Source organism: Dermochelys coriacea, chromosome 4 (genome assembly GCF_009764565.3).
Source record: "Dermochelys coriacea isolate rDerCor1 chromosome 4, rDerCor1.pri.v4, whole genome shotgun sequence".
Lineage (NCBI taxonomy): Eukaryota > Metazoa > Chordata > Testudines > Dermochelyidae > Dermochelys > Dermochelys coriacea.
The window spans coordinates 84252227-84396405 of record NC_050071.1 but is presented as its reverse complement, the minus strand read 5'-3'; the positions used below and the strand labels follow the sequence as shown (position 1 = coordinate 84396405).

General features: G+C 40.6%; 1 protein-coding gene across 4 annotated transcripts; it reads left to right on the top strand.

Moving 5' to 3' along the window:
- The first annotated feature begins 26590 nt into the window (after window positions 1–26590).
- MTNR1A (melatonin receptor 1A) lies at window positions 26591–133330 on the top strand. 4 transcript variants are annotated; one of them, XR_005292796.2, is made up of 3 exons: window positions 26591–26955; window positions 32952–33139; window positions 36149–38810. XR_005292796.2 is itself a non-coding variant. In XM_043513653.1 (3 exons), the coding sequence occupies exon 3, from the start codon at window positions 125938–125940 to the stop codon at window positions 126670–126672; it is 735 nt and encodes a 244-aa protein (XP_043369588.1). In that variant the 5' UTR covers window positions 26591–26955; window positions 32952–33139; window positions 125804–125937; the 3' UTR covers window positions 126673–133330. The 4 variants fall into 4 exon arrangements, 3 of the variants coding, with proteins under 3 accessions (XP_043369588.1, XP_043369589.1, XP_043369590.1); XM_043513653.1 differs by lacking the exon at window positions 36149–38810 and adding an exon at window positions 125804–133330; XM_043513654.1 differs by lacking the exons at window positions 26591–26955; window positions 36149–38810 and adding exons at window positions 30534–31172; window positions 125804–133330.
- The last annotated feature ends 10849 nt before the right edge of the window (window positions 133331–144179 follow it).

Sequence of the window (144179 nt, the reverse complement as noted above, 5' to 3'; positions counted from 1 at the left end):
CAGAACTTTTTTCTTCCTCTCCAGTGCTATGTCTACACTACAGTCTTGCAGTGGCACAGCTGTACTGCTGCAGCTGCACTGTTGTAAGGTTCCCATACCGCTCTGTGCTGGCAGGAGAGAGCTCTCCTGCTGACATAATTAAACCACCCCCAATACACGTCGGTTGGAGAGTGCGTCTCTCACTGACATAGCACTGTCCACACCAGCACTTTTGACAGTGAAACTTATGTTGGTCAGGGGTGTGTTTTGTTATTTTTCACACTCCTGACTGACAAAAGTGCTAGTGTAGACAAAACCTTAGATTTGCTCAATCCTTCTCTTGTTCTTTCTGCTTCACTTGTTGAATAGGGCTACGGGAAAATTCTCAGTGCAGGGAAACCAATTGGATAGAATGGTAATGTTTTATTTTGTTCAACCTAGAACATGTATATGTGTCTCTTTCAGTACTCAGAACAGATATTCTGTATATTCCAAACTCAAACTTAAGTCCTACACCTTCAAAAATGCAGCCCTTTGTTCAGTGTGGCAGAGTAGCTGCTTCAGCATGTACTACACAAGCTAGTACATCACATGAGCTTCAGTCTTGAAAACTCTTGCAATGTTTTCCTAAATCCATGAAATTTGGTGTTTTTCTTAAAGCATTGGTCCCTGGAATCAGGTGAATGCATGAAAATCTCAGTTCCCATTTTTTTAAAGTACACTGTAGCCCTCATGGCAACATAAAGAAAAGTTTGAAAAAGTAAAAAGCTAAAAACCAAGAACACACTGCAGAACACCAAGGAGACCAAGCCCAGACAGTTTGGAGGATTTGGAGAAAAATGGACCCTGAGCAACCAGGTGGAGGAGGAGAGGCCACAGGCCCCACAACAAAGTCAATGGGTCAAGAGTAGGGAGGCTGGTCCCCTAGGTTGCCCCCAAGTGTGAGGACTTGTGGGCAGAAACAGAATTGTGGGGGTGACCTCCACCCACAAAATGTGATTTCTGTGGGTAAGACCCCCACAAGAGGACCCCAGATGACCATCCTGGGGGTGAGAAGAGACTCAGGTGGCATAACACCTATGGCAAGGGAGGGAGAGCCCAAAGAAATTAAAAATAGGATCAACAGGCAAGACACGATGTTGTGTTACAGAGTGCTGGGAACTAAAAGCTGAGCCAGCATTCTGGTCACAAAAACACCAATTAATTCCCCCTAGGGTGGACTTGATGGGGCCTAATTAGTGTATTAGAATGGGCTGGGGAAAGACTAATGAGCAAATTAGTCCATGAACACAGGAGATATAAGAAGGCACAGGAAGGAAATATAGTCTCCCAGAGTTAGACTATGAAGGATCTCTGGGAAGAGGGTGCTCATCCCACTCCTTGGCAGAGATCTTAGGAGAAAGTGGAAATAGTTATTGTGTAAGAACAAACGTAAGCCAACTTCCCTGGGCTGTTTAACAACTGAAGGTCTCTGACTCTGTGAAGACAGAAGCAGGATGTGACCCTGTTGCAAGCCCCATGATTTTGCAGCCATAATATGGGCTTCTTGTGCTTTCACAAGAAGTTCCTGGCAGCTCAGGATTTCTGCATCAGCTGTAAGAGATGTTGCAATTCTGGCTGCAGCTACTAAAGGCTCTGTTAGGAGCAAGAGGGTAGGCATTGGGCTGTAGTTCTGGATGCAGCCTGGAAAGGATGCTGCTGCACTGGCTGCCTCCTCTGTAAAACATGGGAGCAGCAGCCTAGGGTGATAGAGACAGCATTGGGGTGTCAGTTAGTGTAAGAAGGCAGCAGGGGCACATCAGCAAAGGGGTGGGGGAGTTGGGGAATCCCAGGAGTGTCTGCCCCCTTCCTCTCTGGCCTGCAAGGACTCAGCTCCGGCCCACTTGCACTCTCCCCTGTGTATCCCGCTGCTACATGGAAGAGACATATCCAAAAGATGGGAACTAGGGGGACAATTGGTCAGGGAAGTATCCAAAGGGAGAAAGCTGGGTGAGAGCCAGGGGTATTGGTTGGGCAGGGATCAGCAGACACTGTGCCTGGGGTGGGTCTGGAGGGAACAGGGGGAGATGTTAGGGAGAACCAATGTCCAGATTTGGAGGGGGTGGGGGAGAAGGATGTTGGTTGGCAGGGGAGTGTATCCATGGGTGGGAGCTAGAGGGGCAAATATCCATGTAAGAAGAAAGTGTCAGGGGAGGGGGAGTCATTCCTAGAGCTGAATTTGGAATTTTTCAACAAAAAAGCAATAGGTTTTTGTGTGTGTGAAAAGTTTAATAAAAATGTTTCCATTTATTTTAATCAGCCCTATGAGTGTCCACTGGAGGGCCTAGCTGAGAGAGGAAGGGTGGGGGTCAAGGAAAGATATTGAGGAAGTAAAATGGAATAGAAGGGTGTGCTGTCTTCCGGGTGCTAAGATACGGGATGTAGACCTGAGGTTGAAAAGGATCCTAAAGGGAGCGGGAAAGAATCCCCTAATTATCCTTCATGTGGGAACAAATGATACAGCCAGATTCTCGCTGGAAAGTATCAAGGGAGACTATGCTAGGCTGGGGAAGACACTTAAGGAAATCGAGGCTCAGGTGATCTTTAGCGGGATCCTTCCTGTTCCTAGAGAAGGGCAACAAAGGTCTGACAAGATTATGACTGTCAACAGATGGCTTAGGCAGTGGTGCTATAAGGAGGGCTTTGGGATGTATGGCCACTGGGAGGCATTCACGGACAGAGGTCAGTTCTCTCGGGATGGACTTCATCTGAGTAGGGAAGGAAATAGACTTCTAGGATCGAGGCTGGCACAACTGATAAAGAGAGCTTTAAACTAGGAATTGGGGGGAGATGGATGGGAGATGTCCAGAAAATCTCCACGCCAGATTTTAGCATTGAGAGGGAAGAAGATGAAGTAAGAAAGGATACAGCCATGAGTAGGAGAATGTATATAAGGAGCGAGGGCGGTGTGGATACTAGTCTAATAGGTTATACTGGCTGTAGAATGTCTGTGCCTAATAGGGTACAAAATGTGAGCGAGTCCAAACAGCAAAAATTAAGATGTTTGTACACCAATGCGAGGAGTCTAGGTAACAAAATGGAGGAACTAGAGCTACTGGTGCAAGAAGTGAAACCAGATATTTTAGGGATAACAGAAACATGGTGGAATAGTAGTCATGACTGGACTACAGGTATTGCAGGGTATGTGCTGTTTAGGAAAGACAGAAACAAAGGTAAAGGGGGTGGAGTAGCATTGTATATCAATGATGAGGTAGAATGTAAAGAAATAAGAAGCGATGCAATGGATAAGACAGAGTCCGTCTGGGCAAAAATTACATTGGGGAAGAAAAGTAGTAAAGCCTCTCCTACGATAGTGCTTGGGGTGTGCTATAGACCTCCGGGATCTAATTTGGATATGGATAGAGCCCTTTTTAATGTCTTTAATCAAGTAAATACTAATGGAAACTGCGTGATCATGGGAGACTTTAACTTCCCAGATATAGACTGGAGGACCAGTGCTAGTAATAATAATAGGGCTCAGATTTTCCTAGATGCGATAGCTGATAGATTCCTTCATCAAGTAGTTGCTGAATGACTAGAGGGGATACCATTTTAGATTTAATTTTGGTGAGTAGCGAGGACCTCATAGAAGAAATGGTTGTAGGGGACAATCTTGGCTCAAGTGATCATGAGCTAATTCAGTTCAAACTAAATGGAAGGATTAACAAAAATAAATCTGCAACTAGGGTTTTTGATTTCAAAAGGGCTGACTTTCAAAAATTAAGGAAATTAGTTAGGGAAGTGGATTGGACTGAAGAACTTATGGATCTAAAGGTAGAGGAGGCCTGGGATTACTTTAAATCAAAGCTGCAGAATCTATCGGAAGCCTGTATCCCAAGAAAGGGGAAAAAATTCATAGGAAGGAGTTGTAGACCAAGCTGGATGAGCAAGCATCTTAGAGAGGTGATTATGAAGAAGCAGAAAGCATACAGGGAGTGGAAGATGGGAGGGATCAGCAAGGAAAGCTACCTAATTGAGGTCAGAAGATGTAGGGATAAAGTGAGAGAGGCTAAAAGTCGAGTAGAGTTGGACCTTGCAAAGGGAATTAAAACCAATAGTAAAAGGTTCTATAGCCATATAAATAAGAAGAAAACTATGAAGGAAGAAGTGGGGCCGCTTAACACTGAGGATGGAGCGGAGGTTAAAGATAATCTAGGCATGGCCCAATATCTAAACAAATACTTTGCCTCAGTCTTTAATAAGGCTAAAGAGGATCTTGGGGATAATGGTAGCATGACAAATGGGAAGGAGGATATAGAGGTAGATATTACCATATCAGAGGTAGAAGCGAAACTGAAACAGCTTAATGGGACTAAATCGGGGGCCCAGATAATCTTCATCCAAGAATATTAAAGGAATTGGCACCTGAAATTGCAAGCCCATTAGCAAGAATTTTTAATGAATCTGTAAACTCAGGAATAGTACCGAATGATTGGAGAATTGCTAATATAGTTCCTATTTTTAAGAAAGGAAAAAAAAGTGATCCGGGTAACTACAGGCCAGTTAGTTTGACATCTGTAGTATGCAAGGTCCTGGAAAAAATTTTGAAGGAGAAATTAGTTAAGGACATTGAAGTCAATGGTAAATGGGACAAAATACAACATGGTTTTACAAAAGGTAGATCGTGCCAAACCAATCTAATCTCCTTTTTTGAAAAAGTAACAGATTTTTTTAGATAAAGGAAATGCAGTGGATCTAATTTACCTAGATTTCAGTAAGGCATTTGATACCGTGCCACATGGGGAATTATTAGTTAAATTGGAGAAGATGGGGATCAATATGAACATCAGAAGGTGGATAAGGAATTGGTTAAAGGGCAGACTGCAACGGGTCCTACTGAAAGGCGAACTGTCAGGTTGGAGGGAGGTTACCAATGGAGTTCCTCAGGGATCGGTTTTGGGACCAATCTTATTTAATCTTTTTGTTACTGACCTTGGCACAAAAAGTGGGAGTGTGCTAATAAAGTTTGCAGATGATACAAAGCTGGGAGGTATTGCCAATTCGGAGAAGGATCGGGATATTATACAGGAGGATCTGGATGACCTTGTAAACTGGAGTAATAGTAATAGGATGAAATTTAATAGTGAGAAGTATAAGGTTATGCATTTAGGGATTAATAACAAGAATTTTAGTTATAAGTTGGGGACGCATCAATTAGAAGTAACGGAAGAGGAGAAGGACCTTGGAGTATTGGTTGATCATAGGATGACTATGAGCTGCCAATGTGATATGGCTGTGAAAAAAGCTAATGCGGTTTTGGGATGCATCAGGAGAGGCATTTCCAGTAGGGATAAGGAGGTTTTAGTACCGTTATACAAGGCACTGGTGAGACCTCACCTAGAATACTGTGTGCAGTTCTGGTCTCCCATGTTTAAAAAGGATGAATTCAAACTGGAGCAGGTACAGAGAAGGGCTACTAGGATGATCCGAGGAATGGAAAACTTGTCTTATGAAAGGAGACTTAAGGAGCTGGGCTTGTTTAGCCTAACTAAAAGAAGGTTGGGGGAGATATGATTGCTCTCTATAAATATATCAGAGGGATAAATATAGGAGAGGGAGAGGAATTATTTAAGCTCAGCACCAATGTGGACACAAGAACAAATGGGTATAAACTGGCCACCAGGAAGTTTAGACTTGAAATCAGATGAAGGTTTTTAACCATCAGAGGAGTGAAGTTTTGGAATAACCTTCCAAGGGAAGCAGTGGGGGCAAAAGATCTATCTGGTTTTAAGATTCTACTCGATAAGTTTATGGAGGAGATGGTATGATGGGATAATGGGATTTTGGTAAGTAATTGATCTTTAAATATTCAGGATAAATAGGCCAAATCCCCTGAGATGGGATATTAGATGGATGGGATCTGATTTACTATAGAAAACTCTTTCCTGGGTATCTGGCTGGTGAATCTTGCCCATGTGCTCAGGGTTTGGCTGATTGCCATGTTTGGGGTCGGGAGGGAGTTTTCCTCCAGGGCAGATTGGAGAGGCCCTGGAGGTTTTTTTGCCTTCCTCTGTAGCATGGGGCATGATTGACTGGAGGGAGGCTTCTCTGCTCCTTGAAGTTTTGAACCATGATTTGAGGACTTCAATAGCTCAGATATGGGTGAGGTTTTTCATAGGAGTGGGTGGGTGAGATTCTGTGGCCTGCGCTGTGCAGGAGGTCGGACTAGATGATCAGAGTAATCCCTTCTGACCTTAGTATCTATGAATCTATGAATCCTCTCCCTGCATTTAAAGTATTATTTTGTGCATTTTAGACCGAGTTTTCTGAAATACAGCCAGGAAAATCAGAAAACAGACCAAAAATGAGAATTTAAAATAAAAAATAAATCTCATAATTTGCAATTTTCACAATTGGCCCATAATTTTTGAGCAGGGGGAAGGGTTGGCAACATAGCTTGTTGCTCTTGCCTGCTGTCCTGAAATTGCTAGTCCTTCACTTTCCTGGGCCCTAAAACTCACATAATTGAAATACAAATGTAAGAAGGAGGAGAGTGGACCAAATTCTGCCCAGGTGTAATTCCACTGGCAGTCAAAGGAGTTGCACCTGGAATGGATTTGGCTCTGTGTATCTAGATGGAATGAGAAATTTCCCTGAGTGCTAAATGAGTTTCTCTAAATAAAAGCTGACAATTAATGGTGTTTGGAATTGACACTTTTGAGAAGTGTTTGGAAATAAGCAACTTCAAACCTTAATTCTTCTATAATAGGTTCCTGCCTTGGTAGTATAAATAACCGTAAAATTAGTTTTTTCAAGCATATTCAGACTCTGCAGACTCAAGACCTGTGGCTTTGGATAATGAGCTTCTGATTGTAGAGCCTGACACCATCTTTAGTTATGCTGTCAATCTGTGCAATAAATTTGTAGCCTTAGACATGAGTGGAATGGGAGAAAGAACAGAGGTTTACTAGAGCTGATATTCCAGGCAGAGCAAAGAGCCTTGAAATTACAATTAAAGCTTTGCTACAAATAGCTAAGCTTTTTAAAAATGAGGAACTAACAAGGGAGGTGCCAAACATGAAAAAAGTCATTGTTTCTGTGGCATCCTCCCCTCCATTGCCTGCATTATTTCTAATTTAGATGCTAAGCTTCTTGAGGGGAGGGTTTGTTATTGGGGTGTCTTGTTGGTTTTGATAGCCAGGAAAGTGAGGGCAGCCTTATGTTATGGGACCTTGCCAGGCTGTTGGCATTTGGATAGTGTGGCTATGAGATATGCAGCAGTGTGGCTGGAGAACTGTGTCAGGAAGGTGAGCAACAGCAAGGGAATTTGGGCAAATGGGAGAGTACTCTTCCCTGGGATTCTTGCAGCTGGTATGTGGGCAGCTGGGGTGCCTGGCTATGAGTGCCTGGTGGGTTTTGGCAGCTGGGAGAAAGTTCAATTAAGAGTAGCTTAACACTGGAAGTTGTCATAAAGTCATAGTGTTTAAGACCAGTGTTTTAAAACATCTAGTTTGACCTCCTGTATAGCACAGACCATCACCCAGCACCCGCATAGGATGTAGGATGGATTTTGACAATAAGGGTGTTTGGGAATTTGGAAGCTAGAATGGAGGTCATATCAGGTCATGGGGTAGCTTTGGGAGCTACAAGAACTGTTGGTCTGAGTGGTTGGCATCTCAAGTAGTAGGAGAATTTTGGCATTTGGTTAAGAGTATTTGTCACAGGATAGAGGTCTGAGGATTTGGAGGCTAAGAATGATGTACGTGGCTCTTCCTGAACAAGGAAAAGTTTATTAGAGTGATGAATTGGCTGAGCAGCGTTGGGTCAAGCAAAGGGCAGAATGATGAACCTGCTAACGGTGATTCAGTGGCTGCTCTTTTCCTCCTGGGGGGGCGGGGGGAAGGATAGGTCTCTGACAGTTAGGAGCAGGGTTTTTGGGGCCCTGGGAGGAGCATGGTGTTGAAAGATGATGGGAGATGGTATTGGAACACACCAGGTGCTAGTGGCAAAAAAAGTTAGCTGCTAAAGTATATACAATACTTGCCTCAGTTGTGGTCTACCTGGCACTAGGGACTGACTAATTGAGGTTTGGAAGCCTGTTAGCTGGGGATTCCACAAGAGACCTACAGTTATGCTAGATGTTGAGAAAGCTGGATGGTCTGGAATTGCTCCTTGACAATGGGAGAAGCAGTTGATGTGCAGGTTGATGGTCAGGCTCTTTGTCTCTCTGTCCAATTGCATTGGTGGTACAAGAACCTGCAAACTCCAAGGTTGGTACTTGGTGAAAAAGTCCCACTGACATTGATCCCAAACTACTGAACCTATTTAATGTATATTTTGAACATAATTACTCCCAGAAAAATTTCAAAGACATCATGAGGAACAGATTCGAACATTCAAGCATCTGCAAACAGCTGAGTAGCTCTTCACGGCGGCGAAGTATTTATCTAGGTGCCTGAGTACTTATCCAAAAAGCTGTTAATGTGCCCCTTGGCTTTTTCTTCTCATGTTGCAATGTTTCTAGGAATAGTCACAGGGCCAGTTGTCAAGTACTGTAAGCAGAGGACACGTTATTTCATGTAATTTCACTAGATGGAGAAATAAAAGTATTCAGCCAAGTCACTGGTAACCTATATTCATCCTGGAGTGGCAGTGAAGCTTGTACAGTACACCCACGCAGTGTGAGCTGAGGGGGAAAAGATGTAAACGCAGCAATACCTGCTCGTAATACCAACACAAATAGGGACCAGGGAGAGGATGCTGTAGGGATTCCTTGTACTCAGATGCTGCACACCAGAGTGAGCAGCTCAAGAATAAAGACTTTTTTTTTGGTGGGGAAAAAAATGCAGAAAGTTGCTGTTAAGTACTTAATAACATAAAATTGCCCTAATGGTCAGACCAAAGGTCTATGTCTCCTGACAGTGGACGGTGCCAGATGCTTCAGAGGGAATGATGAGAACAGGGCAATTTGGAGTGATCCATCCCCTGTTGTCCAGTTCCAGCATCTGGCAGTTGGAGGAGGTTTAGAGATGCCCAGAGTATGGGTTTGTGTCCCTGACCATCTTGGCTAATAGCCATTGATGGACCTATCTGCCATGAACTTATCTAATTCTTTTTTGAACCCATTTATACTTTTGACTTCACAACATCCTCTGGCAATGAGTTTCACAGGCTGACTGTGCATTGTGTGAAGAGGTACTTCCTTTTGTTTGTTTTAAACCTGCTGCCTATTAATTTTGTCAGTTGACCCTTAGTTTTTATATTATCTGAAGGAGTAAATAGCACTTTGCTATTTCCCTTCTCCACACCATTCATGATTTTATACACCTCTATCATATCCTCCCTTGGTCATCTCTTTTCTAATCTGAACAGTCCCAGTCCTTTTAATCTCTCCTCATATGGTAGCTGTTCTATACCCCTAATCACTTTTATTGCTTTTCTCTGTACCTTTTCCAATTCTAATACTTTTTTTTGAGATGGGGCAACCAGAACTGCATAGAATATTCAAGGCGTGTGGGTTCTATAGGTTTATATAGTGGCATTTTCTGTTTTATCTATCCATTTACTAGAGGTTCCTAACATTTTATTAGCTTTTGTGTTTGCTGCTTCACATTGGGCAGATTGTTTCAGAGAATTATCCACGACTCCAAAATCTTTCTTGAGTAGTAACAGTTAATTTAGATCCCATCGTTTTGTGTTTATAGTTGGACTTGTTTTTTTCCTGATGTGCATTACTTTGCACTTATCGCCATTGAGTTTCATCTGCCATTTTGTTTTCCAGTCACCCAGTTTAGTGAGATCCCTTTGTAGCTCTTCACATTCAGTTAAGACCAAAGCACTTTTTGACATCCTGCACATTTTGAAATCCTTATTTGTTCCGTAATCATTTTGCACTTTGACAATTGTAATTCCTTCTTTAAAATAACATGTCAGTTATTTCAGAGTTAAGAACATTTTAAGGATAAAAATATATTTTCTGGTAAGGATTGATAACAATTATAGATAATCAGATCCTCAGCCCATGTAAATCAAAACAGCTCCACTAAAATAAATTTACATCAGAATATGTACATAACTATGATTAAGGGACTAACAGTAACTGGTCCAAATGCTGCTGCACAAGGGAACCAAAGGGGGCATAATAATGTACAAGGACAGAGCCTGCTCAACACAGAACTTCTAGAAGTGGCATGCTTCTTTTCCAAAACAGAATATAAAGTCCTAAACAGAATTTAGATTTCTGTAGCTCAACCTGGGTTAAATTATAATTAAAATGCATAGGTTACCACTCTCAATTATTCTTCAAGGGCTTCACTTTCTTACTTAAGGTTTCATTTTCTTTCACGAATGCTAGTGACAAAGATCTATGACTTTGAAGTGAATTTTAAATAGATTCTCTCATCTGGTCTCACTATAATGACTGCATGTCATAAATATAAAAGGAAGGGTAAATACCTTTAAAATCCCTCCTGGCCAGAGGAAAAACCCTTTCACCTGTAAAGGGTTAAGAAGCTAGGATAACCTCGCTGGCACCTGACCACAATGACCAATGAGGAGACAAGATACTTTCAAAGCTGGAGGGGGGAGAAACAAAGGGTCTGGGTCTGTCTGGGTGATGCTTTTGCCAGGAACAGAACAGGAATGTAGTCTTAGAACTTAGTAAGTAATCTAGCTAGATATGCATTAGATTATGATTTCTTTAAATGGCTGAGAAAATAAATTGTGCTGAATAGAATGGATATTCCTGTTTTTGTGTCTTTTTGTAACTTAAGGTTTTGCCTAGAGGGATTCTCTATGTTCTGAATCTAATTACCCTATAAGGTATTTACCACCCTGATTTTACAGAGGTGATTGTTTTTACCTTTTCTTCTATTAAAATTTTTCTTTTAAGAAACTGAATGTTTTTTCATTGTTCTTAAGATCCAAGGGTTTGGGTCTGTGGTCACTTATTCCAATTGGTGCGGTTTTTTACCAAACCTTCCCCAGAAAGAGGGGTGCAAGGTTTTGGTGAGGATTTTGGGGGGAATGACGTTTCCAGACAGCTCTTTCCTAATAAAAAACCCAGTTAGACGTTTGGTGGTGGCAGCCGAAGTCCAAGGGCAAAAGGTAAAATAGTTTGTACCTTGGGGAAGTTTTAACATAAGCTGGTAAAAGTAAGCTTAGGAGGTTTTCATGCAGATCCCCACATATGTACCCTAGAATTCAGGGTGGGGAAGGAACCTTGACACTGTGAGATTCTGATATATTGACTGTGCCTTTGATTTCAATGAGATCAAGATTAGGCAATCGCTTCATTAGGGACAGAAGGCGATCCAGTGTCCAATTTCCATAACTTAGAGGTAAGAGTATCTGTTAGTCTCTGTGGACAAATTCTCTGATGTCTATTATTCCTGGGGGAATTTTGTGTAACTGTGCATAAACAGAATTTATGCCACCCGCAGATTTCTTTCTTTCCCTGCAAAAAAAAAAAAAAAAAAAAGAATTCTGATGGGGAAGCAAAGGGAAGTCACAAGAGTGGTCACGTGCCCCTCCCCGGCAGCGCAGGCAGGTCAGGTTCAGGCATTTGGAGAAGCCAGTAGAGACGTAAATCATTGCTGGGGGTGGGGAGGTCTGGGCAGTTGTGCGTGTGTGAGAGAGAGACACTGTCCTTCTCGCTTGCTATTGCAGCATGCTCAGCATGGAGGAGCAGGGAATCGGTGTGTGTGGAGCAGACCCAGTCCCCTCAGGCAGAGTAGAATATAGCAGCTTGCCTGCTTAGTAAATTGTTCCCATTGTCTTTGTGAATTTCCCCAGGAGTATAAAAGAGGTGTAAAAGTTTTAAGGCTCCTTTACATGGCCAGAGTGGTGAAAAGAATAGTGTGGCCTTATAAATGCTTACGATGCTTTAGTGATTAGAAATAAAATAAATTTTTGGACTGAAAAAATTTCCTATCAAACTCTGCTCCATGAACTGTTTGTCACTAACCTTTCTGGAGGTGGTCAGCAGCCAGTATAAATTGTGAGTTTGATTCCCCAGCCTCCACTTGCTCTTCAATTTCTGTGATGTAACACTGAGCATATGTCTGCATCTATTTGTTGACTAATAACTAGAAATAAAGGGTCAAACCTAGCTACATTACTATTAGGCAAGGGGATTTGGGGATTTTCTCCAATGCTCCCCATTCCCATTCTATATCCATTGTATTGTAGTTTAAATAAATTACAAAAAAAATTGAAACTAGTGTGATTATATTGCATTATTTTGATAAATAAAATATGCAGAATTTTAAAATATTGTGTGCAGAATTTTTAGGTACCAAATTTTCAATTTTTTGGTGCACAATTCCCCCAGGAGTAGTCTATGCACCATACAACCTCTAAGTCAGTAGTAATGAATGGTTTAAATCAGTAAAGAATATGGCCCCCAGGGCTCTACATATTGTGGGAGGGGAGGGAATTGCGGATGATCTCAGGCCCCAAATAGATTGTGTTCTCTCCGGGTCCCTCATCTTGTTTAACTGGAGTGATGAGCTCTAAATGAAGTCTATTTGGTGGACACTCCTTTCCCAGCACTGAGACACATTAACTTCAGGTACCAGTTAATCACCTGAAGACTTTTTGCCCTCTTGGATATAACACTCTCTCTCTTTTTTTTTTTTTTTTAAGGGAGTCACAATTCCTTACAAACACAGCCATGTTAGCTAAATAAATCATTATCAGCTCTAGATGGGGAAATAAAATCATGGGAGGCTGAAAAAAGCCTCTGTATAAAGACAAGAAAGCACTTGGGCTGAGAAATGTTTAGCAGTAAATAGTAGTGTAAGTGTACAGTTCAAATGGTAGCAGCCATCTTAAATCTCTGTGCACCTAACATTCTCTTTTTAAAGTAAATTTAGTATAAGATAAGCATAATGAAACAAATAACAAGAGTGCAAATTCCAGCATTCATTACTTCCTTAAACTCAAAAGTACCACTTGGATATCCTGCACACTGAAGGAGAAAACAAGAAATAAAAAGGGAATCCTATTGCAAAAGAAGCTAATTGTGCATTGTGTGAGACTTGGATTTAAATGTCTCCTCTTTGCTATGTTACAGTAAAGCCAGGCATATAGCTAGAAGGGGCTATGTGTGGGTGTTTGGTTTGTTGACATATAGCTATGGAGGGGGGTTTAGTTTGTTTGACATTTTTTACTGAAACTGGAACAAGTTTTATATCTGAAAAAGCCAGAAATGATATCTGTTTACGTATTAGTTTTGGGTACTTTTTTGTTGTTGTAAGGGAGTGAATCCTTGTTGCTCTGTTCATTTCAACTTGACTTCTTTCATGGAGTTCAAAAGAGTTGGTATTGGCCTATGTGGTTTCAAGAGCTCTAAAGATTTCTGAGAGCTGTAAATAGAACATTTTGCCATATTAGATGAAGAGGGTTTTTAATTCTGTAAATGGATTTATTTAAATAACAATATAAGAACTCATCCCGCAAAAGCTTACACATGAGAGTAATCTTACTTATGTGAGTATTCCCAAGTATTTTCAGGATCAGGGCCTCTGAGTACAGTATTCTTCTGTAAACAGCTGGAAATAACCTTCATGTGAACAATACCCAGTGCTAATTGGGTCAAATCATTCAAAATTAATTTGGAATTAGTGGGGTTTTTGTTACATTACTTGTTTTCACCGTTGCTTTTTGCTGTTTGCATTTCATAATTAATTCCTTTGTTTTAAAAAGTTAAGTAGTTATAAAGAATACAGAAATGTGGACTTTAAACACAAGGATTGCTTCGGACATGTTCCTTGTAAAACCTCTAATCTATTAAACGTAATTGGCCTATGCTTAATGATGATTGTATTCATTGTGAGTGGTAGTTAGTGACTTATTAGTTGTCTTTACACTTCTATGTTGGTTTTAATGTATTATCTTTTGCTGTGACATTCATCTCTTCTGTACAGATTCGAGTGGATCGTTTGCTGACAGTCTAGGGGGACTAACATGAAAAAATAGCTTATGGAGGACTAGAGAGCCCTAGATAATCATTGATAATATGTGGCATTTATATAGCACTTTACATCTTCAGTGTATTGCCAAAACGCTAATCTACATTCTTATAATGTGCCCATCACCATTGAATCTGATCACCAAATCCTCATAAACTTGTGCAGTAGGTAAGAAAGTATTTTATTGCCATTTTGCACGTAGGGAACATGAAACTGAGGTTATATGACTTGGCTAAAGCCATCCTGCAAATCATTGGCATAGCTAGAAGTAAAACTCAGGAGTCCTAATTCCCAGTCCCATGTGAAGACTTTCACCTCTAGTTCACCTTTTCAAATTTAGCATAGGTCAGTACTGTCCAATATTTCATAACTGATTGATGGCTAGTGTGAACTGCGAGAACTAAGTACTCTGATCTCAGATTATCAGCATGGTCTAAGAACCTGAACAGAATAAACATGTCCTGGCAGATCCTAGCATACCACTGTTCATTTCAATATAACCACTATCACAATTTGTAGTTTCAGCAGAGATGCAAGGGCTGAATCAGCATGGAGACAGAACTACCCTCTCATCCCTATAAATTGTCCCTTTAGTAGAAGTTCAGGCACATTGACAATGGAGTCCGTACTACTGCCCACTGTGTACACTATATCTTTTCTATGTATAGAAGACTTCAGTCTTCAGAGCTGTCAGTGAGGTACCTTTAAAGAGCACTGAATTCACTTTAAAAAGAAAAGTATCCTTTGATTACTGAGCACTGCAGGATGTGGTGCTTCCATTATGAAGTCATTCAGGTGTTATTTGTGTGGTCACTTGGTGAGACGCAGATGAAGATTTTTGACATTGAGATGCTAAAAGATTTAATAACCATTCCGACGTTTTTCTCAGCTGATGAGCAGAGCCTACTTTGTGGTGGTGCTTTACATTGTCCCATGGACTGCTAACTAGCAGAAGGGGTATTACATAAGAATGACAAAAACCAACGCATTGTATTGGAGAGGAAGTGATGAATAGGTTACTGAAAAAAATTGTCATTAAGCCTGGTTTTATTTGACATCTTTATTAGTGATCTGGAAATAGCAGTAACTATCAAGAAAATGAAATGTGTTAACAGAGACATTAGGTAAAGTATGTGGAATAAATTACCAAAGGCAGCAAGAAAGTTGTCAGGAGATGATCAAGTACTTAGAAGAAAAAACTCTGAGGGGCACAATTGATATCTTTAGAAAACTGACTTACTTGGGTTTCCAATCTTCCATCTGTTCGTACAGATTTTCTGTTCTCTTAGGAAAAGTTTTGAAAATGCTCACAGTAGTATACCACCTGTCTGAATCTGTAGAAATTGTGTGCTATGCATATGATTATTTTCACAGGTGCAGGGTGAAAGGCAAAACCACCCATGTGAAGTTTTACACCCATTTTCAAAATTTATCCTGGCCATATGGTATGTTTATTTTAAAGCCAGTAGTGTCTACTGTCATAATAGGTTCTGTCTGTGCTAAAACCTAAGGTACACTGTAGACAAGAAAGATGTAGGGACAGGATTTTATAATTGTACTATAAAAATTGATGTAAACTTTGAATTAATTCTGCCAGCCACCCTTTTTGAATAAAAGAAAGGAATGACCGTCTGAGACTGGGATCTTGTTTCCTGTATGCATTATAAACTTCCCTCTAGTCATTTCTTTGGTTTAAGGTTTAGTGAGTAAAAGATAGGATCTTGTATCATGATTGTATCCTAGATTAAAGGAATGTTAGAGGCCTAAGCCACAATGTAAACTGTTTTGACCACAAGGATTTTCTGAAGTTTAATTTACAGTTTATTCTGCTGAATATAAAATACTGCTGTCTTCTCTGTGAGAGATTGTTTGTGTGAATGAGGAATGCATGCATCAGGAAAAAATAAGGTGTGAAAGCCATCACAAATGTCCAGATGGTCAAGAAAAAATGACAGGTTTCAGAGTAGCAGCCATGTTAGTCTGTATTCGCAAAAAGAAAAGGAGTAATTGTGACAACTTAGAGACTAACAAATTTATTTGAGCATAAGCATTCGATGAAGTGAGCTGTAGTTCAAATAAATTTGTTAGTCTCTAAGGTGCCACAGGTACTCCTTTTTCTTTTTAAGAAAAAGTGAGAGACTTGGAAACACCAGGAGACAATCAGAAAAGATCCATTGTATTCGATGCTAAACATGTTAGCAGCATTGATGGCCTCACAGGTGAGGCAACCACCCCCGAAGGCAAGACAACAAATGGGAGATAATGATGGGAAGCCCGACAATAACCATCAAATGATAACAGCGGAAAACCCCAAGATTACCACCACTTAAAGACTAATGATTACAGGATAATATTGCAAAATGATGGACTCAAATGGGAATTTACAAGTATAAAGCTGGGGTATTTTGCCATGAGACTCTGGGTTCAGTCCTGCCAAAACCTCGGAGCATCGCAACCGACAGAGCCCAGCTCCTCACTTGTGTTCAATCTAACTGGCCATTAGATTGACTCGAGCTACAACAGACTGGTAACTATAAAACCATCAACTGGCAGGACTGCGTGCATGATGTGTATGTGTGTCTGACTGAAAAGCATATGCTAACTGTTGTATTCTCAATAAATATGGTGTATTTGCCTTCTCTCTCTTATAAAAGATCCCATGTGCTTTGTATAGCATAACACAGATATTATTAAAGCATCCTTTTCTGATGATGATATTCTAAATCATGCAAATGGCTCAGCATATGTTTGCTGGATGAAGTTAAAAAAAGCAGCCATGGCACTGTTTTCTTTTTTGCTGGGTTCTGTCAAAGATTGGTTAACACATGATACAACCTCAAATGATTTTAATTCATATTTTCAAAACCTTTTAGTGATTTTTCTACTAACATATTTGTTTACATATTTCTTGTCTCAGTAATGTCCAATGCTAGATATTCTATAGATTTACTTCCAAATAAACAATATAGGCCTGATTCACCACAGTTTTACTCCAATTTTATGCCAACATAATTCCACTGAGCTCAGTGGGGTATCAGAGGCATTAAACTTAAATAATGCAGTGACAACTCAGGCCCTTCACATCTCATCCCAGTCTTAAATACTACTACTACTTCTCTTTTCCTGCTGAATGATATTCTTATCAAACTTGGTTTGAGTCTTATCCTCCCAGGTCTTCCCATTCTCCCTCACTACCTTCATATTTCCTTCCCCATTCACTTTACTCTGAGCCAATATCTAATTTTCCACCCTTCACCATTGGACGGGAAATTGAACTGGCTGAATTTTGATAGCTAGTACCAGTTGTGTTAGCAATCTTTTTCCATTCAGTAACCTTCAACTCTAAACATGGTGCCCTGGCTCTTCCACAAAAGCACAAAACTCAGAAACTAGTAACTTGATTGAGAAAACAGCTTCCATTGAAAAGAATTCAAGGAAAAACAAGATGCTACTGCAGTTTCTGAGGAGAAAGAAGACTACCACTTAAATGAAAATAAAGGCAAGTAGTAAAGAGAGAACTTGCTGTCGTTGAATTCAATAAAATTACTTAGCATGTTTCTCCTGTTATGAAGGAATGATTCTGGCCCTAAATATATCATGGGGTATAACAGCCTCTTGCCCCAAATCACTCACTTCTCCCCCATGAGCAGCAAGCACCCTGCATCTGGTCACACACACGGAGAAAACTAGACAATAAATCTGTGAGTAGGAGGCAGTATGCACTCCAAAGTTTATAAGGTAGCAAAGCTAGATCCTCCTAGGCAGGCAGCAAAGCTGCGTGATAGGTGGATGGGAGAGTTAATAAACTAGGTTTGTTGGGACAGATAGAGTCTCAGTTAAGCTTAAAAGATAGTTAAGCAGTGATTCAGTACCTTAGTTTCCACAGTTAATAAAAGTGAATTCTCTGTGTTAGGGTTGCACAACAAGCACCCAGAACTGCCACTGTAAAGACCATAACTGGCCACCAAAGGAGGACATGTCATGACATCAAAGAGATGCCAAGTCACCTGAAACTCCCATTGGTATCCTTGTAGGGTGTCAAATGGAGAATGCAGGAGGTGGCCAAAAGATCACAGCAGCATTATTGTAGGGTTCCATCAACTATTTCTGACTATAAGCACCATAGCACACAGTGATACATGCTACCAGGTATCCAGAACCCTTGGTTCATCTGGACTATACAAGAAGTTTACAAGTCCCAGAAAACTACAGTCCACTCCTAAGGGTGGACAACAGGAACCAGTAACGTGTAGGAACACAGTACACAGATATACACAGGGCAAGCTTACAACTCCAGGTATCACACAGGTTGGTTATTTAGATGTGTAATGAAATAAATGCACTCTTTTTATTTAAATCTCATGTCAAATAGAATCATGTAAATCCTACCCTTGACATAGACCATTGAAACAGTAAAGTTGTGAATAATGTTGTTAGTCTTTCAACAGCAAAAGAAAAGCATTATGTATGGAAAGCTTTTTTATTACTGATTTTTAAGAACTCCACCAAAGTCAATGGAAACAAGTGCTAAATATTTCTGAAAATCAGGCACACTTCATCCTCATGACTAGATTTTTCAGTGTAAGCAACTATACTAGGACAGAGTCTGGAATCATCCACCTGAAATGAAAGATCAGATCTCAGAGAAGACTACATTGCTGTAACTCTAGAGGTGGGCAAAATTTTTCAGTGAAAAATACTGATTCAGCAACACCAAAACATTTCATGAATTCATGTAGGTTTTTCTGAATTGTTTCAGTCAAAAGAAACATTAAAAAAATCAAAATATCTTGGTTTAACATCTTTGAAACAAAACATTTAATGTTTTTAATTTGAAACTACTTTTTATTTAACAATTTTCTTTAATTTTATTTAAAACACTAAATATTAAAAATGCTCAAAATCAAACATTTTGTTTGACCGGAAACAATTTTTGGGGGTAATTACCAAATACTAAAACATCCATTATTCACACAGATCTATATAATTCCTTCATCCAGTTATCATGCCCTCTACCCCAGTCAGTGTCAGAATGGTCATATAGAACATAGAACTATTTATTCAATCTTAAGCTTAAAAATATTCCAGATGCTATACCACTGCTACATTGATCGTGTTCTACTGCAGTGGTTCTCACAGCCGGTCCGCCGCTTGTTCAGGGAAAGCCCCTGGCGGGCCGGGCTGGTTTGTTTATCTTCCGCGTCTGCGCGTTCGGCTGATCACGGCTCCCACTGGCCGCAGTTTGCTGCTCCAGGCCAATGGGGGCTGTGGGAAGGGCGGCCAGCACATCCCTTGCGGCTTCACACGGTCCCCATTGGCCTGGAGCAGCGAACTGCGGCCAGTGGGAGCTGCGATCGGTCAAACCTACAGACGCGGCAGATAAACAAAACCAGGCCGGCCCGCCAGGGGCTTTCCCTGAACAAGCGGCAGACCGGCTTTGAGAACCACTGTTCTAGTGCACTCACATTTTGTTGTAAAATGATGGTGGGAGCCTTAGGGGTTATACAAGATACTTCCTTTTTCACCGTAAGGGAAATTATGCATAGTGTAGTGGTTAGGAGATTGTGGTTCAATACTGTGCTCTTCATTTCAGAACATTTGTTTAAAAAAAGAAAAGTTTTGTTTGGAAACACAATTTTCACTTCAAAATGTTTTACATTTATTTACTTTTATATTGAACATTATTTTGACACATCATGACTAGTGGATAATGTTATATACTACTACTGATGTGACATGATATGACATTGTAATCAAAACATTTTATTTTTAAGGTTGTCAAGGTGTTTCAATCTGTACTTCATACGGATTGAAATGCCTTAACTTATTTCCTAGATCAAAGTGTCTCCTGTTTGTATCATAATGAAACAGTTTGATACTTTGATCTAGGAAATAAGTTAAGTATTGAGTTCTAGTGAAAGGAGCAGCTGTTTTCAATATCCTTACTAGCCTGGAATCATTTGTCTATTTAGTGTTCACTTTTGTTCTACCATCGTACAGTAACTTGAAAAATATTTGGTTTTGTTCTGACTTGGAATGAAAACAAATTTCCTGCAAAACGCAAAGTGGAATTTCCTATCAGCATCTCTGAAACTAGGACCATAAGGGCTCAATCTTGCAAGGTGCTAACACTTATGAGAATTGCTGAAGGCACTCAATCTCATAGGATGTGTTCAGTGTCATGTGGGAGGGAGTATTTTATCAATGGACGCTATGCTTTTCAGAAAAGCAGCCATAGAATCACTTCTTTGGTATACAAAAGGCAGAACAGCCCCCTAACTACTACTGAATATTATTATAGAGCTACTTGTCCTCTTTATGGGCCCAATCCTACAAGCCTTACTTGCATTTGACTTGATACTGCATAACATGGTGATCAAAAAATTAGAGCAAAATAAAATTAACATGGCACACATTTAATGAATTAAAAACTGGCTAACTGAGAGGTCTCAATATATAACTGTAAACAGGGACTCATAATTGAGAGTGTGTTTCTGGTATGATTCCACAGGGATTGGTTCCTGGCTCTGTGCTGTTTAACATTTTTTTATCAAGGAGTTTGAAGAAGCCATTAAACCATCCCTGATAAAGTTTGCAGAAGACCCAAAAATTGGGGGCAGTGGCAAATAATGAAGAGGACAGGTCATTGATTCAGAGCAAACTAGATCGCTTAGTAAACTGGGTGCAAGCAGATAATATGTGTTTTAATATGGCCAAATGTATACATCTAGGAACAAAGCATGTAGGCCCAACTTAGGGGACTCTATCCTAAGAAGCAGGGACTCTGAAAATAATTTGGGGCTTGTGGTGGATAATCAGCTGAACATGAGATCCTAGTGTGATGCTGCAGCAAAAGAGCTAATGCCCTCCTGGGATGCCAAAACAAGGAAATCTTGAGTAGGAATAGAGTGGCTATTTTACCTCTGTATTTGGCATTGGGGTGACTGCTGCTGGAATAATGTCCAGTTCTGGTGCCCATAATTCAAGAAGGATGTTGATGGATTGGAGAGGGGTCAGAGAAGAACCAGACAAATGATTAAAGGATTAGAAAACATTCCTTAAGTGATAGACTCAAAGAGTTCACTCTATGTAGCTTAACAAAGAAAAGGTTAAGGCGGTGACTTGATTACAGCCTATAAGTACCTACAGGGCTTTGAATATTTAATAATGGGCTCTTCAGTCTAGCAGAGAAAAGTATAACTTGATCTGATGGCTGGAAGCTGAAGCTTGACTAATTCAGTCTGGAAATAAATAATTTTTTTACAGACTAATTAACTATTGGAACAATTTACCAAAGGTGGATTCTTCATCACTGACAATTTTTAAATCAAAATTGATGTTTTTCCTAAAAGATATGTCATAGGAAATATTCTGCAGAAGTTCTTTGGGCTGTGTTATACAGGAGGTCAGACTAGATTATCACAATGGCCCCTTCTGGCCTTGGAATCTATGAATCTACTCACAAGTTACCTCATAATGTGTGTAGTCTTGCTGTAATGAGTGGAGCTAGTCACATGACTGATCCTTAATCAGATAGATCTATTCATGTCAACAGGGCTAGTGTCTACAGCTGGCAGAATCAGGCCCTATAGTAGTATCTGCAGTGCATCAGAATCAAGCCCTATCTGTCAACCTGCAGTGAGAACATGGATTCACTCCTTCAACCCTAACACATATGAGTAGTCTTGAACATGCATGTGCAGGATTGGGCCATTTAGTTACTCAAATTCAGACATATCAGCCCTCATCCCAAGAACACCTATTCAAAAGCCTGTTTGGATTTTTGATTAAATATAGTACAGTATGTACAGTACTTTTGTTATGTATTTCCTAATAATTAATACTGTTTTGGTCTGATTAAACCAGGCCCACATAAACAAACAAACAAACAAAAAAGAACAAAAAGAAAACCAGTGTTAATTGAAATAAGACATTTTACCTCTCCCATAGCGGATGTCTTGCTCATTATATCCCAAAACATTCCTCCAGTTCAGCTCCCACACTCAGTAGTTGTCCAGGATTAAGAATTCTTGGGTACAGCAGGAATGATAGAATGTTCAGAGAACTGAACTGTTATGTTGACTATGCACCAGCATGTAAGAATAAGCAGAAGGGACCATAACTTGAGGTACTCAAAATAAGGTTGAAGGATTGTGTGACTGGCAGGTAGCTCTGAGGTACATCACCTGCCAGGGATACTCAGGCACCTTCATTGACCTACTTTTCATATACAAACAAGTCAAATCAGTGATATTTATGACGTGTTATTTAATGCATTAAAACAAAATTGCCAAAGGCTTGGTTCTGACCTCACACTTATTAAATGCATAGATCACAGTGTAGTTTGTCCTGATTTACACAAATATAACTGGAAGAATCGGGCTATAAGTAAAAATCTCAAACCTGATTTTCTCAGTTATGCACTTTTACCAACCATTACTGTATCACTTCCTTGTTACTCATTTCAAGTATGTCTGTAGTTCATTAGGTCACATTTTGGAAAATCACAAATCCAAAATGCAAAAGTGATTTGGGGTGGTAAAACAGAGAGTTTCCATTTTCCAAGGCACTAGCTAGAGAGGTTATAAAAAGACAAGAGCAATGCACCTGATGTGGTTTGTTTGGCAAGCAGCAATCATGATATTACATGCACTGTCCATGATACTGCCTGACTTGTGTTTTCCAACTCTTGTGAATTAGAGAGTTTTTATTTTATTTTATTTTATTTTATTTTATTCCTGGCATTTTCATATACTGCTTATCAGGTGGCATCTAAATGATTTGTCTGTCTACAACCTTCCAAGAGTAGCAGTAACAACTTCTGAAGGGTGAGATGTCCTTCTCAAAAACTGCCACCTGATAGCAACAGGGATGAAAACAAGTGTGAATAGCAATTTCTGAGAAGAGCCAGAGAGAGCTCCAAAATGGCTCCCTGCTGAGATCAAATGGGGGGTCAGGGGCAGTAACTCAGGAAGATTAGAATTTGCACCCAGAGATTTTCCACTGCAAATGCTTGAATATGTATGTTCAGATCCCACTCTGAAGTGAAGTCGAATCTAGCAGTAATTCCCATCCTACTCTTTTTGGAAGGCAAGGAAGTCAGCCCCTAGCAGCCTCCTGTAAGGATCTGCAGCTTTGGGCATATCAAGCTGCCCCTCAGAAGATAGCTACTGCAGCAGAGCGTGCAGGCACCTGCCATAGCTCTTCAGTCTATCCATTTAATCTTTTCAGTTGTGTTTACCGGCCAAGACACTCAGATCCTTAAGTGCTGAAGGATAGTAAGATCAGAACATCTTTAGTTCTCTTTTTGGATGTTGTCCTCTGAGCAATTTTCTCATCAACTATTAGATTTAATACTGCACTTGCATTTGGTTAGCAGGTGTAGAATGCTCCCTTCACTTTTTCAGTGAAAAGTACGTGCAAGAATTTGGCCAGCCCTAAAGTGCTATCACCTGTGTTGCATCTAGAAAAATCTTACAGGGCCTCAGTGTCTGGGAGCCACTTTTTTTCTTTAGTTAAATACCAGGTCAGTCCTAACCTCAGTCTAACATTCATAGGTCTAGTCTCCAGTGCAGACTTAACTCAGGCTCAACTGCCAGTTTTTTCTCCTTAATATGTTCTGCGTTCATACATCCACATGCCTCCATCCGTCCTACATTCTGATGTAGCCACTGCTGCCTATGCTGTGGGGCAGACCCCAAAGCAGCTACAGTGAAGAAGTTCAACTAAGGGCAATCGCAACACAAACATGATGTCCTCCAATCCCTTCCCTTAAGCCCTCTGACCAAAAGTGGACTACAAGTGACTCCTGGTAAGCCAGGATGGCTTACTGAGCTCTCCTCACCCCTGTCCCCTCCCACCGTGCATGACAGAGCTATGAGGGGCAGGAAAGAGAATGGGGGATGGGCAGGGACATTTGCAGGGTTTGGAAATACTGATGGGGGATTTTCCAGATCCTAGTGTCTGGAAACTAAGGGGTAGTGAAGCCTGGTACCCTGCAGGCCATGTATAGTTTGAGCTGCAGCCAACGGTGTGGGGGAATCTTCTACAGCCACCATGTTACTGATCAGCCAGCTTTGATCTAACTTGGAAAGAAAATGCAGGGCCAAAGGCCATTGAGAGTGCAGCCCCCCTGCGTGGAAAAGGTGTATGGTGTGGCAAGTGCCCCAGCAGGTAGCAGTCTCAGTTTCCAGTGTAGCAGGTTTAAAGAGGAGTGGTGCTTCACACAGATGACACAGGGAAGGTGTGAGAAAGCCTACCCAAATCCTAGTAAGAGGTAAGACAACTGCCTTCCTTTACCAGGGAAACTGAGGCACAGTTAAGTGGTGTAATGGAAGACCCCAGGCAAAAGGAGGGAAGCCAAAGCAGATACAGACTACTGCATAAGATGTAATATCTATTGCTTCACATTCTGGGTCGGGCCCTCAGGATAGGTATTTTGCACTTGGCAGTCAGCAACTTCCTCAGTCACAGCTGTACTCCATGAACTAAGGGCAAATTAGGAGATGGAGAATTTATTAGGGTTGGACAGTCCCTTCATCAGTGCAACAGGATTCTTGGAACGGATGATTAGATGCCAGAGTCAGACTTAAAACTTGAAAGGAATGCAGTGGGAGGCATCAGGTCTGGTACGAAACAAACAAAAGTTGCCTTCAAGTAAGGCCAGCAGGATTTTAGCCTTAAACACAATCCACCACAGAATTGTCTCTAGGGCTTGCTCCTCTCAGGTGTTGAGCACCCTCAGCTCATAGGAACTTCAATGGGAGACAAGGGTTCCCTGGCTGGGATTGAGCTCTAACAGGTTTTGCAGCTCTGGTATAAATGAGCCCAATCTTACTCCAATGGAAGTCAGTGGGAGTTTTGCTATCAGACTTCAGTGGAAGCAGGATAAGGCACCTGTAGCTTTACTGTTGAGGTTTTTAATGTGAATATCTGTCAACATTATCATCAAAATGTTTTGAAAAACGGAGTTAATTTTCTACCATTGGATTCTATTTTTATTTTAATTTCTTCATAAATGACAGGTCACAATCTGGCAAACAAAGGCTACCTAAAACGTTGCTTATTTTAAGGTTAACTTTTACTTTCCGAGTAAAATATATGACTTTTTGTGACTTTACTGGTTTATGGATCCATAATTATGTTGCTACTGCTCATCATTATGGTTTTAATTATTCATGAGCAAGGACTTCAACATGTGCACATGCCATTATAATCACAAAATCATAACCAGCAGACTATTACACGCAGAACATTGAATGCAATGTGAAAACAGCAATTTCCCAAATTACACAAATAGAACTAATGACAGTTTTCATTCTTCACAATGTAACTTATTCCTACTTTGTGTAGAAGACATTAGGCTTCCATCATCGCTTCCCCCACTAGATGTCACGTCCACGAAAGAGACAGCTCCCTGCTGAAGGTTTCAAGCATCATTTCAGGGGCTGGCGATTGTTCATGGCTGTTTGAATAGTGCAAATACTTTCTCTGGGTTTGATCCACTACTGTGGCATGACATTTATCACAACACAACGTGAATTACCATTTTAAATCACAGCTGATAGGTCCCGAACAGCAGTATGATTTCTAGGACATTTTGTGCAGATCAGTTTTCTCGGGTTACATATTTTAGTCTCATGCGACATACCATCACATAAACGAGGTATTTCAATACAGCCATTGACATCCAGCAGAAAACACTTTTCTGGGGGCTGAGAAGTTCCTATTATAGAATCCAATGTAACTACGCACGGTGAATAACACGTTCACTAAAATCAGATCCTTGCTCTCTTTTTAGCAATGGCACCTCATTTTGTCTGTCGTGCTTTTGGGGAGCGGCGAAGGCAGACTGTGTCACATTCGTACATTTGCACAGGCATTCCTCCCCCCCGCCCCGAATCACGTTTTGGAAAGGAGACGAGGCTGCTTTGCAAATGAAGAAACGTCTCCACTGCGTATTTTCATGCAAAGCTGAGACTGAGAAAGGGTCGGGGGCCATCTCTCGCTCTGTCTCGCTTTTCTGTGAAGCAATGGCATGTGCTGCTCTGGGGATTGGGGTGCTGAAGTTCCCCTCCTCTTCTTCTCCACCCCCCCCCCCCCGCCTCCCCCAGCGAGCAAAGAGCCTTTTACAGCGCCCAGAGCAGAACCAAACTCTCCTCGTCGGCTTCACTTTCGTGGCTGAGTTCGCTTGCCCGTGAGGAAAGGGTGCAATTTAGAAGGAGTGCAATTAACAAGAGCTATTAGCCCAAGCGGTAAAGAAAAAAGAAAAGTGAATAAAAAAGCCGCCGCAAATACAGTCACGCGGAGCTCGAAGGGCGCCGGCCTGGGCTTCCAGCGGCAGGGGAGGAAGGTCGGGTGCCTACGCTGACAGCCCGCGCCGCGCCGTCCGGAGGAATGAATGGGGAGAGCCGGGAAAAGGATGAATGGGGCCCCGCGGCGCCGCCCCGCTCGCGGTGAATGACCCGCTCGGCGGCCGCTGCGTCCCAGCGCCGCACCGGGGCGCTGTTGCCCCGCCGCGGCGCAGGCGGCGGCTGGAATCCCCCGGCCGCGCACGTGGCCGGGGCGGAGGGGGCCGAGCGCCGCCAACGCTAGATGTCACCTGGAGGCAGCGCTGGTGGGGGAGGGGGCGCGGGGAGGCTATAAAAGTAACTCCGCGGCACGTGCCCACTTCAGGGAAACTTCAGAGCCCGGCCGCGGCCTTCGACGGCGCTGGGGCTGCCCGCGCCGCGCCGCGCCGCGCCGCGCCGCGCGGGCGGATCCCCGAGGGCTGCGGGCGAGCCCGCGCCTTGCCCCGGCGTGGCCCCGGGATGTTGGGCGAGTGAGGCGGGGGCGGGGAGCAGCATGAGCGGCAATGGGAGCGGGCTGGACGCCGCCCGCCCGCCCGCGGAGCTCAGCCTGGACCGGCCCGCCTGGGTGGCCTCCACTTTGGCCGCCCTCCTCATCTTCACCATCGTGGTGGACGTGCTGGGCAACCTGCTGGTCATCCTGTCCGTGTACCGGAACAAGAAGCTGCGCAACGTCGGTAAGGAGGGCGGCGGGAGAGCTCGGCGGGCTGAGTTCGATCCGTGCGGGGCAGAAATCGGGGCTTGGCCCTGCTTTGAGCCGGGCCTTGGCCTCGATCCTCTCCTGAGCTCCCGCCCATGATCGTACGGGCCCCGGGGGGCTCGCCAGCTCCAGCCCCTTCACCCTTCCCCGCTTCGCTCAGGCGTCCGGCGCCGCTGGCCCACGGCTCTCTCGTGCCAACCCCCGGGGCCAGGAGAGTTCATTGCCCCCCATTGCAACCCGTCCCGCTCCGCAGCGGCGCAGGACGCGAGCTCCGGCCAGCCCCCTTCTGCAGAGCTGCGTTTAACCCGCCCCGACTGGAGCTTGTCTAGCTGTCGGAGCCTTGCTCGTTCGCAGCTAAAACTCGGGCTGGGGGGGGGGTCAAAAGGCCCTGCAAGACCGCGGAGACACTGTGCGACAGATGGTTCACGGCAAATCGGCGCTCAAGCTCTCTGGTGTGTGGCGTGAGCAATTGCAACCAAACCGCGGTGCTATTTAAAGCTTTCGTTCGGTAAAAGTGTGAGCCGGTATAACGAGCTTTGCTTTGCAAAGAGCGGAACCCGGAGGGAGGATGCCAGCGCTTGTAGTGGTCTGTGAACTGACCGCATGCCACGCTACTGATCTCGAAGTTGTACGTTACTGAATACATCTCCCTGCATAAAATAACAGGGTTGTGACCTCAGACAAAATCCAAAGGTTTAGTTATGGCTGTGCCTAATTCAGAATAAAGGCACAATGTTGATAAACATCTTTCTTTATTCACCAACTACTTGCTGTTTACTTCTTTTAAAGACTGAAGCCATCTGACAGAAAATCACATTTAGGCGCGCCTCAGAAAAGTGGATTTTTGACAGGATAGGCTCTGTGACGGGCTATGGAGTAAATCCCTCTTAGTTTACTGATTATTGCTCCGACAGACAGGAACTTCTCCTTCAGAGGCTCTGCTTTATCAGGTCAGACCAGCTGCTGCCCATGTGTACCAAATCTGTGCACTCAAAACCTTTTTGAAACTGTCATTGGGGAAAAAAAAATAACGAGGGAATATATGCAGGGAGCTGTGGTGCTAAACAAAACAGCTATTTCTGTGTTGCTGTTTTTTCCACCCCCTAAACCAGGGGTCTCCAAACTTGGAGAGGAGGGCCATATATTAAATTTTTTGAAGGGGCTTCACAGGCTGAAGTAACTGTCAAAGAAATTAAATGTATGCAAAATAATTTTTTTAAAAAAACGCTACTCTGCTTTGTGTCAGTGTTGCATTAAGTTCTATATCAGGTATAAAAGTTAATCGATGCAGGTACTGTGAAATCGCACAAAATATTTGTTGATACATTAAAAATCATTTCACTTTTTTTTATTTCTAAAAACTCACATTCGTATCATACAAATGCACATATTCAAAAATAAAGAAATATTTTAGAATTAGTGAGAAGTACAGTACTGGCGTTTTTCTGACAACATTGCATTTAGCTCTGGTTCAAAGTTAGCATTCCCTATCATCAAAATTGATTGTAAATGTTCATCAGACAAGATGGAGCTGTAGTTGGATTTCACATATTTCATCATCGAAAATGTTTTTTCACATATATAAGTAGTGCCAAACAGTGGCATTGATCCACGGACAAAGTTTTTTTCCATGAGCATATTGATCACTTGATAGGCATTTGTAGAACTCTATCAGACTTCCTTCCTTCTATTTGTCCTTCAACATGTCATGGGATTGCAGGTCAATCCCTTCCATTTGAAGTTCAGATCCCTGCTCCCCATGCTACTCAGCTGCAGCCTGTCTGCGTTGTGCTGATGGGTATCTATGCCTGCCTGTTTGCTTCTCCTGCTTGGCTGCAGCAACGACTCTCCCCTAAGTTGCGTCCCCTTTTGGGGGGACGCTGGCTCCCAGAGGCACTCGCTCCTCCACACAGCTCTGCTGTGCCACCACCCCTCCCCCTGCCTGCTCCTCGCTGCTTCTCCCCTGTTGGTTGGAGGGCAGACAAATGGAAGCCCGGGGCCGGATCCGGCCCACGGGTCGTAGTTTGGAGACCCCTGCCCTTAACTGTTGTAAAGGACTGGTTCCTATTATTGATGAATGGCCTGCAGAATTTCAGTGTTAACGCCACAGAAGTCATCTGAGTTAGACTGGCTTGAGACTAGTGTTGGAGAGGAAGCTTGGTTTTGAATCTAGAAAACTGCCATGTAACTGTTCTCTGTTAGTATTATAAATCTAACTAACACTGCATAAAAGGTTTCTAAGGTCATTTTCTACGTAAGGTTTCGGAGTAGCAGCTGTGTTAGTCTATATATTTGCAAAAAGAAAAGGAGTACTTGTGGCACCTTGGAGACTAACAAATTTATTTGAGCATCATCCGATGAAGTGAGCTGTAGCTCACGAAAGCTTATGCTCAAATAAATTTTAGTCTCTAAGGTGCCACAAGTACTCCTTTTCTTTTTTCTAAGTAAGTAAAATGGTTTATAGCTTTCATTTCAAGGAATGTCAATAAGCATGATTAAAATGAAGACAAACTTCTTTTCTTATGTAGTTATCACTGATCTGAGCCTTCTGTCACTTACCTTGATGTAAATAAGGAGTACTTCCATCAAAACCAAAAGTGGTGTGAGATCAGAATCAGATTCTAGAATTCGAAGTCAAGCTGAACTTTGTCTTGCCATTTTTTTTTTCTCATTTAGACCTTTCTTTTTATCGTAGGGATTTTTTTTTGTTGAAGTAGGTGTATATTTTTAATGGGTGTGTGGGTGAGTTAGTGGATTGAGATAAACCCCTCATGTTAATTCACACGTCTCAGTTCTTCTCTTGGGAATCTGAAGTCTAGAGATCCATAGTAAGAGACCCCACAAAATATAGTGATGTGTACCCGAGAGTAGAATTGAATCCTTAGACTCTTATATCTATATTTGTTCTGCTTTAGCTCTCAGCACATCCCACTCACATTCTTGCAAATGCTCACTTTTCACATTTCTCACTCTCTACCTTTTTCTTTCTTGGTGCCTATTGAGAACTGCAGCAAATATAACATAGAGCTAAGGCCAGAGAATGTTTTTTGGGATATTGAATTGTATTAGGCTAGGTTGTGGGACAGATACTGCTGAAATTTAACTAAGAAACTGTGTTTTAGGATATAATTTACTAATAAAGCAAAGTCGTTTCCTAGGAGATAGATTAAAACTTCTGTCCTGTAAGAAAAACTTTGACTACTTTGAAAGAAAATGTATGGACTTCAGGATCTTGGGAAACATAGAAAATGGTTAAACAAACAAATCTTGTAATCCTGTAACTTTTTAGGCCCCACCCAGCAAAAATTTAAATTGGTCCGTAACTTCAATGATGTGAATAGCCCCAATGAACATTATATTGAATTCAGTGGGACCGCTCATGAGTAAAGGTATGCATGTATGTAAGTATTTCCAGGATCCGGGCCTAATATTTTTGATTGGGGAAAGGAGGATTTTCTTTAATTTTAGTGCTCTTAAATTGGGATATTTAGGAACAGGCTAAATTTTAAATGTCAGGTTGTTCATACATCTTATTTATAATTTGTTAATTATAAGGAAAGTTGCAACTATTTGCAGAGGCATAATGAGAAAGAAACTTCTGATTTTGCAGCATCACATATTATTGAGTCATTTGCTGACCCATTCATTGAGGGGGAAAAAGGACACAGGCTGAAAATTCCACCTGAAACAGGTCAGGGAGGAGCAGAAGATGCCTCCTGAAGAATATGTATTTCAATGAAGATTACTCTTCCTTCTGAAAAAGAGGACAAACTGAACTATGGAATATTTAACATTGCACCAAAACAGGTGGATGTGATGGGGGAAAATATCTTGCATCTCTATCTCTCTCATATATATTTGTGTGTATACACACACACTCACTCTTTTTTTTTTTTTTTTTTTTTTTTTTTTTTTTTTTTTGGAAGATAACTAAAACGTCAACCTGTGGACTTCTTTTATTGCTAAAATATGCCCTGGGGAATAGTAGGAAAACCTAGAAAAACCTTCACAAGAAATGGTATCGCCTGCCAGTCAGAAGGTTAGTGAGGTACTGTGATCAAAGCAAAGGAGTCAGTATCTCAAAGAAGCTTTGTCTCAGCACGCGAGGAGTGTCTGATACAACAGACTCCTTCATAGCCACAGACGTGGCTTCAGTAGATGCTCTTCTAGACACAGAAGCCGATGATGCAACTGGTAGGATCCTCTTTTATTTAATGTACTTGACTGTAATGAGTTTCATAGTTCTGACCTAATTTTATGGTGATTTTTGTAATCAACATATTACTAGGCCAAGTTCAGTCTTGGCGCAAGCAGCTGTGATCCAGGTCGCATTGGCTTACACCAGGACTGAATTTGGCCCCTGATGTATTTTAACTTTGGCCCAGATTTAATGGGAAACATTCAAGGCATAAGAATTTTGATGTTTTAAGTCTTGATCTGATGTGCAGGTCGATGAAACTTTAGTAAGCCATTCATGTACTTGCTTTCTTATTTTTTTATAAAAAGGTTCAGTATAAATCATGGAATGGTGTTTCATGGTTCTTTGTTAATGCTTATAGCTCTGCCTGATAGATTCTTTTAACAAAAGTCCTGAGTTGAAAAATTAAAGAAACAGATTTTTGCTGAGGTGCTCTGCTCAGTGTTGCAAAGGCTACAGTGACTTAGGCTCTTAAGTGCATAAGGCCCAGATTCTCAAAGGTATTTAAATTCTGAAATCAGGGGGAGTTAGGTGCCTAAATAGTTTTTGAGGCTCTAGCTAAATCACTTGTGAATATGAGACTTCAACTCCTGAGTCACTTAGACCTTTCAGCACTGAGTAGAGCAATGCCTAAATAGTTTAAAAATCTGGGCCAAAGTGACTGGCTTCAGGGAAGATAAGTGGGGAAATACAGAGTTTTCAAACCATTGCATAACATTATTACTAAAAAACCAAAATATTAGAGCACCTCAGTGAATGTAGAAAGCAGGTAACTTAAAGAAGTTTAGAAAATCTTATAAGTAAGAATTCATATGATTGACTGTCCTTATGCCTTCATTGTTCTTCTTGTCAAGAAAACAATGCATCAAGAACAAGGCGATGAAGCAGTTGTAAAAATTAGCTTATCACGTAGTAAGTTAAAAATGATTTCTCCCCTATTAGGGCCTCATTCTACACTCTTTGCGTGCGTGCACGCACACACACACACCGACCATTGTAATCACTGGGAGCTTTGCATACACAAGGACTGCAGGTTTGGGACCTTATTAGTTAATGAAGGGAGCTGCTTTCAGTCTTATCCCTCTTGATCTTCCTCTTCCCCTTCCAAACTGTATTATTTTGGCCAAGTTCATTGTTTTTGCATGACTACTTGGAGGAGCCATCATAAAGGAGTCATAAAGTGGTCTTAAGAGCCACCCACTGAATTCCTGGGGAGCTAAATTGGGTTCAGAGAGCATAGTTTGTAAAGGCAGGACCAAGAATGTCAGTGTGTGAGGTTGAGAGCAGCCCCAAATTAAATTTATATGTTCATTTGGGACATCTAGGAAAAAATGGAGGACAGCTACTTGTGTGAAATGTGTTTTTAAAAAAGTCCCTTTAAATAAATAAAAAATAACCTGAAGTATTTTTATTAATGCTGTTGAATTTTTAGAATCCAGGGCACAGTCAGTGGGAATCCTGCATGTGGAGGGCTTACAGAATTGGGCTTTTGCTTTTTAAATTAAATATGTTGCATAGCAGCATATTAATCTGGTTGGTGAAGAGACTTAGTTTCAGTATTTACTTTTATTGGAAATATTATACATGGGGGTTTTCAGATGCTCAGAGCAGCTTTCATTCAGCCTTTTCATTCTGTTAATTGTTCTTGATCTGTGGTTTTTTTTTTTTACGTCAAGACATTCTTCAACAGAGTACTTGTCATGATCTGTTTACAAAAGGAAATGAAACTTCTTCTGTTGTGAAACAGACTAAAGGAATTATTATCTTTATTACAGATTTCCCTGGATGACTTTTGCATACCCAGGGAGAAAATGGTAGCCCAAGAAATGTTTGGATCATCAGAGAGAACAGCTGTAGAAGACCAAATAACACGTAAAATAAGGGTCTGAAGAAAATTGACTGACATATTGATGGCAATGAACATTGGTATTTCAGACTTGAGTTACTTCAGGTAGCAAAAATGGTAAGCCAATTGGGGGTGGAGGGGGAAATGTCTAGCTGAGTTGTTGAACATGTCCACCTGATGGACAAAATTACAAAGCAAAATGTACAGTTTTGGACAAAGCAATTCCTTTAGAGTAGTAAATGGTGATTTTGGTTAACAATACATTCAAGCTTAGGGTTCACTTCAGAAACTTGTTGAAGTGGGACCTTGTCCTTTCAGTAACCAAAAATTAGGGGTAAGTATTTTTTTTAAAAAAAGTGTGGGTTTTTTGGTTTGTTTTTTTTTTTAGTTTTTGTCTTTCCTTACTCTTCCTGCTGGTTTTTAATTTTATGAACTGGCTTACCTTTTTGAGGCACTGCTTCTTGTCTCTTGCTGTCATGAAATACTGTTTCTGGTTGGAAACATTTTTTTTGTCTCCTAGATTTTGGTTCACCCCTTTTCTGTTTTTTCTTCGGGGTTTTTTTCTATTCTTCGCATGTTGTCTCTAGTCTCTTTTCACTTCCTCTCTTCCTCCCCTTCCCCCCCAGTACTCTGCTACTGTTTCTTTTACTGTTTTTTCTTTTCCTTCACCACTGTACATGTTTCTAGCATTAGACACTAATAACAATTCTAGTTTCTAATGATAGAAATGCTACCAGCAGTAGATATCAGATACCAGTAGCACCACTAACAAACCCTCTTAAACATTATGACTTGCTTTCATAGGGGAATAAAAACTCTGCAATGTCAGACCAGGATTCAGAGTAGCAGCCATGTTAGTCTGTATCCACAAAAATAAAAGTAGTACTTGTGGCACCTTAGCAATGAACGCAACCAGCATGCAATTTTGCAGTCTGAAAAAATGCCTTGCACCCTTTCTGTTGGCAACCTCTTTTTCCTATGCACTTGCTTCAAAACTTCCTGAAATATCACACTAATGTTCCACTTTTGAGTAATGGAACTCCTCTAGGAGGACGTGATTACTAAATGAGTTCTTTTTTGGAATGAGACACAAATGTGTGTTAATAGCTTTTTAAAAAAAATTATGGGTCTTTTGTAAACAAATAAACATGTATTTAATATGTTGATAAATAATGCTTGAGCCTTTATTATATAGATACTATCAAGAGAGTAGTACCCTTTCAGCAGGGTAGCCCTTCCAAAGTCCACCTGAATTGGGGGCAATGATTGAGCTGAATAGGGTTGTAAAGCTGTGCATCTTTCATGCTGAAGTGAGTCCCCCCATTCTTTTGAACTATGTCGTTTTAAGGATGGAAATACAATGAAACAAACTAAATAAGAATCCTGTGGTATGCCAGAGAACAGATTTATCAACCCTGTGGGCATGCTGCAAACCCCATCTTCCTCTCCTATGTTAGGCTATTGAGGAGGGTGCGGGTTGGAAAAAATATATTTAGGGGCAATCTTTGGTTTATACTGTGATTTGTAACTTATGGGACGGGTTACTTAAAGCACTGGATGGACACCTTTCGTTGTGCAGTAATAAATGATACAAATGCTCCAAGTTCAGTGTTCTTTTAAAAGCGCAAAACCATGTCAGTTTCCATTTAAAAGCAGTTTTGCACCAGAAATGTCTTCAACCAACTCACCCCAATAGCTAGAAGACTGAAACAAAAAAATCATACCTGACTATCACAGCTTCTGGTTCCACACTCTTTCAGGCAGGGTTAGGACCTGCTCAGGAATTCTGTTCTTGATTCTTGTATGCCAAACAAGGCAGTAGGCACAGCTTGTAAAGCCACAGTTCCAGAAATATGGAGATACTGCATTACTCTGTTTGCATACTGCTACCTTCTTTTTCCTTCAGCCCCAAAGATTTCCCATCACCCTCCCTTTCTCTGTCTCCCTCTGCTTCCCCTCCTCAAGTTTCTTCCTCCCCAACATCCATGGCTTGTTTTTCCCCATTCAGACACTCCTGTTTCTCTTCATAACATACTAACTATATAGACTCTTCCTAAGGCATGGTCCCTAACCTACACATGATTATGGAGATGTGGCTTTAGTGATTACTTCACACTATGCAGTGCTACAGCCATGTGATTAGATTAGGGACCATTCTCCAAACTCCTGGAGGACTCCTAGCAGTCTTTAGGTCTATCCTAGGACTCTAAGCTATAAGGGACTCAAACTATAGCGATTGCAGCTTAGAGCACCTCTCCTTGACACCCCAGCTCTTCGAGCAAAAACAGGAGATAAAGGCAGGGTTGGATCTAGGCACCAGCAAAACGAGCAGGTGCTTAGGGCAGCACATTTCTATGGGCGGCATTCTGGCGCTGGCCATGCCACCCCTAAAATGTGCCTCCACCATCCCAGCTCGCCTCTGCTCCACCTCCGCCCACTCCCATGAGCACACTGCTGCACCGCTTCTCCCCCCCCTCCCTCCCAGGCTTGCCGTTTCGCACAGCAAGCCTGGGAGGGAGGAAGGAGAAGCGGAGCTGTGGTGCGCTTGGGGGAGGTGGCGGTGGTGGAGCAGAGGTGAGCTGGAGCGGGGAGCGGCTCCACTACCCTCCCTTTACTTCCTGTGCTCCCCCCTCTCACCTCGGCTCTACCTACTTCCCTGAACGCGCTGTCTCTCCCTTGCTTGAGAGGGAGCGGGGAGAAGTGGAGCGGCAGCATGTTCAGGGGAGCAGGCGGAGCAGAGGTGAGCTGTTGTGGGGGGGAGCTGCAGGAAGCAATGTGTGGGGGGGGGAAATGCAGCACACCCAGAGGAGGAGGCAGGGCTGGGGATTTGGGGAAGGGTTTGGGAAGGGGCGGAGCTGGGGGTGGGGGGGAACACGAGGGGAAAAAAGCAGGGGTGGCCAAAAAAGTTTTTGCTTGGGGTGGCAACAGTCCTAGAGCCGGCCCCGAATAGAGGCATATGCTCATGAAACCAATAGGGAGTGTCCTAGCGGGGTTCAGGAAATTGACCTCTGGTTTGGTAGTTCTCAACTATACAAATTGAGATTAAAATGCTATCAGTTTAGAATAGGGGCATTTCCCCACACTTTGCATGTGTGTAACTAAGTGATTGTACATGTTACATGACAGTGGAGAAATAGATCTTCCGCCTGTTGGTTTAGAAGTTGAAGTCCGAAGTACAAAATTTGAAGAGGATGCACGATCGTTTTCTCTTCTAATGCCAAAAAGGAGATCCAAAAAGTAATTGTATTTCAAATGTACTTTTTATAGTTTATCGGCTTTCAAAGTTCTTTAAAATTTTTATAACATCTGTAAAGCCAATGAGTTTTAAACAGTTAACATTTGGAGCAACTCAGAATTGAAAAATTTATTTTGACCATAAAATCATGTTACATAGATATTTTCTAGAGATTATGTATGTACTATGCATTAAATGTATAACATCCATTTTTCAATCATTAAAGATGACATTCCTTGCAAAGGTAGAAAACAGGATACAAACTAGTCTTTCCTTTGACTCATGTCACTACATTTACTCATAAGACACTCATTAACATGAATGAATGAATTAGCTAAATCCCCTTATGTTGCTTTGGCAATGCAATGTATGTGGTTGATGGCCCTCTTCCCCTTTCAAGAATGGATTTCAGCTTCACTTCACTTAACTGGCCTATATGACAATCAGATTTATGGGAATAGTGCCTCATGGTGGCTGAAAGGCAGACAAATCTGGGACTCCTGTAAAGGTATTCAATTGGGTTGCCATCTGCAAGGCCCAAGATTCATGTGTATACTTCTCTCTGGACCCTACACGTTCCCCCTATTTCAAATAACTCTGCTATAAAAACAGGGGGAAGGTTTGTGATCCAGAGGGTGAGGTCCAATTGGGAATTTGATCAAAACTAATGTATTTTCCCAAGGGGACTCGGTATATGTCCACAGAGCTCTCATTCCATACCACGGGCACTGGAATGTGAATGGTAAACTGCATTATCACCTTAGCCTGTCACTGTTGGGATGGAGCCCACTGCAGCTGCAGGTTTAGCAGTATTTTCTGAGCAGGACTTCCTTGGGTTAGGACTTTCCAAGTAAATAAATCCTCCCCATGTCCTAACACAGGAATCAGTTCTTATCTTGCTGATTGATATTCCATGACTAATCAATAACCTAGCTTTTGTTAGTAGGCCATGTCAACTAAACCTGAATAGGAGTACAGTACTACTGTACAATCTTGTATTAGTCAGCCACAGAAAACATTTAGGGCCTGATTTTCAGACATGCTGAACACTCGTAACTCCATTTGAACTCAATGGGAGCTCTGGTCATTGGTTACCTTTGACAAATAGATAAAAAAGCCCATGCAGGTCTTTCCTTGTCTGACCACGTAGGAGCGGTTGGCCAAGCAGATGGAGGGGTAAGTGCCATATACAGTCTTGAAGATTTCCATGCAGTCTTTATATGGGAGATGAAGGTAAAGGGTGTCTGGAAGTCCCAGAAGCAGTCTGCTTATGTGAGTAGTAGGAAATTTGCCACAGTAAATTTCAACAAAAGTGGGTGTTTATCAACATTTTCCCTGAAATATTTTGTCAAAACACCAAAAACTGACGCATTTTGTCCAAAATGAATGTTTTTCCATCCAAAAACTGCAATATTTCAGTCCAAAGCTAAAAACTTCTTGCTTTTCAGGCATTTGTTTCCTAAAAATTTTCCCGAAAAGCAGGTTCTTTTCATGAAAAAATTTGTTTAATGCAAACTGCAATTTTCTACTGGAAAAACAGTTTCAGTGGAAAACTTTGAGCAGCCCTTATGGGTAGTCTCCTCTCCATTGTCAGCAGCAATAAACTTAATTAAGGCCTCTACTGTCAACATCAATAAGCTAGATTGAGTGAGCCTTCCTACTTCCAGCTAACTATAAAGACCTATTCCTTTCCCAATCTGTCTTGGGGGCAAATAAATGAATTTACTTCACCCCTAGAATTGACAGAGTGGTATGACCCAATTGGAGGTGGGGAAAGAACAAGTTTAGCATGTACACTTGGAAAGCCTGAAAGAACAAAAGCTACTTCCATGATCACTTCTCATTACATGGCACCTTTCACCCCTTTGCTCTTTGAGCAGCTCTGGCTGCTGAGCTAGAGTGGTATATTAGCATTTTTGCTTTTCTTCAGCTCCCCTTGGATAGGTTAGCCTGTCTTAATATTCACAGTCTTATTTTGAGACAGTGGTGATCCTTTGCTAGGATAGGATCCTAAGATCTTTTAGGTTTGGTGAAGAGCTAAACACTGGCCATTAACTTTAAATAAATGTTCTCTATATAAATTCATATGGACCAAATTCATTTCTGGTATAACTTCATTGACTTCAAAAGGAATTTCTCTAGTTTATGCAATTTTTTAATACTGGATGGGGAGCAAATTAATGTGGGTGATCTACAAATATGTTTTAAAACATTGTTTTTTTATTAGTAATGTGCATGCATTTGTCATGGCTCAGTTATGGGAAATCTTTACATAGAAAGTATCTCTTCAGATTATCTTTTGTTTAATTCATTTTTACTGGGATTCCATCTGATTATAATACTTCAGTACTGTAATACTGTTAATGTAGCATTCATGTTTATATGATTGATTTACTAACAATCTGATGTTCTAGTAATGCAGTTAATAGGGCATTTAGATAATTACAGTTTTTAATGATTCAATTTTCAAATTGTTTTTAATTACTGATATATTTACAGGCTGGAAGTGAATTATTTTTGTAACTGGGATTCCAGGATGGCTTTTTCTACAGTCAAAACATACCAACCCTTTTGTTACTATGTGAATGGTTTTAAAGAAACAAAATAAATGTTTTTCCATATTCCAGTTGAGCATGGGATGTTCATTAATCTGTTTCTTTAAACACGTTATTTTTTTAAGATCATGAAATTTAAATATTTTTGGCTCTGAGCTATGTGAAACTAAAACTACATGGCATGGAGCAGAGCGAACCTCATCTAATCATGAAAATTATGCCACAAAGCAGGGGAGTGGAGTCTTGTAGTGTGCTTTCCCTGGCACCTGAGCTGTGAATCCCTCCACATGAAGAAAACATGTTTGGGGCTCTGCAGCTTTGGGGAGGTACTGTGACTGGCTGAAATATCATGGGTCTGGGGAACAGTTTCTCAACACAGAATGCTCCCCTTCAGAACCTGTAGATTTTCCCACTGAAAGCTCAGCAGAAGCTAGTGGTATTCATTGTAGCATTGAACTCCATTGTTTCTATCTTTAGATAGAGGGACCAAAGCAACGTGGCTGCTCAGAGATGCCAGCATTTCAAAAAATGATCCTGACAACAAGCTGGGGTATCTGGAGTCTGCTCAGGGGAAGTGAGAGAGAAAGGGTATGTGCAGGCTTTCTGAAGAGAATTTGAAGTGATTTGCAACATGAATATTTTAATTCTCAAGGCCTCAACTTTGAGTTTGGCTTTGAGTTCAGCTAAGCAGCCAGAATCCATGAAGATCCCACTTCTCCCTTAAAAAAAAAAAAAAAAAATCCAGACTCGTAACTGGTGCCCCCTCACCTACAGGTGATTCTCTTCTTGTGGGGAGGCCCAGTGACCTTCAATTCCCTCCAACTGGCATCATCAGCAACCAGTTTCTCACTTTGATATCTAATTAATCTATCTTCTGAATTTTTTTTCCAGTGGAGGGCTGTGTGCATGATGTTTCTGCTACTTTGGTCCTCTTTTTCTAGGGATTGGAAAATTTGGGGTTCCCCTATCTTGTTTTATTACTGTCTCCTCTCCCCCCTCAGTATGTGCCCATCTACCCATAATCCCATGAGTATTCTGGGAAATGAGTACTCCCTGGGAAATATTTTCTTTACAAATTCCCCATCCCTCTTCACCAATCCCAGCAAACTCAAGGTGAAAACCTGGCTACAGTGAAGTCAATGGGAAAACTCAGAGTTCAAGATTTCCCACTCAACATCTATATGGGGCAATAATTGGCCTATGGAAGGCAGGAATCTTGATCTGCTATAGTCAGGATCCAAATGCTTACCAGGCACTGGGGACCCTGCCATAGCTGCCCTTTTTATGCATGAATAGTAACTGCAGTAAGGGACCAAGACATAACATCTTTCTCCCCATCCTTTGTGTGCCCTGGGACCATCTTTAAAAACATAGAACTGTCCTGGCTAGACTATCACCACCAAGCCAGGTGCTCTCTGGTTCCCCTACACAGCTCACAGTGGGGCTGACGGTCAGTGCAGATGCCCAGAGAGCTATATAGTCGGGACTAGTACATGTAGTGGAAGTACATGGCTACATACCTAGCCATATATACTGTATCTGTCTATTAACCCTTCGCCTATTCCTGTATTCTTTGGGCAGAATATACTAGAAACTCGGTTGAAATTTCATATGTTAGACAAACAAATTGTGACTCAGATGTTGATGATTCAAGATTATCTCGGCGGGGAGAAGACCACAGACTATTGCAATACCTCCCTTGTCTAACCATTTCAGTAAATGGATTTTGTGTTCAGTGGATCAAACACAGTTTGCCTGGCCTATATTGTCTGGATGGATAACATCAATCTGTTCTTGATGTTCTTTGCCCCCCTCCGCTTTCTGCTCAAAGGAAATGCTCCAGATTTTGCAAATGTATGAGCTGTTTGCATAAAATTGCTGGTGTGAGTGTATATGTACATGATCTGCATATATGTATTTGAGTTTGCATGCATGTGTGCACACAGAGTCTATCAGGGATGCGCTCACGAATGGGTGCTGTAGAGCCAACAAGGATAATCTCTAGTTGGCTGGTTAAGCCAGTTTTCCATCCTCTATGCATAGCTTGGATAGGCACAATGGGAGTGGAGCAGGGCCAAGGATGTGTCCCAGTATGTGGTGTTAACTGATGTAAAGCTTATAAGATTCTCGCACTTGCTGTTTCCTACAAAAAAAAAAATGTTTTAAACATTATTTTTAGCAAATGTGTGAGCATTTCTTCGGTTACTTCCATTATAAGTCTACCTACCTTTTCACACTACCTTTTCAGCTCACTACTTCTTGCCTTCTCTTCCAGAGTCAATGTATCCTACTACTGGGAATCTCTGCAGTGTCTGAAAATAATGTTGAGTATAGGTGCTTTGGTGGCTGCTGGAACACTTACATTGACTTTCATTGCTTTCTTGGCACAGAACTTGCATTATTTAAAGCTTGACTTTTTTCAGTCCATACAGCATTATATGTTTGTCTCATGTATCCAGTTTTTTCCAGTAGTTTTTGGAAGCGCCTAAGAATTTTTCTTTGTTCTATTTGTTGTACATTTGCATGCTTTCAATGGATACTTCATAGGTTTAATATGCAAGTATGAAGACAGCTCCCTGATATATCCGCTGATTCCTGTAGCTTCTTTGACCACTCCCATATTGCAGGATTACTTTTCTGATAGCAAGGTTTAAATTTGTACCATCTTTCTTACGTTGCCTGCTGTGTTTAATTGAATAATACTTTTCTCTCGTTGTTTTGATGATAGAACTTTCAGTTTTGCTCTGAAATCTTGTGGAATTACAAGCTGGTTTTGACAGTGGGTTTTCCTTTAAGGCTCATGTTAAACATTCTTTTAAATTGTTCTATTAGTCTCTGGAATGTTAGGATATCGAAATGTTCTCAGGGCATAGCACACTGCCATTTTAAAAGGGACCGCTGTTCTTCCCCTGTAATTTTTTCTTGTAAGACTCTCTGTAACATAATAAAGACAATCTAGAGATGATTGTCAAATTGAACAGAGCTCTTTGTGTGCTTCTCTGATATAAAGCCTGAAACCCTGAGTAATCTTAGTCTTCACAAGTAACATGAAGCCCTAAAAAAAGGTGTTGGACCTGATTAATATAGGTACATTGGTTGAAGTTAAGGTAATGGTAAGTAAGCTGTGTTCAAGGATCTCAGGAAAGGGTGAATTGGCAATCCAAGTGCCTGTATGTATTTGTTTTCTCTTTGGGATATCACTCATTTGTCACAGCCTTTTTACATGACTTCATTGTAAGTTTTTGTTAGTGGGTATCCCTCTTACTTCCCTCAAGCACTATCAGCTACAGAACTTGGCTGACAGCATGCTGACTGGAATCAATGTCTCTGAGCATGTTGTTCTTGTGTTGAGAGAATGTCATAGATTACCAGCAGATCTTATTATATTTGCTTATATTCAGAACTCTACATTATCTCTTCCTACCATATTTCCTCATAAAACCTTCTTAATCATTCCATTATGTTCACCTGTCTGTATATTGAACTGCTGACAGTTCCTTGTGATAGGATAACAATATTTGTGTCTACATCTTTTGCTTACCTTATTTAAAAACATCAAACCTGCTTCCTTCACAAATTGATCTTCAAATCATTTACTTCTTCATAGCTGTTCTTTCCTGCTACGTTCTTAATGGATATTCAATGGAAATTCAGGAGCTACTACATGAGTAACATGTGGCAGCAGTTAAATCATGTGGTTAAGTTTAAATATGGCTTTTAAATTTTTATTTCTTTTTTTGTATTAGAGTGCCTGTATGAAAGGTGCTTTTGAAGTCCGAATATGACTGATCATTTCTTCTATAAACTCTCAGAAATATGTATGCTTTAGCACAATGGGATGTTACTAAAAATAAAGGACTCAAATACAATATCTTAAATATATAAGCACTGCAGGCATTTCATACTTGATAAATAGCAAAAAATCTGAATTTACAGAGAACACTTCATTACTGACATTACACTTTCAATTTAGTTGATTAGTAAGGGCTAAATTGTGGTTTCGATTACATTGTCACACAAAGGACTAAGGCCTAGATCCTCAAAGGTCCAGATCCATTGACTTCAATGACTAAATACCTTGGAGGATCTGGGCCTAAGTGAACTAGGAATTCTGTTTACATCATTTTGTGATTACCTGGACCTTGGGACTTGATGCCTATATGTAAGTGCACACCTGCATACTCCCTTCCTGGAACAGGTGGGCAGGGAATGGGTAAGCGTTGGTTCTATCTCAACCCTCACTGGGTAGAGAAGTTGACCTAGCATGAGTAGAGGTATGGGAGCGGGTAATCATTTAGTGCTGAGGTAGGCCAATAGTCAGTTACTACCCCCATTGAACAAGGAGGAAGCAGGAGAAGAATTGTGACTCAGAGGTGTGTCTGAAGAAATACTGGACACTCTTCTCTTAAGTTCTTGTTTTCATACTTGTAAAATTTTGGGCAGGTTAGTAAGGTGGGTTGTGATGCAACTTTAAATGTAGTTTTGGTTTATAACATAAACCACTCATGTTGCACTTACTCAATCAAGACTATAGGAATACATGTTCTTAGGACTAAAGGAAACACTTGATTAAACCTAAAATACTACTTCAGAAGGCTAGGCAAGTATGTCAACTGTTAGTCTGGGAGCCTGAAAAATTCACTCTGCTGGAAAGGTGACATTAATTGAATTTGCAATGGGTTCCTGCAAAAAGACACTTTCTTCCTGCAGGACACATTGGGCCTGATCCTCAGCTAGTGCAAGTTAAAATAGGTTCACCGAAATCAATGGAGGTGTGTCAACTTGCATCCTCTGAGAATTTGGCTTAACATGGGTATAATCATCCAAATGCAAGAGTTTTTTTCTTATGTCATTGGGTTATAGTCCTCAACAGAGCTAGATAATAATTCCTGTGTCCTCCTTGCATTTGCCCTTTACATCATTTGCCATTGTCAACCATTCCATATTTAATGGATCTTTCAGTGTCTTACTGCAACTCTCATGCCTGTTGTAAGCAAGTGAGGACTTTTTTCTACAGATGTTCTACCTCCATCCTCTTTCCCTTTGTAAGACTTTCTCTCTCCTCACCTAGCAACCTCTTTGATTATTTTCTATCTTGATTTTAAATCTACTTCTTCTAGTGGTTAATTTACTTTTGCCTTAAAGCATGAATTTCTTAATTTCCTACTTGTTCTCAGTGCCACCTTTTTGTATTGGCTCACACGATCATGCTTTGAGCACCTCATTCAAGAAGCCAGTTTTTCCAGCATTCTCCTATCCTGGCTTTAATCCTATTTACATAATCCCTTTCACTTCTAGTGGAGATTTTAAATTGTTCCCTGTCTGTTCTCCTGTGGAATGCCTCAGACTCTCTCAGATGTCTAATTTTTTTGGTGGTTTCCCAGTTGACATTCAGCTCTATTATCTCTGTCAACTCATCCTCCCTATCCTTTTGTCTCCCATCTACAGCATTTACATATATTGTTTTAAACATTTGACATCCTTTCTTTAGATAAAGTTGTTCTTATTGCATGTTTCTGCCTTTGTTAGTTTCCTTAACTCCAAAAACATAGCTCCCAAGGCTAGAAATCTCAAGAATTTTTTACCTTGAAAATTATCTCTCTGTCCTCTGCCTCAGCTCCTTGTCATCACCTCTGGTTCAGTACCATAATTTCTTTTTAACTCAGTTGTGCTTTTTGAAAAAATTCTCATTTGTGCTGTAATGATTTTCTATTATGACTTCTGTTAACTCTTCTATGGTCTTCCTGCAGCCTTACTCTGTTTCATGGAGTCCAGAATTTTACAGTGAGATTTCCTGCTCCTTCCAGGAAATGGGACCATATCATTGTATCCTTTATAATCTTCATTGACTTGACTATACATCCATCTCAAAACTGTCCTCTTGTATTTCAGGCTTCTTTGTGGACCTCTTGTATCTTATAATTCTGACCTCACACACCTGGAAACTCTACTCCTCTCTCTCCCCTTGTGACTTTTGATTTTTGGGGCAGTTCTTTCATTTTTGCTGTTCCATCTGTCTCAATTGCCTTTACATTTTCTTTCTCAGCCAATGCTCTCGAGTCATTCCCTTTCTTTAAATTTCACCTTTAAACCTTTTTTTTCCTTTCTTGTCCTAATTTTCACTCTGTACAGCATTTTGTGATACTCTGCATGAAAAATTGTGTATTAAAATACATTGTATTGTAACATTTGATTGAATACAGTTACTTTGACAGAATTTTGTGCACTTGAAAAGGTTCATTTCTTATAAATATATAGGACTCTGCTGCTGTACTTAAGTTAGCTCAGGATAGAAAATAGCTAAACATCACAGGTTCCTTTTTGTTTTCTGCACTTTTTCAATCCATTACTTCTCTATGCAGCACACAGCACTACACAATTTTAAAGTGTGACTACAGTTAGAAAAAAAAGTGACTTTATGGAATGTCAAAGCTGTAATTTTTATATATTTTCCTTCAGTAACTTCCATATCAAATCTCTTCCATTTATAAGTCTGTGTAAAGCACCCACGGATGTTCAGCCATTCAGATCAGTTTTTTCTCTGAAGATATTATTTCAGTTAATAGAATAATGAAGGAAACAGGAAAAAAAGAGCAGTTTTTATATGACAAAAGAATGTCAGAAGGAAAAACATTTTGTGTTTCTCTCTCAATTTACAACCAGTCTATCTTAAATACGGTATTATTGTGCAAGGCTCTTGAAGAGATTTAATGAACAGTGTTCTTTGCTTCTTGCTCCTTTAAATTCTTTGGATTAAGGATTCTTCAAACCTCTTGGGGGGGGGGGGGGAAGCTGCAGCAGCTAAGCTGTTTAATGCAGTAACTAATGCTTTGTTAGTTGTCCGAACAGATCACTTCCTTTAATGACTTAATTTTGCCTTTGAGTTCCCAGGATAATGGCAATGTGTAAAGGGAAAATATGAATCTTGAAAATGAGTTTGAGTTAAGTGATTCAATTAAAGATATTACAGATACGAACTTGCAGTCCCTGTGCACCTAAAATTCCCATTTACTACTTCTATGAATCCTTTCAGAAATGATCATTGCAAGTTTCCTGTGCCACCTCTGACTCCTACTTACACACTATGCACTATTTGGGTCTGTATTCTTTCTCTTCATCTTAGACTGTACGCTCCTTTGGGCAAGGGCAATTTAAGTCCCAATCATATTTTGGTACTCAAAACCAGATATCAGCAATAGTGAATATCAAGGGAATATCAAATGATCCAGCCTTGTCAGATTCGTTTGTGTTTTTTTTTTTTTTTCCCATGGGCAACTGCTACTTATAGGAAACCTGTCAGATGTAGGTTAAAGATAAAGAAGCTCTTCTAAGGGATTTGATATAAATGATAACTGATTCAAGATGGGAGGGGATGCAAACTCCTCTGGGGAAATATGAGGATGGTGGAGGTCTTTCTGATTGGTTCATCAGACCTATCTACATTCATTCTCTATTATTGATCTCTCAGTCTAAACCAACAGTTGTGGGGAGGCTGAGTTGGCAGCAGAAGGAGGACTGATAGATCTTGCTTCCTTAGGTGGAGATTTTCAGGAAGGAGACATCTGTCTAGCCTATTTGGAGATCTGCCCTTTGGTTCTGGCTCTAAATATTGCGGTACCACAAAAGCCAAAGGAACCCATGTCTACATGATCGAGAGATCCAGAAAGCCTCCATGAATCTGTATTACCTGAGGGCTTAGGCCTGGATAAAGTAGATGCTGGATTAGGAAAAGGAAGTAAGAGGATAAGAAGACTTAATTTAATTAGGATACTCATGAACCCTAGCACTGGCCTTGGGCTACCTTCCTGATGACAGTCCAAAGACCTAATGGCTCCTAAGAGAGGCACTTGGACCAGATTAACAAAAGGATCTCTGCTTGAATCAACCAAGGAGAAGAAAATAGAACCAGTCTTACTATACTAAAGGAGGTATGGCTGGCATTGGCTCTTCCCAATGTTGGAAGGTGTATCATGGACGTTGATGCTTGATGTCCATAGTCACAAACTGGATTATGACCTCAAATGAAGACTAAACCTCGGGAGCAGATGAAAACCTAAATAATAAACTTTTAATGCAAATTTGCCTAGCAAAACAAATAGAAAGAGAGGTCAGAAAATATGTTATCTACACAAAATATTTTCTGATGAGTCATTAGCAGATCTTTAGGGTATGTTATATAGCAAATGAGATAGTTGTTGAGGTACATAAATCCCCAAACCTTGAAAATGTCTTTTTAAACTCACAGGAATCTTAGTGGATTATAATGTTCTAGAATGAAACATTAGTAAAATGCTTTTGTATCTTATGTGAAAACAAACCAAGGGATATATAGGACCTAGTTCAGAAAAGCACTTAGTCATATGTTTACCTTTAACCATGAGTGTTGTCTCACTGACTTCACTGGAATTACTCCTATGTTTAAAGCTAAATGTGTCAAAGTACCTTACTGACTCATGGTATAAGAATGCAACACGGAAAATAGAGACACGAGTTCATACTTAAAATGGATTCCAAAAAATGTTATGAAATGCAGTGAAAGAAAGTTGGATCCATCCTACTTGACATAATTTAGAGAAATATCTGAGTGTTCAGAGAATAGCCCACAGTACTATTTTCAAGTTTATTTTGGTTAAGTTCTGCCTTGTAGAAAGTCAGCAAAGCAGTTTAAATAGGATGCAATTATGGAGTATGACATAGAAATCAAGAAGAAGGGTATCATTGAGCAAAGAGTTCTGTTAAACAGCTGTGATAAAAACATCTACTGTAGCTCATGTGTGGCTGACCTACTGAAGAAAGTATTAACTGGAAAGACAATTCCGAAGTTTTACAGTAGATGTTAGTACATTGTCCAGCATGATGTATAGAAAATGTTTCATCCAGTTGCATTTAATTTCCTGCCTTCCAGAAATCATTATGCTTTCTAACAAAGTGAGAATTTTTTCTGGTAGTAAATGATGATAAACCCCATGATTTATAGAACTGCATAGATTATTCTCTTAAGAGGTTTTTATGCATAAGGATTGAATTATAGGCATTTAGCTAGACCAGGGGTTCTCAAACTGGCAGTCGGGACCCCTCGGGGTCGTGAGGTTATTACATGGGGGGGCCCACGAGCTGTTTGCCTCCACCCCAAACCCTGCTTTGCCTCCAGTATTTATAATGGTATTAAAACACTTTTAAATATATTTTTAATTTATAAGGGGGGCTGCACTCAGGCTTGCTATGTGAAAGGGGTCACCAGTACAAAAGTTTGAGAACCACTGAGCTAGACCAATTGCGCATAAGAGACAAGGTTGGTGACAATTAGGAGACATGTTCCTGTGTCTCTCCGTCTTAGGAGATGGTAAGTGATCTTTGAGGAACAACCATATCTGTTGGGCTGGCTACTTTAATTTAACAATCTGTGAAGCTATATAGTAAGCTTCCTAGAGACATAATATGAAGAATTTTTGTCTTCTGGATGCCTGGTGGTACAGCAGGATAATGCTTTTGCCTTTCATATCTGTAAACCTCCGAGCTGAATTAGATTAAAAGTAAAATGAGGGGTGTGTGTGTGTGTAGTTTCTCAAGCATGGCCAGAAACAACATGGCATGATTCTGCTTTAGGTAATGCAACAGAGGCCAAAGCTGAGCTATGTAGGTACCTTAGAAATTGGCAATGTCAGTTATGAAAGATTCCACAGCACTTTAATGCTCTGTGACTGGTGTGTGCTGAAGTTCAGCAATGTATATTAAAGTAATGTTTAGTTCAACCACTTTTTTTTTTTCTTCCATCAAACGATTGGCAAGTGAAACACAGTAGCAATGCTTCTCTTTCCTATTAAAGTGTGTGTGTCGGGGAGGGATATTGGAGTAAATGTGTTCAGTCCCACTACTATTGCATTTGCTAGGGCAAATTTGTCATGTTGATCATCGCTCCGTTGTTTAGATGACATTTTAAATTTCTCTTTAAACTTCAGATTATCAGACTGTATTTAAAAATATTTCTTAGTTTAGTGGGCCAAAGAAAAATGATTTGAATGAGGGACGTGCAAATACTGCAAAGTATCTGCATAGAAGAGCAAAGGTGAACTACTTGAACAGCTGTAGAACGTGCCATGTTCTGCTTCAAAGTGAGAGATTTATTGCTTTTTTCTTTCTGCTTGCTATTAGCCCAGGTGGTACTGAGGAAAAAATAAGCAAAAAATGGAACAGGTTGAGTGTTTCTCTGTGTGGGGCAGTGGGACGTTATTTTGCTTAAGAGGAGGAAAACTGGTATTGTAAGGATAATATGGAATGTACTGAGCAGCTCTTCAAAATAAATCTGTACTGTATTTTGCCCTCTACACATTTGAAAGATGCAAACACCAGTATATGAGAGGATTTGTTTAGGGTGAAAATGTAATTGTAATGGGATGTAATTAAGAGAGGGGAATAGTTAGGGAAAATATCAGGAAAAGGAAAAACTTCCTAGCAGTGTGATCTGTGTCAATATTGAACAGCCTTGTAAAGAAAAGTGGTATAAGTGAGTTATTTAACAGTGAACTGGAGAAAGCATTAGAAAGCCTTCTCTGAATGTCATCCTTCACTGTTAGAGAGTGAACTAGATAACCTAATTGGTCTTTTTCATCTCTAATGACACAGCTCTCATTGATTTCAATGGGATCAGAAGTTGGTTCAGGTCTGTATGAAAATCAGGCCTGCATCTCTATGTGCAGCTTGTTTAATAATAAACAAAGTAGTAAATACTAGTTTTTCCTCCCTTTTTAAAAAAAACAAAAAACAAAAAAACAAACCAGTTATCAGTTATTTATTCAAGTATGATAGCCTGTTAGTCACTACAATGTGATGTACACGTGGCATGGCTTGTTTGAGATACTCAAGATTTTTGTTTTGTTTCCACTGCATAGCCACTGAAATTTTGTCAATTTCTGTTGGACAAATTCATTATCATATTTTTCCATAAAAACAAAAATCCCCTAACATACCTAGTTCCTCCTGCCTTGTTGGGAAAATAAGTCTGAAGAAGTGGTCAGAGTGCCTAATGTGAGACCCAGGTTTGTGTTGCTGTGTAAAATGTGATATTGTGTGGACAAGATACTGATCTCAAGAATACCTTGGGCTAGGGTGACCAGACAGCAAGTGTGAAAAATCGGGACGGGGTGGGGGGTAATAGGTGCCTATATCAGAAAAAGCCCCAAATATTGGGACTGTCCCTATAAAATTGGGACATCTGCTCACCCTACCCTGGGCAGGGATTATAAACTCACTCATCAGTCAGTAATTATGTCTCCAGAAACCAAAGAGAATGCTGTTCTAAGTGACTGATAGGCAATTAGCACAATGTAATGGGGACAGAGAATTGATTGGTGTGTTTAGAATTCTGCTGTGTCGGACATTCCACTTTAATCACTGGTTTTAATCATACCACAAGCCTTTTAACCCTTTGAGATTCACCTACCAAGACAAGGAGGCTAAAAATACCTAAAGCAATTTTTGCTTATACTTTTATCTTCCTTTCCTTGTGTGTTGTGTTGCTTTTTTAGTCAGTTATGGACATGTGGGACAAAAGGGATTATTCCACTCAGATGGTTCATCTGTTCCTACTGCTTAGGCTTCCTTTGACATGTTAATTCATTCTAAGCATGTTTACAACAATATAGTGATGTTAAATCAAAGGGAGCAAATATTTATTTTTAAACATTAATAAACTGAAATTAAACTGACCTGTGAAAGTCAGGTGGATTAACATGTAGCAGTTTTTTAAACATCATTTTTCTTCAAACCGCTTCAAAAGTGAATATTGTCCTTGATGTGTCCTTCAGATGTTCCCACTAAAAGATTTCCATGAGACCTATTTACAGTGAGAAATACAGCGATTTTTTAGTTTAAGAATCATTTTAAGCATTTGATGAAATTGTTTATATTCTTGTAAGCAGGATAAATTGCAGCTGAGGGTCAATTACTGCCCTCAATCTTTGTGTGAAAATCCCATTGATAACAAGGGAGTTCAGTCATGGATCAAGGGCATGGTCTGGCACTAAAATTGTAGCAGGTAATGCTTGTTACTATAATTCTCATCCTACTTCTTCACACCGTAGACATCAAAAGCAGTTAAGAGCAGTTCATTATATTATGCCGTTACTGTTACTTTGCTAATTTGATGCTAATTTTAAAAATGGATATTCTGATTTAAAGGAAATCACTGAAGAATTTACACTCTTGAGGTTACAGTGTGGATACAGAATTAGTGACAGAATACCCTCCTAAATTAAACCGCCTCTGGATTGGAGATGCGCAGAAAATGATGTTCTTGGTATACAACTTTATTTATCAAGGTCTTCAAATTAGTTTCAGCAGACATTTACTAGTGGATACTATTTTAAAAATAAAGGGCTCGTTCCTCAGCTTCTATACACTGGCTTGATCAATGATGCTGTTCTGATTTTCATCAGTTAAGTGTCTGGTCCCAAATCTGGGGGAGAAGACTGTTATTTAAAAAAACAAAAATCCATAACCCTCAAAGCAGAAGTTTGTTAAGGTTTTTTGTCATGTTTGTTTTTTTTCTTCTACGCGTCTGCTTTTGTCATATTCTAATTTTTAATGCCTGAGATAAATTCAAAACTCTTTTTGTACTGATTTTATATCATTCAATCCTATTGGTTTAAATGGGGTTTCACAGAGTGTGAACAAGTGTAGAGTTTGGCCCTAAATCTCCAAGTAAGAATCTGCTCTGAAATTGACCTTCTACGCTTCATCCACACACACAACTCAGATTGATGCTAATGAGATTTCCGTTATGTGGAACGTGTAAAATATTCTTTTTGGTTTATCAACTTTCTTTTTAAGTCTGCTTTCTTTCCTTTGTCATTCATATATTTGAAATAGCTATTTTGGTGTTCCCTTACAAATTTTTCTTTTGGGGGGTTGGGGGGGTCTATTGCATGTAGCTAAGAAAATAACAACTCTTCCTGCCCTCCTCTCCTCCCCTCCAATATATCTTCTTACTATATGTTCCATTCTATGCATCTGATGAAGTGGCTGTAGCCCACGAAAGCTTATGCTCTAATAAATTGGTTAGTCTCTAAGGTGCCACAAGTATTCCTAACTAACACGGCTGCTACTCTGAAACCTGTAAAAATGTTAGCTATGTTGGGGTTCTCCTCTCTTTCATATGTGGCCTCACTTCAAATTAAAAATCACCTTGTTACAGTTTCTTTAAGACTCTTGTCTGAAGATCTTCGTTAAAAAGAAGTAAAAAACCAGCATTTAATATTCTGAGTCTCCAGTCATATTCTCTCTCTCTATTTTCTCCTCCTATGCATTTGGCTATTGAAGAGTGTGCAAAGAAACTGGTGCAGGCAGGAAATGAGTTGGATAACATGGCAGTGATGCCAGAACCACCAGTATAGTAAAGGTCAAACAGAGAGAGCCAGACTCACTCTTCGTTGGATAGGAAGGAAGTGAGGGCATTGTGTGGCATGCAATTGTAAAATTCTCCTGTCTAAGAAATGCTGCTTAGTACTCATTCAGCTACATTCAGAGATGAAAGTGGACCAGTACAGCAAACCAGTAAGAAGTGGACGCTGGTACTGGCCCGTTCACAGCCGATGTTAAAACACTGCTGCGGTAGCACTTTAACGTCACTGCCCCTTTTGTCCCCCTCCCCTCCCCAGGGCCCCCGATGGGTAGGCACCCTACCAGCAGGCCTGCTGATGGGGTGGGCAAAAGGGGCATCTGCCCCAGGGCCTGGTGATTTAAAAGAGCCCAGTGCTCCTGGCTGCTGCCACTGCTACTGGCTGGGGAGGCTGACCCCCCCGCAGCTCTGCCCCTTGTGCCTAAGGACCTGCCCCTTCTGGGGGCCTGGAGCCGGGCCCCCATACCGGTAAGTCTTTTATCTTACTTTCACCCCTGGCTACATTATGAGCAAGCTGAAGGTTTTTGGAATATGTTTACACTACAGTGTAAACTAAGATTCAAACTCTGGCTCAAGCCTAATCCCTCCTCCTTCCATTTACACACAAATCGCGCTAATCAAGGGCTCAGACTCGGGGTCCCAGGACCCAATGGGGGATGGAGAATCGAAGTCTGAGTCAAGTTAGGGTCCAATCCTTATTGCTTTGCAGGGAAAATGCAGGCCCACCTGACTCGTGCTCTGGACATCTGCCAAAAGTATCCCATAAGCTCATAACTGTCCAGAGGACAAAGAAAATCAGCCCAAGTTTGGTGGATAGTCAGGTTTCTCCACACTGTACCATGAACAAAGGGCTAGAGTGGCCACATTTTGGGAGTGCGCTAGGAAATCTGGGATATGGGTGGTTGGACTCGGGCCTGCATAATGCAGTATGGATATTGGAGTCACTGGTTGGGACCCAGAGTTTAACTATTCCTAACCTGGGGTTACAAATGAATGTAGATGCTCAAGCCCCACATTAACAAATGTAAAATCTGCTAACTCAAGTTCTACTAACCCTGGGCTCACGTTGCATTGTGGACATATCCTTAGTGCAGAGGTTCTCAAACTATTGTACTTGTGACCCCTTTCACATAGCAAGCCTTTGAGTGTGACCCCCGCCCCTATAAATTAAAAACAGTTTTCAATATATTTAACACCATCATTATAAATGCTGGAGGCAAAGCAGGGCTTGGGGTGGAGACTGACAGCTCATGACCCCCCCCCCCCCATGTAATAATCTCATGACCTCCTGTGGGGTCCCAGTAAGTCCCCCCCCAGTTTGAGAACCCCTGCCTTAGTGGTCTTCATGCATGCTCCATGCATGCTCATTGCAGTCACTGTGAATGTGATGAGTACAAACCTGAAAAAGCATATACATTTACTTAACTTTAAGCATATAAGGAATCTTCTAGTAAATAAAAAATAAACACTGTGATGATCTGGGGGAATCTGTTTTGTACAATTCATGAATTTTGTGAGAGGTTGTGAACTCACTCTGTCTTGACCAAGCTGCAAACTCCATTTTAAAGGTGCAGCCTTTTGTCTTCTGTTGTCCTTTTACCTCCATATTAGACTAACGTTCCAAAGGGTTGTGATACAGGGCTGACAAAAGAGGGTTATTAAATCTCGATGGCCCTTCATTCAAATACAAACATGCTAAACAATAGACTGGCTTCCACCCAAGAGCACTGGTTTATCAAAAAAAGTCACCTGGCAAAAGTCACATGGTAAATGTCTGGGATCACCTGAGCAGGCTTATCCTGTAGACAGAGGGACTGGAAGGTTACAAAAGGCAGGAGCTGATCTGTACATGGTCTTTAGCCATTTTCACCAGATCAAGCAGATGGAAGCTGCTGTAGGAGTCTATGTGGCAGGGAGGAACCCTGCCTTGAATTCAGATGGTCCCTCAAAGGAAGAATGAGCTAGAGTCAGGGGTGTTGCATTCAGAATGTTTGTTGTTTTTATTTATACTCTGTATTTCTTGTGCTTTAAATAAAGAGCAGTGGAGTTTTAGAATTCTGTGCAAAGTCTATCATGTTCATTTTATATCTTATGCTTACTGTGTGCCATTTGAAGAGTTAACCTGCGGACCTAGAACATGCACATGACTGGAATTCTTGGAGCAGGTATGTTTGAACTAAGAAGGAGTCTGCGTGGGTCAGCATTGATAAAGGGCAAGACTGAGGTTTCCGCTTTCAGAAGGGGATGCTTGGTAGAGGATCTGCACCCTTAGATAGGGTTTAGACTCTGGAAGTTTAAAACTGTTTGTTTGATTCCCCTCCCAGCAGTCTAGTGAGTGGCCAAGTTGGGGTACTTGACTGTATCTGTTACAGACAGACTCTATATTTTTCCTCCACACCTAAATAATGTAAAATGTGTGTCATGATGGTTGTAAATACTCCCATTGTCTTGACTTAGCTTTGGGTCAGGCCCCAAGTCAACAAAACATGTTTCTCAATTTCCTACATCTTGAGATTAACATTTCCTTCTTGTGTGTTTCCAACTAATTAATTCTTTCTCCTCAGTGTCATCATAGAGTATGAGACCTTCATAATGGTGGGTTATTGTGAGAATCTCATTCAATTCTTTAGGTTGTACCTACTCAGTAAAAGTTAAATTTGTCATAACGGCAGTTGTTTCAAGTTGCTCCTTAATTTCCTTCTTAGAAACTTAAACCTATATTAAAAAGCAGAGTTTTGTTACTCACCACGTATTACTTTTTAGTTTTTCTTCTCCATATGTATAAAATTCTGCATCTAAAGACAATGACCTTAAGAAGCCTTTAGGCTAATTCTGTGGTTTAAGTTCTTGGCTTGCCCTTCATTTGCTTTTTAACCTTCAGCTCTCTCTGGGAGGCCAAAATGAGCTGTCTCTTCTGTTATGAATGCCAGAGATGTTTCAGGCACTTGCCAATAGTATTTAACACAATTCATTAATCCATATGTTCTTTGTGCACAAGTAGAAATCTAGCAGTTACAAATAAGGCGTGTACTGCTCCACAAGGGAATCCTATTGAAAGGCCAGAGGAGCAGTCAGTGTCTTGATTGCAGCCTATAAAGTATTATAAACTAAATAATCCTTTTCCAAGCAGCAATGGGCAGATGGGGGGAAAACTAAATTTGACACTTTTTTTTACCCCGTTAGTGGGGGGTTGGGACAACAGAGTCACAGGCACAGACTTGGAGCAAAGAATGGTCCCTATCATTTTTGTAGAGCTCAGATAGATATTTACAAGGAACCCTTGTACTAGCCCTGACAATTTCAGGGCTGCTTTCCCTTTTTCATGATGTTGTGGATCCCCCTCTTGCTGCACAGTTTGCTCAGTCTCCCCTCCAACGTCTCCTCAGCTGTGCATTAACCCCACAGGGATACAAAGTGCATGAAGTTAATAATGCTCTGAGCAACATGATTCCTGTGGGATTAAAAGAGGAGCATGTAATCTAGAGCAGCTGCTCTCTGGCTCCACTGCCTTACATGTAGCTGTGCCATCTCAAAATCCCACCGCTCACCAAATGAATATTGTTCCTTTCTTTGCTAGTGGCAAGGATCACATTTGGCCAGAAGTCAGAGTTCAGAACAGAGTAATTGGCATTGCTTGTTAAGTCCAATCCTTACCTCCCCAACTTTCAGTGCTTTGTCCCCGTGGGAGCTAAAGTACAAAGGTCACCACTAAACAGAATCCTCCATAGCCACACAATGTAGGGATGTCTTACCACCTCATCAGCTGCTGACTGGGTGCTTATGCAGAAGTGAACAATGTGCAAACAGGTTTTAGCTTTGTTTGTTTGTGTTGTATTTTTTTATGTGAGGCATATCAAATATGTTCCAGCTGCTTTGTGTGACATTTAAAAGTGCAGAAGCTTTCGTGAGCTGTAGCTCACGAAAGCTTATGCTCAGATAAATTTGTTGGTCTCTAAGGTGCCACAAGTACTCCTTTTCTTTTTGCGAATACAGACTAACACAGCTGCTACTCTGAAAAGTATCATTTCTAACACTGACCATTGGTTACACTACAGAACTCCCTCAACCTGACTTTTGCCTTTGTTTGGATTTGGTTCAGGTTTATGGCAAACTGAAGGTGTAAGGCAATAAAAGTTGTAGTTATAAACTCACTTATTGCCCATAGTAGTCAAGTGTCTATTTTGTACCAGCTGGAACCATTCCAGGTTAAATTTGACACACTCCCTGAACTGACCCTTTCAAATCTGGATATTAGTAATTCAGTTTTGTGTATAGTAATGCTTCTGTGAACCATAAGATACATAATTACCCCAAGACTAGTGGCTCATCAAAACAGTGAAGTTAGTTATAAAGTGTTCTAGAGAGAATTACAAATATCAATAATTAATTTAAAAAAAAAAAAACCAAGAACCAAAGTATATAATATAATTTACACAGGACTTAAGTTACACATTCGTACTTTATTGTTGTGCAACCCGAGCAAGCTTCATGCTGTTCATGACATGGAAGGAGACTCAATTCCTGTCCCACAAAGCTTAGTCCTAGTAGAATCTTGCAATTTAACTTTGGATTTGCAAACAACAAACTGCATGTAAAAAGAGTTAAGGTTCAAAACATCTTTTAATGAAGCTCCACTGGCATCCCAAAGTAATGTTGTTTACAAAAAAAAAAAAAAAAATTAATGCCCTTTTAAAAACGCTAAGCATTACACTGAAAATTAAAGCATGAGGTGTATACCTTTAGTGCAGGAGAATGAAGTGGAACATATATGATGAGTTTATGTCACATGAGGAAATAGTTCAATTATTTCACATGCCCATATTACAGAAATAATTCATAGGTGACAGTAAAGCAGAAAGGCCAAAGTAAGTGAGAGGATGCAAATAGTGCACAATCATTTTTAATCTGTTAATGGTTTACAATAAAATTAGTTAATATTATGCCAAAAAGTATATTTTAAGTGATATTACAGTATTGGGTATCCAGGCCAGAAAGGTAGTGCTGCTCTTATATTTATATTTTGATTACTGGCATTTAGGATACATCATAGTCCCTGATTAAATTCTAGCCTGTATTTGAGTCAAATAAGTCATATGTGCTAAATCTTAAAAACACAGCTTGAGTACTTTAGAAGTAAAGAGTGGAGTAAAAAGACTGAATAATGGAACTGGTATTTAGTCTAAGGCAGTGTAAGTTATTTATAAAATGTGTTTAATGATTAAAAATCTCTTGCTGGAAGGACAGTCTTAGAGTCTAAGGCTGGAAGGGACCATCTAGATCATCGAGTCTAACCTCTTGTATATCACAGGCCACCAACAATACATAGCAACTACAAACTAAATCCAACACTAAAATTAGAATAAAGTGTTACAGCTCTAAAGAGACTAAACTATTATGTGTCATAGGCAGAGAATAAGAGGGACTGAGATATACCAATATGTGCAGCCTCTGCAATAGCAGGGAATTGACTAAGTGGGATACGCTGAGGTAATCCTGGCAAGTGACCCTCAGCTTCACACTGCAAAGGAAGGTGAAAACCCCCCAAGGTCACTGCCAATCTGACCAGGGGAAAATTCCTCCCCAAACCCACATATATTGATCAGTTAGACCCTGGGCTCATGAGCAAGAACCAGCCAGCCAGCCTGAGAGAGAGAGAATGCTCAGTGCCATCTCAAAGCCCTAGCTCTCCCTATCCATTGCCCAATCTCCAGCAGTGGCCATCTGTGATGCTTCAGAGGAAGAAGAACAAACCAAGCCAAAACAAAATAGCTTTAGGGAGAATGGGGGGAGAGAATGCTTTCCTGACCCCTGCAGGTGCATGGCTGAACTGAAGCATGAGCTTTAATAACATAAGACGGGGTGGCCAACCTGAGCCTGAGAAGGAGCCAGAATTTACCAATGTACATTGCCAAAAAGCCACAATAATACAGCAGCAGCCCCCATCCACTCCCCAACGCATCCTGCCTGCCGGCAGCCCCACCAATCAGCACCTTCTTCCTCCACAATCAGCTGTTTCACGTACAGAGGAGGCTATGGGGGAAAGAGGGGAGGAGGGAGAGCATGGCAGGCTCAGGGGAAGAGGCAGGGGCCTTGGAGGACAGGGTGGAGTGGGGGCAGGACTTGGGGCAGAGCAGGGGGCTAAGCAGTGACTACCTCCCAGCACACTGGAAAGTTTGCATCTATAGCTCCAGCCCCGGAATCAGTGCCTAGGTAAGGAGCCACATATTAACCTCTGAAGAGGCACATGCATCTCAGGAACCTCAGGTTGGCCACCCCTGACAAAGACAAATCATAAGGGATCTCCAGTGCTACTGCCCTGCCCCCTACCATCACAAGATCCCTGTCAGATAATTCCACTCATACATTTCTCCAGCTCTTTCTTAAAACTAATTTTTTTGCCCCCCCCAACCCCTCATAATTGGAGGCTGTTACAGAACCTCACTCTGATGATTATAAACCACCTTCTAACTTCCATCCTGAATTTGCTAGTTTACTCATTTCTTCTTCTGCCAACATTGTTCCTTAGCTTAAATAGCTCTTCAGCCTCCGTAGTGTTTATTCCCCTAATATATTTATAGAGTGCAATCATATCCCCTCTCAGCCTTCATTTTGTTTAGACTAAACAAGCCAAGCTCTTCCATTCTCCTCTCATAAGATAGGCCCTCCATTCCTCTGATCATCCTTGTAGCTCTTCTCTGCACCTGTTCCAGTTTGGATTCAGCTTTCTAGAGATAGATGACCAGAATTGTATGCAGTATTCCAGATGAGGTTTTACCAGTGCCATTTACAGTGGCATTAATACTTGTCTGTCACTACTGGAAATGCCTTTCCTGATACATCCTAGGATTGCATTTGCTTACACAGCTGCACCACACTGGTTGATCATAGTCATCCTGTGATCAACAAGCGCACCCAGGTCTTTCTCCTCCTCTGTCACTTTCAACTGATGAGACCCCAGTTTGCAGCAGAAATTCTTATTAAAGCACAAGTGCACGGCCTTGTGCTTTGCACTATTGAATTTCATCCTAATTCTGTCACTCCAGTCTTCAAGGTCATACAGCTCTTCTTATGTAATATTCTGATCTTCCCTTGTATTGACGATGCCTCCCAACTTCGTATAAATACCAAGTTTCACAAGCACACTCCTACTTTTTGTGCCAAGGTCATTAATGAAAATATTAAATAATATAAAAAGGAGTACTTGTGGCACCTTAGAGACTAAAAAATTTATTTGAGCATAAGCTTTCGTGAGCTACAGCTCACTTCATCGGATGCATTTGGTCGAAAATACAGTGGGGAGATTTATATACACACAGAGAGAACATGAAACAATGGGTTTTATCATACACACTGTAAGGAGAGTGATCACTTAAGATGAGCCATCACCAGCAGCATGGAGGGGAAAGGAGGAGAACCTTTCATGGTGACAAGCAAGGTAGGCCATTTCCAGCAGTTAACAAGAACATCTGAGGAACAGTGGGGGGTGGGGTGGGAGGGAGAAATAACATGGGGAAATAGTTTTACTTTGTGTAATGACTCATCCATTCCCAGTCTCTATTCAAGCCTAAGTTAATTGTATCTAGTTTGCAAATTAATTCCAATTCAGCAGTCTCTCATTGGAGTCTGTTTTTGAAGTTTTTTTGTTGAAGGATAGCCACTCTGAGGTCTGTAATCGAGTGACCGGAGAGATTGAAGTGTTCTCCGACTGGTTTTGGAATTTATAATTCTTGACATCTGATTTGTGTCCATTTATTCTTTTACGTAGAGACTGTCCAGTTTGACCAATATACATGGCAAAGGGGCATTGCTGGCACATGATGGCATATATCACATTGGTAGATGCGCAGGTGAACGAGCTTCTGATAGTGTGGCTGATGTGATTAGGCCCTATGATGGTGTCATAAACCTGGAAATCCTGGACGCCCCATCATCTCAGGCATTGGCACCCTGACAGCAGGATTGTCTGGCTATGTAGACTCCCTCCTCAGGCCCTACGTTACCAGCACTCCCAGCTATCTTCGAGACACCACTGACTTCCTGAGGAAACTACAATCCATTGGTGATCTTCCTAAAAACACCATCCTGACCACTATGGATGTAGAAGCCCTCTATGCCAACATTCCACACAAAGATGGACTACAAGCCGTCAGGAACAGTATCCCCAATAATGTCACGGCTAACCTGGTGGCTGAACTTTGTGACTTTGTCCTCACCCATAACTATTTCACATTTGGTGACAATGTATACCTTCAAATCAGCGGCACTGCGATGGGTACCCACATGGCCCACAGTATGCCAACATTTTTATGGCTGACTTAGAACAACGTTTCCTCAGCTCTCGTCCCCTAATGCCCCTACTCTACTTGCGCTACATTGGTGACATCTTCATCATCTGGACCCATGGAAAAGAAGCCCTTGAGGAATTCCACCATGATTTCAACAATTTCCGTCCCACCATCAACCTCAGCCTGGAGCAGTCCACACAAGAGATCCACTTCCTGGACACTAGGGTGCTAATTTGCGATGATCACATAAACACCACCCTATATCGGAAACCTACTGACCACTATTCCTACCTACATGCCTCTAGCTTTCATCCAGATCATACCACACGATCCATTGTCTACAGCCAAGCTCTACGATATAACTGCATTTGCTCCAACCCCTCAGACAGAGACAAACACCTACAAGATCTCTATCATGCATTCTTACAACTACAATACCCACCTGCTGAAGTGAAGAAACAGATTGACAGAGCCAGAAGAGTACCCAGAAGTCACCTACTACAGGACAGGCCCAACAAAGAAAATAACAGAACGCCACTAGCCATCACCTTCAGCCCCCAACTAAAACCTCTCCAACGCATCATCAAGGATCTACAACCTATCCTGAAGGACGACCCATCGCTCTCACAGATCTTGGGAGACAGGCCAGTCCTTGCTTACAGACAGCCCCCCAACCTGAAGCAAATACTCACCAGCAAGCACACACCACACAACAGAACCACTAACCCAGGAACCTATCCTTGCAACAAAGCCCGTTGCCAACTCTGTCCACATATCTATTCAGGGGACACCATCATAGGGCCTAATCACATCAGCCACACTATCAGAGGCTCGTTCACCTGCACATCTACCAATGTGATATATGCCATCATGTGCCAGCAATGCCCCTCTGCCATGTACATTGGTCAGACTTGACAGTCTCTACGTAAAAGAATAAATGGACACAAATCAGACGTCAAGAATTATAACATTCCAAAACCAGTCGGAGAACACTTCAGTCTCTCTGGTCACTTGATTACATACCTGAGGGTGGCTATCCTTCAACAAAAAAACTTCAAAAACAGACTCCAATGAGAGACTGCTGAATTGGAATTAATTTGCAAACTGGATTCAATTAACTTAGCCTTGAATAGAGACTGGGAATGGATGAGTCATTACACAAAGTAAAACTATTTCCCCATGGTATTTCTCCTCCCCACCCCACCCCCCACTGTTCCTCAGATGTTCTTGTTAACTGCTGGAAATGGCCTACCTTTCTTGTCACCATGAAAGGTTTTCCTCCTTCCCCCCCCCCCCCGCTGCTGCTGATGGCTCATCTTAAGTGATCACTCTCCTTACAGTGTGTATGATAAAACCCATTGTTTCATGTTCTCTGTGTGTGTATATAAATCTCCCCACTGTATTTTCCACCAAATGCATCCGATGAAGTGAGCTGTAGCTCACGAAAGCTTATTCTCAAATAAATTTGTTAGTCTCTAAGGTGCCACAAGTACTCCTTTTCTTTTTGCGAATACAGACGAACGTGGTTGCTACTCTGAAACCTGTCATTAAATAATATGGATCTCAAGACTGATCCTTGAGGAACTCCACTAGTAACTTCCCTCCAGTCCCATAGTTCACCTTTCAGCACAACCCATTATCTTCTCCCCCTTAGCCAGTTCTTCAGCCACCTTACAATTCTTGTATTAATCCCCATCTTCTCTAGTTTGACTAATAATTTCCGATGTGGTATGATGTCAGATGCCTTACTGAAGTCCAAGTATATTAGATCTACTGCGTTTCCCTTATCTAAAAGATCTGTTGTTTTCTCAAAGAAGGAAATCAGTTAGTCTGGTATGATCTATTTTGGTTGCATTACTTCCCCTTTACCATTTACCTCCCTTAATTTAATTATTCTTTTCTTCACAATTTGTTCTAAAGCCTTGTACAATTTATTCTAAACCCTCTTCACTGTAATGGCCCAGATCACTTCCCCACCCCCACTTTCTTAAATATAGGTCTGATGTTATCTATTTTTCAGCCACCACCCCCGTCCAAGAAGATAGATAGATACATGGATTCATGAAACATTCTTGCTACCAGACTAGCAATCTGATGTGCCAATTTTTTCAGCATTCTGTGATGGGAAATTATCCTCTTATACCCAGTTGAGCTCATTAAGCTCCCTTAAGTTTTTCTCCCACGTCAGATGTGGTAATTTCCATTTCTGTATACTCATTCTCCTGTGAAGCCAGGCATGGAGATTTCCTGAGTCTCTCCCAATCTTCTCCCCTCATCTCCTCATTTTAATGCTCTTCTTATCAATCACAGTGGTTTATTATTAAATTCCCTAATATAAGACATATTGTTTCCTGTGCACAGCTGAAACAATGTAATACCCATGACAGTGGAAAGATAAATTAATATAAATTATTACCTCTACTGTTGCCTTGTCAGTGATGTTCATTTTGAAAGCTTTCTCACTTATTTTTCTTTTAAAGTGAAATGGTATAATCATGATCTACTGGGTAGTCAGTAAGAACCTGATTAGCAGACTCTGACCTCCACTTATATGTGAAATTTTTCAAGTTTTAAAATTTAACGTTTCCATGTACAGATGACAGACTTTTATTTAGTCCCAGTGGGTTTTGTGTGTATAAATTCCAGGGTATATTCCGAGTGCTATGGCATCAGGTGCAGGTTGGTGTAGTGCTCCTCATGTACACCACGGGAGGGTTGAGGATCTAGACTGTCAGATTCCTGTACATATATTTATTTGGTCTATTTGCTGTACAGCCATTATAAACACATACAAAACTCACCAGGATGAAAAGCTCACTAGATCTAGACCTCTCCACTTTCCCAAGATAAAACTTCTTCCCTTCTCTCCGATCCCACTTATGTGAGTGTTTAGAAGGAAGAATGTCTTGTTTTTTATTTACTCTTTTTTTGTTTTGTTTTTCATGAGATTGTGATGTACTATAGTGTTCAGAAAAAGGTGAAAAAAAAGACTATGTTTACTAGGATAGAATGGCCATTCCTATTATTATTGATTATTTGCATTGCACTAGTGTGTAGGAGCCCCAGTCATGGACCCGGATCCCATTGTGGCAGGCACTGGATAAACACAGAACAAAAAGTTGGTCCCTGTCCCAGAGGACTTACAATCAGTTAATTAGAAATTAGCTAAATGGGTATTCTGGGTCTGTCCTACATTCTAAGTCTATGTATTGCAGCCTTAAATTGTATTTTACTTGTGTTAGAGGATGGCAGACTGCAAGTGAGCAGGTTCATAGAAACATCTATATATTATTAATCATCAGAATATCATTTGATCTTAATTAACACATTGACACCTTTAATTGCAGGTTCTTGGAATGGCTGTCCTCACAATACATGCAACTCTACTGGTATATTTATCTTCAAACAGGATTTAAAAGAGATTCCTGCTGAGTCTCTCAATCTGTTCTTTCACTTCACTGTATTATTTCATCTGTACGATGGAAGTTCAGTGTAGTCTGCCAAACTATGTTCAAGCCTGCTGAATTTTTACACTTAACTGTGTCAGTAGTGCCTGCATTGCCTATAGTTTGTTGTGTGATAATGGAGTTTCATGTGTCATGACAGAGTTAGGCAATTCTTCCCTTTAACCAGTTGATTAGTATCTTGAGGGAAGATCCTCAGCTGGTGTACATTGACATAGCTCCAATATCTATTACAAATTACACCAGCTGAAGATATGCCCCCTTGTAATTATTTTTGCATGTTCTGATCCAGGGGGTTCTCAAAATTCATTGCACCATGACCCCCTTCTGACAACAAAAATTGCTACATGACTCCAGGAGTGGGGACTGAAGTCTGATCCCACCCTAGCCCTGCTGCCCTAAGGGGAAGTGGGAGGAGTAAGCTGAAGCCCAAGGATTTAAGCCCTAGGCAAGGGGCCTGTAATCTGAGCCCCACTGCCCAAGGTTGAAGCCCTCAGGCTTTGGCCCCAGACATTGAGGCTTGGGCCCCAGCAAGTCTAAGCCAGCCCAGCTGAAACCATTAAAACTGGGTTGTGACCCACTCTGGGGTCCCAATTCACAGTTTGAGAACTGCTGTTCTAATTCATCTTTAAGAAATAATAGGCTATTGTAGGTTCCTTCTCCCCTTAAAGTAAATGGTAAAACTCTGACTTCCATGGAGTAGGACCATTTCACTGGAGCACATGCTTTTGGGAGGAAAATTACACAAAACCTTTGAATCTTGTTCTCTGGCCCTAGGATTAATTTAAATATGGGTTTGCTTTTTTGTTTTGTTTTTTCCCCCAAAAAACTGGAAAAATCATTTATTTATTATATATTATTTATTTATTAAACATTTATTATCAATTCATTTAGTTTAAAAGAATAAATCTTTCTCATAAGATATTTTTATTTTAAAAAAATCCAGGAACAGCTTTGGTATTATTATCGTTTATTATTTTATTGAGTGCCAAAATGTGCTAGGTGCCTCAAGTATATAGAATTAGACAAATCCCTGCCTCAAAGAGTTTAGGATCCAAATAGAAAATTGAAAAGGTTTGAACAATGGAAAAGGGTAGAACAAAGGAAACAATGGACATACACAAAACATACTAGCAAAATGACTAATGCCAAGGGTGAGGCATGTCTTGTTAATGCCATGATTTTTCCTTTCTCCAGTTGCTTCCTGTTTTATGTCCTCTTGCTGTCTGCCCCTGGTCAGCCATCTCCTCCTAACCATTGCCTTCCACCCTCCCCAATCAAATGGCACCTTTCTTCTGCTACTCCTTGTCTCCCTTATAATTCATAGACTTGGGACTGAATATTAAAATATGATGTGACTAAAACAAAATCCAGCCATCAATAGTCCAAAGGGCATAGAGTATCTAACTGTACCAGTTTGGGATTTCCTACAGATGGGAGTAGGGCTCTTATAGCTGCTTGATTTTTCACAAAAGTTAATAGTTGCAACTGCATTTAATCAACATACAATTTGTGATACCATTGTTTGCATGCTGGGTGGTCAAAACTGACTTTTTCCATCTCATTCAATCTGAAGTTCAGGATGGTCTCTGAAGGTTAGATTACCTGGTTTGTAAAGTCAATTTCTGGATGATTTTAGTCCATCTGTCTCAGTATGCATTTCATTCTATCTTGGAATATTTGTCATCTTAAGAACTCTATTTGACATTGATAATAGCAATCTTTTTCCATTTTCAGAAAGTATTGCTAAGGTTCCTGTAATAATAGGTCAGATTTGATCACTTCGACCAGATAAACTGCTTCACTACTGCAAAGCATTTAATGCTTTGATTGTGTCTCCCATGCTAGTTCAAACAACTACTTTTTTCTAATTGTTTCTAATAGGTTGGCCATCATGATAAAGTAGTATCTGTCTGGTGCTCATTCATTTTTGGACTTCTGAACTAAACTTTCAAGAAAGGAATGCCTCTTCTATTACTGGGAATGGCACCCACACTGAATGGGAACCTTTCTTACATTCCATCTGTCATTATACTTACACATTCTAGTTATCTAACTAGAAACATTTTTCACATCTTTTTCAGCATATTTGAAGAGGCTGGAAACTAAGTGTACATATGAGTTGTTCTCTGGTTTCTAGCTGATAGATTGTAATGAGTGTAATGTGCTTTTCTGGTTGCAAACAGTGGAGTAGGGCTGTAATACACCTGTAATATAAATAATAATGATGAAGAATGGATGAATTGCGTAATTAAAGGCATTAAGGCATTTGTCAGGCACTAAGGTATATTAATTATGGCATCTGCTTTTGGCAAGAAACACTGATTTGCCACATTCTCCTGTCCTGCATCTTGTTAATCTTTGTATTCTTTTAGGATAAAACATGAAGGGCTCTCTTATATCTTCAGGCTGGATAGATCTCCTACTTCCAGTCCGTCACTTTCTCTCACAACCTGTTAAATTAATTCTGTGTACACTGTGGAGTTTATGAATAGCAGAGATCAGCTTTAAGTCTCTGAACGTGGTACCCATTTTCTCACTCTCACCAGGAAATTGTCTGTTATTTGTCTAGTCTCCTTACTTCCTGTTTCTAGTGCAGTGCTTACAGTGATCATAATCTGGAAGCAGCAACTTTGGCAATTCAGCTTTTGCAGTGTACCACTCAATCAACCTGTTCTGTTTTTCAATTTTTGTTTTCCTGGCTGAAATTGCTAACCCTCACCTCCACCCATCCACACTTTAAGAAATGCTCTAGTGACTGCAATTCGGAGGAATGCTGGATTGGTCTCCATACCTCAATAAAATCTATTCTGATCTATCCTTGATGTGCCTTGCACATCAGTATCTATGATTCTAATACAAGGATTTAAAAAAAGCATAACTGATTTCTAATCAATAGAACTGATAGAAAAATATGAAGAATGTATCATCAAAATGTATGCCATTTCCCTCTATTTTCACCCATAAACGTTTAATGAAAATTGTCCAAACAGTTCTACCAGATAAAGACAATAGACTTGATCCTGCAAAATTTTAAGTGAGCTCATAACTTAACTCACATGAGTAGTCCCATTTAAACCTATGCAAGTAAAAGTGTACACGTTTATGTGTTTGCAGGATTGGGTCCAAAATTCTCTGCTCCTTTTATAGCTATGTTGTATTTATATAGGGTGTGCTTGGTGATAGATTTCTCTTTGCAAAGGGAAAAATGTCATTGACCTATTTTACAATACTCCTTATTGAGAGAAAGAAGCAAGTTTTGTGTTATGTTTTGAGAATGGCAAGTCACAACGCAACCTGTTTGCTGGTAAGATAGTGTTTCAAATTTGAGAGCTCTCCATTGAGAAAACCCTGTCCTCGAGTTCTGTACCCTGAGAGCTCTCTCTGGGCTTTGTCAGTTGCATCTTACTGATGTTAGTACTTAAAGTGCTTTTTACCACAAGAGGTATTATCAGCACTTTCTTAGTCTCTTGTGATTGAGTCAACTTGGCAAAACTATGTGGTCACCTTATTCTATTCAGATTCTATCTTTGGCTCTAGTATGACGCTGTGGAACTTTCAAACCTTTTTGTGGTGGGTAAGGAGAACTCTTTGCATTGGCTGGCACCTGAGCTGTGGTTATGGGGAGATAGTTTTTGTTGATTATACAGCTCACTATGTTTGTCAAATTCTGGGTCAGCCAAAAGTCAATCACCATTCTCACATATCTCTTTTGTATTTTTTCTTACATATAGTCTTGCTGACAGCAGCCCATTACTTTAAAAGCACCAAATTGTGCTTTTTCTGCTATAAATTAAATTGCTTAACAATTCTTTGAATTAGTGGATTGATGTTGTTGTTGTTTGTTGTTGTAATTCTTCAACTTCTGCAGTCTGATTCAGGACATACCTGTGTTTTTGAAAATTATTCTAAGGAATGGTTGTGTTCTGATACAGTGATGATAGAATCTCTATGCTGAACTGAATCAGAGAGAGTTTCAGGTATTATTTTAGAATTCCTAAATATAATTATATTTGTGTACTCACACTTAGAATGAAGAGGTGAATGATACCATGAGAATAGAGGCAATGGTGAATTACACAGTAATGAAATAAACATAAAGTAGAGAGTGCTATTTTTCTTGAATTAGATTAATACTTTAGTAAGAAAATTGAACCTATGCAATTGAACCCTTAAACTGAACACATAGTTCCTTTTGACCCAATTCTAGGATTTGGGGTTTTGTTTTGTTTTCAAAATCTTAACCTTAATCAGCTTCTGCTTTACAGTCAGTGGACTGCTCAGCCCATTATCTTTGCACCATTCAACCTGTCAGATTTCATTAGCTTGCCATACAGAGAAATCCCTCTACAACCAATTGCTTGTTAATTCATCTACAGCAAACTCTGAGAGATTTTCTTTAAAAGCCATTTTAGGCAAAGTAGTTGATTTATACTTCCTTTGGCACCGCTTAGCCAAAGGTTCAACAAATATCAGATTTTTACAGCTCACCAGAGCTTTATAAGATTTTTTTTTTTTTTGCTGCTTGAGATTTTGAAAATAACCTGTTGGCGGTGCTTTTGGCAGCAGTTACCATGTTAAAAATCTGTTCACTTTAATAATATTGAATGGAACACTCCTTGGAACTTTTTTTTCCCCTAGGGCAGTTGTCTTCATTAAAGTACATTAGAAATAATATGATGTGGCTTCTTTTAGTTTCAACATCTAGTGACAGAAGTTATTGATGCACATAGAGTATATTTATTTTGGATTGTCACAAGGCATTGGAACTTGCTTCTACAGGTATATAATTTCTTCTTATTTTTAGTAAGTTTTACATATCACTGCGAGAATGTCTATATTGCAATTACTGAGAGTCTCTTAAGGAGAAAACTAGCTGTCACACTGCAAAGCTGATCATATCCATTCCCTTATTAGAATTATGAATTTCAAGTAGGTGTTACTGTAGTACAAATAATGAACAGTAATGATAACTGGCTGAATATGTTGATTATTTTTCCCAACATGCTTTTCTGATCGTTGGCCCTTTCCATTTGGCAAAGATAGTGTCCATTTGACAGCTCTCTGCTGCATTTCTGCTCCTTCCAGCTGTTTTGTTTTCTTTTTTCTTATCACAGAGGTAATGGCATATCCTCACAAAAACAGTGCATGCTTGAGTGATTGGGTGGATAATGAAGGGATTGTCGGTGGTGGAGAAGGAGGCAGAGGAGAGAGTTAGCAGGAAAGATGAGAAGTTTGTTTTTTTCTCCAGATTGATTTTTATGGAGCTGTAAGAAATCTTTGAGGCGATATAAGAGCAACAAGTAGAGATGGGAGTCTGCTCAGGGACAAAGAGGTAATGAGGAGAGAAAGATTTGAGAGTAATTAGCGCAGAGTTGATGAGAGTGGGAGTGGATTAGGCCACAAGAGAGCTAGCGTAGAAGGGGAAAAAGGAGGGAACTAAGGACAGACTGACTGGGAAATTCAAGTGCAGAGTAAGAGGAGGGAGGAATGTAGAGGTAGTGATGGAGCAGTCTCCAAGATAGGTGGAGAACAAGCAAAGAACAGTCACAGAAGCCTAAGGAAAAGAGGGTTCTCCACAACATCAAATACAGGAGAGTGATTGTGAAGAATGAATATAGAGAGGAGACTTGGAAAGGAAGAGTTATGAGTAACTTCACGGGCAGTTTAGGTTGCATGGAGAGAATCAAGGAGAGCACTAGAGAAGATTAAGCTGAGACTCTGGAAGTAGGCATCTTATTGATAGAGCTTGGAGAAAAGGGAAGTAGGGGTGGGTTGAGTAAGGGTTTTATTAGGATAGGAATAATAACAGCATTGTAAGTGCAGAAAGAAAGAAGCAAGAAAAGAGAGAGAAGTTAGAAGCCGTGGAATGAATAACTGAGAGTGCAAGGGAAGACAGGGAACATGGGCAGAGAGAGAAGAAAACGAAATGAAAAGGGAACAGGATTTAAGGGCTTGAATGCATGAGCGTAGATAAGAGAAGCAGGATCAAAGGAATGAGACTGCATCAGAGAAGAGTGGAACTTGTCCAGTGGAACTGAATGAAGAAAGGACAACTATATACTGGAAGAAAGTGCATGGTAGAGGACTTACCCCAGTAGCAGCTTTTGTGAAAGCAGTCAGAAAGTGAGATATATATGAGTTCTATTATTAGCCACCACAGATGGTTTTCTTCTACAAAATTCTGAATGCAGATTTAGGTTGTGTCCCTTTTCAAAACTTAACCCATTAAAATCAAATATTTCCCATACTTTACTCCATATTTTTTAAATAAAATGCAGTACTTTATTCTTTCAAATACATTAAACCCAGCATTAAAACCTACTTCAAAATTAGTCTTCCTTTTTGTATACTTTAGAACACAAAGGTAACAGGAAGAAAAGAGGAAAGGTAAGGTTTTTGATAATCTAGTTGGGAGGATGGTATCCTTTTATTCATTCATACTGAAAATGATCTCTCCCACTGCTGGTGTTACTTGAAACCCTGCAGAGCTAATGCAAGTCTTTTTGTTACAAAACACATGTTGGGCAGGGATGGTGTCCCTAGCTTCTGTTTATCAGAAGCTGGGAATGGGCGACAGGGGATGGACCACTTGATGATTACCTGTTTATTCTGGGGCACCCGGCATTGTCCACTGTTGGAAGACAGGATACTGGGCTAGATGGATCTTTGGTCTGAACCAGTCTGGCCATTCTTATGTCCGTATGGTCTTATGAAATAAGAAGCTAGGTTTTTAATTTTCATTTGATTGCACTTTTCCTAAATCCTTTGCCTCTTTACATTTGCCCCATATGATACATTCAACCTGAGATCAGTAAAAATGTTTGTTTTTGAAGTAATGCACAATGGTTTCAATGTATTCAGAAGAAAAATAAAATAAAAGTAACATTCATTACTCTCCTTTCCAGTAAATAGTCCATGTGTACCTGTTTTGCTGTTTGTTTGTTTGTTTTGTTTGTTTGTTTGTTGGGGTCAGGTGAGAAAGCAAGGCTTAACTGCTGTAGAAAAAGTGATGCATACTCTTTGTCATACAAAGCAGATAATATTGTATATATTGAAAACAATTTTCCCATCAGCTGTGAATACAAATACAAATTATAATTAACCATCGCCATTTTTAGAGTGCAGGCATAAATATTCTAACAAATTTTTCAATTTTTTTTTGAATTTTCAGAAAAAATTATTTAAGCCTTTGTCAGCAGATGATATTCCGTGTCACAGTAAAGTAAATATTTTGATGGAAAGATTGAGTTACTAATTCTTTTTCTCGTTTTCAGTTCCAACAAAAACCCATGTTTGTATGGTTTCAGAGTAGCAGCTGTGTTAGTCTGTATCCACAAAAAGAAAAGGAGTACTTAGAGACTAACAAATTTTTTGTACGTTTGTATGTTTTGTATATTTGTATGGTTTGCTTTGTTTTTTCCCCTGGAGGAGCTAAATATCTTCCGGGTATTGATGTAGATATATACCTAACAGATTGTATTGTGACTATGTGCACTACTAAAGAGCAAAGGTTTCTTTCTGCTTATTTTGGTTCAGTGAAATGAAGTACATCATCTTGCTCGCTCTTTTTGACTATTGTGCATGAATGGTTACTTGCTTGAGAATAAAAAGAAACCTTAATATGTTTTCCACTTCATCTAGAGGCTTGCCTTTTTTAGTCCAGTGCATCTTTTCTTATCTAGGAGACAGCAAAATTATATTTGTAATACTACAGATCCAATAAAAAAGTTGAAATAATGGTATTTGAGATTTTGGGAAACAGATATGAAAAGTTGATCAAAGTAAATAATAGAGATGACCAAAAGCATGGTATTTGATTCCAGAACTAGATGAGGTTCAGAGTAGGGTTCAGGTTTGAGACTGAATCAGAGTCTGGGAATAGATTCGAAGTCAAATCAGGGCTAGGGGATGGGTTCAGAATCAATGGCTCAGATATCTTGTGAGCTGTTCTTATGAGATTTAACCAGAGCTGTCCAAAACTCAGAATTTCTGGTGCATAGAAGATATAGCGTAGAAAATTCCATGAACTGAAAATTCAAAAAAAAAATTCATTTCAGAAGCACCAACATATGGTGTTTCTAAATGACAAATGCTCCATGAAACTCTGGAACCTGACTGAAACTGACATGATTCTAAACTAAATTGGAAAATCAGTTGGAATTAGTAAGTAAGATTTTCATTTCTAGGAAAATGGTTTAGATCAGGGAGCTGAGATTTTCATGCAATGTCTGATTTTATTGTGAGGCTTGCAATGCTACTGTGAGAATAGCAACAGTGGGACTAACACCTGACGACTTGATTGTGACTCAGTCCTACACAGCTGCAAGAAGTCCTTCTTCCACACTTCCGCTCTGTGTGATCATTCAAGTCTTATTCAGATTATGCGTCTGGGTAGAGGGAAAGCAGGAAAGTTACGTGCCTTCCCGCCACCCCCCCAAACCTTCAAGAGCAAGAGAGTGGGGAATGGTGGCGAGTAGGAGGGAACCATAGGCCTGTTCTTTTCTCCACCTTCCTCCATATGCTGCTTCTGGAAATGGGCTGACCCTTCATTGGAAAAAAATAGGAGTTTGGTCTGAAAAAAATATGTGAGGAGTCAGATAGCACCAGCAAAGTGCTGCAAATGCTACTTGGGCAAGTAAGTTACAGAAAATTGGACTGTCCTGAGTGGCATTAATTTATAGGCAAAAATATGCAGAGTCTTGAGGTAAAATTTAACAGAGAAATGAGTATCTTAAGCATGTAAGGCCCATTGATACATAGTGGGGCTCAGCGGCAGGCTTAATCTCAGATTGCAAGGGGCTTGGTAAAGTATGTTGGCCATGTCTAGAAGCTATGGCCTTTTATTACAGATTATACTGGCATATGTAGCAGTGCATTGTTCCATCCATCTTCCCCTATTAAAGTGTCCACATTTTCTAGTTTCTCTCTCTGTGCAATAGGAGTTTCTTGCCATGATTACTGCCATTTGCTAAAATTTTATTTTTTTTATGACTCAATAGTAGTGATACAAAAATTAGCTGTGTACGTTAATTTGTAGTAGTCCCCCCCACCCATTATTTTTATTATAATGAGGAATGTACTGTCCATTGAAGTTAATGGCAAATCTCTCCTTGACTTCACTGGGAGGAGGACTGGGCCGATAATCTATAGTTAATTAGAAAATAAAGTCTAATAAATTCAAATTATATCTAAACATGCCGTTGACCTATAGGAAAGTTTCATAATCTTTAGAAATCCATTAAAATACTGAAATTGCTCAAAAATCCATTCAAGCAGTTGTAGTTTGACCTATCAGACACCAGAGGGAAAAACATTCCACATTTTGGAGCCTAGAGAAACAATCCAAAATGTAGTACTTTTCACCTTACCCATCACTTTTCATAAATAGAATACTGTTACTTAAATAGGATTTGTTACTCATATTCTAGCACTAGTAACAATTGTTTGATTATACAGCAGTAATTTTGTAATAGCTTCTTGAATCAGCACTGTGCTTGAATTTCAAACAACACTGGCACCATAAACATATTTCTTTACTGAGCAGTCATTTGCAATCAGCCTAGATAAACCCCAATCTTGCAGTCCTTACTTTGGTAAACCACCACTGAATTCAGTGGGAATTTTGCCTGACTAAGTAGTGCTGGATCAGTCTCATATTCTACAATGGTATCTGAATTTTCCAGAAGCTCTGATCCTTTAGGGTACAGAATCAGAATGACTCCTGTACAGTGCTGAGTTCCCTCAACTCTAGCTCTCTTCAACAATTAAGAGGCTTCAGCACCTTGTAGAATTAGGCCAAAAGAGAACTAGTTTTAATGTTTTCCTTTCTTCCCTTCTTCTCAGTACAATAGACACACTTGACTATAAGTGCTGCATTTTTTTTTCTGAAAATGTCTACTAATCATTACTACTTAGTTATGGCTTTCCTTGCAGAGAACTGAAAGCAGTTTTAAAACTATCAGTCATCAGTCAGTTAAAATGAAGGAGTAGCCTACTATTGTTTCTACCAGAATATTGTGCCCTCAATGTGTGTCAGTCCTGAAAGCACTCACTTTCTCAGAGAGATTTAGTTTTTGTTTGAACGTTCTTTCATTTAACAATGAATTACCCAAATTTCTACTGTACCACATAGGCAAACAGTGACCTGGTCATATCTGGAAAGCCTTGCAGAACAGAGTACGCAGCACCTGAATGTCTTGAAACTCAGCCTGAGCAGTGGCATACCATGCCACTTTCAGTAAAGCATTCCACAACTTTTTCGCATACAAGGCGTAAACTACAAAATGGTGTCCTCTATGGGCATGCAAGGTCATGCTGTGGGGAGGACACCATTTTGTTCTACAAAATTGGGTTACTAAGAAAGAAATCCAGAATAAGGAAGATATGAACACCAACCACATTGTCTCATTTTATTGCCATCTAGAAGCAATTCTATATCCTGAGCACCCTCAAAGATTTGGAACAGGTTTGAACGCTGATGTGAAAAGAAATAAGTAAAATAAGCAAGCAAAGGAAAAGAAAACTCAAAGCCAAAATTACACAATGAATAATGGGCTGGAGGCCTTAACCTTCCCCTCCAGAAAATCCTTCTTGTGGCAACAGAACTCATTTCAGTGGAATGAAACAGCAATTGCTTCATTTTATTCACTAACTCATGACTGACAGCTCTAGAGCTTTTCTGCACAGATGGATGCAAGTCCATTGGAAGGACTGATGGTCATGTTATGTAAGAGAAAAGAATATCTATAGGTAAAATCGTCCTTCCTGCTAATATGAAGTCATGTTTTCTGATAATTTTTGAATTCTTGAAAAGGATCGTTCCATTTATGTATGGAGTATTCCTACTTTTATTTTCCAACAATATCAATAGAACCACCGGCTATCCTTTTATATTGATTCTTATGAAGTCCAAGAAAATATGAAGGGAACAGAGATCTTCTATAGATAATTTAAGACCATTTTAATAAAATCACTCTTCACGGGTCTGATGAAAATATATTGAACATGTTGCTAAATTACTCTTTATGGGTCTCCCAGTCCAAATTTTAGGCTGTGATTTTCTTCGGCAATTTCAGTTTCTCCTGCTTGCCTTTTCTTTGTATTGCTCTATGCTGTTCAGTTTTCTATGGAGCAAACAGTTTTACAGGAAAAATTAGTATATTTTTTGAAAATGCAGTTGGAAATGGCATTGTTAACTATTAATTATTCCAAAATAATATACCAGTGTAAAAATAAGAGTCTGGATTTTGCTACATGATTGCCTTAATTACTATTTGCTGTAAAAAGATTTTCAAGGTATTAAGTTTTTTATTGTGGTTAATCTATATAGGACCTATTAGTGAATATTCTTACTATTGCCTAGTTTTCACCAACAGACTTAACTGTGTCTCCTCTCACTGCTGGGTTGAGATAGCTGGCAGCCATTCAAAATGAAAGTTACATGCTTCTTCAGTGCTAGCCTTTCTTTATTTTATATCCATCTCTCCACAAGAAATGGTTACTCTTCTTCTTGTAACTAATGTTCTTTGAGATATGTTCCACATATCTATTATACTGTAGGCAGTGCATGTCTCATGCACCAGTGTGGGAGAGTTTTCTTAAGCTGTACCCTTAGGGGCAGCCACATATGTACTGTGATGTCCCTCGTGCTCCGAGCTGAGAGTATCAAGGGTAGAGCCTAAACGCTTATGTCCTGATAGTCAAAAGCAGCCAAATATTAATGAAAGGAGTTCTACAAGTTGATCAGTTTCCATAAGAAAGTGGATTGTTTTGTATATATTTAACCAGAGTAGAAGTTTTATGTTTGGAGTTTGTTTACAGTTAGTTTAAACTTCTTAAAAGTTATTACCAGACTATAATTTTCATTTAATCTTTTAGGAATGTGACTGTATGATTTTGAATCTTTGTTTCCTACCAATTATTTGCCAGTGCCTGGCTCTCTCATATTATAATGATTTGACTAATAATGAATTTATATGCCCAATGAGAAGAACTTTTAAGGTGCTAAATAAATTAGAAGTGATATATTTAATACTGTGTAAAATATATCCAGGAGATGTTTAAAGTACACATTTTGAAAGGCATTATAAATAATGGACTGAAAATATTTACAAAGACAGCAAGCCGTCCTACTTAGCATGATTGAAAAATTGCAGATAATGACTTCCACAAGTACACAGAAGTAAGTGATAGGCTTGTTTCAGCACATATCCATGCAATTGCTGGTGCACTTGCTAAATGTCCTCTTCACCTCTCAATATGCATAAATCAGTCCAAGTAATATTAATGAGACTGATGTATGCTCAACAAGGAGAAAATATATCCCTAATGCATGAGTCCTGTTGCTGAGGTTTATGAATAATATTAAACAATCAAGGAGCATATTAGTGTATCACACTGTTTTCTAACACTATTTATTTAACCATTTCTATATCAAATTACCAGGTTGGATCAGATAAATGTATTTTAAAAAAAATACCAGGCTGATCTGGATTAATAACATAGATGGGCTTGAGCCATACGTTTGGATATGGCTCTGAATTTACCTAAAGTTCAAGTGAGAGTTCAGTACCTCCTGCAGTACATAGTTACATTACCATCACTCACATAGTCTACCAGCATTCTGTGTGCCAAATTTGGGTTACTCTGTGTCACTGTAATTATGCCAGTGATGAATTTGACCTGAAGTCTATAATTTTTTAAAAGAGCACTAAGGGCCCCATTAACTTAAGTGTGGAAACAGGAGACGACCTTAAGAGAAGAATTTCTTGATACATCAAGAAGTTCCTTTATATAAATATTATTTTTCTGATTTGGCTATCTCTTCATATTTCATAAAGAGTTTTGCCAATGACCTTTAGCCATAACTGTAGAGGATTTGATTCTTGAGCTCCCATCTATGTTTACAGCAAGCATTTCTATGTAATCTGCAAGAAACAGAAACATACATTTTGTTAATCTAGTAACAAAGATTAAGTGCAATTCAAGAAGGATTAACCTGCGTTCCACAAAATTGAACTCTGCTGTACTCAGTACCAAGCCTGTTGTTTCATAGCATTGCAATCAATCCTCATTGAGAAAATCAATCATAATGAAGCTGAAAACTTGTACAATATAAATTAAAAGTACAGTATTGATTTAGTTTCTCTATTTTAGCACAATGGTATCCAGTGGTTTTTCGGCTGTGGTTATGTCATTTTTATGGCATGTATTTTCTACTTATTTCTAAAAGATATGATTTTATAACTGTTTGGAATGGGAGAGAACTTTTTGTATTTAAAAAAAAAAATAGTGCCAGTCAGTGGGTTGATATTATTTGTTTGGTTGTACCTTAAGTTCAGGTGACTTCTTTAAGAAGAAGAAATGGTTCTATAATAAGGCTTGGCATTCCCTCTGTAACCTAAGATACTATAAAAGATGTATGGAAAAACTAAAACTTTTACAGAAAATTGCAGATTCTTAACAATACCAATGTTAATTTTTTTCCTAAACAAAAACAAGGTGGAAAGATGATTTGCATTCATGATAGTTTGGGAAAACCTGTTTGCATCTAATAAGTGTAATGGTTCAAGAATTACTCATTGTGAGATGACATACCACTGCTGGATTGCCAAGGTCCTGGAAGCTCATGTTGACTCACTGAGTAAGTGTTAGCCATGTTTGTTAAAGCTGTTTCAGGACAGTTTCAGTTTATCATAGAATCATAGGACTGGAAGAGACCTTGAGAGCTCATCTAGTTCAGTCCCCTGCACTCATGTCAAATATTATCAAGACCATTCCTGACAGGTGTTTGTCTAAGCTGCTCTGAAAATCTCCAATGATGGAGATTCATCAACCTCCCTAAGCATTCTATTCCAGTGTTTAACCACCCTGATAGGGAGTTTTTTCTAATGTTTTTCCAACCCCAACCTTCCTTGGTGCACTTTAAGCTCATTGCTTATGGTCCTATCCTCCAGAGGTTAAGGAGAACAATTTTTCTCCCTCCTCCTTGTAACAACCTTGTATGTACTTGAAAACTGTTATCATATCCCCTCTCAGGCTAAACAAACCCAGTCTTTTCAATCTTCCCTCATAGGTAAGGCTGTGAGTCTGTCACGGAGGTCATGAAAGTCACGGATTCTGTGACTTTCTGGGACCTCCGGGACTTCTGCAGCAGCCAGTGCGGCTGCCTGAACCACTGCATGTCCCCCTACCCCCAGCAGCATCAGGAGTTTGGGTGTGGGAGGGGGCTCAGGGTTGAGGCAGGGAGTCGGGGTGCAGGAGGGGGTTTGGGTTCTGGGCAGTGCTTGCCTCTGGGGGTAGGGGCCTGGAAGAAGCAACATGTTCCTCCCTTGGCTCCTAGGTGGAGGCACGGCCAGGTAGTTGTGCGTGTTGCCTCTGCCTGCAGGTGCCGGAGCAGGCGATTGGGGTGGGGGCAGCATGAAGACTCCCCTGACTGTGCCTCTGCCTAGGGGCTGCAGGGACATGCTGGCCACTTCCAGGAGCCACGCAGAGCTGGGTAGGGAGCCTGCCAGCCCCCCACCCCAGCAGCAGCCGTGGTCCCAGACTGCGCGATGCCACCTGCTCCCCACAGCACTGTGGGGGACCCAGGCTGCACCTCCCCAGAGCACCCACAGAACCCTTGGGCCCCCGCTTCAGAGCACCCAAGTTTTAGCCAGGGGTATATAGTACAAGTCATGGACAGGTCACAGGCCGTGAATTTTAGTTTGCTGCCCTTGACTTGTCCATAACTTTTACTAAAAATATCCGTGACTAAAATGTAGCTTACTCATGTTTTCTAGATCTTTAATCGGCTTGTTTTAATCAGTCTCATTGCTCTTCTCTGGACTTTAACCAGTTTGTCCACATCCTTGCTGAAATCTGGGGCCCAGAACTGGTTACAACACTCAAGTTGAGGCCTAATCAGTGCAGAGTAGAGTGAAATAATTACTTTTCGTGTCTTGCTTACAACACTCCTGCTAATGCATTGCAGAATGCTGTTTGCTTTGGGTTTTTTTGGCGGGGGGGAGAGGGGGTTTGGCAACATTGTTATACTATTGATTCATATTTAACTTGTGGTCCACTGTGACACTCAGATCCCTTTATGCAGTACTCCTTCCTAGGCAGTCATTTTCTCTTTTTTGTATGTGTGCAACTGATTGTTCCCTCCTAAGTGGAGTACTTTGCATTTGTCCTTATTGAATTTCTTATGTCCTTATGCAACCCATTTTTTGAGAATTAAAAACAGAGACTAGACAGGTTTCAGAGTAGCAGCCGTGTTAGTCTGTATTCGCAAAAAGAAAAGGAGTACTTGTGGCACCTTAGAGGCTAACAAATTTATCTGAGCATAAGCTTTCGTGATGCATCCGATGAAGTGAGCTGTAGCTCACAAAAGCTTATGCTCAAATAAATTTGTTAGCCTCTAAGGTGCCACAAGTACTCCTTTTCTTACTGTAAGGAGAGTGATCACTTAAGATGAGTTATTACCAGCAGGAGGGGGCGGGAGGAGGAAAACCTTTTATGGTGATAATCAAGGTGGGCCATTTCCAGCAGTTAACAAGAACGTCTGAGGAACAGTGGGGGGTGGCGTGGAGGGGAGAAATAACATGGGGAAATAGTTTTACTTTGTGTAATGACACATCCACTCCCAGTCTCTATTCAAGCCTAAGTTAATTGTATCCAGTTTGCAAATTAATTCCAATTCAGCAGTCTCTCATTGGAGTCTGTTTTTGAAGTTTTTTTGTTGAAGGATAGCCACTCTGAGGTCTGTAATCGAATGACCGGAGAGATTGAAGTGTTCTCCGACTGGTTTTTGAATGTTATAATTCTTGACGTCTGATTTGTGTCCATTCATTCTTTTACGTAGAGACTGTCCAGTTTGACCAATGTACATGGCAGAGGGGCATTGCTGGCACATGATGGCATATATCACATTGGTAGATATGCAGGTGAACGAGCCTCTGATAGTGTGGCTGATGTGATCAGGCCCTATGATGGTGTCCCCTGAATAGATATGTGGATAGAGTTGGCAATGGGCTTTGTTGCAAGGATAGGTTCCTGACTTAGTTGTGTGGTGTGTGGTTGCTGGTGAGTATTTGCTTCAGGTTGGGGGCCTGTCTGTAAGCAAGGACTGGCCTGTCTCCCAAGATCTGTAAGAGTGATGGGTCGTCCTTCAGGAAAACCATAAAAGGTTTTCCTCCTTCCCCTGCCCCCCTCCTGCTGGTAATAGCTCATCTTAAGTGATCACTCTCCTTACAGTGTGTATGATAAAACCCATTGTTTCATGTTCTCTGTGTGTGTATATAAATCTCCCCATTGTATTTCCCACCGAATGCATCTGATGAAGTGAGCTGTAGCTCACGAAAGCTTATGCTCAAATAAATTTGTTAGTCTCTAAGGTGCCACAAGTACTCCTTTTCTTTTAGAGACTAGACATATATATATCTGTATATACTTTAATTGTGTAGGTTAATTCCTCATTTTTCTCTACCGTCTCCATGACTTTCTTGGACATTCATCTTTCTTTCAATGTACTTATCAAGTTCCCTGAGATAAACTATGAGGAAAAAGAAAACAAAATATTGTTTAGATTAGCTGAAATTCTAGGCTATATGGAGGCATATGTGAAATCAAGTTAGAAGTCATAGTCTTTCTATGTCACAATGTATATATGTATAGATAACTATACAGTTGGTAATAGTTTTAGCACAAAATACTGCTAAATCATCATTTTCACAGCAACTAAAACTATTTTCCAAATTCAATAAAATTGACCCACGAGGACATAGTTAATCTTCCAGCAAACTTTCAAAAGCATGAATTACATCATATTCAATATAATTTCTCATATTACATATTAAAAAAGAAAATTTACATGGCCCAGCACATACTTATTCTATGAATTTCACAAACGTCTGCCACTTAAAATTATGCTCATGACTCTGAAATTATTCTAAAAATACAGCCCATCAAATTCCATCAAACACATGATTTCAGATGGCTGATCCTGTGTGGTGTTTGAGTGCCCTCAATTCCCATTGTCTTCATAGTTATGAAGTTGTAGGTGTCCAACATACAGCCACATAAATGGAATGAAAAATCTGAAAAGATAGATTAAGAAAAAAACCCTTCAGTGTTCCACTCCAGCTTCATATCTCAAGATTTATGTAGTCCTAATCCTTATTTATGCACCCAGTGATTAAAAGCTCATTCTCTCACTGCATACAATATGGTATGTTGATGATTAATATAACAAATAAAAGTGTGATATAAAGGTTAATTCTGAGTAAAACTCTAGTCTATAGTCTGTGTGTGGTTCTTTCATTTGTTTCTCCAAGACTGTAACATAAATGACCATTGGGAAACCTCAAAAAGTATATTTACATATTTCTGATAATCTTCTAAAAGTTTTATTGTCCCAAACTTTTTAGACTGCAACTTTAATAACTCAGGATATGATCAGATCATATTTCATAGTTATGAATGGTCAAACCCAAATAATAACCTCCCTAGACTTTTCCCAAGACTGATGGGCTTTCAGCCTCTGGTGGCCCCCTTGGTGGGGCCTATGTGGACACTATTATGAACCTCAAAGTATTAAATGCACCTGCTTTTGAATCATGTCCTTTTGGGGAGATTCAACATCAGATCATAAAGACCAGTTACGTTGTCTGCAAGAATAAAAAGGATTAAGTCTTTGTCCTCCAGATTGCTTGTAGCCCATTAATATGTAAACAGTTCAAAATGTTGGAAATCTACATTGAAATTCTACCAGGGAAAAAAGCCCTTACTAAAGTAACACTGATTTTAATGAAACTATAAATGTGTGTATTATGCAGTGAACTGGGTGTATGTTCTTTAAACTCTGAAGATTTTATGCCAATTTTAATGTATTTGTCAGTTTGTAGAAGAGATTCTATTGGAGATTTCCAAACATGAGTGGAAAGTATATTTTGTGTATGTGTGGCAGTGGTGGGGGTGGGGGGAGAGCCAAAGAGCGGTGGGGGAGAAAGGTAGGTAATAACTCCAATTGTGTCTTAAGATTTTAAATGGTAACCCTTTTCTAATTTTGCTATTTTCGGTAGCTATCTCACTTTTATACGCTTGACATACTCTGACCTTTTCTGTATATACAGTATACATCTTGATAGTCAAAAGAGAGTGGCAACTTAGTTCAGTCACGAGACTGATCCATACAGTATATCTAAATGTTCTGATAGACATGAAGTGAGTTTGTGAGCTGCGAGAAAGGAACCCTCCTGAGCGATCAAACTATTTGGAGTGCAGTTTTTCATTCTATTTCTTGACCCTTCAGTTAAGAACGTGGCACAAGAACATTTTTGCTTATTTGAATGATATTGCACGTGTGAGAGAGGTTTCCCAAGAATGAAGTGCCTCTAGTGGAGTAATTGAAATGGAGGGGGATGTTGGGAGGGTTTTCCCACACACATACTGACATGCACAGATTCTGCTTTAATGTAGGAAGTATCAGAAAGGGGAGGGAGAAAAAAGCCTCTTGCAAACTGCGAGGTGACTTTTTTTTTTTAATTCAGGGTCACAGCTATCTCAGTTCTAACCAGATAACTAAGAGGATAGAATGACTCTCTCTGGAAATCTGGCATGTTGCTAGTGTAACCAATTCCAGGATCTGGGTTTGGTATGGTTGTGGTTTTGTTCCCTGTCTTTTGCTGCTTCTCTTATTCTTGTAAGTTGCACAGGGGGCAGGGCCGGCCCACAAAATTTTGGCACCTGAGGTGGGGAGCTCAAATGATGCCCCCTCGCCTGGGCCAAAACTTTGAAAGATCTCAATTCTGCCTTCTTCCTGTTCTGCTCCTCTCATGGTACTGCTGTGCTACCTACTCCAATAAAGGAGAGCTAACAACTTAAAATGCCTTGTTCAAAAATTTTAAGTAACACTTAACTTTCAAACGCCTGAATAGCAAATGTAACTTTTCTTGTCTGCATAGTAAACACTGGCATTTTTATTTGTTTGAATAATCAAAGTGGTGCTTTCCGTGCCTTCTTGGTTGCAAAGATTTGAACTGCTTCATGAAGGTCCACAGTCTGGGCCAGCTCATGCTCTACTGAGATGGTGGCAAGGCTGACCAGCCTCTCCTGTGTCATTGTGGAGTGTAGATATGTTTTTATTAACTTCAGCTTGGAGAAGCTGTGTTCTCCACTGGTAACTGTTATAGGAAGTGTTAGAAATATGCGCAGAGCAACAAAAGCATTTGGAAAGAGGGTGGTCATCTTATTTGTGCACATATATTCCAGAACAGCCTTTGGAGTTGATCCTGTTGAAATGTATCTTGAAAGAGCTTTCAGTTCATCACCTAAATCACTCGCATCAATATCGCACATGTCATCATGTGTCAACATGGTCTCTAGTGCCCTGCATTGCTGGTGTAGGTCTTCTTCAGGTATAGTGAGGAGTTTTGGAATACCATACAACATCCCAAATATACTGCTGTGTTCCTTGAGCTGCATGAAATGTTTAACTGACTGTATTGCACAATCTAGCACCTGGTTAAAGAATTCAACTTTGAATTGTTGTTTGGGGTCTCTTACAGGATTATCCTGTGCCTCGTAATCAGAATGTTGTCTTCTTCGGTAACTCTTGTATTCTTGAATGGGTGGGAAAATAGCTTCAGTGTGAAGTTCCTCTGCCAACTTCTGTGCACTCTTCAGAACATATTGAAATCCCTCATCTGACCAGTAAGATTGTAGGTATGACTTTGCGTTGTCCAGTTGTTCCATTGCTCCAGATATATCAAGGTCAATACATTGGAGTCTCTTGCTTACAACATTTATTTTAAACAGTATGTCATGCCACAACACTAAGCCACAAAGAAATTTGAAGTTATGTATGTTTCTGGTGATTCCATTTTCCTTTGCCACTGTTCTCCCACAAACAGTTCCTGTCATAGCATTATCCTCCACAATGGCAACTATGGCATCATCTATCTTCCCAATTTGGTGTTTGATAGGCTTTATCGCCTCCACTCAACTTTTCCATCGTATGGCACTCAGTGGTTTAAGTGTCAAAGAGGATGTTCCCAGATGTTGCTTCGATTTGCCATCGATGAGTTGATGCAGAGAAAAATACATAGATGCTTTGAATTATATTAAAAAATTCAGCAGCCTCACTAGAAGCTGATGCTGCATCACTGACCACCAAGCTCAATGAATGAGAACTGCACGGGACAAAAAAAGCGTGAGGGTTTAACTCTCAGATCTGTGTCTGCATTCCTCTGTTCTTTCCTCTCATGTTGGCATCATTATCGTAGCCCTGACCTCTCATGTCAGCTACCGCAATTCCCGTATCTTCCAGTTTTTTTAAAAGCACATTTGTCATACTAGCTCCTGTAGTATCATCAATGTCAATAAATTCTAGAAAATGCTCTGACAGTCACCATTGCAGGGACATTTTCACTAGGTTCTATTGTTGTTACAACATGCACCATTAAAGTCATTTGTTCCATATGGCTGATGTCAGGTGTGCAATCTAGAATAACGGAGTAATATCTTGCTGACTTCAGATCTGCCACAATCTTCTGTTTGACTTTTGTTGCCAGTAACTGTATGATCTCATTTTGAATTGTTTTTCCAAGCTAATGGTGTGTGTACATTTCTTGGGTGGTGACTCTCCTTAGAGTACAGCATCAAACTCAGCCATCATCTCCACAATTTTAAGGCAGTTTCCATTGTTTGGCACATACAGCTGACCTGAAGTGCCACGCAGTGCTAGGTTTTGGGTAGCAAGCATTCTCACAATGGCAATGAGTCTTTTGAGAACTTTTTGCCAGTAAAGAGACTCTGATGCAATCTTCTCTTGATGCTGATCATCTATGGAAGCCTTTAACCTTAGTCTCATCTCAAGCTCTTTCCACCTATGGAATGGTCTCTGGTGATTTGCTGCCTTCTCATGGCATGCCAGATTTTTCCAGTCCTTTGTTCCTGTAGAACCCAATGTGGCTGGAACATTAGACTGGAAGAGTTTGGAACAAAAACAGTATGCAGCATTCTGGGTTTGAGTACATAAGCCGTGGCCTCTCCACTGTGTCACCATTGGGGATTTCATGCCAGTAATGTGTTGGATGGAAACTTATATTTTCATTGTCTTTGGGGAACGTGAAGTTTTTCACTTGCTGTGGCCCATGCCTCAGGCTACTGCTCAAGTGGGTCCACAGTCCTGGATCATCTACACTTAAGGAACTAAACTCAGCAGCAGCTGTTTCTTGCGCCTCCACCACACTCTTCTCTGATCTACGCTTTTCTTCAGGAACGTGCCTGGTTACATCCATTTGAGATGGAGATGTGGATGCTGCAGTAGCTGCCAGGTCACCTATACTCTGACTAACTGGAAGATCAGGCATCTCCTCACCACTCACATCCTCACATCAGGTCCAAAGAGGCAGAGCGGAGGTGACCTGGGGGGGGAGGGCACAAAGAGGGCCGCCCGCGCTGCAGCAGGTAACCCGGGGGGCACACAGGGGAACTGCTCCCCGCCCCAGCTCACCTCCGCCTCCTTGGGTCTGAGCGCAAAGCCGCTGCTTGCTTCTCAGCCCTCCCTGGCTTCCCGTGCGAATAGCTGATTCGTGGGAAACGGGGGGGAAGGGCGAAAAAGCAGAGTGGGGCGGTGCGTTCACGGGTGGAGGCAGAGGCGGAGTGGAGGTGAGCTGGAGCCGGGCGTGGGGCGGGGAGCTGCTGGTGAGCGCTCTGCACCCACAAAACTTTTTCCCTCCAGCCCCGGAGCACCCACGGAGTTGGTGCCTAAGGCGCCACTTTAGATGTGATCAGTGGGGGGAGCGGCCGTTCTCCCTGCTCTCCCACTAGTTTTGCTACCCTGCCCTTAGGAGCCAGAGGGACCTGCCGGGACTGTCCACCTCGCCCCCCGGCAGGTCCCTCTGGCTCTTAGGGGCGGGGCGGAGTGGGCACCCACTACAGTGGCCCACGAGACCCTCTTGCCCGGTTCCGGGGGCAGTCAGGGGATGGGGGTGAATGGGTCAGGGGTCCCGGGAGGGGCAGGCTATGACCCCCTCATGGGGTGAGGAGGGAACCGGTTGTTAAGATTTTGGCAGCTCATCATTGCCCCCAGCCCTCTTATCAGGGCAGGGTGGGCCCTAATTGAGCTTGCCACACCTATGGTCAGCTACTCACTCAGGTGCTTTCACTCCTTTTCCCAGCTATAGCCCTCTCCAGGGCTGCTTTCAACCCCTGTTCTGCGGGAGTGGGGCAGATGCCCCACTACAGTGGGTAATACCATACTCTGCAAGTGCCCTGATTTAAATCAATAGGGCTGCTCATGGAGTATGGTAGAAGTTGGTGGGTGAGATTTTCAAAACTGCCTAGAGGAGCTGGATGGCCAGTTTCCAATTACAATTAATGTAAAATGTGAATGCAGATACCCAAGGTAGCTTTGCAAGTATCATTCAATGAGATTAAGCGGACCAGGATCCTTTCTGAAGGAGATTAACCTTCCACCTGACACTCACCAGTTGGTGCTATGCCACTGGGGAACAGGCTGATTCTTCGTTTGCAGTATATAACTGTATATAACCCACCAAGGAAGAGCTTTCTCTTGTTACTGGAGAAATATATATCATTGACTGCTTTTTATATTTCACTGTTGCATCAGCCATTACTTCCAAATAGATAACTGATTGGTTGATACTACTGTAATGGAATTCAGATTGACTTGCTTGATAAACTGCTTGCCACATCCATTAGCTGCACTGGAGTGAAAAAGGCCATGATATACTTCTGCTACATGTGACTGTTTCATATGGAGACAAACATGGGGCCTTTTATAGCTAATTTTAATGCTGTTTTATCTTTTTCATCTAGTGAATCTTTATGGCTCTTCCTCAGCATTTATTTTGGCCTCATTAAAAGGGGTCTCAAAACATGTTCCTTCCTTGCAACCCAGTTTACTCCAGTGGGTTCTTGGTTACTGGCCCCATATCAATACAGTATAATTACTCCTTCTTGCTGTCTCAGCTGAGTTGCTGGCAGATTGGAGGTGAGAACCTAGTTTCTGTGTACTCTGTGGCCCATCCCGCCCACCTGCTCAAAAGGGGAAGTTGCATGTGTTCAGAATCCGCTTACCCTTATGCTCCCAGACCCAAGGTCCAGGGATGTTGCATGGAAACAGAGAGAGGGGTCTAACTCCCTCTTACTCCGCTGCATAGCCATGCAGCTTTGACCATGATTTGGAGCTAAATATTCATTAAAAACACTGAGATTGATTCACCTCTCCGAATAATGTTACATTGGCCAAAGTTGCCATTGCCTTTAGTTGAATTACTCCTAATTTACACTGGGGTGAGTGAGAAGGGAATCAGACCCATTACCTGATTTGGCTATGACTTTTATTGCCTAGGAAATGCAGTTTACTAAACTTTTAATTCATTAGAAGTACCTGTCAGTGGTTATGTTTTTCACTTGTTTATACTTGTGGAGGATCACTGGCAGCATAATTGGGTTTCATTATTATTTCAAGCAATTACATACCACATGTGCCCAAAATACAATAATTTTTCATCTTGCCTCCAGCTAGTAGGAAAATACTAGTCCTTAAATTACTGTATTTCAGTCCTTTACTACTGTGCAGACCTTAATTTGTTCTTATGGTTTAGATCAGTGGTTCTTAACCTGGGGTGCATGCACCCCCTGGGGATGCGAGATGCCCTTTCTGGGGGTGCGAGACATGCCAGGTTTTTTTAGAAGGTAAATCATCGAAAACACAAATTAAGCACAGGCACATAAGTACAACTACTGTACTTTGTTTCATCAAGCCTATGTATTTATTAACATTATACATTTTTTAACGATTACTGTAATATACAAACAAAAATATATCTAGGTTTAAAGAACTGACCTACTTCAACGATTTTTGATAAGGGGTGTGAGAACATATTTTGAGAACCAAAGGGGTGCAGGCTGCAGGGGGGTTAAGAACCACTGGTTTAGATGATATTTTATTTGAATTACTGTAACTGGGAGTATGTGCCTGTAATTAGATGCTGAAAGGCTCATCCATTGGAGCTGAATCTCATTTCTTCAAAGCATCTCCATTTCTTGTAATGGAGATGTACATCTCTAAAGATAATACGCTTCCACATATTACACTTTGTTGGATTTCAGTTTGGTGGTTGTAGGTAGGTCGTTTTATTACAAAACTGTCAGGCAATCTTTTGTCTAAAATGACCATTTAAAACTTGTATTTACAGTGCCAAATCCTCCAATCCGCCTGGAATGGGTTTTCCTGTTTATAAAATTCATGTATCAATACCTTGGAGCATAGGAAAAATCTCATTTATATGTTTGTCACTGGATTCAGTATAGTCTATTATTATAATTATTTTTCTATAGAAAAGTTGGAATGAGTTGGCAGTTCATCCCAGAGCAGACAACAAAAAACAACAGTATTGAATCACACATTATAATGTATGCCTTATGAAACAGATATTTATCTTGTTTCAGATTTGACTAGAATTACAAATTTAACTATCAAGTTCTCTTTTAAATCCGTGATTACTAATTACGCTCTATTTAAACAGTTAACAGTGGCTTTGGGTGTACAAGACTAAAGGCTAGATTGTGCCTAGCCTGAACACACCCGCACAGGTCCTGCATTAGGGCTACCTAAACTGAAGCTCCAGTATTCGAGGGAGCATAATGGCTGCATGCCACATTACCCCCTCCCGCTCAACATGAGAACAGGTGGGAAACCATAATGCTGCCTCCCTATGCACTAGCTTGAAGATGCAGAGGAGTATGCTGCCTACTGAATAGGAGGTTTGCAAATTACTTTCCTGCTCCAGCCCAGCAAGGAGCCTCAGGAAGAATGTGCATTTCCTCCTTGGGGAGGTATGCCTACCCCTGTCCCTTACTACTGGCAGCATTCAACCTAGCCCCAGCTTTAAAAAGAATTAAGATACAGTGTAAACATCCACTGAGTTAGTTATCACATGCCAGTTGACCATGAATTCTGGAATATCGTGGAAGATTTTTGCATAGGTGGTAATTTTTGTAGAAAAATGATAAAAATATTCAATATATTAAAAATTGTGTCTTTATAAACAAAAACTAAAAGATAATGTATCCAAAACATCCTTTGCCTTGTCAATAGCTACAAGTACATTCTAGATTTATTTTCCACTCTATATTTACTTATGAACCTATCCACCACCTCTCTTGTCTGTAATCCCACCTAGAGGGAAGAGACTAACTCAATACCCAAACATTAAGAGGTGAGAGCAACCTGACGACACAATTTTCAGGTCATTTAGTTCTAGTTTTTAAAACAGATCTTTGGTTCTATTCATGGAATGTATATTTTAAATGGCTAAATTTACTGAACATTTGCCTAGAATAGATCCACTACTGCAATTTGGATACTCAACTGTTGCTCAAACAAAGCTTCTTTTTTAGGTACAGTATGTCAACATTTCTTTATACATAACTTTTTCTTTGAGCAAATGAATTTTGAATGCATGCCAGCTATTAGTCTCACTTCAAATGAGTAGAGCTTGGCAGGTACATAAATACTATACATAATTTATTGCATGAGCAAATAAGTGCCTGGAAGAAGATGTTTCCATGTCTTTTAACTCACAGCTCAGAGCTGTTTAGGATTTTTTAAATATATTACAAATGTAAATTAAAACTTTATGAAGCAGCAGGAATCTTCTTTAGGGGAAAATTATTCATTGAATTAATAAAATCTTTGAATTAACTGAGTGTATTCCTAATGGTGGCTATGGTTGGCTCTATGCAGAACTTTTCCCAAATTAATCTATGCTCTCCAAAACTCCCTGGGTAAAATTTTGCTGTCAGATATGTGACTTTCTGTCTCTAAAAAATGACTCTGGAGCATTTTCACTCACAATAAGCCTTACTTAACTGAGGATCTTTGGGATTCTGCTAATTCATTCCAGAGACATGTCTCCTGCACAGCAGATTAGACATGGGCCTGAACCAACCCCCTCCCCAACCTAAGCTTGTGGGTAGGGAGTTAAAATTCCAGGTCCAAATTCTCTGGGTTGGACCCATTTATATTTCGGATAGAGCTAGTAGAAACTTGAAATTTCTGTTCTGTAGGATCTTATGATGTTTCAAACATTTTTAGTTTCAAATTGAAATAAAACCTAGTCATTTTTGGTAAAAATGCCAAATAATTTTCATTTTGGAAAAACTGAACTATTTGGTTTTTCTCCCCCCGCCCCCGAAAGAACCAGAGCAGCCAGCTGCCGCAATTCAGGGATTACTCACACTTCCCCCATGGCACTCCCTGTGCTACTCCCAGAGAGCAGAGAACAGCCAAGGAGTTCCCTGGAATTGGGGGAAGCCCTGTGAGGCAAGGGAGTAGGGGAGCCTAGAAGTCCACTCAGCATTTCCAGGACTGCCAGTCTCCCTGCCATGGACATGGAAGTCCTGGGGTCCCCAACTCTGAGGCAGTCAGCATGATGGGGCCCCAGAACCACGGACACTGAAACTCCGGGCTCCTCAGCAGCCCACTAGGCAAGGCAGCAGGAAACCAGGCAGGGTTCTGTCAGGACCCTGCCTGACTGTGTTTCAGCAAAAGTTCATCAAAACTGAAACATTTCGGTCAAACATTTTAATGAATCTGCTTATCCTGACAAAAACCTGCTTCCCCCCAAAATTCCCATCCAGCTCTAAGTTCACATATTGAGCCTCCAAAAGCAGGCATGCTGTGGCCAAACGTAAATGCTTTTTGGACACTGCACCACTTATTTCTTTTTATATGTCTCCTTCTCCCCTCTTTTAAAGTTTCTTTCACAGAACCATTCAGATTCAGCCAGATAAGAAGCAGAGGAATACCAAGATTGTTGATCACCTTCAATGTATAAGTCTTTGTGCTATCAAGTATTCGTCCGTTCCTCTCCCTGACCCCTCCACTCCCCCAGGCGTAATCATTGTACATTAGCAGTAACAGCTGTGTAGTTCAAGTTGTGACTGAGCTGCCATGATAAGCCCTTTCTGCTTCTTTCAAGTAATATCAGTCTCAAAATTATAGGTTAACACTGGGGCCAAAAGAGAGTTTATCTAACATATATAAGACCAGTATAATGCATCAAAAAGGTAATCATTTAGAGTTCAAAAATTCTTCTAACACTGATTTTGCTGATTTGTAACAAGAGAACGACAGTAACTAAAAATATAAATCATGTTTTATGATTTATAATCATCAGCCCGTGCCAAAGATTAGCTAATTAAACTTTTATTTTACAATTAACATTTTAAATAGGAAATTGAGCAGATGTCACTTCTGGCTGTGGAACAGAAGTCTGGAATCCCTGAGATTGTACCTCCCAGATCCAGTACGTTATGCTGGAAGGGAGCTATGAAGTCATTGCTGACCTGTTCTTAGGTGCTTAATTGTTTGAGTTCCGTTTCATGCTTGTGTTAATAAATGGACATTTTGTAATGGCAGGCTTCTCATATCAAGTTTATCCATCCAGGAGCAGGACCCTTTGGATATCTCAGCATGATTGATAGGGTGATTTGAAGAACAGTCATGCTCATTGCCATGCCATCCACTGAGTAATGTGATTGTGGAATAGGCCCTAGAACAAATAAGTCATTCAGAAGCTCTTTGTTTCTTAAGAATTGAATGTTCACATCTATAACAATATTCCTAACAGACTGTTTTAGAATAGAATAACCGACACTGTTTGGATGTTAATTTTTAATAAGAATTGTGTGTCTATCCTTCTTTGCATAGCATTGAAAATTTAAGGCTAAAAGTATAGGTTTGATTCTCCACTGTACTTGTTAATTATTTGTAGTACCACAGAGTCTAGGAGCCCTCGTCAAGCACCAGGACCCCTTTGTGCAAGATGCTGTACAAACACAGAAAGATGGTTCCTGTCCCAAAAAGCTTACAATCTAAGGGTATGTCTACACTACGAAATTAGGTCTATTTTATAGAAGTCGATTTTTAGAAATCGATTTTATACAGTCGATTGTGTATGTCCCCACTAAGCGCAATAAGTCGGCAGAGTACATCCTCACTACCATGGCTAGCATCGACTCACGGAGCGGTGCACTGTGGGAAGCTATCTCACAGTTTCCGCAGTCTCTGCTGCCCATTTGGAATTCTGGGTTAAGCTCCCAATGCCTGATGGGGCAAAAACATTGTCGTGGGTGGTTTTGGGTAGATGTTGTCAGGCCTCCCTTCCCTCCCTCCATGAAAGCAACAGCAGACAATCGTTTCATGCCTTTTTTCCCGGTTACCTGTGCAGACGCCATACTACAGCAAGCATGGAGCCCGCTCAGCTCACCGCTGCTGTTGGGAGCATTGTAAATACCTTGCACATTATACTGCAGTGTGTGCAGAGCCTGGCTAAGAGACGGCAGCACGAGGACGATTGTGAGGAGGACATGGATACAGACGTTCCTGAAAGCACTTGGGACAACTGGGACATCATGGCAGCAGCGGGGCTGGTTGATACAGTGGAACACCGATTCTGGGCCTGGCAAACTAGCACAGACTGGTGGAACCGCATAGTCTTGCGGGTATGGGATGATTCCCAGTGGCTGTGAAACTTTCGCATGCGTGAGGCCACTTTCCTGGAACTCTGTGAGTTGCCTTCCCCTGCCCTGAAGCGCAGGAATACCAAGATGAGAGCTGCCCTGACAGTTGAGAAGCGAGTGTCGATAGTCCTGTGAAAGTCTGCAACACCTGACTGCTACCGGTCAGTCGGGAATCAATTTGGAGTGGTCAAATCTACTGAGGGGACTGCTGTGATCCAAGTAGCCAATGCAATCACTGACGTTCTGCTGTCAAGGGTAGTGACTCTGGGAAATGTGCAGGTCATAGTGGATGGCTTTGTTGCAATGGGTTTCCCTAACTGTGGTGGGGCGATAGACGGAACGCATATCCCTATCTTGGCACCGGACCACCTGCCAACCAGTACATAAACTGCAAGGGGTACTTCTCAATGGTGCTGCAAGCACTGGTGGATCACAAGGGATGTTTCACTGACATCAACGTGGGATGGCCGGGATACGTGCATGACGCTCGCATCTTTAGGAACTCCAGGCTGTTTGAGCAGCTGCAAGAAGGGACTTACTTCCTGACCAGAAAATTACTGTTGGGAATGTTGAAATGCCAACAGTTATCCTTGGAGACCCAGCCTACCCCTTGCTCCCATGGTTCATGAAGCTATACACAGGCAGCATGGACAGTAGTAAGGAGCAGTTCAACTATAGGCTGAGCAAGTGCAGAATAGTGATAGAATGTGCCTTTGGATGTTTAAAAGCTAGCTGGTGCTGTTTCCTGACTAGGTTAGACCTCAGCACAACTAATATTCCCATTGTTATTACTGCTTGCTGTAATATCTGTGAAAGTAAGAGGGAGACATTTATGGCGGGGTGGGAGGTTGAGGCAAATCACCTGGCAGCCAATTTTGAACAGCCAGATACCAGGGCGAAAAGAAGAACACAGCAAGGCATGCTGCGCATCAGAGAGGCTTTGAAAACCAGTTTCATGACTGGCCAGGCTACGGTGTGATAGTTGTGTGTGTTTCTCCTTGATGCAAACCCGTCCCCTTTGATGACTTCGGCCATCCTCTGGAGTGGAGCGGCTGGGTGCCCGGAGTCTCTTCCCCACCACCCCCGGCGCTTCTTGGGCGTCTGGGTGAGGAGGATATGGAACTTGGGGAGGTGGGCAGGCAGCTGTACAATGGATGAAGTGGCAGTCTGTGCTCTTGTTGCCTTTCCTACAGCTCCACCGGATGCCTGAGCATATCTGTTTGCTCCCTCATTAGGCTCAGCATTGCATCCTGCCTCTTCTCATCTCACTCACTTAATGCTTTCCTGGACTCTGCCACTGAATGCCTCCATGCATTCAGCTGTGCCCTATCAGTGCAGGAGGACTGCATGAGCTTGGAAAACATGTCATCGCAAGTGCAGTTTTCTCGCCTTCTAATCTGCGATAACCTCAGGGACAGAGATGATAGGGGGAGCATAGAAACATTTGCACCTGCAGGGGGATAAAAAGGGAGAGTAAAATTTAAGATGATATATTTCTGAGAACAAAAGGGAGACTTTCACAGTGAATCAAGCAATTCACAGCAGACAGCATTTGTGCTTTAGGTACAAGGTCGCATTTTGCCTTTTATATTGAGCACCTGCTGGTATGATGGCACATCACACACAGTTTGGCAACAGAATTCTGTTTCCAGGCAGCCATGGTAAACCAAAGGGTACGCGGGTTTGGCTTCTAACGCCTTCATAACGTGTGGGAATGTTTTCAAACTGCAGCATCCTCCTTTCCCATAGCAAGCAATGCCGGTTGGGTTTGCCATTTAAAAAAAGGGGCTGTGGTTTTCAGGTGGATGTGCAGCACGCACCTCCCCCGACCCCCCGCGTGGCTATGGGATGATCCCTTTTAGCCAAGCGCAAACAGCCCAGCATGAACGGGATCCTTTTACTGTTCCCTTACAAAAATTCCCCTATTTCAACCAGGTGACCATGAATGATATCACTCTCCTGAGGCTGACACAGAAAGATAAAGACCGAATGTTGCTTGAATGCGACCAAAACCTAGGACCATTCGCTGCCATGCTTTGTGCTGCAATGATTCCAGACTACTTGCTACTGGCTTGGGTGTGTAAAGTGTCCTACTGTGGAGGACGAAATAAGACAGCCTTCCCCAGAAACCTTCTGCAAAGGCTTTCAGAGTAGCTCCAGGAGAGCTTCATGGAGATGTCCTTGGAGGATTCCCATTCCATCCCCAGACACGTTAACAGACTTTTCCAGTAGCTGTACTGGCCGCGAATGCGTCCCAAGTCTTCAGGGCAAATCCAACATTAAACACTATTGCTTGAAACCCTGTACTGTGCACTCACCAGAGGTGCCTTCTTCACCTTCAGGGTCAAGGATCTCGCCTTGGGAGGGTATTGGCTCCAGACTGATGAAAAGGTCCTGGCTGCCAGGGAGCATGGATTCACCACTTGACTGCTGCACGTTCTGCTCCTCCTCTTCCTCATCCACAAAATCCTCCTCTGTGTTGCGTGAGACGCCCCCCTTGCAGGTGTCCACGGACAGTGGTAGGGTAGTGGTAGGGTCCCCCCTAGAATGCCATGCAGCTGATCATAGAAGTGGCATGTATGGGGCTCTGACCCAGAGTGACTGTTTGCCTCCTTTGTCTTTTGGTAGGCTTGCCTGAGCTCCTTGACTTTCACGTGGCACTGCTGTGTGTCCCTGTTGTAGCATCACTCCACCATGCGCTGTGCAATTTTGGCATATATATTAGCATTTCTTCTTTTTGATTGGAGTTCTGCCTGCACAGATTCTTCTCTCCATACAGCAATCAGATCCAATGTCTCCTGCTCGCTCCATGCTGGAGCTCGTTTGTGATTCTGGAGGGACTGCATGGTCACCTGTGCTGCTGAGCTCACCATGCTGACCAAACAGGAAATGAATATCAAAAGTTCCTGGGGCTTTCCTTGTGTACCTGGCTAGTGCATCGAAGTTGAAAGCGTTGTCCAGAGCGGTCCCATTGGAGCACTTTGGGATAGCTCCCAGAGGCAAATAATGTTGATTTGTGTCTGCACTACCCCAAATTTGACCTAGCAAGGTCGACTTTTAGCATTACTCCCCTCGCCGCGGAGGAGTATAGGAGTCGATTTTCAGAGCCCTTTAGGTCGACAGAACAGGGTTGCTTGTGTAGACGCATTCATTATAAAATCAACCTAACCCTATAGTGTAGACTAGGGCTAAGACAACAGATGGATACAGGCAGACCAACCTGGACCTCCTCCTTAGAAGTAATATACTAGGAAGTACAAGAAAATAATGAGGCAGTATTGGTCAGCAGGATAGACCGTGGTCTCAGCACACCAGTGAGCTTACCATTGTCAAGTTTTTTGTAGTTATCCTAGCAAAGGAGAGTTTGAAGAAAGATAGTGAAGTAGCTTTGTGAATGTTTATGGGGAGCTCAGCCCAACCAGGAGAGGAAGCATGGGAGAAAGCATGAAGGTGTTCTATGCTGGTGTAATGCCATAGACTTCAAAGGTATTACATTACAGTACAGAGTTTGGGGGCTTTTTGACTTTCATTTTCTGGCAGGTCTGCAGGCTATCAGTAGAGACTGGCTTTATTTTTTGTTACAGGGATATTGTCAAGGCTGTTTGGCCTAAAACTTGACCAAACTTAAACCATTCAAATTCTCAGCTGTTGAAAATCTGCATAGCTTCATTGAAGTCAATGAAATTACATTGATTTACACTAGCTGAGAATAGTTTGCAGCCAGTAACAGTTTTACAGCCTCAGTCTGAATTGATTATTGCCATGTATTTAGAAAAATCAGGATCTCAAGTAAAGGACACTTACGCTACAGTTTGTTTCAGAGTAGCAGCCGTGTTAGTCTATTCTCAAAAAGAAAAGGTGTACTTGTGGCACCATAGAGACTAACAAATTTATTTGAGCATAAGCTTTCGTGAGCTACAGCTCACTTCATCGGATGCATTTGGTGGAAGCCCAATGCATCCGATGAAGTGAGCTGTAGCTCACGAAAGCTTATGCTCAAATAAATTTGTTAGTCTCTAAGGTGCTACAGTTTGTATAAGACTCCCAGTGCAGCTTTACGTGAGGATATCAGGAGTACAATCAAAACCCCTTTAGCATGATGTAGGCCATTGGAAAAAGTAGTATTCCCTCTTAACTGCCTGTATGACCTACAAATACTTCATGACAAGAATTAAATTGGGACATTCAATAATGTTCTGTGTCTGCCTAGTAGACATGTGAATATGATATATTGTTATGGAGAGTATATTGTTATGGAGAGGGTCTCCTTTAACTATTGTGACAAAGTTCCTCCTCTGTCTTGGTGGGTCCTGCGCTTATTGGCGGATTTGCTCACCTCAGAGGTTCAGGGCAGCCCTCAGTTTGGCCACTTTCATTGGTCAAATCTGCCATTCACTCAGCCTCATCACTGGCCAGCGTGGGGAAGAGGAAGAAGAACAATCCCCACAGTTTCTGCTGATTCACCTAGTGGATCAGGGAACAGGCCAGAGACCTTCCCCTCTGGTGGAACCCACAGTCCAGGTCAACTCCTCCGGTATCAAGTAGGAAGTTGGGGGGATAGAGGGAACCCGGGCCCGCCCTCTACTCCGGATTCCAGCCAAGGGCCCTGTGGATTGCAGCTGTACTCAGTGGCACCTGTAACAGCTGCATGACAGCTATAACTCCCTGGGCTACTTTCCCATGGCCTCCTCTCAACACCTTCTTTACCCTCACCACAGGACCTTCCTCCTGATGTCTGATAATGCTTGTACTTCTCAGTCTTCCAGTAGTACGCCTTCTCACTCTCAGCTTCTTGCACCTCTTGCTCCCAGCTCCTCGCACATGCACCACAAACTGAAGTGAGCTCCTTTTTAAACCCAGGTGTCCTGATTAGCCTGCCTGTCTTAACTGATTCTAGCAGCTTCTTGACTGGCTGCAGGTGTTCTAATCAGCCTGTCTGCCTTAATTGTTTCCAGAAAGTTCCTGATTGTTCTGGAACTCTAACACTCTCCTGTAGCCATCTGGCCTGACCCTGTCACACTATCTTCAGCCCATCAGAGCAGAGCAGTGTGCCAGTACCTACCAAGAAAGAAGATCAAAATAACTGTCACCAGTGGTAGGTACATATTCTCAGTTGCCTTCTGTCTTTTTGCTCCAGAATCACGGAGTATATGCTCCTGGACACATGCTATTTCCGCACCCCCCCCCCCCCCGCATCTACATGAAGGAAACGTCAAAAAGATGCAGTGATAATAAGAACTGAAAAAGAAAAAAGAGCAGCTCTAAATGTTGATCAGTGTCAGATCTTGATCTATGAGGCATTCACTGGAGCTGGAACATGCCGCCTCCTCAATTCTCCCCTCTCTCATCCCCAGAAGAACAGAAATCCTTCCCCCATGTGTCTCATGTAATGTCCATTCTGGCTGCAATCCCTTCAACCGAACGTTATTAATAAGGGAATTAGTTCTAGTTTCTTCAGCCGCCGTACATCTAGCTTCGGATTCTGGCTGGTGGAGATGTGCATTAAAAAGCTTTGCAGCTCTCTGATAGCCTTAGGGTTGGGGAGTTTCTCATTTCTCTACCCCTGAAAATGCCAAGGGTAGCAGCTTTTGTGGAAGGAAGAGTTCTGCTTCTTCCTCTGACCTTTTAGCAGAACCTACATTTCAGGCAGGTGTCTTAGCTCATTGCTACCGCTTCACACCAAGTTCTCAACCCAGTCTAGTGTTCCTGCTGCTTTAAAACAAAAAAATCCAGTCCCTCTCCCTGGACAACGAGCAGTGAAAAGCAGGGAAAGTTCTACAGCCAGCACCTACCTCAGTATATGGGAAATATTCACAACGACGTCTGTTAGCTAGGAGCATTCAGCAACTAATGACACAATCGTGTACTATCATTCATTTTAAAGGGCTCTTAAAAGGGGCTTCAAATAGTACCTGAGGGGTTTCACTATCAATTATTTCTGGTTTCAGAGTAGCAGCCGTGTTAGTCTGTATTCGCAAAAAGAAAAGGAGTACTTGTGGCACCTTAGAGACTAACAAATTTATTAGAGCATAAGCTTTCGTGAGCTACAGCTCAATGCATCCGATGAAGTGAGCTGTAGCTCACGAAAGCTTATGCTCTAATAAATTTGTTAGTCTCTAAGGTGCCACAAGTACTCCTTTTCTTTTTATCAATTATTTCTGTGAGCCATTATTTGATTCAACTTCTAGACTGGAGGACTTTGGGATTCACCTATATATATTTTTCAGAACTCTGAAAATCCATTTCCTAGCATTCTGTGCTTTCTGCCTTTTGCCTCAAATTTGTTCCAAAAGTGAATGCAGAATTACATTTTAATGACCCTCCTGTGTTGCATTTATTCCTAACCTAAATTCAATGCAGGTAAGTGAGCTCCATTCACAGAATAACTAACTTTTATGTGGATACAACAGAGAATGTCAGACTTGACAGGTATACTAATGTCGGGACTGGTTGATTACAGCATTGGAACTTGCAAAGATCAATATCTTACTATTAATATGTGGTTATTTATTCATGCTCCATTTCAATTCAATTAAAAATAAAAAATAAACCTGCTCTTTATTTTCTGAACCGCATTAAAAAAAAAAAACCAGAGCTACTGTCCACACAGACAACATTTCAAGTAGCTCTCAAGAAGATGAATGACATAGATGAGCAAAAGCTAACATTTTAATTCTGTTGCTTCCAGGCATAGTATTCTAACAATAGAGCATTATTCTGAAAGCTGTGAACTCCAGTCTTACTGCCTCTTGGTAACAGGGATGAAGAATCAAGAGTGAAAGGGCAACTGCAAACAAACATAACCAATGGAAATGTACATGTGTTCTAATCTGCTGACAGGGTTTGGTGTGTGGGAGAGGAGTGGTTAAGCACAAATATTTACTAGTGGCATAAAGCAGCTAAGGTTAATGTCTACACTGCAATTAAAAACCTGTACCAGCTGGCCTGTTCCAGCAGACTCAGGCTTGCAGGGCTCAGGAGCTGTTAAATTGCAGAGTAGCTGTTCAGGCTCCTGTTGTAGCTCAGGGACTACGATCCTGCGAGGTTGGGAGGGTCCAAGAGCTCAGGCTGCAGCCCGAGCTGGAATGTCTACATGGCAATTAAACAGCCCCTCTCTTCGTTAAACATTTTGATTGCTGTGTGAGAATAGCGTTATGTAAGAACTGAGTAGTATTATTCATAAAGGATAAAGTTTGTATTTTTTTTATGTATTGGTTCAAAATGTGATTGTTAGTTTCCTGCAAGTCACTCACCCAACTGGTCAATAGGAGAACACAGCCTGGTGCAAGAGTCCTGTGGTTAGTCAGTAAAGATATACTTAGATTGTTAATGAGATAAAAGGTGGCATCAGGTCGCCCACTGAACTTGATATCTTAGGATAACATCACCACATAAACACATACTTGAACATAAATTCAACACTATAAATAATAATGCAAAATACTGTGTATTGTAAAATACAGTTGAGTTGATGTTGCTTTGGGAACTTATTTGAATTATCTGATGTCTAGTCATTTTCAATTTTCAACATACTGTTGTATTAGTATAGTACATTGCATTTAATATTCCAAATTTCACTTATGAATTGGAGACAGCAGTGATTTCATTCAATGTCATGATTCATTTACTATCCAAAAAAATCTTCGTTCTTCTGGTCTTTAGAATTTAGATATAATTATTTCCGGGCATTTAAGGGTCATATTTAAAATATTGTTTTCAGTGAATATGAATATGACTGCCATTTATAATGCAACTGAAACATTTATTTATGTTCACAAAGGGTTTAGAATACACACTCATACAGGCAAATCTGTATATGTATGGAAACCTCTGAATATGTCTACATATTCATAGGGAAAAATGAAACAGGATATGTAATGTATGTTAAAATGGCCAACTTAAACACCTGAAAGCATGGAAATTCAAAGCAAAGGAAAATCGGTGTTGAAAATGGTCTTAAAGCATTGCAGTATCCATGAATCTCACATTGTAGAAATGTGAGGGTCAGGAAGAGCTATATTCCAATCTGACCTAAATTAACAACGAATCAGTTTGGGTTAATATTTAGGCACCTGCCTCATGACAGGAATATGCCTGTCTCCCATTGATGACATCTGATGGGAAACCTAGGTCTTCCTCATAGCAGAAGCAAGCAACTAAATAACTAAGGAGAAGAACTAGCAGCTCTTTGGGGAAAAAGGGTGTAGGATCAACCCCTCCCATGCCCGTGAAAAAGACCAGCAGTAATGGAGGCACTGGAACAGGACAGGCACATGTGACCCAATGCCCTCTTTTCCCATCTACATACAGCAGGTGGGTTGGTGAACGGAAACGAAACATTCCCATTTACCCAAAGAGAACTATTTTTATGGGAAATGGGGCCATATTTATCCTCCCTCTTCCACAAAAGAGGAAGTATGGACCAGCTTAATTGTCAGTGGAAGCTGATTGTGTTTGGATCCTCTCAGTTCTCCTTTGAAACTGTCTTTTTATGTGTATCTGTACAGCACCCCATACACAAGTGCTCCAACTCTGAAGTGTAGTAGTACAAATAATAAAAGAAAGAGAAAGGTGATAAGCAAAAATGGCAGCTATATCATCTTTCTGATACACAGGCAGTGGTATAACTGAGCAGGGTTTGTTAGCCCTTTATTAGGGCTGTCAAGCAATTTTTAATAATGTATTGCGCAATTCATTGTGCTGTTAAACAACAATAGAGTATCATTTATTTTAAATATTTTTGGATGTTTACTACATTTTCAAATATATTAATTTAAATTACAACACAGAATACAAAATGCACAGTGCTCACTTTATATTTATTTTTTATTACAAATATTTGCACTGTAAGAAAAATTGTATTTTTCAATTCACCTCATAGAAGTACTGTAGTGCGATCTCTTTATCATGAAAGTTGAACTTACAAATATAGCATTATCTAGAATTATGTAGAATTATGTATATGCATTCAAAAATAAAACAATGTAAACTTTAAAGCCTACAAGCCCACTCAGTCTTACTTCTTGTTCAGCCAGTGACTCAGACAAACAAGGTTGGTTACAATGTGCAGGAGATAATGCTGCCTACTTCTTGTTTACAGTGTCACCTGAATGAGAACAGGGGTTTGCTTGGCACGGTTGTAGCTGGCATTGCAAGATATTACATGCCATATGCACTAAAGATTTATATGTCCATTCATGCTTCAATCACCATTCCAGAGGACATGCTTCCATGCTGATGATGGATTCTGCTTGATAACAATCCAAAGCAGTGCTGACTGATGCACGTTCATTTTCATCATCTGAGGCCTCGTCTACACTACGGGGTTAGGTCGAATTTAGCCATGTTAGGTCGATTTAAAAATGACTGAGTCCACACAACCAACCCTGTTCCATTGACTTAAAGGGCTCTTAAAATCAACTTCTGTATTCCTCCCCGACGAGGGGAGTAGCGTTAAAATCGACCTTCCTGGGTTGAATTTGGGATAGTGCGGATGCGAATCAATGGTATTGGCCTCCAGGAGCTATCCCAGAGTGCTCCATTATGACCGCTCTGGACAGCACTTTGAACTCCGGTACACTAGCCAGGTACCCAGGAAAAACCCCAGGAACTTTTGAATTTCATTTCCTGTTTTGTCAGTGTGGCGAACTCACCAGCACAGGTGACCATGCAATCCCCCCAGAATCGTAGCGCGTAGAATGTTTCTGTGCTCCCCTTATCATCTCTGTCCCTGAGGTTATCACAGATTAGAAGGTGAAAAAGACACACTTGCGATGACATGTTTTCCGAGCTCATGCAGTCCTCCCGCATTGATAGGGCACAGCTTAATGCATGGAGACATTCAGTGGCAGAGGCCAGGAAAGAATTAAGTAAGCGCGAAGAGTGGAGGCAGGACACGATGCTGAGGCTAATGGGGGAGCAAATGCAGGGGTGGGGGACAGGTTCTGGGTACCCAGCCACTCCAATCCAGAGAATGGCCTAAGCCACAGAGGGCTGTCATTCAAACAGTTTGATTTTTAGTGTGGCTACAATAAGCAGTGTGGCCTTGTCCTTCCCTCCTCCCCCACCCCACCTGGGCTACCTTGTCCGTTATCTCATTTTTTAAAAATTAATAAAGAATGCTTGGTTTCAAAACAATAGTTACTTTATTTTGAAGGGAGGAGGGTGGTTGGTTCAATTAAAATCAACAGAGATGGAGGGTTTGCATCAAGGAGAAACACACACAACTGTCACACTGAAGCCTGGCCAGTCATGAAACTGGTTTTCAAAGCCTTGCTGTGCTCTTCTAATTGCCCTGATGTCTGGCTGCTCAAAATCAGACGCCAGGTGATTTGCCTCAACCTCCCACCCTGCCATAAACATCTCCCCCTTACTCTAACATATTATGGAGCACACAGCAAGCAGCAATAACAATGGGAATGTTGGTTGCGCTGAGGTCTGACCTAGTCCGCAAACCATGCCAGAGAGCTTTTAAATGTCCAAAGGCACATTCTATCACCATGCTGCACTTGCTCAGCCTATAGTTGAACTGCTCCTTGCTACTGTCCAGGCTTCATGAGCCATGGAAGCAAGGGGTAGGCTGGGGTAGGTGCGACCGTGCAGTGCTGCTGACTGGGAGAGCAGCTTGAGGCAGAAGCCTCTAGCTCGCATGATATTCCAGGCAGGACTGAATCTCCATGAGATGAAACTTAAAGAAGAGAATGACCTGGAGTCTCTGGCTCCCATTCAGTCTCTAAGAGCAGAATAGCCTTGTCTATTCAGGCTCCCCGATCGACCTCACCGAGGTCTGCCAGGAACACCCAGGAGACGTACGATGGCTATCAGTCCTACTGCACTGTCTGTTGCGAAGGCAAGAAGCTGCTGCTGTGTAGCAATGCAGTACCACATCTGCCAACAGCACTCAGGAGATGTATAGTGACGGTGAGCTGAGCGAGCTCCATGCTTGCCATGGTATGGCATCTGCATGGGTAACCCAGGAAAAAAGGTGCGAAACGATTGTCTGCCATTACTTTCATGGAGGGAGGGAGAGGGCGCTGATGACATGTACCCAAAACCACCCACGACAATGTTTTTGCTTCATCAGGCATTGGGAGCTTAACCCAGAATTCCAATGGACAGCAGAGACTGTGGGAATTGTGGGATAGCTTCCCAAAGTGCACCGCTCCATGAGTCGATGCTAGCCATGGTACTGAGGACGTACTCTGCCGACTTAATGCGCTTAGTGGGGACATACACCATTGACTGTATCAAATCGATTTCTAAAAATCGACTTCTATAAAATAGACCTAATTTCATAGTGTAGACATACCCTGAGTCAAATGTCACCAGCAGAAGGTTGATTTTCTTTTTTGGTGGTTTGGGTTCTGTAGTTTCCACCCCAGAGTGTTACTCTTTTAAGACTTCTAAAAGCATGCTCCACACCTCTTCCCTCTCAGATTTTGGACGACTCTTCAGATTCTTAAACTGTAGGTTGAGTGCTGTAGCTATTTTTAGAAATCTCACATCGGTACCTTCTTTGAGTTTTGTCAAATCTGCGCTGAAAGTATTCTTGAAAGGAACATGTGCTGAGTCATCATCCGAGACTGCTATAACACGAAATATATGCAGAATGTAAAACAGAGCAGGAGACATACAGTTCTCCCTCCCCCCCCCGCCCCAGGAGTACAGTCACAAATTTAATTGCTGCATTACTTTTTTTAACGATCATCAGCATAGAAGCATGTCCTCTGGAATGGTTGCTGAAGCATGAATGGGCATATGAATGTTTAAATATAACTGGCATATAAATACCTTGCAATGCCAGCTACAAAAGTGCCATGCAAATGCCTGTTTTCACTTTCAGGTGATGTAAATAATAAGCAGGCAGAAGTATCTCCTGTCAATGTAAACAAACTCGTTTGTCTTAGCGATTGGCAGAATAAGAAGTAGGATTGAGTGGATTTGTAGGCGCTAAAGTTTTACACGCTTTTGTTTTTGAGTGCAGTTATGTAACCAAAAAAAAAATCTGCATTTGTAAGTTACACTTTCTCAATAAAGAGACTGCACTGCACTTGACTACTTGTATGAGGAAAATTGAAAAATACCTTTTCTTTTGTTTATCATTTTTACAGTGCAAATATTTGTAATAAAAAATAAAGTGAGCATTGTGCACTTTGTATTCTGTGTTATAATTGAAATCAATATTGAAAATATAGAAAAACATCCAAAAATATTTAATAAATTTATATTGTTAGTGCGATTAATCATGATTAATTTTTTTAATCATGATTAATATTTTTGTTAATTGCATGAGTTAACTGTGATTAATTGACAGCTTTAGTCTTTATCGTAACAAATAGAGTAATTGCTGTTAAGAAGATAAAAATTCAATCAGTGAAGAAATGGCTTGACCTAACTCATATGTTGTTGGAGAAAACAAAACCTACAACACTTAGAATGTTGCTATCATTCACTGAAGGGGTTGGGATTGGTACTTGTAATGAACTCTAGCCTATGGAGAAGAATATATAGAGATATAGCAAATAGCACTCTCTCTTTTCAATGGCTGGCATTGACACCCCCTAGTTTTATAAAATGGATTTGTAGGAGCCACTTCTCCAGATTATCAAAAAAGCCCTTTCCCTTTACCACCCCCATAGCATCATGGGGGCAGAGCAATTCCACAAAGAGTGCTGGTGGAGGTAAGTGATTCTGTTTCTTGTTTACAAGATTAAAGAACTAAACATTCTCATTTCTTTGGGTGCAACCTTTCTATTAACCTATCTGTTACTATCAAAGGCATTCATCTGCTTCTGCCTAGCTACAGACAGGATAGGGTCTTGTGTTCACCTGTGAAAATACCCTCTATCACATTTAAGTGGCTCTCCAAGAGGCTAAAACTCTTTCACTTCCCACCTTGTGCCAGGGACCCCACTTAACTTAAAAATCTGGATAAAGAGATGTTTATAGAAAAAAAAGAAAAGGAGTACTTGTGGCACCTTAGAGACTAACAAATTTATTTGAGCATAAGCTTTCGTAAGCTACAGCTCACTTCATCGGATGCATTTGGTGGAAAATACAGTGGGGAGATTTATATACACACACAGAGAACATGAAACAATGGGTTTTATCATACACACTGTAAGGAGAGTGATCACTTAAGATGAGCCATCACCAGCAGCGGGAGGGGGGGGGAAAGGAGGAAAACCTTTCATGGTGACAAGGCTCGTTCACCTGCGCATCTAGCAATGTGATATATGCCATCATGTGCCAGCAATGCCCCTCTGCCATGTACATTGGTCAAACTGGACAGTCTCTACGTAAAAGAATAAATGGACACAAATCAGACGTCAAGAATTATAACATTCAAAAACCAGTCGGAGAACACTTCAATCTCTCCGGTCACTCGATTACAGACCTGAGGGGTGGCTATCCTTCAACAAAAAAACTTCAAAAACAGACTCCAACGAGAGACTGCTGAATTGGAATTAATTTGCAAACTGGATACAATTAACTTAGGCTTGAATAGAGACTGGGAATGGATGAGTCATTACACAAAGTAAAACTATTTCCCCATGGTATTTCTCCCTCCCACCCCACCCCCCACTGTTCCTCAGATGTTCTTGTTAACTGCTGGAAATGGCCTACCTTTCTTGTCACCATGAAAGGTTTTCCTCCTTTCCCCCCCTGCTGCTGGTGATGGCTCATCTTAAGTGATCACTCTCCTTACAGTTTTCAGAGTAGCAGCCGTGTTAGTCTGTATTCGCAAAAAGAAAAGGAGTACTTGTGGCACCTTAGAGACTAACAAATTTATTAGAGCATAAGCTTTCGTGAGCTACAGCTCACTTCATCGGATGCATTTGGTGGAAAAAACAGAGGAGAGATTTATATACACACACACGCACAGAGAACATGAAACAATGGGTTTATCATACACACTGTAAGGAGAGTGATCACTTAAGATAAGCCATCACCAACAGCAGGGGGGGAAGGAGGAAAACCTTTCATGGTGACAAGCAGGTAGGCTAATTCCAGCAGTTAACAAGAATATCAGAGGAACAGTGGGGGGTGGGGTGGGAGGGAGAAATACCATGGGGAAATAGTTTTAATTTGTGTAATGACTCATCCATTCCCAGTCTCTATTCAAGCCTAAGTTAATTGTATCCAGTTTGCAAATTAATTCCAATTCAGCAGTCTCTCGTTGGAGTCTGTTTTTGAAGCTTTTTTGTTGAAGTATAGCCACTCTTAGGTCTGTGATCGAGTGACCAGAGAGATTGAAGTGTTCTCCAACTGGTTTTTGAATGTTATAATTCTTGACGTCTGATTTGTGTCCATTCATTCTTTTACGTAGAGACTGTCCAGTTTGGCCAATGTACATGGCAGAGGGGCATTGCTGGCACATGATGGCATATATCACATTGGTAGATGCGCAGGTGAACGAGCCTCTGATAGTGTGGCTGATGTGATTAGGCCCTATGATGGTATCCCCTGAATAGATATGTGGACAGAGTTGGCAACGGGCTTTGTTGCAAGGATAGGTTCCTGGGTTAGTGGTTCTGTTGTGTGGTGTGTGGTTGCTGGTGAGTATTTGCTTCAGATTGGGGGGCTGTCTGTAAGCAAGGACTGGTCTGTCTCCCAAGATCTGAGAGAGCGATGGCTCGTCCTTCAGGATAGGTTGTAGATCCTTGATGATGTGTTGGAGGGGTTTTAGTTGGGGGCTGAAGGTGATGGCTAGTGGCGTTCTGTTGTTTTCTTTGTTGGGCCTGTCCTGTAGTAGGTGACTTCTGGGTACTCTTCTGGCTCTGTCAATCTGTTTCTTCACTTCAGCAGGTGGGTACTGTAGTTGTAGGAATGCATGATAGAGATCTTGTAGGTGTTTGTCTCTGTCTGAGGGGTTGGAGCAAATGCGGTTATATCGTAGCGCTTGGCTGTAGACAATGGATCGAGTGGTATGATCTGGATGAAAGCTAGAGGCATGTAGGTAGGAATAGCGGTCAGTAGGTTTCCGATATAGGGTGGTGTTTATGTGACCATCGCTTATTAGCACCGTAGTGTCCAGGAAGTGGATCTCTTGTGTGGACTGGTCCAGGCTCTCCTTACAGTGTGTATGATAAAACCCATTGTTTCATGTTCTCTGTGTGTGTATGTAAATCTCCCCACTGTATTTTCCACCAAATGCATCCGATGAAGTGAGCTGTAGCTCACGAAAGCTTATTCTCAAATAAATTTGTTAGTCTCTAAGGTGCCACAAGTACTCCTTTTCTTTTTGCGAATACAGACTAACTCGGCTGCTACTCTGAAAGTTGTCATTATAGAAACAAGGTGAGCTAGAAGGCCCTAGTAGGGATGCTAAGGGTTTACTGCCAAGTTCTAATCTTCAGCCCTCTTTAGAAGAGCTCAGCGAGGTTACGTGGACATTCTAAAAGACTTAAAGGTGATTGTCCCTACTGAAATGAGATTTCTCAAAGAAAACCAAATGGATGAGTTTAAAACTGGTCACTTTGGTTGATCATTGGGGCCAGGCAGGAACTAAGATTGTAGTATAGCTTGGACACAATGCACTATTTAAATAATAAACTTAATGTTATAATGCATTTGTATCACAGTGGTGCCATTATACTAGGCCTTAGAAGTACATATATTAGTTAGGCAGTACCTCTCCATTTTCTCAGCATTTTGCAATCATTTCAAGATTTGGTAATGGAATTTTTTATTGTTATCCATTGAGATAATTATCCCATCTTCTGTCAGCGCCCTTTTTTATTTTTAGCTTCCTAAGTGAAGAATTTCCTTGTTGTTTTCTGGTTTGTTACATCTTGTTAAATAATAAAGTAGGTTTGCATATAGATGTGTAGCTAAAAAAAGGATGGAGAACTCAAAAGAAAGGTTCAGAGGGAGAACAGGCTGAGTGAGTTCTCATTGAATATTTAAAAGGAAACTATCTTTAGCTGTCTATATTTAGCTGTTCAGTTTCCTTAAAAGCTTTTTTTGGTGTAAGTCTTATTCTTACATGTTTAAACAGAGATAAAAAACTGCATAAAACAGAAATAAAAAAGCAGAAAGGGCTCTATCAGCAAAGTTATAACAGATACAATATTATGAGTCTAAAATGAGACAGGATTATATTGTACGTATGATTTTCTGTATTTATTTTCATTTTGCATAGGGAGCTATGTTCACATTTCTAGGGCAAGCTCTGAACTTGTGATTTTGCAGTGAATATTTTGGATTCTTGCAATGAGCAGATACCATTTCTGTATCATGAAAAAGAAGTCAATGATTACAAATATTTCAGCTGAGATATTAAACTAACATCCTTCTTTCTATTCCTTAGAAACTATCCAGGTGGGACTTACACTAATAAAAATTCCTTTGTTTATTGCATTGCACCTGCCAGAATTGCTTGGTGCATCACAGCAGGTATGAACCGAGAGTAATTGAATCATACCCATCAAACATTAAACAGAAGCTTCTAAAAAAATTCAACCCCACTACACATGGAGGAAAAACCTAGATAAGTGTGCAAGATTAAAGTTACCAAATCCAGGCTCAGGTGTATCAGAATAATATCCTCAATAATCACGTTAGGAGGGGCATTCAGGACATTGGGTTAGTTCAACTTGTTTGAAGTCAGTGGAGTTAGTTGCATCACTATAACAGAGAACAGAATTTGGTCCTAATTTCCCAGCCTATTCTAAGCATAAGCTGCTATATTTGCCAATGCACGCATTGCACTGGTGATGTATAGCTTTGTAGATCGTAAAGTACTTTGTTCAGTGCTGATAGGAGGAAATGTGCACTTTCTAACCACATTCTAATGTTACTAAATACATAAGTGCAACAAAGCCATGTATTATTTAATTAACTAACCAAAATACATTGAAAAATGTTAAGATTGTGTGACAGAAGGTATTAAAAAGAAGGAAGTTTCTTTATGAGATGAAGGCTATGTCTACACTTACCATTTAAAGCGCAAAAAGTTCTGGTTTTGCACTAAAAGCACGGAAGCATCTACACTGGTTAATGACTTTTTGCGGTGAAACTCTGAAGTTTCACCGCAAAAAGAAAATCGCCTTCATGAGAGGCATATAGCTCTTATCGCTGTTCTAGTTGTGCTGTTGTGAAAGTGAAGACACGTTCTACCAGCGTAAACTACTTTTGGCCTCTGAATGATATCCCACAGTTCCAAAAGTGACCACTCTGGCAGCATCTTGGCTGCTCTTACGCAAGGTAAATGGATGTCTGCCCCTCCCCCTGTAGGCCCCAGGAAGTTTGAAACTCCCTTTCCCTTTGCTTGTAGATATGGTATGGAAAGCAGCCAGACATCAGGGGTTTTAAAAAAAAAATGCCACAAAAGAAACAAGGAAGTAATAAGGCTGTTGGGACGTGAAGCAGGGCAGCACGGGGCACTGAGCAGGGACCCAGAATGCCTTCCGCTCACCCGCCCTTCTCACAAGACCTAACAAGAGCTACGCTGTGGGATAGCTGCCCTACAGCACTGCTCTCATCGATGATGTGGAAGTGCTGCTAGTGTAACTACTCTCTGACGCCTGAGGAATTGAGTGAGTACACAAACCAGCGCTTTACTTTCACCAGTTCCTTATCACCGGTGAAACTTACAGCGCAAAACCTCTACAAGTGTAGACATATCCTAAGGCTGGAACGTCATCGTTTAAAAAACCACCTCCCTGAAGGACTAAATTTTTACCCATGAAAAGTGCCAGTATGAACAGCACTTTGTCAGTAGGAGAGCCCTCCTGCCGACAAAGCTGCTGCTTGTTGGGGGTGCTCCTGCCAACAAAGCTTCTGCCACTTGTTGCAGGTGGAAGGTTTTTGTCATCAGGAGAGTTCTCTCCTGATGACAAAACAACGGCTACACTGCGTGCCTTTTAGTGGCACGGCTGTAGTGGCACAGCCCTGTCGCTAAAAGCTGGGTAGTGTAGATAGAGCCTGACTTCAAATGACCTAACCACAACGGGGTACATTATGGAGATAGCTAAGGAGTCACCCCATTAGGGCTAGGTACAGAAGGTCAATTAGCTTCTGTCACATCTTGAATGTTCTTTGAGTATATTCATTGCTCCATAAATTTCTTTTAAGTAGATTAAAAAATCCCCTGGGGTAGGAAGAAACAGAACTCTATATGAATTTCTCCCATCAGTGTAAATACTTCACCTCCCTGAGAGGCAGTAGCAGTGCAGTGAAGCATTCCCATCGACAGAACGCTGTCTATACCAGGCGTTAGGTCGATATAACTATGTGGTTATATCAACATACATTTGTAGAGTATACCAAGGCTCAGGGACTGATTTTGTTTCCCCCAAAGTCTAAGGAAGTTTTATCATTCATTCTAATGGGGGAAAGATTATATTGGGAAAAGATATAATCACAAGCATTAATGCATATTTCACATTTCCCCAAATAATAGTGCAGTTCTAATCACTTATAATGAGCTCTAAAATAATGAGGAGTCTGTTGGCACCTTAAAGACTAACAGATTTATTTGGCCATAAGATTTCATGGGTAAAAAACCCCACTTCTTCAGATGCATGGAGTGAAAATTACAGATACAGGAATAGATATACTGGCACATGAAGAGAAGGAGGAGTTACCTTAGAAGTGGAGAACCAGTGTTGACAAGGGCAATTCAGTCAGGGTGGATGTGGTCCACTCGCAATAATTGATGAGGAGGTGCCAATACCATGAGTGGGAAAATTGCTTTTGTAGTGAGCCAGCAACTCCCAGTCCCTATTCAAGTCCAAATTAATGGTGTTAAGTTTGCAAATGAATTGTAGCTCTGCAGTTTCTCTTTGAAGTCCACTGAATGCATCCGATGAAGTGAGCTGTAGCTCACGAAAGCTTATGCTCAAATAAATTTTTTAGTCTCACAAGTGCCACAAGTACTCCTTTTCTTTCTTTGAAGTCTGTTTTTGAAGTTTTTTTGTTGAAGAATGGCTACTTTAAATCTGTTATTGAATGTCCAGGGAGAGTGAAGTGTTCTCGCACTGGCTTTTGTATGTTACCATTCCTGATGTCTGATTTGTATCCATTTATTCTTTTATGTAGAGACTGTCTCATTTGACCCATGTACATGTGTGACGGTGTTGTCCGTGATAGCCTAGGTCACTCAATTAGGGTGAACTGCAATCAAAACGGGGCAGACAAATGCCAAAAGCTGGTGGATATTCCAATACTTAGATTTACCAAGCCAGAACAGAACAGCTCCTGTGGTACCTCACTGGTTACTCAGAAGTCCAAACAATGCAGTTCCCTTAAAGTAACGCAGCCTCAGGCCTCCATCCAGACACACATGTCATGTATGATGATGATTACTGAAAATCTTATCATATAAAAGAAAAGGTTCTTTCAATCCCAAAGGATCAGCCACACACCCAGGTCTAATTATAACTTAGATCTTACCCAAAATACATGCTTATAGTCAATTCTTATTAACTAAACTAAAATTTATTAAAAAAGAAAAGAGAGAGTGTTGGTTAAAAGATCTATATAACCTAAAGACTTGAATTCAATTCTTGAGGTTCAGATACTTAGCAGAGATGAGCTTGTAGTTGCCAAAAGTCTTTTTGGAAATAGTCCATCGATTATAGTCCAGTGTCTATATTCAGGGTGACTCCAGTCAGTGACTGCGGATCTCAATCCTTATGGCTTAAGGTTTCCCCCTCTTGAAACCCAAAGCAGATCTGAGATGAAGAAGGATCGTGTCCCAGGTTTTTATACATTTCCAGCAGCCGTTTGGCCTCAGAAAACAATAGGTTTAACTTTCCTTCTCCCAAACATCATGGCAATTAGCACAAGGTAATTTATCCATTAAACAGTTCAGATACAGGTTACCACAACCTTCAAAGAGACATATAGACAATAATACTATTTCACTCGAGTGTCTTCCTAAATGTTAATATTCCTTTTTTGATCTTTGAATCAAAGCTATAGCAATAGACAAGAATTGTTTGCTTACATCGAAAGACCTGAACAAACATCTACTTTTCTATCTCTAACAATGCAGTCTTGCATTTCAAAGCTCTATTCATTTACATATCTTCCAGTCTTTAAAGTTCGGCCCTGGGTCAGGTCAGTCTGTGAGTTAATTAACTCTTTCTGGCCCTGTCACCTTTCAATGAGTTATTATATTACACTGATAACGTCACAACATGGCAGAGGGGCATTGCTGGCACATGATGGCATATATCACATTAGTAGATGTGAAGGTGAATGAGCCCCTGATGTGTGGCTTATGTGGTTGGGTCCTCTGATGGTGTCGCTAGAGTAGATAGGGGGAGAGAGTAGGCAACAAGGTTTGTTATAGGGAGCTATCATGAGTTGTCGCTAGTCATATTGTATAAAGACAAGACACTCCAAATTCATATATCAGCTATCAGTGAAGCTCTGCTGGAACTGTCCACATAGCTATAACTACAATATCCTAGCCAACTGGCATTCTTTTAATTTTTGAAAAGACCTAATGAATACACTACAGTGGTGACCAATAGATTAATACATGTGCATTTGTGAAATTGTACATCATGATGTTGTGGCATGAAAGTATTGATAGTGCACCCAAGACCAAATAATTTTTTAAAAAACTTTTAATTAAAAACAACTCCTGAGTAGAGAGTTTCCCAAACTTTATGAAATCAATTACAATACATATTGGATTGAAAGTCATATTCTACCTTCCCCACTGCAAAATGTTGATTGCAGATATGTTACTTTTCTATGCCCTTATTCAGCAAGGTTACTGCAGCTTAGTGTCTGAAGTAGATTCCTCAGGCCCTTATACAAGCTTCTCACAGGGAAGAAGATCCATATAGTAGTAGATCATCTGATCCTAGCTCCTCCTTCCAGTGGCCCAGCCAGGCAACCTCCTGTCTCCCCTCGCCACTTATGCACTGAGGAGCAGGGAGCTGCTCTGGAGAGGGACTAAATCCCCATTTGCATCGCCTCCCTCTCCCTCCCATGCACACAATTAGTTTTCCCCCTCTTTGCACATCAGCATTGCCAAAGAGCCCTCTGTAAAGTTACCGACACAAACAAATCCTACTAATTAATTTATTAAAACAGCTCTATTTAGTTATCTAGGGATGCCAGGTAGACAAAGAGGCAGCTGCAGGCCACTACTCCACCTCCCCTCAGTAACAGCAGAGCTGAGTGCTCCTATCCAAGGCATCGTGAACTTTTTTTTCTGGGGGGAGAAATAAGGACTGTTTTTTTCTGCTCCTCCCCACCTCTTTCAGGGACTCAGGGCAGTAAGAGGAACTAGGAGGCAAAAGGAGAAAAAGGATTTGAATGGAGAGATGAGAGAACTCAGAGGGAAGGCAGATAGGAGAGGAGGAGCTGTGGGGAAAGATAGAGGGGAGTGAGGAGATAGAATAAGTCCAAGAGTGAAGGAAAGGGATAAAGAAATGAAAGGGGAATGGATTGGGGGGAGCAAGAGTACACGCACACCACCCCTGGTCAGTTGATTTTTAATGTAATATTATTTTGTATTTCCCTGGTGGGTGTCCTACATAGCTGCATTTAGCAGAAAGCAGTGGGGTGGCTATTTTAAGAACTCATGTTTAACTAACATTGCTGGCTCTCTACCCTGGAACCTGTTGTTAAATGTTGGGATTGCTTTGATGGCTAGCTACGCTTATATTACTTCTGATTTGGGTGTGGGGCTGTGGGAGGGATATTGTGGTGTTCTTTTTTTTTTTTTTTTAATTTTTGCCTTCCCTGGGATAAATACCATGGACAAATTCAACCCATAAACCCCATGTGACACCAATGACTTCAGTGTAGCTGCATGGAGAGCTAAATCAGTGTATGGTCTGGTCCTTCATGTTATTGGGCTGAGTTTTATACAATGGGTCAAATTCTGCTGTCAGTTACATGGCTGTAACTCCACATAGCAATCTCGGTAACTGTATGATTTTTATTATCTTTACCATCATCCTTTCGACCCCGCCCCCATTGTCTGTTAAATTTGTCATGCTGCAAATTAGATTGAAAGGTCTCAGGAAAAGAGGCCATTTCTATTTTTTGTACAGCATCTAGCACACGGGGGGGGGGGGGGGGGGAGAGACACGATCCTGACTGGGCTCTATGACAATACAAATATAATAATAATGTGCAGGGGTCTCTCTCTCTTTATCTATTATACCCTGCTTTTTCCTTTTGCTTTGCTTTCTTTTAGTCTGTAGCCCCACCCTCATTTCCTTTCCCTCCCTTTGCTTGGACTTTACTCTAGGCTCATCTCCTTACACTTCACTTTTCTGCAGTGGTCCAGCGCAGCAGTGTGTGGCACTAAGTAGTATTGTTATTCTAAGCTGTTGCGTACAGTTTCTACAATTGTGATAACAACACTAGTTTTGAAACATCTAGGCAAAGAAATAGCAGTGGAGCACAGGCTGATCCACAAGAATTGTTTTGTAAATGGATGATAGAAATGAAAGGTGGAAATGATCAATATAAATCCATTTTGTGAAAGTTACTCAGGTAAATCCATTCAGTTTCTGATGCATTTCTCTCTCAGGAGGAGGGGCTAGTGGACATTTGAAGAGGACAAACGGTGGTACCTCCTAACCACTCTGTGCCCAGGGATCCATAGAGAATTCCCATCCTGGCAGATGCCCTGAGAGCCAAAACCAGTACCACAGAGCTCATGCAATCTGCCTGCATGCCATTGTGTTTGCTTTGGACTCCAGTACCCACCCCCATGACAACATGGCTCATACACAAGCTGTGCTGCCGTTGGGGCTTGTCTGTGGTTCACCCTATCCCTCAATCCCCAGTGAGGGGGTAGGTGTGGAAGCCACAGAATGCATCAACAGCATTAATCCTGAACACACTATTGGATTGGTGCCAGACACTCCACAGCTTTAGCCAGTGATAATGCTGCGTAAATTTTAGGTCCTTTGATCCAAGAGTGAGACGTACATGTGCCTTCACCCTCTCAGGAGGACAGCAGTTAATACTGCTTCCCACACTGTTTTTACTGGCCCCATTTGGCTTATTATTTGAGCTTGTTCGATCTCTTCTGTACCATGCATCAAAGGAGATAATATGACCTTGGGAGAGGGCTAAAACATAGGAACGCCTTGGTAATGTAGAATTTTTACACTTTATTGACAAACCTGAAACATCTGTTAATCTGTACAGCTGTGAAATTCTCTACCCATTTTATAAAATGAATGGTTCAGATTATCGTTGTGATACAATAAATTATATAGATTTTGATTATCATAGAAGATATTAAGTTTTGTTTAGCATACAGTACTTCAAATATTTGTAAAATAGTGATTAAATAGTAATCAGTTTTTTCAATGGTTATTGCAGATATGCAAACAATGGTAATGGATTATTAGCAAATCTCAATTGTTGGCATCAGAAGATTTTAAAAATGTACTTGTTTAGTTAATTAGTGTGACTTTCTTCATTAGCTTCCAACGCATTAAAAATCTATTGATTTATATACCTCAGTTTTAATTTAATGCAACAGATTTCCCACCCCAGGATAAAAAAAACTAGAGAATATTTCTCATATGGATTTGATGCTGCTTTTTTAAGCAAAAAACCTTGTACACCAACATCAAGCCAGGTCTATTGGACGATCAAGCTAAAATATTTGTTATGGCATGATAAATATTTAAAAACAGAATGATTATGTCCACAGAGGTTTTGTTTATTTTCAGTAGCCCAAATATCCTACCCTTTTCTCCTTCAAATCCTTCCTGAAAATGCATTTGTACAAAACCTATAAAACTGACCACTAATAGATACTTAAACCCTTCCAAAATCATTTGGTACACTACATAGTATTTGGGTGTGATCTGTTTTGTCTACAAGTGAAGTAGACTGTAAGCTACTTAGGATAGATAGTGTCTTTTTTTTTATAAAGCATCAACTGCATTATATTGTTGTCCCATAAATACATTCAAAATAATAATAATAGCCTACGTTGTGTTTGACTAAAATATGCCGTATGTCAACTAAGGCATGGAAAAGGTTAAGTAAGCAAGCATTTATTTCCATTTGGCTTTTGCCCAGGGTCCCAATTGGGTTTTTCCATGTTCTCCCAACTCCAGTACAATTTGATCATTTTCACCAAGTGAGGTCTGTGTTAGAAGAACAATACAAACATCAGAATGAGAAGTGTCCTCAAGCATATGTTATCCAGGAATCTGAAATTGGGTGACAGTTTTCGGTTCTCTGCAGCCCACAAGAACCTAGAATACTAGTATAACAACAGGTTTCAGAGTAGCAGCCATGTTAGTCTGTATCCACAAAAAGAAAAGGAGTACTTGTGGCACCTTAGAGACTAACAAATTTATTTGAGCATAAGCTTTTGTGAGCTACATCTGATGAAGTGACCTGTAGCTCACAATAGCTTGTGCTTAAATAAATTTGTTAGTCTCTAAGGTGCCACAAGTCCTCCTTTTCTTTTTACTAGTATAATAGGAACTCTGTTTATACAGGTTTTAGTATTCAGAGTAGAGCTGGTCAAAAAAATTTGAATTTTGTAAATTTTTATGTAAAATAGAAACACATTTTTGCAAAACTGTTTGCAGAAATCTTCCCTGTTCACTAGCTCTAATTCAGAGATGTTGTCCTCATGATCAGCATTTCACATGTGTTTTTCTGTACAAGTCAAAGGGAGCTGCTGGCTGCTCAGCACTTTTGGAAATTGGGCAACTTATTTAAGAACCTATATATGGACCTTTGAACCTAACTTTAGGCACCATTGTTGTAAACGTTATCCTTTATTTGCAAACTTGTTTTATTAGTCACTCTTCTTCATATGCACAACCTATTTGGCCAAGGCCAATCTGGAACTGATCCCTAATATTTTATTCCCTGTATTGTGGGAGTCCCTATTGTTGCTCTCCTCCAACCACTCTAATTTGCATATAATTTCCTTGGCTAGAGGATGAGCAGGCATTTCAAATAAATTTGTTGCTGTTGCTTCTTTGGAAGATTGTATATGATAACTCTGTTCTGCAGTATACAATTAAGTATAATCTAAACACAGTATTATGATCTTTCTTATATGCAACACTAGCTATGTATCTGTTCTTTCTCATCTCTCATGTATAGTATATTGTTCCTGCTCTCCTGGGGTCAAGTCCTGAGCACCCTGAATTCCCAATGACTTCAATAGGAGCTGAAGAGACTCAGCTCCTTACAGAATCTGAGCTGTACTGTGGTATTCAAAATATTTGCCTTACTAGTTTTATTATAAATGAGTGGAAGTGTAAATATTGAATACTGTCTACTGAGTGATAACAAGCTTCCTGCCTGACATTATGGATGTGTCAAATTCTATGGTTGTAATAATTACACATTAGGCTTGGTTAGCCATCACTAGGTGATATTTCTATGACAAGAGGACACATGCCTGAAAGGTCAAGGATCACAATACTGGATTTTTCATGCCCTTCTGAACATTGTTTCTATTATGAGAAATTGTATAACTATTATAACAATAAAGCCCTAATGTAATGTAAGGCCTCTTTTCAGATTAAAAAGAAAATTAGAGAGAGATGTTTTCATGCACGTGTTTAATGCTGAAATGTACATGCTGGGCTTAAAGCTATTCACATCCTCTTGCATGACCACCTGCGGTACCAGATTTAATTTGTTAATCAGATGTAAACCCCAAAGGCCTCCGTCACGCAATTAAAATTGAATATGCACGGGGAATTTTTGATGCAAGCCAAGTTTAGAAATAAAGTCTTGATTTTAAAAATCGGCATTTCACATCTGAGAGAGCTGATATTATGATCTGTAAAATGAATGAAGTTCCCAAGAGTAACTGGAGTTTATACAATATTTATTTCTGCATTTCTTTTCAATGGTTTTGTACCATTTTGATGCAGCGTTTATAGACCTTTAGTTTCTTAATCCTCTAGGACCTGTGCTTCAGTGAAACTGGAACTATCTGTGCAAACTTACTTATCTAAGAAAACTTATTTGGCTTTGAAATGGTGGCTGAGACGGGAAGAAATGGTAATTGACTCAACTTGCAGTGTATTCCTCTCCATATAATACTTTTGGGGCACTTTAACCCTTGTGGAATTCCAAATGAGATACTTAGATGCAGCAGTTTTCACATTCTGCATTGCCACCAGGAAGATACTGGGCTGGAGCTGATCCTGCTTTCCTTGAACACCCAATATCTAAACTAATTTTTTGTGGGGGGATATCAGGGTGCACATGGAATGCAGGATCATCCCCCTAATGTGTAGTAAATAACTATATCAGAGACTGTAGCTGATTTCTAACAGCCCATCATAGTTGTACCAAGTAACGAATATATTGATATCTTGAATGTAAACGGAGCATTTTTTAAATTACTTGTTTACAGGACCAGGAATGCAAAGAAGAGTAGGCTAGTTAACTAGCACTGGACACTTAGAAAACCACTAGAGAGCAGTTATTAATTAACAAATTTTAAAACTGAAGGAACATTTAGCTTGTCACACAGCATAAAGATAGCCTGTTCATGATTGGTCTAATCTTTTTGAATGCCATTATGTGCAAACCAAAAGGGGACACTGACCTCACAAAACAGTGTGGTCACAGCGGAAAATGGCAGCGTGATATGCTTCTTAATACTATGCACCATTCTCTTTTACAAAACAGAAATGGCATCCAAAGGAAAGTAGCTCATGGCCTGTTCTGCAAAAGTAAAGGTGAATTCACTTTGTACTGTTTTTAGCTTTATAGTCTTGTTTTCCATACAATCTAGACCAGTACTTTCTGGTTTCCCTGTGAAGTACTGTAATCTGGAACTGTGGTCACTCCTAGCACTGTGTTGCTCTGGAGTAGGATTGCTAGTTTATTAAAGTGTTGCTAGTTTTACAGGAGAATATCATCTTGTTTGTATTTTTGGTTTTATGACTAAGGAGCACAATGTTTGACTCTTTCCCTTCTTTGCTGCACACGTGTTTGGTGAGCATAATGTTGAATTAGTTGTTTATGTCTATCTAATAATGTACAACTTTGGGTTTATTTTTTGAGCCTGTGCATTTTATAGCACTAAATGAGAAAATATCTAGACTAAAGGGAAAATATAGTTTTATGATTAAATAAAATACAATGAGACACCCCTGGACATAACCAGTAAAAATTTTAGCAGTTACCAGAAATCTTATAAGATGTCACTAGAAGAATTCAAGGTGCTTTACTATGAAGATATGGTGATAAGAGTACCAAGTCCTAAGAATCCTGGCAGAGAAGCATTTTGAACAAGATATACCTCCAGAGAATTTGACCTACATTTATAGAAAAAAAATCCCAATAATTAAGGCTAGCCTATAATTAGTTACATCAAGATCAGATTACATTCACATCTGGGCATATTTGAGAGGTGATAAAAAAGCAGTTAGGAATTGCATAGACATTCTAATCAGAAACTACATTTGACTTCATAATTGACACTAGATTGTAAATGTTACATAACACAATCATTAGGGAGTGGGGAATTAATAAGTAAGCACTAAGGGCCTGCTCCAGCTCCTATTAAAGTCAATTGAAAGACTCCCATTGACTTCAGTGGCCATAGGATCAGGTCCTGCCTCAAAATAAACACGTTAAAAAAGGTAAGGCTGAAAAATGTCTCAAAGTTAGAAAAATGTAAAAACATGCTTGGGTCCCATCAGACCTAGGTGAATATGAGATGTGAACAGTCCATTAAAAGAAAGAGAACGCATTGTTTACCTGAATGCAGTACAGTCTGTATTTGTGGCTCCTGGATACCCAGTAAACAACATATGGGAGGTCCCTAAGCAAGAAGCTAGAATAAGGTTACAAATAATATGATAAACATGCATACACATCATACAGGTTTAGAAGATATTGGGAATGGAGTCTTGTATCTTGTTAGAGCTGGAGCCTCTAGCTATTAATACAATACAAATACTAAATATGTCATTAAATTATGTTAATGATGCAAACTGGTCTTTTTTCAGGAAAATATTTTTTTCCTAAACCCCAATGTAAGCATAGGGGTTTAGGTGTAAAGAAGATTGAAAGGGAGAAGATCAATTACAGGTGTTTAATAACTTTTTAGGGGAGAATGCAGATGTTTGATTTGATCTATCTATTTAGGTGGAAAATATTTTCCCTCTTTCTAGCATAGAATAATCTGTGGCTGTTGACAAAGTGTGAATGTTCTGCTGTTCTATACATGTAAAATAATTACTTGCCTGTTTTTCTTTTCTTCTTCATTGAGATGATTCTAGATTTTTTTGTTTCTATTCATATTTAAGTTATTGGTGCTTTGCTTGTGCTGGTTATTTGTTTGCTTTTTTCTCATAGCCAAATTTCATAGGGGCCAAAATTGGTCCCTGAAAGTCGGAAACCAGATTGCTGTATTCACCAAGGATTAACAACATGGCTAGACCATGAAGCCACCGGAAAATAAATGTAGTAATAAAATAATTTTATTCTTTGGGTGAAGAAAAAAAAGTTAGCATAAGAAAGTGAAGAGTAGAAACAGCAAACTAAGAAATATTAGTCTAAATAAATGTGTTGAAAAATAATAGCAATTTCTTATCACTGTTGCCACTAAAATAAGATCTCCAATCCTCCCACTCTACTACTCAATTAAAGTTTTTCCATAATCCCAAAATCTTAAATAGGACTCACCAACCTTATAAAATTTAGTTATTTTGCATCATAGATCTAAAACCTCCAAAATTTCTTATTCTTACCACTCCTTCCAGCAGAGAGAAAGTCAACTCTGCCCCTACCAATACCTGCCTCTTGACCTTTGGGGAGCTCAGGTCTCCAGGTCAAAGTCTGCTCTCAGTTGTGTCAGCAAAACTGAGGACAGAATTTGGGCTTCTTTCCCCTGGTAATGTGGCTGCATGGTGCTGAGTTTCCTGAATGCTAAGTCTGAGGTTTGACATTGGCAATTTCTTCCTTTATTGGTTGTACTCATATAGAGCTAGATTCCATTCCAGTCACAGGCAAAAATCTGATTACCTTCAGTGCTGAAGGATCAAGCCCAAATACAGAGTCTATCGGATCATTACGAGCATACAAAATACGATGTGTTACACAGATATCAATTGCCAGTACAACAGCCTGTGGATCTTCTGTGCTGCTTCTCCATCTATTTTGGCAATGGCATCATGAAAATTAATAGTATTAGTCTTTCCTACAACTTCCCTGTGTCACATTTATTCCATTCATTTTATGCGGTGTTTCCCTTTGGGGAAAGTGGAATTGTGTGGATCATTTGTTTTCTTCAGTAAAAATTGTAAGATGGCAGATTGGTCTGATATGGAACATGTACTGTGCATGAGCAGTCACACAGGTTTCTTCTGCATTCACAGCACTGCCAATATTTTATGGAGCATTTCCTTGGACTGTATCTAAAAGCAGAGCCTACTGACTCTAGTCAGCCCAGCTCAGCTTTCTCCACACTTCTTTACAAGTTTAAAGAACATTATTAAGGCTGCAAAGTTAAGCCCTCAAAAGTTAGGAAATACCAGAATTCAGAGTGCATGTGAAACCTTAATTCACTCCCCTTGTATGTATGCATTGCAATACAGTCTTTAATTACATGATGGCATATTATTTTTTCCACAGAACCCCCTGCTCATTCAGTGCACAGAATGGAAGGTGCTCAATTAATGAATAGCTATTTAATATTTTGTTTTCTCAGCATTTGTTCAAAGTGTAGCCACAGGGCTTATTTACTGCACAGCGTTCTCTCCTCTCCCACCAGCCTCCTTGCCCAGACTCCCCTCTGGCTCCTGCCCCAATGAAGTCTAGCTCTTGTGAATTCTGAATTCAAATCAGCAAGCTCCTTGCTCTCAGATCTGGTGCCAGACCTCAGCCCAGCCCACCGGAGACCAGAGCTGCAGTTATAGGCAGAATTCTGCTCAGCCCCTGGAGCCTGACCAATGTGGACAGAATCTTCTGGGGATTTAACGACTAAATATCTACACATGTTCTACTGAGCACATGCAAACTTTTCAAGAGCCTGTAATTTGGGCAAATTTGGACTGATTTTTCACAAGGAAAGCAAAAAGCAAATCCTTGACACAGAAGTCCCCCTGCTGCCAAATTTCAAGCCTCAGCTCTAAAGTCTGGGGATGCTAACACTTTTTTTCATAGAAAAGATCAAAGTTTTTCAATATGGGCAAAACAGTTATTTTTCCCTTGTCTTGTTCTTGGAAGTGGCTGAATCATTGTGGCTGAAAGTTTTTGGGAAAAAAAATCAGCCTGCAGAAGAAACCAGCATGGATAGTTAAAATAGTTAAAATTTGGCAAAGCTATGGGCAAATGAAACAGAGCCTTATAATAGGAAGTGACTCAGCCCCACCTGTAATTTATATAGTGTTGTATTTACACACTTACAGCATTCTGCAAACAATCTTCCAATAGATCATGGACAGATTTTGTGAGCAAAGACCAACAGAGGGAATGGATTTTATGTTTTCCTTCTGTTTCTATTCAAACTTCCTCCTTTCATGCTACCGCTGAAATTAATAGGACATCTGCCACAGGCTTTATCACAAACAGACTCTAGGATGGCATTAGATCCTCAGTCAAAAAGAGGAAACAATTTCAGAAATCAACAAGAGAAAGGCATCTAGAAAACTAGGTACAAAACTTACAAAAACCAGTATATCTTAATCTTTTAAATAAGGCCATTTATCCCAGCTTCTGTTAGTAGGAACAGTTAATGGGCATCACGTGCCTGCATTGAATAAAATTAAAATACAAAAAAATGCATACTGTTCTGAGCCAAATATTTCCACGTTTCTGCATCTCTGCATGTGTTTTGAGATTTAGTATTTCCCTATGAACATTTAAAGTATGGGATTAGCAGGAGAAAATGCTTTTTTCAATGTTTTAATTAATTTAATTATATTGAAAGAAGTGGAGCACAATGTTGAGAATTGCAGCAGTGCAAAGGGCTTGATACTGCATTGGTATTTTCATTTTAAAGCTGATTTTCAGTTATAATTTAACAGTATGGTACTTGCTTACATGCTGAAAAACTTGAATAAAACATTGTCCCAAAAGTCTGCTTTTAGTAAGTTGGCTTTTTTAAAAAAAAAAAAAAAGAAAGATAAGAGAGAATAAGTTGGGTTGTTTTAAAAAAATATCCTTGCCTCGTTGAAGTCAATAGCCAATACCCATTAACTTCCATGATGCCATGATTTCATCCCTTATAATCAATAATCTGTCCACAATTTCTTTTATCTGAATTTTGGTTCCATGTTTTGCTTGTCATTGTTTTTAATTTGCACTGTGGTTGTAGAGGTGTTGGTCCCAGAGAGACAAGATGGATGAGGTGATATGTTTTATTGGACCAACTTCTGTTTGTGAAAGAGACAAGCTTTCCAGCTTCTACAGAGCTTTTCTTTTTCATGCTTCCCTACATTGTATAATATTCTGGACAATGAACACCTATTATTGTAGGGACCTCTTGATACCAACTACTAGCAGTGCCTGGATCCCCTGGGTCTGGAATTTACATTCTAGTTGATGAAAGAGTGTCACGTAAGGTCTCTAATGAAAACCTGTGTCATACTGGTCATCTCAATGATTGAACAATGAATGTACAGGTGATATTTAAAGAGTTGTGTATGTATGTACAAAAATATGTTCTTAAAGCATGTAAGATGACATGTTTTAGAATGGTTCCACCAGACAGGAGGTAAGAAAAGTTTAGCTGTCTGGCTACATGAAAGTGAAGTATTGCAAGCTTTACAGTGGAGACACATTTACATACTGAGTCAAATGCTAATGCAGCGATGTGAAATCAATGAAAAAAGCACACAGGAAAAAATGAGCTGTGCAGAATGATATCCTGTTCTCAAACTAAAACAATGGTTTGAGAGACTATATCTAGGAGGTGAAGAGGAACCACAGTGATTACTTAAGTCTGTGAAGACAAGCTGCCAGTGGGCTTGATCTCAGGAGCAAAGGTCTCAACTAAATTAGTTGAAAACACTGTGGAAAGAACTTGCGGTAAGCTGTTTTGTTAGTCTCTAGAAAACATGTTATGATTTTGTTTTCTATGTAACCATTTGTTACCAATATTCTCACTCTCTATCACTTGAATTTCAGTTTGATAATAAACTTATTGTTTTCACTATATCTAAGCATTGTGTGTTAAGTAAAGTGGTGATCCTGAGTGGAATTTTACAACCTGGTGTACACTATTCCTTTGGGATTAGCAGAACTAAGAGTTCTGTGAATGCTCAATAGACCAGGGATTGAGCACTCTAGAGGAAAGATAGTCTCTATATTTGCAATAAGACCTCACATGTGACCTACAGTGTATGACGTAAATGTCTCATGAGAATAATAATCTTCATACTTGCAATATAGAGGCAAATAAACATGTAGATTGACTAGTGTTTTTAAAACGCATGAGGATAAACTAATTGAACATAAACTCATACATTTGTAAAATACTTGAAGGATTATGAGGTGCTCAGATGCTACAGCCTAAAATAGATTGATTCTGATTTACCTGCTTGATTGAGGGCCCTATCCAAAGCCCATTAAAAAGTCAACAGTATCTTTTCAGCGACTTCTCTTTGCTGCTGCATCTGGTGTGTTTACCTTTAGGTAGAGCAATCAGGAAGAAGAAGGAGTAAGAGTATGTGGCATCAGTGTTCCATGTTGAAGATCTTTAAACTATCTTTGTCAGCACTACATGATTTTAAAAACAGGATGAAAAAATGGGGATTTGGGGTTTTTTTTAGTGTTTTAGAAACTCTTTCCTTGAGAAATACCAGAAGGATGTTGTCTCTAAATATTAATACAATTGCAATATTGTAGCTGGAATCTTTAAAATTTATTAAGGTAATATCACCCAAGAAAGGCTTGAGATACAAACAGGAAAACAGATTTAAGTTTCAGAAGTAGAAAAATTTGGGGATAATTTTCGGAAAAGCAATAGAGTTAATGTGAAAAGTGAATAAGAGTTTTAAATGGCACCATATTCGTCATCATATTATTTATGCTCATTTTTCAAGAGAGACTGTTTTAAAAAGACATGAATTCTGGATCTGTGTGATTAGGAGAACCCAAGTAAATGACATAATAAAAATAGAAGCTTTATGGTAACTAAACCCAATAAAACCTTTGTTTTAAAGGTACACCTTAGAATTGAACCATTTCCTCTTTAAAGAAAAATAAGTGTCTTATTTCTGATACATGAAAATAAAGTTTGGGGTTAATAGAAAGTAGAGTTTTCCTCCGAGACTGGCTGTTAAAAATATGGAAACACACAAAGGAAGAAAGAACAAAAGAAAAAAGAGAAATAAATATTTTTTTCATATTTATTTTGCAGGAAATATATTTGTTGTAAGCCTGGCCATTGCAGACTTGGTAGTGGCGATCTACCCATACCCACTGGTCCTGACATCTGTATTTCATAATGGATGGAATCTGGGCTACCTCCACTGCCAAATTAGTGGTTTCCTGATGGGCCTAAGTGTCATTGGATCAATATTCAACATTACCGGCATTGCTATTAATCGATATTGCTACATCTGCCACAGCCTCAAGTATGACAAGCTGTATAGTGACAAGAATTCTCTGTGCTACGTCATTCTCATCTGGATCCTGACATTTGTTGCTATTGTTCCTAATCTGTTTGTTGGATCTCTACAATATGATCCACGAATCTACTCGTGCACATTTGCACAATCTGTGAGCTCACCATATACAATAGCAGTGGTGTTTTTCCATTTCATGCTTCCCATAGGCATAGTTACTTTCTGTTACTTGAGAATATGGATCCTTGTTATTCAGGTAAGGCGAAGGGTTAAACCTGACAACAAGCCCAGGCTGAAGCCACATGACTTTAGGAACTTTGTCACCATGTTTGTGGTATTTGTACTGTTTGCGATCTGTTGGGCTCCTTTGAATTTCATAGGCCTGGCTGTGGCTGTCGACCCAGACACAATAATCCCCAGGATTCCAGAGTGGTTGTTTGTATCCAGTTACTACATGGCATATTTCAACAGCTGCCTTAATGCTATCATATATGGACTCCTGAACCAGAATTTCAGAAGAGAATACAAGAGAATTATTGTCACAATTTGTACAGCAAAGGTTTTCTTTCAGGATAGTTCTAATGATGCAGCAGATAGGATGAAAACCAAACCCTCACCACTGATTACAAACAACAATCAAGTGAAGGTAGACTCAGTGTGAAAATGGGACCCTCACCATTGCCGATCTACAACATTCAAACACTAGATCTGTTTTATTAGCTACGCAGTTGAAGTGCTGTAGTGAAATACTAGTCCTATATGAAAGGTACTTGGACAATGTTCTATGTACAGTATTTGTGAGCCAAAGTAACACAGCCTTGACATAAAGAGCCTCCTGTTTTACAATCTCTCTTTCAAATAATGACTCACTTATATGCTTAAGATATTACAGGGTTACAGAATTTTTTTTTAATTTTCTGTTTAACATAGATAACTGAAGATGGATTGGAACTGAACTGCCATATTAACTGGCTGTTTGAAAAAGCATCATCAACCCACAGCTGGACTCCCTAAATTGCAAGGCAGGTTATGGTACTAATTTTGACACCCTTAACAACGTCTGTTAAAGGAAAAATGGGAGCTATTTATTCCAGTATGCAGAAACGTGAAAAGAGGAGGGAGAATACTTGAAATGTTTCACTAAGAATCTCAGTCTATATATTTAAGTTCCTATAGCAGTCATAACTTTGTGGCAAGTAAACCTCACCACTCCTTTCAGGTAACTACACAGCCCTTGTTTAGTTCTCCTCTTTAAAACTGTTTTTAGGAGGAAAAATATGCATGTCTGATTATCTCAAAAGCTACAAGGGCCTATAAAACAGCTAGGGGCATGCTGGAGGATGGCAGGGAGCACACATGGGTTCAACAGGAGCTCAAAGAACATGGAGGGATTTTGAGGAATGGGCACTTCCAACTTCCCTAACGTCCAGGAGAAATACAATGGGAGAAGACTGGAAGCCACCCAAAAGGAGAGAATGGGGCAGATATTCTCTGGAGATAGTAGAGAGAAGTGTCTGTTGCTTCTCTGTGACCAGCGGGAATTGCCAGGCATGGGCCAAGAAGCCAAATGAACTTATGAGGGCATCTGAGGGGAATGGGAGTTTGTTTTGGAGAGCGACAGGGCATCCATAGGTTTTGACTGCTTAGCTGAACTCTCAACCACATGAAGCCTGGAGGATTGAGATAAGCATATCAGATTCACTTACTGCTTCCCAAAATGAGCCTGTGACCCTGTTCTAACCCCTGGAAGCCAGTAGAGCCCTGGCTGCTTCTCAGAATTGTCCAAAAAAGCTTTTTGAAATGTTGGTATCTAAACACCTCATCCATAGTTACCAATGATGAAAATGGTATAAAAGCCTAGAGAGATTAACAGACCAGAATAATAGAGAAGAGAAAAGAGAAGGCACCACTACCCTGTGGTAGAGGAGCAAAGGAATAGATGGTTCCCAATATTGGACCAGCTACTCCCTATGTGGCCTATCCATAGATGTGTTCCATGCATGGGAAAGAGATGAAGAGGGTGGGGAAGGGAGGAAGTGCGGCTAGGCAGGCCTTGGCCTTCTACAGTGAATCTCCACATACAGTGAACTCATTTGGTGAAAAAAAAAATTTTTTTTTTTAACAAGAATAGGTTTCAGCTTTTTCAGTTAATGGACTGAGATCCTTTCAAACACTATGCAAGGATTGTTCTCTCACTAACTCGCATTATCATTAAAAAGAATGATCCACTGAATTAGATCTGTAAAGGTTTCAGCTATCATAGCTTTCTAATCATTAGCCATCCTATCCTGGCATATATTTACTTCCCACGATCACTGATGCTTGAGTTTTTCCAAGACAGTTCCAGCCATCTCTACAAGACTAAAAGGTTTTAATAGTTTATCAGAATTTTATTATTATATGTTAAAATATACACTATATTGAAACTGGTTCATTAAAATAATTACATGATACACTAGAAAAAGATTTGGATTTCAACACCTTAGATTTCTTTGAAAACATTAAATACTCACTGTATTCTATAATTCCTTAACAGTAGACAACCTTAAAAGCATCTCATATCTTTTGGGCATACATTATCGTACACTTGACTTAATATAAATTATGAGCTAAACAGAACATTCATACATATTTGAAACCACACTAACATTTTGGCAACTGAACAGTTTCTTACCTTAAAAACAGGTGCCTCCTGTTGTCCTTCACTCACTTCAGGCTTGTAATGAACCTGACTAACAATGATGAAACAATTTCCAGATGAACAAGCCAGTCAATGCATTATCAAGGTGCTTGACTCATCTTTGTTTACATTCAAATCTGTGTTGGCATTCAAAACCACTCTGTAAATAACCAGTTCACTTCTATTGTGGTATCATCATATGATATGATTAACAGTATAAAGTACATCACAGCTTCCTTCAGTGATTTCATCCTTAGAGGATGCTTAATTGTGTACTGGCATTGCTTATAGTGTGTAGTTATATCACAATAATGAGGGAGGCAAGACCACCCATATTAGTCACATAAGAAATACACTATTTAAATTACTACAAAAAGTCTTGCCGTATTTAAAACAAATATTTTCACTTAAAACAATGTAATATTTTATGGGGAATCTGATAAAGTAGTTTCAGTACTACTAAATCATCAGTGAATTTAGTATTGTCAAAGGTTTTTTTTCACTTGCCCATTTCAAACTGGAAGCGTACATGTTTATCACTTCTACACATGTATAAGCCTTGAAACAGCCATTAGTGTGGGTTATCTGAGGAATTAAAATCCCTTTTAATTCACAAGTGTGAAAATATATTTTTGATTACAATAAAAAAGCTCATTTGCTAGACACAATAAATCATATACCAAAGGTCTATATTTTGGTGAACAGGCCTGTAATTAAAATTGAGAACATTTTTCAGATCTGGTATTTTGAAGAATTTGTATTAATACTAAAACTACAGAAATTGTGTATGTTGGTGATGATATGAACTGCTAAATATAGCAATAATTTTAAAAAGACTAATCCCTTGCTCTTTTGGGGGGTATTGTTGCTTGTAGCTATTTGTTTGCCCCCAAATTAACACAGGTGACCAGCTGGCTGGAACTTTTAGGAAATTATTTGCTGACCTCTTCAAATTTTTCTGCTTATTTTTTGACCATTCCATAGTATGTTTTTAGGAGTGTTTCCAAAGTCACTCCCAACCAACAGCACCTCCAAATGCAAAACAACTGCAAATTAAAACCAAAGTACCAATGTTTAAGTTCCCTAGAATGATTTATGGCCTGATCCTGTGAGGTGCTTGCAACATGATGAACAGCCTCTGTTGGAAGTTGCTCAGCACCTCAGAGAATTGGGCCATCTATAATCAACAAGTAATGCCTGAAGAACATAGGATGCTTCTTTCTCAGTAAAAATAGAACTAAGCTCTGGCAGTTTACCCAAACAGTCTTGCAATTGAACTGTACAAATGCATGATCCCTAAGATACAAGTAAAGATATTTTTACCTTCAAAGTGATGAAATTCACCCCTGTGTAAAAGACCAGCATAGACCACTTAATCCAATTAAACTGTATTTTGGAGGCTTAGGCCCTTTGAATATGGGTGATTTTCACTCTTTAAGGACCCAGTCCTGCAATGTGTTACACATGGATAGACCTTTGCTTTTGAGCTGAGCCTCAGTGAAGCCAATGGACATCCAGGCATGAGCAGGGATACACCCATGTGCAACACATAAAATCAATGGCTAAATGAGTCTCAATTTTCCCTGTGAAAATTCTTTTTTATGTATGATCCTGGCTGTGCTAACAGTCAGTCTGTCACTGTGTGTCATCACATCCTGAATAACACTGTTGCTGTGTTTGGTACAGTCATTTTATGGTGATGATTTTCAGTGCAAGCTTTATATAACACAAAAATATAGCACTGTTTCCTTTTAACTAGCACAGAAAATATTAACTCATTAATATTAGTTAGTGTTTATAGTATTTAAACAGTGATTGTTTGCAGCTATGCACATTAATTTTGAATAGTTTACTTATAGTGCTCATCGCAATATTTCTTTCGCTCAACTCTGCTACTAGTGGAACAACACGGAAAAACAGCAAAAAAATTCTAGAAGAAAGAAAGGAAAGGTGAAAGGAAGAGGCGCATATGTTAAAATTGATCTGGGATTACTTTAATAAACATTGGCCACCCAAAACAGCCATATTGCTGAATACTGACCATAATATTTATGATACATTATGTATAAATGCCTATAAACAAACTAGGCCAATATATTAAACAATATTAAAGATAAAAGACTAGCTCCTCATAATGTAAATCAGCATAACCCCACTGATTTATAACAGCTGAGGATCTGGCAGTATTTACTTTCATACATGTACAGGACACCTATCATACCATTACACTAGCTACGTTTCTCTCTTAATTTTAAAGAATTCATCACGTCAGCTATCCAGGTCTATACTAAGGTTGTGGAGGAATGTGAAATTGCCTGCAAAATCTCTGCAAAATAAACCTCATCCAATAGAGTTGTCTATGTGATTTATTTTTTGAATAAAGTAAATATATTGACTCAATGGCTTGATTAAACTTCTGTTATCTAGTCAGGTTTCATTGTTGCTATATTGGTGAAATCCTACAAGCTTTTGGCAGATATCCAGAAATGATCATCTATATGTAACTCTATGGATGTATGAAAATAGACATGTCACACACATTTCCCCATTAGGGTGCACAAGGATGGCATTTAATTACAAACATGTAAATGGGGTCCTGATCCTGAGAACTCTTACTCAGACAGATTCTTACTCAGACAAGTATTCTCATGAAAATGGAGTCATCTCATTGACTTCAGCAAGAACTACTTGTTTAACTGCTTCAGGATCAAGCCCTAGAATAGTAACCTAAATTACTGCTTAGAAGCCATAAATTAGAAAGTGTGAGAGAACATTGAATACCCTGATGAAACATTGGAGAATTTGTTCAAGGATGGACAAGAATCATATCAACATGTTATAATAGTGCAACTGCTAATGGTAAGATTGATTTCCCCGCCCTCTCCAAATCAAATAGTTACATGGATACAAAATTACACTTCTGTGCAATCTTTAGTGATGCATTGTCTAGGTCACGCCCTCACAACACACAAAGTATAACTAGTGGTTATTTTGAAGAAAGAATTGAAATATTTTAAATTACATATAACTACAAAGGCTACACATTGAAGGGACTTCTTCAAGCCATGCTAAAAGGTATGCTCCACTGGCTTAGATACGGCAACTATTCCAACTCTGCAGTATATCCTCAGGTGGACTTTGCATTTATGGTCAGGATATTTATCAAAATATGCATGTTTAAATCCAAAAGACCAGTATACAGCCCTTGGAACAGAAGGACGATAGTTGCACTGACGATGTATATGCTCAACCTGAGCATTTGCCACAACCCAGTATGTCACTCATGCCATATTCCAGGATAATTCCTTCCTTCTCCCTTCAGAATTAGCCCTTCTCTAATTTCATATTCCAAACTATGGCCCTTTCTACCCCATGTCTGAGCAGGCTACCAGCCTGACTTTCCCCACCCACCTGTCCGCAGCAGCCAATCCACTCTTTCATGAGCAGTGCTCTCGGCTGTGTGTCCCAATCTCAGTGCAACCACCAATCCTTTATTTAAGGGATGTCTGATGGTCCTCCACCCATACCTAATATGGATAAGCATCTTATTAGATACAAATATAAAGTTTAAGCAATAATCACACAAAGGGTTCTGCATTTGGATGCCAATGTATATTTTTTGTACCATGAATAAACCACCACGAGGTGATGTTCCTGCAACAGAAGTTTCCTGTATATTTCATACAGTTTGCTTTTATTTCCTTGAAATGCAGGTGGTTACCCTGCTGCCCACCCCCTCATCTTGTTCTCCAGCCACATGACACCCTCCCCTGTTGCTTCCTGAACTGAGGGAGGGACCAGGATTAGAGATCAGGAGGAAACAAAGTCTCACTGAGGACTTGTCTACATGGAACATTATTGCCTGGCATGCACTAAAACAGGAGTTTCAGGAGTTCTGAAACTGCACTATGGAATGTTTAGCACACAGTAGCAAGGTCCATGCAGCCAGTTAATGTGCAAAAAACTAGTGCATTGTAGATTCACAGCCTTGGCTTGCCACGTACAAACTCTCTGTGTAGCCAAGCCATGAGAGAGCAACCTGGGAGGTGGTGTTTTGGTTCCCAATAGGGAGAAGACTCACATCAGATAGAAAACACAACTCAGCCTACCCTCCCAGGGGCCTTCCCTCCTCCCTAGCACAGCTACCCTAATGGCTTCACTTAATAATGAATCCAATCAATGGGCCAGCTAGTCAGTATCTTCTCTCTGACATTAGCCACTACTGTTTGAAGAAGACGAACAACCTCTTTAGTGACCAACTTCACAATAAAGTAGCTATGGGAGGAGTTTCCAGGCAGGTAGTGATTTGCTTAATCTCCTGAAATATGTAGGTTATAAATGATTGTTCTGCCAAGCTAGTATAAATATGTAGTTATTACAATTATATGTTTACCTGCAAATTTCCTATGGCTGAGTGTTTGGAAGTTCCTCACCATACACTGAAATGGCAATTTAATGAACTTGATGGTCCCAGTTTTGCTTTCAGTTACACTGAATTTCATAACAGCTACATAAATGTATGTGAAACCCAAACTTCGCCTGTTATGTGTCATTCTATGAGTACCTATCGTTTGATCAAGACTTTGTTGAATAACATTTATCTAATCATTAATTTGGATTAAATTTATGAAAATTTAAAAATAAATGGACTTTTTTCATTACTTCCTCATGTTGGAGAATGACTTGTAAGATTTTAATTGAATGTTAATTCATGAATGTATAATATATTGAAGAACAATTTCACATACAGTGTTTTCAATTGTTTTGATTATTCAGCCAGCTCTGCTGTCATTATCTGGTTGTATGTAATTATGTATGTAATTAAGAAGAAAGAAAGGAAAGGTGAAAGGAAGAGGCGCATATGTTAAAACTGATCTGGGATTACTTTAATACACATTGGCCACCCAAAACAGCCATATTACTGAATACTGACCACAATATTTATGATACATTATGTATAAATGCCTATAAACAAACTATGCCAATATATTAAACAATATTAAAGATAAAAGACTAGCTCCTCAGCTAATGTAAATCAGCATAGCCCCACTGATTTATAACAGCTGAGGATCTGGCATAATTATGGAAGTGTAAAGTGAATACACAATTATGCACACCATATGCACAATTAGGCACACCATAGCTTCATAACCTGTAAGCCCAGAACAGACTACTTTGCTCATCTAGGCTGACTTACCAGATAACACTGGCCAGACGACTTTCTTGAATTAATTCGTGTTTGAAGCTTACCTTTCAGAAAAAACATCCAATCTGGAATGTAAAATTGCCAGTGCTAGAGAATCCACCACAACCCTTGGTAAGTAGTTCCAATGGTTAATTACTTTCACTGTTAAAAACGTGCACCTTATTTCCATTGGAAGCTATACCTTTGTCTGCTACATTAAAGAGCCCATTATCAAATATTTGTTCCCCATGTAGGTACTTATACACAGTGATCAAGTCACCCCTTACCCGTCTCTATGTTAAACTATATAGATTGAGCTCCTTGTGTCTATCACAATAAGACATATTTTCCAATCCCTTAATTATTTTCATAGTGCTTTTCCGAATCCTCTCCAATTTACCAACATTCTCCCTGAATTGGGGCCAACAGAACAGGACACAATAGTCCTGCAGCAGTTGCACCACTGCCAAATACAGTGGTACTATAAATTCTCTGCTCCTAGGTCAGATCCCCCTGTTTATGCATCTAAGAATATGGCTTCACTTGGAGCTGGGGGTGTGATTCTCAGCTCAAGTAGACCTACTCATTGTCATTAGGCTAGTGTGCTAAAAATAGTAGTGTAGCTGTGGTAGCACAGGCAGGGTGAGCTGCGGCATTGGCTAGCCACCCTAAGTACAGTCTCACAGGGGTCTGGGAGTATGTGTACTCAGGGCAGCTAGCCTGTGTTGCCATTTGTTGAGATGGTGTTAAATTATTATGAATTGCTGTGATTGGTCCGGATAAATGTGGCAAGCATGAGTTTGGTATTGCTTGGTATGTTTGAACCTGCTAGAAGATTTTGGGAGCAGGATTCCCTTAGCATTAGATAAATGGAGTTGTATACTACTGGAGGCGCTGAAACTGCACTAGAATGGCTAACAATGGCTTAATGGGCATGTGTGTTTTAACTCTGAACTTTGGAATATATCAGCAGAAAAACGTGCTCACAAAGTAAAGAACATGTAAGATCATGCAATCAGTGGGCTTGGTGGCAAAGCTTATATGGGTCAAAAATGACCCTTTTTGGATAACCTCAGGCTAAGAACTTGAGTGAATGATTTATGAGAGGGTAAATTATGGATGAGTTTTGGTTAGTCTGTGTGTTTGCTTTGCAGTCCCTTCCAAAATTATGAAGAAAATCAGTAATAAACGCCTACAAGGCATATTTCTGTGACAAGTGACTCCATTGAGAACAAAAGGGTATATAAATGCTAAGCAAAGTGAATGAAATCAGTTCAACTCCCCAATTAATATCGAGACTGTGAGACGGAAGTTGTCAGGGTAACCGAGACCCTGCCGCGAGGGACCTTAGAACAAGAGGTCATTAGGGTAACCCAGGCCCTGCTTTGAGGGACAGACCAAGTGCCAGAGAGGGGAAAGAAGAAAGAGTAGTAGTCTCTATCTAGAGCTGGTAGATATATCTGCTTTCTTTGCCGATCAGGATACTGTGTAAGGCCAACATAGTTACTGAGGGTTTAGGCTTGGGGAACTGAGGCTTATGGAAAACAATGTACACCATCTAACTTTAAGTACATTTGAGTAATTCTGTCTCAAATAAATGACCGTGCATTAAGCATACTGATTTCCAAATTCTCACTAGTACCGGAAAAACCCTGCTCAACTGTGGGCCATTAAAAGATCCGTTTCAACACCATTCACTGCTGCCCGTGCTACCATGGCTACACTACTATTTTTAATAGGCTAGTGTCATTAGAATTAGTGCAAGTACGTCTACTTGAGATGGGAATCACACCCCCAGCTCCAACTGTAGGTGTAGCCTATGACTCGCTTTAGCCCATTTGGCCACAGCATTGCACTAGGAGCTCATGTTTAGCTAATTACGTCCATGACTCCCCATGTTTGAAAGAAGAATGTATCAACAGGTCTAACCATCCCTCTCAACTACCAAACGACTGAATGCAGAACTTTTAAAAATGTAAGATTATGCTAAAAATTAAGGGGTACAAAAGCAGGTGTTTCTCAATAAAGGGGAAGAAATTTAACAAATTCTAGCCTGATCCTACAAGCTGATCCATGTGGTGGACTCTTACTACTATGCCAGGTCCTATTGCAAGCCCATTAGCAAGAATTTGTAATGAATCTGTAAACTCAGGGGTTGTACTGAATGATTGGAGAATTGCTAACATAGTTCCTATTTTTAAGAAAGGAAAAAAAAAGTGATCCGGGTAACTACAGGCCTGTTAGTTTGACATCTGTAGTATGCAAGGTCTTGGAAAAAATTTTGAAGGAGAAAGTAGTTAAGGACATTGAGGTCAATGGTAAATGGGACAAAATACAACATGGTTTGACAAAAGGTAGATCATGCCAAACCAACCTGATCTCCTTCTTTGAGAAAGTAACACATTTTTTAGACAAAGGAAATGCAGTGGATCTAATTTACGTAGATTTCAGTAAGGCATTTGATACCATGCCACATGGGGAATTATTAGTTAAATTGGAAAAGATGGAGATCAATATGAAAATTCGAAGGTGGATAAGGAATTAGTTAAAAGGGAGACTACCGCGGGTCATACTGAAAGGTGAACTGTCAGGCTGGAGGGAGGTTACCAGTGGAGTTCCTCAGGGATCAGTTTTGGGACCAATCTTATTTAATCTTTTTATTACAGACCTCGGCACAAAAAGTGGGAGTGTGCTAATAAAGTTTGCGGATGATACAAAGCTGGGAGGTATTGCCAATTTAGAGAAGGACTGGGAAATCATACAGGAAGATTTGGATGACCTTGTAAACTGAAGTAATAGGATGAATTTTAATAGTGAGAAGTGCAAGGTGATGCATTTAGGGATTAATAACAAGAATTTTAGTTATAAGCTGGGGACGCATCAATTAGAAGTAATGGAAGAGGAGAAGGACCTTTGAGTATTGGTTGATCATAGGATGACTATGAGCCACCAATGTGAAATGTCCGTAAAAAAAGCTAATGTGGTCTTGGGATGCATCAGGTGAGGTATTTCCAGTAGAGATAAGGAGGTTTTAGTATCGTTATACAAGGCACTGGTGAGACCTCATCTGGAGTACTGTGTGCAGCTCTGGTCTCCCATGTTTAAGAAGGATGAATTCAAACTGGAACAGGCTATTACAGAGAAGGGCTATTAGGATGATCCAAGGAATGGAAAACCTGTCTTATGAAAGGGGACTCAAGGAGCTTGGCTTGTTTAGCCTAACTAAAAGAAGTTGAGGGGAGATATGATTGCTCTCTATAAGTATATCAGAGGGATAAATACCGGAGAGGGAGAGGAATTATTTAAGCTCCGTACCAATGTGGACAAAAGAACAAATGGATATAAACTGGCCATCAGAAAGTTTAGACTTGAAATTAGACGAAGGTTTCTAACCATCAGAGGCATAAACTTTTGGAATAGCCTTCCAAGGGAAGCAGTGGGGGCAAAAGACCTATCTGGCTTTAAGATTAAACTCGACAAGTTTATGGAGGAGATGATATGATGGGATAACATGATTTTGGTAATTAATTGATCCCGATGGCCTGTGATGGGATGTTAGATGGGGTGGGATCTGAGTTACTACAGAAAATTCTTTCCTGGGTATCTGGCTGGTGATCTTGCCCATATGCTCAGGGTTTAACTGATCACCATATTTGGGGTCGGGAAGGAATTTTCATCCAGGGCAGATTGGAAGAGGCCCTGGAGGTTTTTTGCCTTCCTCTGTAGCATGGGGCATGAGGTCACTTGCTGGAGGATTCTCTGCTCCTTGAAGTCTTTAAACCATGATTTGAAGACTTCAATACCTCAGACATAGGTGAGAGGTTTTTCGCAGGAGTGAGTGGATGAGTTCTGTGGCCTGCGTTGTGCAGGAGGTCTGACTAGATGATCATAATGGTCCCTTCTGACCTTAATATCTATGAAACAGTAAATGGGACTCCATATGGGTGCTCTGGCCTGACTTCAGAGTATCAGGGTCTAAGTAAGATTTCTCTCATCCAATACAAGGCAATAAGGAAAATCAAGAGCACATCAGCTCTTTGCGAGGGGAAGGGATTTTGAACCCAGGATATGTGATTACACCCTCTTATATAGTATAGCTAAGGTATTTAAAACATACTTCCCTGCATTTCTGTCACTGACATGAAACACCATGTTCCCAATGGTCATGATTTTATTGGGAATCTGGCAACGTCTGTTGTTCTTCAGTCACAGATCCTGGAGTCCAGTGGCTAGATGAGCGACTCAGCTTTTATTTAAAACAAAAAGTAAGTTTCTAGCCCTCCTTGTTGCAGAGTAAAGCTTGAAAATGTGACCACAGTGTCACCACTGGGAAACCCGAAGACAAGCAAAAAGAACCCCCCCAATTTTTTAAAATCATTATTTTGGGGGCCTGACTCATTTTTGAATGTGTGGAGTTGGCAATACTGGAAACGACCAAGAAACCCAAGACCTTAATAAGTTATATTTATTTTGTTGTTGTGTGCATAAAGATGGAAATAACAGAATCAAGCATTTCTCAATGTTTTAGCAGTATTTAAACACTGAAAAATTTGTCTCCAGTTTGCATGGCTGAAGATCAAATTCAGTCAATTTTGAATCAATGTCATTTCAGCTACTGAGAATAGCTGCTCTAGCACCACACAAATCTTGAAGACATATCAGTGGGAGAAACTGGGTTAATGAATATAACAGGGGGGAAAATAGCGGGCACTGATCCTGTATTCTTTATACAAGGAAAAAAGGCTCGAGCCCGATGATTGTCAGTTATGAAGCATTGGGTTTATAAATATTTTAATAACTCCTATAACTTAAAAATATCGTACCAATAAAGTTCCACAAATGCGGGCTCCTCCACTGAGACATTTTCATATCCTATTTTTATACAGATCGCCTCATCCTCCATTAAAAGAATGTTAAGGCTGCAAAGTCAAACATGCCAAAGTTAGGAAATGCAAGAATTAAGGTTGCCCAGGGCACCCTCAATTCATCCCCTTGTGTGTGTGCAGTATGAGACAATCTTTAATTAAATGACTGCATATTATTTTTCCAGAGACCTCTGCTTTATTTAGGGCACAGAATGTATGGAGCTCACGAACTGAGCAGCTATTCAATATTTTGCATTCTCCTCATTGTTCGATGTGTCCCTATTTACTGCACATTACTCAAATCCCTGCACACAATTCAAACCTACCTCTGAAGTCAGAATTATTCATGTCCTCATGGGCTTGTCCATGGTATGCACCACGACAGTAGCTCAGTGCTTCACAAACAGGAATTTATTTCCACAACTCTCCTGTGAAGTGGGGGGGGGGAGGGACTGAGTCACAGAGAGATTAAGCAAAAAAGAAAGGGAGTACTTGTGACACCTTAGAGACTAAAAAATTTATTTGAGCATAAGCTTTCGTGAGCTACAGCTCACTTCATCGGATGCATTCAGTGGAAAATACAGTGGGGAGATTTACATACACAGAGAACATGAAACAATGGGTGTTACCATACACACTGTAAGGAGAGTGATCACTTAAGGTGAGCTATTACCAGCAGGAGAGCAGGGGGGGAGGTGCGGGGGAACCTTTTGTAGTGATAATCAAGGTGGGCCATTTCCAGTAGTTGACAAGACCATCTAAGGAACAGTTGGGGGTGGGGAGGGGAGGGAATAAACATGGGAAATAGTTTTACTTTGTGTAGTGACCCATCCACTCCCAGTCTTTATTCAAGCCTAAGTTAATTGTATCCAGTTTGCAAATTAATTCCAATTCAGCAGTCTCTTGTTGGAGTCTGTTTTTGAAGTTTTTTTGTTGAAGAATTGCATAGAGATTTTGGTAAAACAAATATTCACCAATTCACCTATGATCTGATTTTTCACTAGCACTATATAGCACTCTGTATATTCAAGAGCCTGTTTGTTCAGTACTTCTGCAAATCAGACCCCCCCAGGGACCCAGAAAATGAAGCACACAAAATCAGTAATCACCCATAAAACATTTGGTTTAGGTGACTTGACAGGCATCACATAGGAACTCTGTGTCAGAGGCTGCAGCATAGTCCGGTTCTCACGAGCAGTGCTCAGCTGCCTTAAGACTGAGACAGTTCTTTTTTTCCCTTTAGTCCCCTGCCTCATTCACTAAACACCTTCCAACTTCTGCAAAAAAGAAAGCAGAGGTTCTACAAACAGCCTTCTTCCCTACACAATCCTAATTCATCACCAGAGCAAGTCCATCCTATGCTCTGAATCAGGCTGGGGTCCAGCTGAAAAAAAATGGTTTGTGATCCTGTGATTAATCATAATGCATAGTCATTAGGGGACTAAGTTAAGGTTGCACAGGCAAATTTAGTTCTGGCATTTTCTATCTTTTGAGTGCTTGGCTTTGTAATGTTACGGTCATTTAAAACAGGTTTTGTTTTTTGAGAATAGATTCCTTAGGTTTTTTTTTTTAAGTGAAAAAAACTGAGAAGATCTGTCGTGTCATCATATTGGCACCTCCATGAGTCATAAGCAGGGCTTATCCACCACACAGACCTCTGCCATGAGAGCTAAGGCAATAACTGATAACAGTAGTAGTAGGTCATCCTCTCTGTGAATCAGCACTACAGAAAGATGGGACACTTTGCTAGTGTGTTTAACAGATATTTGCTGGCAGCAGAGGAATGGGGAGACTCAGGAATCTTGAGGTCCATTCCAGACTCTGGAGGGGAGTGTGCTGCAGTGGACACAAATTCCGCTGCCTATTTCCCAGGCATGACCCCTTCTGCTCCTCCCCTGCAACCTGTCCCTATCCCTGGCTCCTCATCCCAATCTCTAATTGGATCCAGTCCCAGAGACCCAGACAGAGCCAGTCCCAGAACCAGAACTGGCGGAACAACCAGCACCAGACCCATTGCCAGCACTGAATCCAGTACTTGCAACCCCAACACCAGAGGGCCCCAGCAAACCTGAACCGGCAGCAGCCGATAACCCTACACCAGAGGCTCAGTTGGAGCCTGAAACCCAACATAGTGCAACAGCGGAGAGGGTTCACAGTCAACGGAAACAGCCCCATCCCCTACAGAGGGACCAAGCCTAGGTCCACAATCCAATGAGGAACTGATGTCTCCAGCATCAAGGGAACAGTTCCAGACTGAACAGGAAGCAGATGAAAGCCTCCAGAGAGCTTGGATGGCGGCCCGGAGCAACCCACCACCTCTCAGCTCTTCTAATCAATCCAGGTTTGTTGTAAAAAGAGGAGTTTTATACAAGGAAACTCTTTCTGGTGGACACCAGGAAGACTGGCATCCTCAGAGACAGTTGGTAGTTCCAGCTCAGTACTGGGTAAAGCTCTTGAGCTTAGCCCACGATCATCCAGTGGCCATGCTGGGGTGAACAGGACCAAAGACTATTTGGGGAGGTCATTCCACTGGAAGGGAATGGGCAAGGATGTCTCTACCTATGTCCGGTCTTGTGAGGTATGCCAAAGAGTGGGAATACCCCAAGACCAGATCAAAGCCCCTCTCCAGCCACTCCCCATCATTGAGGTTCCATTTCAGCAAGTAGCTGTGGATATTCTGGGAAGCATGGATAGCCGACGCTTGTGCTCCGGTGTCCCTCCACGCGGTTACCTTCTTCCCGCCCACACTCAGAGTTTCCCTCCGCTCCGAGGGTATCTGGGAAGTATCTGGGCCTGAGGACCTCTGGTGTGATTCTGGTGCAATGAACTGTAATCTGCTGGGGTCCTTGGGGCAGTTGGCCTTTACATGCCCCGGCTCATTACATTTAAAACATCGTCCAGCTGACAGGTCACTGGGGCAAGGTGGGTTGCTGGAGAATGGTGTGGTGGGACGATAAGATGGCTGGAGGGTTTCTTGGGGGGTAGTTGGGTCTTTGGGCTGCCCCCAGTAGTAGGGTGTGGTCTGAGGTTGTCCCTTCTGGTATCTGCTTCAACTGCGACCAGATTTTTTCTTTTCTGCCACCTCCACCCATTTGGCTCCAATCTCCCCCACCTCGATTACAGTTTTGGGCTTCCCATCTAGGATGTATCTTTCTATTTCCTCAGGAACACCCTCTAAGAACTGCTCCGTTTGCATTAGGAAGAGCAAATCTTCTGGAGAATTAACACTTGCTCCTGATATCCAGGCATCCCAATGTTTCACAATGTGGTAGGCATGTTGGGTAAATGACACATCTGGTTTCCACCTTAGGGCTCTGAACCGCCGACGGGAATGCTTGGGTGTTAGCCCCATTCTGACTCTTGCCTTGGTTTTAAACAGTTCATACTGGTTCATGTGTTCCTTAGGCATTTCAGCTGCCACTTCAGCTAAGGGTCCACTGAGCTGCGGCCTCAACTCTACCATGTATTGGTCTGTAGAGATGCTGTACCCAAGGCAGGCCCTTTCAAAGTTTTCTAAGAAGACCTCGGTATCATTGCCTGCCTTGTAGGTGGGGAACTTTCTGGGATGGGAAGTGGTACCTGGAGAAGGATTGCTAGGGTTTGTTGGCATATTCTGCTGAGCCTTTGCCTTCTCCATCTCCAGTGCATGCTTCCTCTCTTTTTCCTTCTCCTCCAGTTCTTTGTCCCTTGCCTCCTGTGGGCAGTCTCTTTGGCTGTTTCAGCCTTGGGCTCTGTCATGTTTGCCTCTCTGTTTTTAACTAACTTTACACCTGAGAGTTAGAAATAAAACAAACAAACAAAAAAATTTGGCTTGTAAAATTTTGCTGTGCTGTAATATGATACCTATATTCTCTGATAGTGATTGTCAGCCTACAGAAAAATCCTTAAAAAAACCCAAACACACACCTTTGTCTCCAGGCAAATAGATAGAAAACCCTACTAGTTGCTCTTAGGTAAAAAAAAAAAAATTCTTCAAGTCTGTAAAGACTTGTGAATTTCCCTGCAGGAGGTTAACTACCCTGCCTTTAGGTAGAGAAAACTCCAGCTCACAAAAGACAATTCCTTTTTGTCTCTGCTCTGGCCCCAAAGCAGAGACAAAAAAAAAACCTCTAACTGCTTTCAGCCGAAAACCTGCTTTCCAGCAGCCCAAAGGAAAAAAAAATTCCTTTTTAAAATCTGTGCTTCTTGTTCAAAAAATCTCAAATTGATCTCAAAATGATTTCAAGTTAATCCCACCGCTCTGCCACCGTGTCAAGGTTCCTTCCCCACTCTGAACTCTAGGGTACAGATGTGGGGACCTGCATGAAAACCCCCTAAGCTTATTTTTATCAGCTTAGGTTAAAACCTCCCCAAGGTACAAACTATTTTACCTTTTACTCTTGTACTTTATTGCTGCCACCACTAAGCTTCTAACAAATATATAACCACTTGGAAACGTCTTTCCCCCCAAAATCCTCCCAAAATCTACATCCCTTTTCCTGGGGAAGGCTTGATAAAAATCCTCACCAATTTGCATTGGTGAACACAGACCCAAACCCTTGGATCTTAAGAACAATGAAAAAGCAATCAGGTTCTTAAAAGAACAATTTTAATTGAAGAAAAAAAATAAAAGAATCACCTCTGTAAAATCAGGATGGCAAATACCTTACAGGATAATCAGATTCAAAACATAGAGAATCCCTCTAGGCAAAACCTTAAGTTACAAAAGGACACAAAAACAGGAATATACATTCCATTCAGCACAGCTTATTTTATCAGCCATTTAAACAAAACAGAATCTAACGCATATCTAGCTAGATTACTTACTAAGTTCTAAGACTCCGTTCCTTTTCTGTTCCCGGCAAAAGCATCACACAGACAGAGAGAGCCTTTGTTCCCCCCCAGATTTGAAAGTATCTTGTCTCCTCATTGGTCATTTTGGTCAGGTGCCAGCAAGGTTATCCTAGCTTCTTAACCCTTTACAGGTGAAAGGGTTTTTCCTCTGGCCAGGAGGGATTTTAAAGGTGTTTACCCTTCCCTTTATATTTATGACAGGACACTGTAGGGATCTTTAGCTTAGGTATGAGGAGCATTGCTGCAGAGCGAATGGGGAGTCAAAAAAACACCAAGGGGGAGAAAGAGAGAAACAACCAGCTTAACCATGAAAGTTATTTATTGCCAGGTAATAATCATAGAAAGGGAGCCAAACAAACAAAACAGTTATAATATCAATTCTAACTTAAATTTGATTATAAAAGTCAGGTTTAAAAAACTATAACTGATCACACAAGTCAGGGTCAGAAGGCTATACTAAGACAGAGAGCTGGGTTCTCACCACTTTGTGAAGCTTGACTCAATCAGGGGTCTGAGGTGGTGGTGGTAGCTGAAGGTACGGAGTGCTGGAGACAGGCAGAGCCCCCCAACACGATCAGTCAGGAGAAGATGAAGTCCAAATGGAA

Coding starts and splice junctions, on each gene's coding strand:
- MTNR1A (XM_043513653.1), top strand. CDS start 125,938: ATGGGCCTAAGTGTCATTGGATCAATATTCAACATTACCGGCATTGCT.